Raw genomic sequence first — 144179 nt, 5'->3', positions numbered from 1 at the left:
TTTTGGACTTGTGCTATTAACTATTCGTTAAGACATCTATTGAATCCCATGCCATAATGGGTACAAACTTGGATTTTTGTTTAAAAGGCGTTAGAGGCTTAACATTAGTCCCTGAGATTTGAGATGGCTGCATATTTTTTTCCCCCATATCCGATGTTCTTTGGGATGGGGTGGGGAGTTCCCTCACAACTCCCTCTAGCCTTTCCAATCCTTTCATATCATACAATAGATCATAATCTGCCCCACATAGGCCCTGTAAAACTGGGTTCTGTATTGTAGCTGCCTCCGCAGAGTCCTCCTGAGCCCCCCGTTGTTGATGAAACTTCTTCAATTTCAGTTTCCTTATGAATCTATATATGTCTGCTCGAGTTTGGGTATAACTAAAATTGGACTCTGGGCAATACGACAAGCCTAATGACAGGAGTTGTTTCTCCGCCGCTGAGAGGTCAATGCATGCTAGATTAATAATGGTATTGCTGTTAACGGTGCTAGGGCTGACTGCTGAATTATTAATCTCAGCCCCATTGTCCACCTCTATCTGCGAGCTCTGCCTCTCCCCCGTTTCTTGGCACTATCTCCTTGCTTGTCTACGGGCCCTTCTTCTCCTTGTTGCCCTGTTTTGTTTGCCACTTTGTTGCGTGGTCTAAGGGTGTCTCTGCGGCTGCTTTTTAAAATCTCCAGTTCTTCCCCCAACGTAAGCTTAATGTTGGTTGACTCAGACCTTGTTCCCAAATTATCTGACTCCGAGCCACTTCCCACGGCTGAACTTAGGTCCGAGACTGATGGTGATTCTATCATTCTCCGATTTGTCCTGTCTTCAGCATTGCCCATTCCCAGACCCATTTGTTTGTTTGCAGTAGCCATCCGCATTGAATCGTATTTCTTAGCGAACGTAAAAATGTGTCTGTTCACATAATCGTCTCTATCACGCCTAAATTTATAACTTTTTCTATTTTTTATTTTTTATTCCTCCATTTTGAGGCGAACATTCATCTCTTCCACCATTTTATTTTTAAACTGTGGATCCCCTTGTGGTTCAATTTCTTTTTCCAGGAGGTCGATTTTTTCCTGGAGCATACTCCTGTCTATGACAGCATATTTCACTAGTATCTCCACCAGCCGACGAGCTGATTCTAAGTTGCATTCCCCCCATTCCGCCATCATTGCAGGGTTGGGGGACTTGTAGCAAGGGGCAATCATGATGCGGAGACCCCTCGGTATCCTGCCCACATCCAAATACCTCTGGAGGGACCGGACCTCCCACCATTTGACTGCTCCTGGCGTTTGAGCTTCTCCAGCGCTCTAAAGCTGTCCCTAAGCCCTTTGCCTTTGTTGTTACTGGGTTCCTCGTTTGTCACCTTACTGGCCCCCTGTGTCTCATCCGGGGTGTCAGAAAACAACCCCTCGGCTACCAATTCGCAATCCTTGAGTGTATCCGCAGACATTTATATGTGTGTGTATATATGTATATCTCCACATAGACATGTCGCTGAAACCCAAGCATCTTTATAACGGTGAGAACACGGTGGGGTAGCGAACCCCTCAATATCCCACCTCTTGTGGTTTACCTTCGGCTTTGGTCATATCAGACCGCTAAACAGGAAGAAAAACAGCAACAATATCCCAATGCGTTTCGGAGCTCCTGGCTCCTTGATCACGGGTCAGGTTACATTCTACTTCCTGATACTTATAACACACAATGTGATTTGTGCATAATTAACATAGAAAACATACATACATTTTTTTCTCTCCCTACGTATTCAACTCTCAGCATTTTTTTATTATTCCAGTCTTATGTTTAACACATAATTACAGCAGGTTATAACTGTGTTGGTTTATTGTCACTTTACTTACTGCTTTTTAATACAGTGTTTCTCTCACATTGCGGAGATAGCAATAAAAGAGTGTTGTACAATTTAAAAAAAATACAATTCATGGTTCTTTTTTAGTAAAAAAAAAATTAGTTTACATTTTATACATGATAATTAATTAAATGTGCATATATTTTCAACCACCTGTCTTTGACCAATTCCATTTGAATTTCATCAAAATATCCCTTGTACACTTCTGTCCAAGTGGGCATATCTAAATTCATTATAGAATCTCAATTACACAAAAAAAATCAAATGACATAAAGAGAACATCAAAACATTTAGCCCTGATAGGTCTAAACACCAATTACCTGTTTCAACTCGCAGATGTGTTTTTTTTCCTCCAACTTCCTGCTCTGGATACCCACTTGCACTACTCTTAGCTAGTGAAAGAGGACCGTCCTCAGCTGCCCTCGCTCTTTGCCTTTCGCTACTACAGGCCATCCTGTCGCGGTAGCATCTTCCGCACGCAAACCCTGTCTGTAGGGCAGACCCGCGGAGCCATCTCGCCACGCAAACCAACCACAGGGGGTCCAACATCATCACTCTCCCCAGCATGGCTGAGCCCTGCTTGACCTCCACGGGAGCCAATTACTACACCGTTATCTACCCTCCGAAGCTCTCCAAATCTGCCTCCAAAACCCCTAAACACTCCATCCTGAAAAGTCATCTGGAGACGCTAATATCCAACCATCGGCTCTGCGTAAACCAGGGCACTGCCATCAACGACCTCATCTTCCATTCCAGGAAAACATCTCACTGGAGCAATGCCTTTGCTTCCTCAAAGTACAAGAAACAAGGAACATCCTTCACGGAAAAAAACTCACAATCACTCCACCTGCAAATCTTTGTGCAGACCTTACCATCATCTTATACAATAGCGAAATGCGATGCAGGGCGCGCTATGAAATTTGTTTAATTAATTTAATTGTTTACTCACTTGCAATCCTCCATATTCCGGTGTTTACCACCCCCACCCTGCCCCTCACCTGCCCCGCCTGTCTGGCCCACGGAACTCACTCCATGGCTGCCCTCCATTGGGTGTTCTTTGCGTGATATATGCACTAGAAAAAAGCAATCCGGGAAATCAGCTTGTCCTGGCTTAGGGCCAAAATTTGATGGTCCAGCCAGGCCCTCAAAATGTGACAATACACAGTGACATGGACCACCCGTATTTGATTCCACGGGCGGCCCGCCATCTTTTTGAGAGGTGGTACACGCCTCTGCCAGAGCTGGGTTGCACCAAGAATTTTAGTTACCAAAGTGTCTCCCCACGAGACCCAGAGGAGACAATAGGCAGTACACTCAGGCTGAAGAAATGTTCCTTTATTAACCCAGAAGCATCAGATCACAATTGCCATGTTACGCGTTTCGACTCTCCGTCTTGATCACAGGCAGGGCAAATAACGGCTGCTGCTTTTCACACAGGTAACGTATTTATATAATGTTCCAGATTACGTCCTTACACAATGCCTCCTGGTAGCAGTAGTCCGAAAATTACAATCATCCCCACCATTGGGTGTTCTTTGCATGATATATGCACTGGAAAAAAAGCAATCCTGGAAATCAGCTTGTCCTGACTTAGGGCCAAAATTTGATGTCCCAGCCAGGCCCTCAAAACGTGACAATACACTGTGACACGGACCACCCGTATTTGATTCCTCGGGTGGCCCGCCATCCTTTTGCGAGGTGGTACACGCCTCTGCCGGCGCTGGGTTGCACCGTGAATTTTATTTACTAAAGTGTCTCCTCACAAGACCCCGAGGTGACAATAGGCGGTACACTCAGGCTGATGAAATCTTCCTTTATTAATCCAGAAGCACCAGATCACAATTGCCACCTTACGCTTTTCGACTCTCCGTCTTGATCACAGGCAAGGCAAATAACGGCTGCTGCATTTCACACAGGTAACCTATTTATATAGTGTTCCAGATTACGTCATTACACAATGCCGCCTGGTAGCAGTAGTCCGAAAATCACAATCATCCCAACCATTGGGTGTTCTTTGCGTGATATATGCACTGGAAAAACGGAATCCTGGAAAATGGATTTATGTTTGGAATAGATGTTCGCATTAATGACTCTGAAGTGCTAACAGTACAGAATTATTTTGTAAACCTCTGTCATTTTTGTGCTGCTCTAATTCTTTGTACCCTTTACATCACATAAATGTGTTTTGTGAAGACTTCACATCTGTTTCATTGGTATCGTTTTCAAATCTTTTTAGGAAATAATTAACAATTGAATTGTAGATTGTTTAACTGTAGGTTACCGTCTGGAACCTTGACACATTACCATATGAATGTCTAACTAAGTACGGCTAAACAAATTCCTTGTAGGCACATTTACCTGTTAATAGTTTACTTTCCCAAGCCTCCAAGGGTTAATTGGGTTCCCCACTTCCGTTTTCACTTTCAAAAAGCCAAATTTTCAGATCTGTGGCTTAAAATGTGACCACCATTTATGAGGGTTTTGAATTACAATGTCATTACGTTATGTTATGTTAAATCTTTTTACATAGCGCACAGCTGCCTCAGGGAAGGCAAATTAAATTTCTACCAGCTCCCAATCAAAAGTTATTACTTATTAAATGTTATAAGGTAACCCAATGTTATCTAGAGGGAGAAATAGGCCTTGCAGTAGTAAAAAACAAATGTAGGATGTTTTCACTCAGAGTTGCTAAAGAAAAAGGGGTAACCCTGTGTCCCTCAGAACCTGGGTAATTAATGTTTAAACAAAGAATGGTTCTGTCGGGTAGAACGCGGATGATTTCACCATGCTATTAATGCAGTCTGAGAATAATGCCCTCTAACAAACACGAGTCTAAGGCCTATTAACAAATAAAAAGGACCTGAGATCAATTGATAGTACTATGTATTTATCTGAATTAGGTTCATTTATAAGATATTTCCTACATATCATACCTAGACTGTCAAAGTCAATTTTAAAGTGCAAATGCGTGACAATCGTGAATAGTGATCAAGTGGTGAAAGAATACATACAGTGGAGAATAAGTTCAATACAATCAGTATATACATATATATACAAGTGTTTTTCGATGGCCAGGTACTAGTTAATGTCTAGAGATTCCTATTATTTCTTTGGTTGCCATCTGTCCTTAGCTGACAGATGGCAGCCGAAGGATGGGATTACACACCATCGTTCGTCGGATTAAATCAATATAAAGATACGGATTCACGGCCATTGAGCCCCACCTATTCAGGTTACATGCTCCAGCCTGGATCATAGGACTGTCGTGCACTCCATTCCTTTTTTTTTTTTTTTTTTTTTTTATATCCTCATATTGCGAATTTTTATGTGAATGGAGTTTTAGGTTTCTGCCTCTGATTGTATTTACCGGAGTGGCCCCTTGGTCTTTCGTATTTGGGAAGTTGCCAAATTCTTCGAATTTCTCAGAGGAGTATCCTTAAACCATTACATATTAGCAGATCTGGTTTGGGATAGAGGTAAGAGCTAGCCACCTTGACTACTCGACAAGTATTATACTCGTCCACCAGATGTCATTTCGCATTAATCATTGGACCGTTTGTACCAACCCTGTATTGGAGTCTAAATGGTTTTCCAAGATTTCCCAAAATTTAAATCTTTTAGAGATAGTTCCCTTTCTGTCTAATTTGTTAACCCTTATGACAGAATTCATCCATGCTCCATGTGTTGGAGGTGATACACTAACCCAGTTGATACAGATCTCCCTCCTTGCCAGTACCATTAGCACAAAAAGAAGGTTCTCTTGACATTTAGTTAATCTCCCTCCATCTTTAGTGTCTTCTATCCCAAAAAGAGTTAGGGTTGTACTTACAGTTAGTTGTTTATGCATGATCATGCTCACGGTCTTACCAACTTCTTCCCAGTAACCTTCCAGAGATGGGCAGTTTTTAAACATGTGGACATCATCTGCCTTTTCTTCCCCACATTTCGGACATTTTTTTACGCCAGCATTCTCGAATTTGGAAAGCTTTTTCGGAGTCCAGTATGCAAGGTGTATTGTATATAAGTGATTTCTTTTCAAAGCCGCTGACTTTAGGGTTGACCAACATTTTCCTACAGATTTTTCCCATATGTTATCCAGGTTGGCTATTTGTAGATCTCTCCCCCAGATTTCGTCCTCAATCTGTGTATCTCTATTTGCTGCTTCTATAAGGGCCCAGTACCACTTTGCCACCTCTTTGTTAATTTGTGAGTTTTTTACAATTTCTTCTTCCAGATTTCCGGAGTCTTGTTTAATTATAGGGTTGGTTCTCGCCCAGCTTGACATTTGATAGTATTTAAATTTGGAAATTGAGTTATTGGTAATACTTTGTAGTTCTTCCCAAGTAACCAGAGAGGATCCTTTTAGTAGCTGACCCCAATAGTTAATATTGGCTAGTTTCAGGGGGTTTGCCATTGAGTCTTTTAGACATTCTGGGGTTCCTGGCGATTCCCATATGGGGGCCATTGTACTGTAATATTGGATGTTCAGGGCTATTCTAATTTGTGTCCACAGCTCCGCTGCCTCTCTTAAAGTCTTCAGTTTTATTTTTTTAAAGTATTTTGGATGTCCAAATTTGAATAGGAAATGGTCCACTGACTCTGTCAGTACTTGCAAATATTTTGGATAATAGTGATGAGTTTTGAACAATGTCCGCATGTTTTTAAACTGAAATGCCTTGTAATACTCCGTCAGGTCTGGGCTTGCTAATCCTCCATCTTGTTTACCTCTTCTGAGTTTTTTCCAAGATATCCTCGTTCCCTTCGAGGCCCATATAAAGCTGGCAATTTCCCCCTGTGGTTTTTTTAGAAGGACTTTTCCAAATTCCAAGGGAATGGTGTTGAAAAGATATGTATACTTGGGCAAAATCGACATTTTAATAATATTTGATCTTCCAATAATACTAAGTGGGAGACTGGACCACACTTTAAGTAATTTTCTCACTTTTCCTGCCACTTTGTGTAGGTTACGTTGTGGAATCTTCTCAAGATCGTAGTAATCTGTTTAGTTGTACCGATTTTATTATTTTCAAATAAATTTTCTGTTTCTATTTTAAGTTCCTTTACAATTTGCTGATCTAGTAGTATGGATCGTTCTACCGTAAATCTTTTTTGAGTTTTTGTTGTCTCTACTTGAAGTGTTAGTTGAACCGCAGAGTGGTCTGATAAATGAGCAGGTAGGTGAACTAAGTTTTTTACTCTCATTGATAAATCTCTCTCAATGAGGAAGTAGTCGATTCTCGACCTCTGTCCTAGTTTTTTGTTGTGCAATGTAAAAGGCTGATTTTTTTCCCCTTTCTCTCTCCAAATATCTATCAGTTCTAAATCATTTGTATATACTAATCCACTCCCTCATTTTTGGTAAGTTTGCCTGCCTGCCCGGGGGAAACCTATCGATTTTGGGATCCATTATGAGGTTAAAATCACCTCCCAGGATTATTGGGGTGGTGGCTAGTAATAAATGAGACTAGAGTTTTCGTAAGGGGTCTGCGTCATCTAAGTTGGGTCCGTAATATCCTGCTATTGTGTAAGAGCTATTTTCAATCCTTAGTTTCGCTATTTCCCATCTCCCTTTACCGTCTACTTCTTCCGACTCTAGGGTAGCTTTGAGTGACTTTTTAATTATTATCGCTATCCCTTTAATATTACACTCTTGTGTGGTGCATATGTATCTGCCTACCCATCTCAGATTCTTTATTATTTGGGCCCACTCTTCTTTTAGTAGATGTGTCTCCTGTAATATAATTACTTCACAGTCTGATGTTCTAAGGTACTCAAGAATCCTATTCCTTCTGCTTTTTGTCCTCATACCATTTACGTTCCAGGAGAGAATTTTAACATTTTTACTCGTGCTCCCCATCTGCTCTGTTTCTCTCTAGCGCTTCCCAATCCCGTATACTATTTATTTTATTGTGTAGGATAGGCAACTCCTTTTCATTTTTCCATTTTTTCTGGCATTTGAGGATTTTTTTCTCTATTTTTTCCCTATTTTGCTCCCCACCCTCGTTCTGATTTGTGTATTTTTTGTGTTTTCTTTTTAGTGGTTTGTTTTTACCCTCCCTGGGGAAGCCTCCTTCTTCTATTCTTAGGGTTATCTCCCTAACCCTTTGCGGCTTCTTTACCCCTGACTCTTGACATATATGTGTTTAAAAGTTTTATTTCTTCAACGCCGTACACTATTATTTTTGTACTGCAGCTGAAACTCAAATATATGATAGAAAGGATTTTATCTTATCGGCTCTTCCGACATGATTTTTTCTCGCATTGAATCTAAGAGAGATTTTACTTCTTCTGGGTCCCTTATGTTTCTCATTTTGTTTCGCCACATTATCCTTAACGAAGGAGGGAACTTCATCTGAACCGTTGCGCCAAGTTGTTGTAATTCTGGCATTAGGTTCCCTAGCACCCACTGTCTATTTTGAGAGGCTTTAGACATGTCCGATGTAATTTTAAAGGACCAGTTATCTTTGTTAAAGTTACCCTTTTTCAATGCCTCTCCCAGGATTTTTTCTTTTAAAACATAGGTTTTGAAGTTCACAAGTATTTTTCTTGGTGTTTTTCTCTCTTTGTTTTTACTGAATGGATCTCTGTGTGTTCTTTGTATGTCTTCTTCGAGCGACGCTCTATCTGCCCATGGGAAATGCTCTGATAGTAATTCCACCACATATTTTTTGATGTCAGAACCTTCTTGATTTTCTGGCACATTTAATATCCTTATGTTGTTTTTTCTAGCTTGGTTCTCAAGCGATTCCATCTTCTCATGCATTGTTTTACTCTCCTGCTTCAGGGAGTTTATCTCCTTTTGGTTTTTTTCCCACCTTCTTATTTAAGGGGCCAACTTCGCTCTCTACAGCTGTCACTCTGTCTCCCAATGCGTTGAGTTTGTTGTCTAGTTTCTCGCATGCTTCTTGAATTTTATCTTGCTTGGCTTCTGATATGGTGAATTTCTCTCTCATTTCCGTCCATATTTTCTCAAGGAATTGATCTGTGTGGCTTTTCGGAATACCATCTCCCATTTTTTGTAGCTCAGGCTCAAGCATCCCATTCTCGTCATCTGTTGTTTCCTCCCTTATCTCTGCGGTACCAGTGTCTTTAGTGCCCCCGGTTGCCATGATGCTCCCTGGGAGGTCGATATTTGCTTCTTCTTCCCTGTTTGCTTCTCTGGTTGTCGGAAAAGTTAGCTTAATTTGTGCCGCCTTATTCTGTCTGCTAACTGGAGGTATTTTTTCGTGGTCTGAGTTTGCTTGTGAATTTTGACGGGTGACAGATAATACTGGAAAAGACACGATTTTTTGCTGTGTTAGACTAGGACGTTCTAGTGTTGATTGTATCGGTAGCTGTCCCAGCTCCTCAGTGTATGAGTTTTGTTTTAGCTGAACTTTAAAGTAAGTTCTTAGCGATGGTGTTATCTTAATTTTTCTTTTCTGTGATGTATCAGTTTTGCATCTGGTTGAGGCTTTTTCGCTTTCAGTATTTGTTTTTATGCTCTCTTTAGGTGGCTTCCTGACTCTTTTTTTGATCTCTCTGGGAGAAATCCCTTTTGGGTATTGCTCCTGTTTAAGAAAGTTCCTGTTTCGCAGGCTATAATTCGATATAACCTGCCTGTCTTGTTTGCCCGGTGCACCCACCAGTTTATTTTCTGTGTTAGCTTCCAAGCCTTCTGCTGGATCAGTCTGTTCGGGGACTTCCTTACATTTGCTGCACCCACCCTCTCCTCCCTCCTCTGTGCCACTTAATCTAGCGCTCATATGCCTCAGTAGCCTGTCCTTTCCTAATTTTCCAGCGCTCCTCTCGCTTGTTAATCCTTGAAATTCAAGTGTATGTGTACTCCCGAGAAAATCAGCCCACTTGCCTCTTTTAATATTGTGGTCCGGTCCGCTTTCACTTCTGCAGGCACCTTTATCGCTCCAGCCGCCTCCCCGCAGTTCCACCGCTAAGCCAGCACGGTCTGCCGAGGCTCTGCTGCTCTTGCTCCGGAAGCAAAACCCTGGGCTCGCGTCATCTGGCAAGGCTCTGCCGCTCACGCCCCGGAACAGATACCACACTCTCCCGGATGCCTTTCCGGCTATTGCCTTTGCTTTTGCTGCCGCAGCCCAGATCCCGGTGCCGCACCCGGTCTCACCAGCTTCACCGGGTCCAACGTTCCATGCACGACCAGAGGATCGGGAGGCTCGGGAAGCAGTGTCCGGCTCCACCAGGGAATCGCACTCTGTCGGGAGGTAGGCTACCATTCCTCAGTTGACCTCCGTTAGCTCAGCCACTTCCAACAGTCGGGTCGAGTCCAATCGAGAGTGCCTTATTTTATGTAAAGAGTTGCGGAGTATCGCTGCATTTTTCCATCTGTTTTTTAGTGCATTTCTTCGCGTTGTTTATCTCACTTCCTCGCATCAGAGGAGTCTGGTGTCAGGAGCTCATCGACCGAGCGTCCTACTCGGCCGCCATCTTCCCCCCCGTCGTGCACTCCATTCCACACTTCTGTCTTGATAAAGACCCACCGCGACCACACACCCAGTCGCAGAAGAGTCGAAACGTCGACGCTTTTCAAAAGACCAGTACCTCTAGGATTCTGAAGAACCAAAGAAATAATAGGAATTTGCCTTTTAAAATTGACTTTGACAGTCTACGTACGATATGTATGAAATATCTTATGAATTAACCTAATTCAGATAAATACATAGTACTATCAATTGATCTCAGGTCCTTTTTATTTGTTAATAGGCCTTAGACTCGTGTTTGTTAGAGGGCATTATTCTCAGACTGCATTAATAGCATGGTGAAATCATCCGTGTTCTACCCGACAGAACCATTCTTTGTTAAAACGTTTTCACTAAGAGGACATGTAAAACTTAAAAACATGGCCTAATTTTTAAATGCAACGCACCATGCCTTACGGGCTATTTGGTGCACTGCCTTAGGGGTGACTCATATGTATTAAAAAGGAAGGTTTATTCCTGGAATAAGGTTAATTTTGCCGGGTCGAAATGGCAGTCTAAAACTGCACACTGAAAACTGCGGGGTCAGAAAACAGTAGGGGTGAAGGCAAAATGTGCGGGATGTGATCTAGCAGATACAAATTACCATAAAATGTGGCGTGCAGAAACTTTGCCAAATGTGCAAACTTGTTAAACATTGCCGAGGTTATGCCCAAGCTAAACAAACTATTGCCTTATCAATGGAATGTGTGATTACAGTGCAATGTATGTGTAGTTATTATACACATATAAATATACATATCAGCATTATTAGTCATCAGTAGTAACACTGTAGTCTGACAGTCACCACTGTGTAGTTATGTTTCAACACAACTTTGCATTGAACAAAATTAATTTATTTCCCAATAACGTTGGTATCCATGGACAGATGAGCACGAAATCTGACAATCCCTTAGCATATGCTGCTAAAGTCCAGCAAGTCAATATTTGTGCACGTACAAGCAGAAAAAGACAAGTGCCGCACCAAAAAAGATGTGTTTTCAAATGTAACTCAATTAAAAACTTGTATTTACTGGTATGGAAAAGGCAAATAAAAAAAAGAAACTGAAAAATGACACAGTTGCCTTATTAAGGTGCCAAATGTGACAACATTGTCAATTTTACAGATGCTCTTTGGTTTTCGAAACAATAAAAGTTGTGAGCAGGTGAAGACCATGTTAGGAAGCACAGTGTGAGCTGGTGCAGCGCCTGGCTGTAGTCAGGCCTTTTTTGCAAATATCCCCTGTGCACAGCCAAAGGCTGTATTCAATGTGGAAAGGGTTCATTGAAGGTGAATGCAGTTTATCACAAAAAAAACAGAAAATAAAATCACAATTAAAGGTTAATTATGATTCAGCAAACACAAAAACTAAAAATCAATTACATCTGTCAGTTACAGGTTGCAGCACACAATACACACCATACCTCAAGCCCCCAACATGCTAAGTGCAACCCTTTGATGAAGGCACTTTTTTAAAAAAAAAAGCATTGGCTAAGGAAATTCTGTTCAGCATTGGGAAAAAATGGCTGGTGGTGATGCTGAAAAGCATTGCAAAAAAATAGTGTAATATGTTGTTAAATGTGAAGAGAGGCCATGACTCACTCAAGGCGAAACCTGAGGTGAGTCGTGATGCCTCTCTCGACCCTCAGCAATAGGAGCCGGATGTGAGAAGTTAGCCTGGCATATGATGTCCACTAGTTCTAGTGGGCACCTTGCACCAGTCTAATCGACCCTTATTGATGTGGTTGTAAAGTCAACCTTATAGAAAGCTATCCTATTGGTAGCAAGAACCAGCAGTCTTCAGGATAAGACTACAGTAGGCGAGTTAAGCAAGTTGTTTTACCATATATAATCCCTTGAATACTAAATGAAAGGACACCACACAAGGTATATATCAAATATATATGTATTTAATCTGAACACAACCCCTCTGCACTCTTTATGAGGTCAGAGCTCAAAATACAATACAAGTCACACAGTCAATATACAATACGTTGCACAGTATACGTTATGACCTAGGGGCCTGACAAACCATATACTAAGAAAGTGGTATAAGTACCACGTGAGAGTAAGAAAGCAGGCCTGGGGCCTGTGGAATCGCTGGGGCTGCACTAAACAACTAAAGGTTAGGAAGTAGGAGGCCCATGGGAGACGCGTGCAGTGTCTAAACAAAGGCGCGGGTTACCCTTTACTTTCTATGGGAAACGAAGAAGTTACAAATATACAGGTTAAGGACACTTCCGGATGGACTAGGATGGAACCTTTTTAAACTAGGACACTTCGAAAGTCAGAACCCACGGGAGCACTGGAGTACTCGTGTTAACTCACCCAGGGAAGCGGGGTGCATAGGTGTCTTTTCGTGTCGGGTTTTGTCTTCGTTTTCTATGGAGAGCTGCAAAGAAGTGCTGCAGGCGACCAGAGGAAAAGTGTCTGTGTGGATCCAAGGGTGGATCGGAGATGTGAAGAACCTGAAAGCAGAGGGGACAGAGTCTGGGTCACTAGCCATTGACTAGGAAGGTACCAGGAAGGAACCAGGCGATGTCGGGTGCTTGAAGGTGAAGGAAGTGAGTTTATCTCTTGAGCCATGAGGTCCAGGAGGCATCGACGATGACCAGACACTGGATTCCAGTTGTCCTATAATGAATCTAGATGACTGCAGTGTTGGTATCTGGATTGGACCCAACAAGCCTTGGCAACCGCAACCCATGCAGGATGTCAAGATTGGCTCTGTTGCAGACCAGCAAGGTTTGTGGCACTTCTCCTTTTTAGGGAAGCTAGAGCAATCCTAGAGCAACCAGAAAAACAAAGTAAATCCAAGATGGCATCTTCAGGGGGCTCACTAGCTAATGGGCAAGGAACCGGGAAGACGCATCAAGCTCATATGCAAATGCAGGGCCCACGGGACACTCGTGTAGTGTGGGGGCCTGGGCTTCAGTGCAAATGGTGCTCGGGGCAGGGGCTTCTTGTAGCCCAATGCACAACCTACTGAAGCTTCAAGAAAGGAGTGTAGGTAGCAAAATGCAGGATGTCCAAGATGTCCGGTCCCACATCTCTCGTGTCCACCACGGGTCTCAGCTATGCTGTGAATGTGGATCGGGGTCAGAGAAGTCTGAAAGTCTAGTTTTTGAGTCGCAGAGTTTTTGAAACTGCAGACTGGCAAAGTTGCTGTTGGTATGTAATTGGAGGTACGTAATAGATTATCACGACCTGAACAAGCGCACAGCCTGATGAATTTATTTTGTACTACTTACACTTATTTATTAAATCTCTAACTCAAAATTATTATTTTAAATGTTGTGTTTTATATTGACCTTCTATTTGTTTTTTGTTTTCAATGTTTTCTCGCGTTCAAATTTTATCCACATATTGGTATTTATTCATAACAACATCCAGAATTTTACTATACTCTACATATGCATAATTCTCAAAACATTATACATAATTTATAAATTACAATACAACTTAAGCAGCGATAGCGGTTTTGTTGGGCCCGATGCATTTCGGGTCCGTTGTCCCTTCTTCAGGGGCACTGTGAAAAATAACAAAAACATTCTGTCATCTCAAACATATTCATAAACATCATTTACATAATTCATACGTTTGTAAGCCACTCCAAAACTGAGTCTACCACCACATTGCTTATATAATTGTTCTTATTATAACTCTTTTCATGAATATACAACTTGACGCATTAACCACTCAACTGCGATATGTCATGTGTCTGAAGCCTATGAACATTGGTGTTAGTAATCTCCTGTTCTGCATATGCTACAAAGTCCAATGTTGCTAACTTTCCGTCAAATGAGACTCTGAATGGCTATATAATTTAGATCTTTTAAACGAGCCGACACAATAGTGTAAAGTAGCCTACGAAAATAAATGGAGACCAGCCAACACTGACCTGCGTTTTAATAATGCTGTCGTAATTATTCGCACGACTTCTGGAATTCCAAGACAATATCTAAGGAGTTAACAAATTTTACTGTGAAGACATGCTTAAACTGGTCAGTTTCACATGTTGTACTTCACTGTGGATAAACGACAAGTTTTGGAGTTAGAAATTTAATAAATAAGTCTAAGTTCATCAGGCTGGGCGCTTGGTCAGGTCGTGATGATCTATTACGTACCTCCAATTACAGATTGTTAAGCACCTAGGGACAGGCAGCCCTACGCCACCAAGCTGCACGCCACAGTCAGAAGAACTTGTAAAAAAGAATTGTGCACTAAATTGACAGATGAGCATTTGAAACAAAGGTGTGCTAGTGTCCTATCACTTTTTAGTCTATTAAAGTTGCTGTTGGTGCCTCTTTGCACAGGGTGGTCACTCCTTGACCACAAGGGAGATGTCTTCCATCTTCCAGTCAGAATGGAATGTCAAAGGTCCAAGATATGTCTTTCAAAGATTCATCCAGGATAATCTAAAGTCCCAGGGACAAAGCTCTTATACATATACTAAGAAAGGGGGCAGGATTACCTGACTAGTTCCCTCCTATGGGTGGACCTGAGAAGGGGTGTTACACCCCTTTCCTTTTGTCCAGTTTTGCACCAGAGCTGGGACTGAAGTGCCCCAGCAACTGTTTTGAAACGGGCTATGCATGGAGCACCTTGTGTGCCCCAGGCAGTTCTAGATGCATTCACTGAATGCAGCCCTCCTTGCCCCAATACACAAAACCCCTGTCTGGGGAGGTGCTGGCACCTCCCTGGTCAGGAAACCTATCGTATTGTCCAGGCCGTCCTTGCTGGAGTTTCCCCCAGCAACAGGAGGTCAGACTTGTGTCTTTGGCAGCAGCATCCATTTTGTGATGCTGAGGCTCTGTTTAACTTTAACCGGGTAAAGCAGTAACTTACATGTTTTTTCCCTCTAGAAGGGTGGAATGTTACCCCCCCTCCAGAATTGGTGGGAGGGGTAGTATTCTAAAGTGTTTGACACCTTACATGACATGTTTTGATAAAGCCAAACCAAAGTTAGCATTAACCGCGAGGCTTAGAATGCACTTAAGAGTATATGGTGTGGCTACATCATAGAACAGCTATAAGGAGATGGTTCCGAAAGCTGCAGAGGGGCTCAGATCATGCCAGAGAACCCTCTCACATAAAACCAAGCACTCTGCCTCCAGGATTGTCGAGGCCTACCATAGGAGTGGCTTATAGGTGTATATGTGTCAATACATAAAGGTAGATATAGGTATACTATATCTAAGTAAGGGGTGATTACACCACCTTACCCAGGCTGTGTGAACGGACCTGTGGTGTCAGTTTGGAAGGCAAACCAGGGGTGGCACAATATATGCTGCAGCCCCTGGTAGGCCTAGGGTACACCTATGCCCTGGGTACCTATGGTACACTATGCAGGGGCTTACAAGAGTGACCCAGTAACCAATCTGGTATGCACCTAAAGTGCATGGTATCAATTTAGAGAGAAAACAGCTGGGCTGTGGGTCTGATTAGCAGGCCCACAACCACATTAAAGTCGAAAAACCAGAGAATCACAGCAAAAAGTGGGGGTGACCATAGGAAGCAGACCCTACTCTCCTACACTGGACCTCCCATGTTGTTGCCGACCCCTCCCCCATCAGAACCCACAAATCAAGACTTGACAAATAGAGCTGTGGGTAAAACATGCCATGTTTATTATAAACCATCACATATAAACATGACAATATATAACCAATAAGATTAAAATTTCATACGACGTAGATTTATCAAATTCGATCACTGAACAATATTTACATTAATGTTGATCATAACATCATAATCTGTCCGCAGAAATGACAGAACTTACTTTTTCATCTGGCTCGCGCCCCCCAACTGATAATCACGCAAGGCCCAACCCACCTGCTTCCTTGAGAGGTGAGCCCTTGCCATCTGGTCCCTGTCCGCCATCCTAGGGGCTCACCCCTGCACCACTAAGCTGCCCACAGGGGCTCGTAGGGTATAACCAGGGGCTGGTGCCCCATGCCCTAGTTTGTAAGCTTGTGAATTTGCCCACAGCCGGTGTCTCCATTCTCTCTTGGGTGAGCTTGCCGTATCTTTCCCGCAGTGCTGGCCTAGGGAGCATGCAGGAGGACTCACTCCCCTTAACAATGTAAGGGAATTTATGTGGCCTCCTTACTGCCACTCTTAACTCAACTTCCAACACCTTCCGAAGCTCTAACTCCAGAAATGGGTGGTTGGGAGATTCACGAGGTCCACTGCACATGGGGCCGGAACTGTAAGGAAGAGAGGATGAGGGCCTGGGCAATATGCCCTAAATAGGCCCCCCACCATCTCCTCGCCCCATTACCGGCCCGGCAGGAAGTGCCATCAGTCTCGCCGCGGAAGTACTTCTAGCTGTTCGTGTCGACCAATCCCTCAGCCAGGAGCCACGAGGACATGGCCAGGATCCCGGGGTCCCGTGTCCTAATGGCGCACTTCCTTATAGTATGTGCATTTCCATTGGACTCGGACCCCCCCAGGTTGTTCCGCATCCCATCGGAACCCACAATCAGGACTTGACGACCAGAGCTGTGGGTAAAAGAGACAATGCTTATTATAAACCATCACATATAAACATGATAATATATAATCAATAAGATTCAGAATTTCATATGACTTAGATTTATCAAGTTCGATCACTGAGCGATATTTACATTGATGTCGATCATAACATCATAATCTATCAGCAGAAATGACAGAACTTAATTTTTTTACAAAGAATGTTCTTTATTGCTTAAGCACTAAAGGGGCTTCTGGCTCCCCCCCAACTGAGAACCACGCAAGGTGCAACCCACCTGCGTGCTTGAGAGATGAGTCCCTGCCATCTAAGGCCAACTGGTCCTTCGCCCTCCCTACCACCAGACAACTTCTGAACCACCAAGTTCCATCGATCCACAGGCCCATAACCACGTCAGACTCAAATGCCACGGATTCACCAGTCTGAGTCCGAGGTAGACATGTGCCCACCATTTCAGAGAACCCTGCGATCCCCATGCCTAATTTGTGGGCACATTACCAAGCAGGCCCCTGCCCCAAGCACCGCTAGGATATTCCGGCCATCAAGGCACTTGGCCGAAACATTAAAAGGCACTTGACCGTAGTCCTGGCCCCCACTTTTTCCATGGCACTATGGGACCACGCTATCTTGGAAACATCCTATCCCAATTAGGCGCATCCAGACAACAGAGTCTTCCTCATGGCCCTGTGTCCCAGCCAAAACATATCATTACCTCCTAAATGTAGGATAACCAACTCTGAGAACTGCAGTCCCCCATGGCACATGGAGTCTTCCAGCAGCTGCGAATGTGTGGGATCTGAAGGTACCCAACATCAATTAAACGAAAGGGAGACCCTCTCAAAACCCCCAGCTTCAATTCCCGGTACTGCTACAAATGAGCAATAAGTGGCCTATCCCACGGGCAAGTGACCCAGCACCCACACAACTTTGGAAGACATACTACCTTAATCTCGTCCGGTGAAATAACCAGCTCACTGCGCATGCCGCAGCCCCAATTCTGATTCTGGTAACCAACTAAATCAATCCCCCAGCTGCGATTGGTAGTCCAAAATATACTACGCACAGACTATGCAAGAGTTTCCCTCGACCAGTGTCCAATGCAATGTGGCCCCCCATGCCTACTAGGCCAAACCCTAACCCTGACTCACACTAAGAAGAAGTGGAAGTCAAAGGGCCAAAACTATCGCACACACCGAATAATGACTACAAACCGGGCCAACCTGCCCCCGCATGGACCCTCTACCGGGCACTTCACTCTAGCTGGGCGAGTAACACTCAAGCCCATGTGGCTCCCAGTCCTCAGGTGGCACGACGCCCCCCAATGGTTTCCCACCGTGGTGCGCCCGGTGTCCCAGTGCTCACTGCCCTGGAAGGTGAGATCAAGAAAGAGAGAGAAGAGAAAGAGAAACTCAGACCGATCAGAATTCCCTGCCGACGTCTCACCTCTTGTGTGACTCCACCGCTCCTGCGCCGGCGTTTAAATTCACGAAGTCCACTGCACTCGGGGCCGGCGCTGTAAGGAAGAGAGGACGAGGGCCTGGGCAATGTGCCCTAAATAGGCCCCCACCGTCTCTTCCCCCCATTGCCGGCCCTGGCAGGAAGTGACATCAGTATTGCCCTGGAAGTACTTCTAGCCATTCGCGTCAACCAATTGAGGTTCTTCGGTTTTCGACTTCGTCCCGTACGTGGCCGCCATTTTGTGTCCCGTCGCCATTTTGTATTGACTTCACTCAGGCAGCACGGCGACCGGAGTCTTTTTGTCGTTTCTAGCTGCTACGTGTCTGTTTTGTTAAAAAGTAACCCCCTGCCCTTGTTTACGAAGCCGATGTCAGGGTCTGGCCGAGTCTACTAATCCATGTCTGGACTGATTGATCCCTATCTCGACTGACTGTTTGTCTATCTCTATTCTCTCCTTGCTTTATCTTATCCGACTGGCCTTCGATATTCTCCTCTTGTATTCTCTTGTTACACAACTATCCTTCGAGGCACACAAATATGTCCAGCCACCTGCAAATTAGATCACAGGAACTAGTACTGATTAACTTGTGGGGAGGGTTGACACACGGGGTCTGAAAGAAGGGCGTATTTGGGATACTTGATAGCTTGTTTTTCAACTTTTCTTATTGGCTAGCCTTGTATGTATTGGGAGTATACGTCGTAAATATGTGTGCTATAAAAGATTGTGCGCCACGTAGTAAAGTGGCAGTCTCCTGAGAACCTACTTTGTACTTCTGGGACAACTGTGCTTAGCTGCAGCTAATAAACCTCATTTTCTACGCCTGACAGAGTGTCTCGTGTCTCTGTCCGACAAGACAGGTGAACTCGGAGATTTAAGGCGTGCCCTGCGCCGCCAGGCCCATAAGGCCCGGTTCTTCAACTGGCGCCCAACGTGGGGCGGGATCAGTGGTAGCGGTTCAGCCCGAGGGTCGTGAGGAGCCTCGCAAGAAGATTCTGGAGGATTCGCGAACCACGTCAAGCGACCCCTGTATGTCGAAGTGGACCGAAGGTCTTTTGCAGCGCGACTACTCCTTTCCGATGGCTGCTGACGACTGCTGCCCTGACTTCCGCCCTGCCTTGGCCCCTTTGGTGATGATTGGTATTGTGAGACATTAGACGGACCTCTGTTGGCGTGAGAGAACACTTAGTTAAGTATTTGTGGGTAGCGCCCACTTCTTTGTTTTTGTTTTTCTTTGGGTTTATTATTCGACTATTGCAATACCCGAAGCCAAGGGGTAAGTATGTTTGTCCTGTGTGATTTGCTCTAACCCCCTTGAAGTTTGTGATTAGACCAGTGACTTAAAAATGCCTGGTCTTAGCAAGTTTAGGAAGTTTTGTTGTCTTGTTTGTAATCAGGATTCCCGGTTGGAGGATTCTTGTCCAATTCCTCCGGTTGGAACTCCCACTTATGAGCTCTATTAGAAACATGGTGTTGGCCCGATTGTCTTTAACGAAGCATGGATCCGATACACAAAAAAAGATGGTGTTCTGCAGTGGCCACAAAATGGTAGCTTTGAGTCCGACATATTAGATAATTAAGAAGCAATTTTGTTCAAACGAAAAGCACGGCCGGCAACGTTTGATTCTTTCCGCCTCTGGCGTAAAGAAGCCAAACAGAGAGAAATTAAGCAGGCGAAAAGAGATAAGAAAGAGAAAGGTATGACGATTATACAGGCTGCCCAACAGTTTAAAGATAATGAGATTGATAAGGCGATTGAAGTCTCTGACAGACAGCATTGTATGGCAATCGATAAATGTTACCCTGTGTTGCCTACTTCCCCACAAAGTAGGGATCTTGACGAAGATCCCTTAATGTCCCATTTGTTAAGATTGCCTCCGCCCTATGTACAAGGTGCTAATGCACCCCCATTGTTACCACCTGTCCAGCTACCTGTCGTTCCACCATTTGTCCCGGCTCTTCCACAATTGCCTCTTCCAGTATTGCCACCCCCGCCTCCTTTGCCACCAACTCCCGTTCCTCTGACTCCTGTACCTCAGTCTCCTTTACACCCGGTTCCTCTTGTAACTGTCACCCCTCCTAATGCCTTGTCTCCCGTTCTACCGTCTGATTCTCCCACAACTCGTAAATGATTGGTCGATACTGTTTCTGAATCAGAATCAACAGAAGAGCGACAAGAGAAACAAAAATGCAAAGAAGGCAGGCAGTAAAGCAAATTAGTTACTACTACCAAAGTAAGAATATTAAACAGAAGAGGGGACAGAGATACGGTAGGTTTTGCATGCAATGTGTAGGAAAAAGTACCCTCAGGCACCAACTGAAAGTCGGTTGCCAGTTGTCTTCATTGGGTTCTTATTAGAAATATTATCCAACAGTGATAGGAAAAAGTGGATTAAAAAGAGTATGGACTACTCCCCAAACCAGAAAGATTCCTTTTAATAAAGGGGTAGTTCTAACTCTATTAAAAACATTAGTGGAAAGCGGACGTTACAAATGGTTGTGTTAATTTGAACCAAGAAGTCCTATACATAAACATACAAGGGTCGACATGTTTCTGCTATAACGAGCCACTAGTCAGCTCAGCATTCGTCAGGACCAGAAACCTGCCTCGTGGCTGACGCATGCTAAGGCGCCAATACCAACTGAGGCGGGACAAAAAAAACGATTACAAACTTGAGTGTAACCGCTGCACAGGTACTTCCTCGTGCGTCCTCTCCAAAATGTGAGAGATGGAAAATTTGTATATATCAGGAGCGGTAACCCTTAGGCTCCTGACAGGGGGAATTCTTCACGCCCGGAACATTTTCTTCCAGGCGATTGCCCTCCAGAGAACCTAACGTTTCCACGTCCACGGCCCAAATACACTGTTTCTGGCCTTTTCTCCTCCCTCTTTGGGTCTTTTAGCTTGACTCCTACTCTTCCTCGAAGGCAATCCCGTAGTCAACTCCCAGGTCCTGACGAGCGAATTGTGTTGAACAATCTAGCTCACAAATGGATCATGAGTGGTCCACAGTATAGTGTGCATGATATCATAAGCACCTTTCACCAGTGGGATGCGCCCAGACAGAGATATGTTTTTAATGTTATGTGTGACACTCTTGTTAAAGGATGGGAGGATATGGATTTGGGTTTGGCTCCCCAGGGTCTGTTAGATGTACAAGCTACATTCGATAAAGGACTTAGGGCCCGATGTAGGTAGGCATTTACCGGTCCGTAATGGCCAAAAATCGGTAATTTCGGCCATTACCGACCGGTATAAGTGCATCGAGATGTATGTCACCAAAAACGTACCGAATCGGTAAATACCAGTCGGTAAAACACCGAATCGGTATTACACGAATCTGAATTTACCGAATACATATTCTCCGAATCGGTAAATAAGAAATGGTAATTTACCGAATCGGTAAATACCCAATTCATATTTACCGAGTCGGTAAATAAGAAGTGGTAAAAATGCCAGTTGAGATGTAGCAAAGTCAGGACATACCGAATTTTGTGAAATTCAGTATTTAAGAGTCGGTATTTAACATGGATCGGAAGCAGGTGGAAACCAGGAACAGGATATACAAGAAGGTCGCAAAGTGCAACTGTGCACCCACAATGGCGGCTTTCTACGTTATTGCAAGCCGGCTACGGATACAGGCAGCAGGAGAGAGGGTCTGGCTAAGGGAGGAGCAGGTATATAGGCAGAGGATCACCCTCTTCCAACTCACTGAAGCAGAGATCCTGCAAAGGTACCGACTCCACCCCAGAACCATCCTGGACTTGATCAGGGACCTCCACCCATATCTGGAACACCCAACCCCAAGAGCACACGCCATCCCACCCCATGTACAGGTGCTGTGCTGCCTACACCGTCTTGCCTCTGGGAGCTACCAGCACGTGATAGCCTCAGTAGGTGGAGTGTCCCAGAGCTGCCTGTCACGCTTTTTCAGAAAATTCCTTGACACCATGATGCAGAGGATGGAGCACTACATTGAGTTCCCTGAGACACCTGCAGAACTAGCAAGGACAAAAACCGATTTCTATCAACTTGCACAGTTCCCGCACATCATCGGCTGTATCGATGGGAAGCACATCCCACTATGCCCACCTGCAGCAACAGAGCACATATACAGAAACTGGAAGTCCACACATTCAATCAATGTGCATGTGATCTGCAACGCTAGCAACATGATAACGGACATTGTAGCCAAATATCCTGGGAGTACCCACGCCTCCTACATATTCACCAACAGTGGGATATACAGACGCCTTGTGGCTGGTGATTTTGGTGATGGATACCTGCTGGGTAAGTGTGTGTGAGACACCCTGATAGTTCATGCAGAAGGAGCACTCCTGGGTATGTGACTAATCAAAATATCCTTTCCCACCCAGGTGACAGTGCATATGCCCTGCGGTCATTTGTGCTCACCCCCTACCTGAACCCATCCACCAGGAGTGAAAGGCGTTATAACGTGGCACACAGAACAACACGTTGAGTGGTGGAACGTACATTTGGACTGCTGAAAAGTAGATTTAGGTGCCTCCATAAGAGTGGAGGTGCACGTCAGTACACGCCAATTATCTGTTGCAAGATTATTGCGACCTGCGCCATGCTGCACAATCTTGCCACCAAGGAGGGCACAGAGATAGAACTAACATATCATGAGGACATAGATGATGGGACAGTACAAGCAGATCACAATGCAGCAGGAGCAGCACCAGCAACAGATGGTCGACTGCGACATGCTGAAATCACCAACAGATACTTCTAATAGAGTGATGACACACAGGCATGTCCATTTTTTTTAACACTCACTTTAATATGCACTACTGCACCATCCAAAAGAACATATATCAAATTAAATACACTTTGCACAATGGTTGGCCAAAGTTCACTTCACTGTGACCTGTCCTGTGTTCATTATGTCTCTCAATGTGTGCGCTTACGCATGATGTTTTGCGAGCCATGGGGGCTGGGGGTCTACATGCGCAGTCGTGCCGTGTCATCAGCATGGAGTCTGCTGCTCCTATGAATGTCCTGAACAGGCGTGCTGGACCCACTCCTGCTCGTTGACTCCTCAGTGTCCTCAGTTGCCTCCTGTGGCTGTCTGCTGTATCAGCATTGCCTCTTCTAATCAGAAGTGGGGGAGATGGAATATTGATCCATTCATTTTCCAAAGGATATGATATAATCAAGGGAGAAAGGATCACTTGTCCTGATCAACCTTAGGTCTGCAGAATGGTCGGGGGGATTTTCTGTCCCAATATTAAGACCCTCAGGCACGTGATGGGTATGGTGGTGTCTTAAAGCGGTATATCTTGATTCTCCGCTTATATTTCACGTGTGTGCATAATCATTAGGTCTACTTAGGTTATGCAGCCTCCACCAGGAGGTATTTACCCAAGGTTGGTGCAGTAGTGAGCCAGAGATAAAAAGACCAAAAACCAGGAAGACAAAAATTTAATAGATCTGATTTTGGGTCTGGTAAACTCAATAGTAGTGCATCCGGTTTTACTGGTTTATGAGTTACAGTTGCACTTTGAGTAAAAAGGGGGTTAAAAGATTGGTCGACATGTTTCTGCCTCAATTGCCTTATTTCTAGGACTTACGGGCATTCATCAGGACCGTGAATTAACGTGCAAAAAATATAATACAGTGTTCAAAAGTGAGAAGAAAAAGGTTATTGACCTGTTCCTATGTCTTGGAGGTCTTATGGTACCTCGCGCATTACTTATGCACACTTCCTTCAGCCGGTAGAGATATTGGAGCGGGCTATTACGCCTCGTCCTCAGCTTGCTGTTGTGCGCGCTGCTCTGCTCATACCGAACCAGCATTGCCTCCATTGCAGAGGTCACCCTCCCCATCCCCCGGGACAAGTCACTGCAGCAGTGTACAATGTCAGTCTGCATGTTTACAGAGCGGCGACACTGCAGGGTGGTAGAAGTTGCCAACCGGTTAATCGACTGATTGAGCAGCCTGACCTCGCGCTTATACATGCGCCTCTCTTCGTGGTCACTTTCAAGCCTGTCACAGAGGGTGCCATGCGCACCCCCATGTCCCTCACCCCCTCCACCATGGACTCCATTCCTTTGCCCATTGCCTCCATTCCTTTGCTCATGGCCTCCATTCCCTTTGCCATGGCACCTATCCCCCGATCGATGTCCGACATCCTGGTGTTCAGGATGCGCACCTGTCTGTGCACTGCCATGATGCCTTTGGCCTGCATACGCTGGACTTTAACCATTGTGTCTTCCAGCCCAGCAAAGACCCCCTGCACATTCTGCCCCTCATCCTGCTCTCGTGCCCTACGGCCACGGTAACTTGCACGGCCAGATCCCATTGACCCAAGTTGTCCAGCGTGGCCAGCCAGTGGTGGTGTGCTAGGTCTGGGAGCCTCGACCACTTCCTCATCGGAGCTCTCCAGGATCCGCAAAGGTGGTACGTCCTGCCTCCTTGGCCTCACATGCACAGGGGACCCTGAGCTGGGTGTTGTGGCTTCTGCAGGTGCAGGCGGAGTCTGTGTCTCGAACAGCAGGGGCGACAGTGGCCGTGCAGTGGTGTTTTGCTCCATTGCTGTGGGTGCGTGGGGTGTGGTTGTATCCTCAGGGACAGTGCTAGGTCCAGCTGTGTCTGTGGCCTTCTCCCTCGCAGCCGTTGTTGTTGCACTAGACTCCCCTCCCTGCGCTGCTCTGGCGCGATGACTCTCCTGTGAACAGACATGGACATTGATCAGCTGTGTGTTTTCCCAACACAGATTCCTAACACACAATTTCATTTGCCTAGACTGTTTGTGTATGGGGAGTGTGGCATGGCATGCAGGGTTCGGTGTTGGCAGCTTTGATGTATGTACCTATGACTACGACTACCATGATGCTTTGCTGGGGACTACAGTCATGTGTGCTGGATTGTGAGTGAATCACCCACATTGGGGAAGGGGCCTGGGAATGGGTGGGGTACATGTCCATGCATCTTACCTTTCTTTCTTGCAGCTCTGGCTGAGCTATCAGCATCCCCGATCCCATGTATGCTCTCAGGCTCCATGGTGGATTCCACGAGCTGCTCCAGGTCGGTGAGGCTTGGGGCGCGGCTCTTCCCCCCACCGGTTGCTGCTGATTCCTTCCTCTGGGTGGCTAGGTTTTTTTGGTGGTGATCCTCAGATCATACCACCTTTTCTTCATGTCGTCGATTTCGCGATGGGTCACTCCTAGGGCATTGACCTTGCTCTGGATTGCCAGCCAGGTGTTCCTCTTAACAGACTCAGCTACTTGCAGAGACTGTCTCCCAAACAGCTGGCTGTAGTGCTGCACAACCTCCTCCACCAGCACCTGGAGCTCTGTTGGGCTGAATTTCACCTTCCTCTTTCTGTCCCCTCCATCCTTTTGTGCCTCCTGGGACTCCATGCTGTTTCTATGCTGGTCTCAGTGCAGCCTGCTCCTCTGTCTCCCCACCAGCTCTCTCTGCATTTCTGTTGCTCTGCACCTGCATGGGTGTGGCCACCTCCAGGTACTGGGGTGTGGTACTTGCATCTGATTGGTTGATCTCTCAGATGCTTTGTTGTGGGGTGTGGTGGGTGTCCCTGATTGGTGCACAGGCTCACATGTCATGTATTCGAATTTTCGAGATCAGATTTTACCGAATCGGTATTTACCGATCCGGTAAATACCGATTCGGTAAATACCGATTCGGGGTCTCCCATTCATTCCTATGGGACTGGAGGGCCATAGGGTTGTATGGGTGTTACCGACTCGGATATTACCGAATCGGTAAATACCGATTCGGTATTTACCGAGTTTGGATACCGATTGATACCGAATCGGTATTTTTTTCCGGATGTTTACCTACATGTGGGTTTGCGGTTCATAAATACCGATTCGGTATGAGTCGGTATTTATGAACCGGTAAAAATAATTTACCTACATCGGGCCCTTATTGTGGGTTCTGAGGTTGAGAACGCCGTAAGAACACTTGTCACTTTCAGGTCTTTATTTTCTTCTCAGGCTTTTCTTGAACCTGATCCTCAAGTTGGACAAAAAGTGAAACATTATCCTATGAGAGAAGTTCCTCCAGTATGGAGAGATGCGGTTCCAGTTCAGGGTGGTAATCAGCCTATACCAGCTCATTTCCAGCGTATATGGGTACATGTCCCATGGAAACGATCTGAAGTGTTGGCGCTTAAACAGTCTTTACCGGACCCTCATAAAAATCCTGCTGGGTATTATAAAGAGCTGTCCCAGACTGTTGATGCGTGTATCATGAATTTGGCCGATATTGATATGCTGATGGGAAATGTAGCCCCACAAGCATTATGGGCCCGTATTCGTAGGGAGGATCACAATCAAGCTTTAGACGGCGATTGGGCTGCTATAGCTGCCGCGGATGCAGCACAAGTAGGTGATGCTAAACCCGATGCTTTGATTACAGAATTGCCCGGTAGGATCATCACTTTAATGAAAACGATGATGCCTGCCTTACGTGTTAACTGGGATAAGTTGGCTGCATGTAAACAGAAGAAAGATGAGAGTGTTTCCGATTTCTTTACCCGTTTCGAGGAGACGTTCATCGACCACAGTGGTCAAAAATGAGTACTGAGGGTGGGCAGCGATTATTCGTGGATAAATTTGTATTTAATTTACTTCCAGAATTGTCGCATAAATTGAAAGACTCCGAGAGTTCGTGGGCTGTTTCTTCATCTGCCCAGATATTAGCCACTGCTCAATATTACGAGAATAGGGATAAGGAGGAAAAGGATAAACTCGAGAAAAAGACTAAAGAATTAAAAACGAAGGTTCTTTTGCAACAGGCTTATCCTCCTCGTTCTGCTCAGCGTTCATTTCAACAGCCTCCCCAGTTTCAGAGGTTGTTACAGAAACCTGAACATTTTGTTCCGCGACCTTTGCTAGGTCCTAATCAATGTGCCTATTGTAAAGAGGAAGGTCATTTTAAGAATAGTTGTCCGGTTTTATTGCAGCGTAATGATGGATTGCCAGGGCTGCGAGGCCGTGGTGGTTTCCAGTCAGCACCCAGGGGTAGGGGGCGAGGTGCATTGTCTCAGACACAGCGTTCATTTTCCCCTCAGAATTCTATGAACTATTTTGACCAGCAGAATACTCAATCTGCACAATATTACAATGACGATTATTGTGTTGAGAGTGAGAATAAGGACTTTCATTCTAGCTAGGACAGCCATGGACAAAGCAAGGGAGTCGTATGAGTTCCAGTGGATCAGAATGGGCCTTATGTTGAAGTTGTTACATTGGGTGTTTCAGAGCCATTTCTTTTGGATACTGGTACAATGAGAAGTTCTAATGTTCACTCCAAACTCCCTGGGGCACCTTTGTCTGGCTTAACAAATGTTTCTGTAGGATTCTCTGGCGCCCCAGTTCGTAACCCGGTTTCTTACCCTTTGCCTATTTCAATTGGTCCTTATGATTTGGAGGCCCCGCTCATTTTAACGACTGGTTGCGGTGAGGATTTGCTGGGTTTGGACTTATTAAAACGTCTTAATGCAACATTGTACTGTTCTCCCTCTGGTGTACATCTTACTTTAGGTGAGACATTGGGTTCTCCTATGTACCTGTCCAAGGACCAATTCCCACCCGAATTGCATTCCTTCCTGCTACGCTTTGGGCTACAGGTCCGAATGATGTTGGTTTGCTCCAAATTCCACCTTACGTGGTTACTGTCAAGCCTAATGTTAAATTACCACGCATTCCTCAGTATAAAATTTCTGGCGACGGAGAAAGAGCTCTGTTGGCTATTATCTATGATTTGGTTCAGAAGGGTGTGGTTGAGGAAACAAGAGGAAATGTTTGCAATAGTCCTGTTCTACCTGTTCTGAAACGCACTGATTCTTCTCAGCCTCCTGTATATCGATTTGTGATCGATCTTCGGAAGGTTAACCAGATTGTTGTGCCCCAATTTCCTGTCGCCCCAGAAATCACTGCCTTGCTCACAATGATACCTGCTTCGGCTGCCTGGTTTTCAGTTATCGATCTCAAGAACGCTTTCTTCATTATTCCTGTTGCTGAGGAGAGTAGAGATCTTTTTGGCTTCTCTCTTGGAGGCCGAAGTTTCTGATTCAAACGTGCACCCCAAGGTTATTGTGAGAGTCCCTCCATTTATAGTCAGGCTTTGAAATCTCAGCTTGATGCTTTCACTTTGCCCCCAGGTGCCACTCTTATTCAATATGTGGATGATTTGCTGATTGCTGCTGATTCAGAGGATGTTTGTAAGCATGTGACTGTTTCATTGTTGCGTTATTTGTCTGACATGCATCACAAAGTGTCACCCTCTAAACTACAATATTGTCGCCAAGAGGTTACCTACTTAGGTCATCGCTTATCAAAGGAGGGAAGGCGATTGACCCCAGAACGTATTCAAGCAATCGCACAAATGTCTGTACCATCCACACAAAGGGAGGTACGTGCCTTTTTGGGCATTACCTCTTATTGTAGACAGTGGATTCCAAATTTTTCTTTGTTGGCTAAACCTCTGCTGGCACTTACTTTGAAAGACACACCCCAACCTCTTCCTTGGACTGACAAATGTCAGAAGAGCTTTTCTGACTAACGTACTGCCTTGTGTTCTGCCCCTGTGTTAGGTACTCCGGATTACAGTAAGCCTTTCACACTCTATGTTCATGAAAGAGAAGGTTGTGCGTTGTCAGTTCTAACACACCAATTTGGAGACAAACAGCGGCCATGTGCCTATTTTTCGGCTACATTGGATCCAGTAGCCAAGGCATTACCTAGTTGTCTTAGAGCTACAGCAGCAGCAGCGATCTCCATTCGTCAATCTGCTGGATTGGTACTGGATAACACCCTTGTTGCTATGGTACCACATGCAGTGGATACTCTTTTGAACAGAACGAAAACACAGCATCTTACGAGTGCCCGCTAGTCGAGGTATGAGCTGCCGCTTTTGGCTAGTCATATACACATCAAGCGATGTAATACTTTGAATCCAGGAACACTGTTACGCATTCCAGAAGAGAAAGACACCCAAGAACAACATGATTGTTTTCTCTGTACGGAGGAGGAAAAGAAAGGCAGAATAGACTTAAAAGATACACCACTCGTGGACCCGGATGGGATCCTATGGGTGGATGGGTCTTGTTTTAAGCTACCCAATGGTGAAACGACTGCAGCCTATGCTGTTACCACTTTGCATACAGTTGTAGAGACAGCACATATTAGGCAGAATTCAGCCCAAGCAGCTGAATTGATAGCTTTGACAAGAGCTTGTGTATTGGCTGAAGGGAAGAGAGTGAATGTGTTCACCGACAGCCAATGTGCATTTGGGGTGGCCCACAGTTTTGGCCGCCTTTGGAAAGAAAGAGGATTCTTTACTTCACATGGTACTAAAATACAGCATGGTCAGTTAGTGAATGATCTTTTGGAATCACTTGTTTTGCCTACCCAGATAGCAATTGTGAAGTGTAGTGCACATAAAAGCATCACTGATGATGTGGGTCGCGGGAATGCTTTTGCGGACGAGGTAGCAAAAGAAACAGCGAGAGGTGCTACAAGTCGTATGTATGTTGCAGGCCCTGCAAGATGGGTCAGAGAAGGAGGAATGTGTGAGGACACAATAGAAAGTGTGAGAATGATTCAAGAAGAGGCTACAGAGAAGGAATTGAGGAAGTGGAGAGAAAGTACGGTAATGTTGGACGCGACAGGGTGTTGGCCGGAATTGTGAGAACACCAGCGTTGGCTGTCACCAGACGCCTATGTATTGCCTGTAGTTACTATGGCGCATGGTCCAGCCCACATCAGTGCGAAAGGGATATGGAAACTTCTGGCTCCAGTATGGCAGAATGAAGGAATCCCTAAATGTGCAGAAAATGTGGTGAAACATTGTATTGTTTGTTTGATGCATAATCCAGGAAAGGGAACCCCAACTCCGGCAGGTCATTTTGCTCCCCCTACGTATCCTTTTGAGGTATTACAAATCGATTACATTCATATGGAACGTTGCAATAACTTAAAGTATGTTCTGGTGGTGGTGTGTGCCTTTTCCAGATGGATAGAGGCCTACCCCCTAAAGGATAATACTGCTTTGTCCACTGCCAAAGTCCTCTTGAAGGAATTCTTCCCAAGGTTTGGTTTGCCGCGAATTGTCTGGAGTGACAATGGAAGTGAATTTGTAGGCCAAATTATGCAGAAGGTGTGTGCAGGCCTTGGTATTAGGCAGAAATTCCATGAGGCAAACCACCCCCAGTCAGCAGGCTTGGTAGAATGCTATAATGGCACTCTCAAGCTCAAATTGGCAAAGATTCAGGCCAGCACGGGTCTTGCTTGGCCCGATGCTTTACCTTTGGCACTCTTATCTACAAGAACAACTGTACACTCTCGTTTGGGACTCAGCCCATAAGAGGTTGGTTTTGGGTGCCCAGCTAACGTTTGGGGAGTCCCACGACCTAAAAAGTATTCCGATATTCCGTATCCTATGTTGATTGACTATTACATGACCTCACCATTAAATTGCGTGTTCTTCATCAGCAGGTTCAAAACGCTTTGCCGGAGGCCTCCGCAGACCCAGGGCACTCCATCCAACCCGGAGACTGGGTCTGTCTGAAGAATTTTCAGCGAAAGAAGAATCTGGAACCTCGTTGGGGGCCGCCTCGACAAGTTCTTCTGGTGACACGTACAGCAGTGAAGGTCGTTGGAAAGAAGAACTGGATCCATGGCGTGCACTGCAAAAGGGTACCTTTGCCTTTGCTGTTTGACCAGTGGGTCCGCAAGGGTATAGGTGATAGTGAGGGCGAAAGGGTCCCTCGGTTGGTACCTTTCAGTAGTGCACGTCTGGATCGGATGAGATCTGAGAAAGAAGACGACAACGTGCTGCAAGAAGCTGTACCATAACATCTGCGATTGAACACAACAAACCCAGAGACTTTGTTTCGAGAGCAAAAGGTACCTGACAAGACCCGGTACAACCTAAGACCTAGACTGATTAAGAACAATTGAACTTTTTCTTTTCCTTTTTTTTCGGTTACACTTTTAAGAGACATTCTTTTTACCATCCATCAAGTTGCAGGGTCACGGTAGGAGTCTTAGGCTGTGACCTGAGTAGTGACAGTAGGTCTGCAGGACTTGCAGTGTCATAGGACGGCTAATAATCACAACTAAGTGATCTAGGAAGATTACCGTAAGCAACGCTTTAGAGAATGGATATTGAATTTGAAAAGAATGATAAAAAGCAAAAAATGAGCAGTAAATATAAAAAATTGTTGTTTAGTCCATGTGGCGTAACCTTGTGCATTTTAATATGTTCATGTATTTTATTGGCTTTTGTGGGTTGGGTTGTTCACACTATGCAGCAAGCACCTGTTCCTACTTCTGTCTCTGTGTCTTTTTCCACTACTGCCTCTCCGCATCAGTTTTATACACTCCCAGAACACAAACAAATTAGGAGAACAGAATACTTTAACAATTCATTCATCCAGCTGTTGCATCAGCATCAACTGGCAGTCAACACTACTGACTGTTGGGTTTGTGGACTCATGCCTCATAACACAGAGTAAGGGATGCCATATTTCGTCCTTCCGTTCTCATATGAAGGTTCTGCTTGGGCCTATCTGGCTATGTTTTCCAATGCATACCAGAATCAACTCCGACATCCTCTTGTTGGTCCATATGGTGGTGGAGCAGATTTTAGTTATAGTTCTGTGATAAAGGGAATAGTGGCTATGGCTAGAGTTGCCGAAAGTGGTAAGATTCCCGTCGATGAGAAACGAGCGTCTGATGGTTGGAATCTTCATCATCATCATCAAAGCTTTATTTCGATATACAGAATATCATAAAAGCACATAAAAAGTATAAAAACCACAGTTCATTATCATCACATTTTTTAAAATAGATTATAATAAAAAGACCGTTCATATTACAATAAATACTTTCAAAAACATATTAAACTTTAGCAGCTTTGTGGGTGTTTAAAAAAGATTCAGGTAAAACTATAGTCCTCTAGTAGCCTTCAATCTAATCAGCCAGGCCCAACTAAGGAATTTGGCCACCCCGCACACTAAGGTTGTACTAGTGTCCGCCTTAAGTATTCTAAGTGCAGAGGAGTGGTCCCTGGTTCCAAGCAACAGACACACAGGCTTGAGCCATTTCTGCCTGGGTTTTGCATAGGCTGGGCATCCAAAGAAGAATGTGACTCGTTACGTTACTAGCCTCACAGATAAGGCTAGACAAGGGAGATAACCACCAATTTGGACCATACCTCATGGAGGAAATTTGTGTTTACAGATAAATGGTAAAAATACTAAAAACCAACAGGAAATGAGTGTTTGTTCTCGTACATACATCTATTCATCCCAGATTTCCACACCATTAGTACCGTCTCAGGGTACATGCTTTGTCTGCCACGACAGAGCCTACACGTGGCTCCCCACCAGAGGCGCAACTAGAGGCAAATTTCGGGGGGGGGGGGCTAAGAAAAAATTTCGGGGGGGGGCTGAACCATTTCGGGGGGACTGAACCTTTAATCAGTAGGCAGAGTGAAGCTGCATGGCCTCCAACAAGGGGTGAAACAACAGCAAGGCCTAATTAACATTCAAATGGTCTTTTAAAGACCTGTGAAACATTCGGGTGTGGCTGTGTGTGTACCCGGGATATATCTCATCCCGGGCTGCCACACGAGATGGGGGGGGGGCTGAAGCCCGGTGAGTGCAATGGGTGTTGCGCGCCTGATCCCCACCAACTTTTCAGGAACATGTTAGGTGGCTTTTCTTCTCCCTCCGACATACACTGCTCCTTCAGGTCATCATAGAAATAGATATGGCAGAGGGGTTATCGATACTAAAGACACAGCAGGACAAGAGGGAGGGGACGGGTTCCTTCCTTTCCGGGGCCCAATGGCCAATAGCAGAAACATTAGACAGTTAGTTTGTGTTGTTGAGGCTACTATAAATGTGACTTCTGGAGCCTTGAGTAATCTAACAGCCGAACTTCAGGCTTATGACTCTGCAGAACTGGATGGTTCTAGACATTGTTCTTGCAGATCCCGGAGGAGTCTGTAAATTGATCGGGTCTAGTTGCTGCATTTATATTCCTGATAATGCCCCTTCAGTATACCAAGCCATCTCTAAATTGCACGTAATTTCCGAGTCGATTCACCAGGATGCAGGAGATTGGTCTGTGATGGGATGGTTTTGGGGACTACTGTCCACATGGGGATGGAAGGTATTAACCTTCCTTGGAATGGTTTTGGCCATAATTTTCTCTTGTTGTCTTTGTGTACAGTGTGGCCCTGCCATCTGCGGTTTTTGTACCACCATGTGTGTCCCGAGACCTGTGTCACAGAGAACAGAGCACATTAAAATGATGTTGCAGCAACAGCTCGACGACTTCATGGCCATTGACATCGACTCAGACTAACTTGAGTCTTTTGTGTTTTGCTTGAGTAATGGCAAAAGGAGGGTGTGAGGTTCTTCGGTTTTCGACTTCATCCCATATGTGGTCGCCATTTTGTGTCCCGTCGCCATTTTGAATTGACTTCACTCAGGCAGCACGGCGACCGGAGTGCTTTTGTCGTTTCTAGCTGAAAGAAGGGCGTATTTGGGATACTTGATAGCTTGTTTTTCAACTTTTCTTATTGGCTAGCCTTGTATGTATTGGGAGTATACGTCTTAAATATGTGTGCTATAAAACATTGTGCGCCACGTAGTAAAGTGGCAGTCTCCTGAGAACTACTTTGTACTTCTGGGACAACTGTGCTTAGCTGCAGCTAATAAACCTGATTTTCTACGCCTAACATAGTGTCTCGTGTCTCTGTCCGACAAGGCAGGTGAACTCGGAGATTTAAGGCGTGCCCATAAGGCCCGATTCTTCACAATCCCTCAGCCAGGAGCCACGAGGGCGTGGCCGGGATCTAGGGTCCCGTGTTCCAATGGTATGCTTCCTTATAGTATGCGCTGTTCCATTGTAATAAATAGCATATTATAGTCAGCACCTCTGAGAGCATGGTTCTTGCCATGGCATTTTTTGTGTGTATTTGTTTTAACAAATTTATTTAAACAAAATGAAGATGCAAGAGGTTACATTTGTGCGTCATGATAGAATCTAATTCAAGAGATAGTGAGAATATTAGAATAGCTGTGTCCCTGTGTAAAGTTTTTTTTACATGCAATCTGATAGCCAGTAAAAAGTATTTTTCTCACATCACTTTTGCTGTACAACAGTAATAAACTCGCTTTTATAAATTGTATTGCTGTAATCAATGTGTAAATGCATCTTTAATTCATGTAATTGCTCTAAAGAACTTGTTGTTGGGCCACATTTATTTTCACTGTTGTGGTAATAAAATATTTTTGCCATAGCAGTGAAAAGAAATGTCGCCTAATAATTCGAGCTATTTAGAACAACTATAGTAATGCACACACATTCACACATTTATCACTACAATGCAAAGGCCAAATTCCATGTTATTACCACAGGACTGTGAAATTCATGTGAGAAAATCATTGTTTACTACTGCACATACAGTAGTCGGCCCCTGCAGCTTAGAGGGTCTCCAACGGTACAGGCCCCCTTGCACTTCAGGGAGAGGCCCATTCAGCCCAAAGGCAATGAATAGCTCTAAAATATGCGAGAGTCAGGGGTCCCTCTTCAAATTCTGAACGGGGCCCAATCATTTTGTGTTACGCCACTGCTCATAAATTGTGTATTACAATTTTTGGACGCTTGAAAACTACTCTCTTTAGTGTCATGAGTCCTCTTCAGTGTGGGTTTGCTTTATTGCGCACATGGAACCCTTGCATCCCTGTTTCTGTTAAAACAAATACACATGAAGAAATGCAACAGAATAACAGCTCGATATTGCTATTCTTGAAGGAGGGGAGTGTCACCACGCTCAACAATGGTAAAAAGATAACAGGCAGGAATCCATTCTAGCCCTGAAACTGGATATGCATTGCAACCTTATGTAAATGGACATTACCTATAAATGCAGCTGTCTCTCTGAAGTGTGGCGCATTAACCACCCATTTGCTGAAAACTTGAAGGAAGTGACTCATATCCCTACCACGTTTGCGTATCTTAAGGGAAAGGTGTTCAAAGCGAGTCCAGATGAAGGCTACCGAGCACTGACACACGCACTGTCTGGGAAAGGGTGGGGCCACCGGCCTCAACATCTGGAACAGCCCCTCCTCAGAGAGCAGGCAGCTCTCAGCGAAATGCTTCCCATTGACGAATGTCCCAGGGCTTCACTTGTAAGTCTTAAGCCGCCCTTTAGACGAAAAATTGTTGTGAATTATGCGGGCTTAGTTTTTCGGTCTTTCGCTGTCATCTCTTCAGCTCCAGACTAAATCTTGGAGATCAAATAGATCTGGCCGCCTTGCTTTGTGTGCAGTCGAGAGATTGTGGCTAATTAATTGGCAGATGCTTTAAAGGAGGTAACAGGACACCCTTTCATCCCGGCGCTGCTGAGAACGGCCGTCTCTGTGAACTGGACTAAAATGATTTCCACATATTAAAACGCAGACATTCACGTATGAGTGGCTGTGTGCATAAATTGAGGGTATGTATGTGCGTACCGTGTTGTGCTTACTGCATTTGATTGTGTACCTTCTCTGAACAACACGGTTCCCTCATGCGAAGGCCTAAGTGCTGGAGTAGTAAGTTGTGTGTGTATTTTCTGGCGCAGTGACGTTTGCAGATGGATATTTTCTGATGGCATCAAAGCAATTAAAAAGTAGAATATTGAAGTAAAAGTGATGGAAAGTATGTGTTTTATAATTATCCCTCTTCCATACATTACCCACTGGATCACGCATATAGACCCCTCCCCAACACTTTCTGTCTCTCTTTCACGCAAACAACCTAGCCTCTCTCTCCTCTCACACACACTCATACAGGCTGAATCGCCGCCTCTCGTTCCCACACACACACACATACAGAGCCACTCTTGCGCGCACGCACACATAATCTCTGTCGCACTGTCTTCCCCTCTCACAGACACAAGTATTCACACGTTTTTTTACAGCCAGTGCAGTTCTCTTCGGGGTTTTACAGCGCGCCCGCCTACCATTATAAACTCGATGGGGTAATGGGCTAAGGGCTCTGCTCCCAGGGCTCTCTTCGCACATACATGATATATTCTTTTGACTCAGAGGTGCGCTGTGTGGCGCGATTTAATATCCACCACCATCGACATTTCAAAGGCCATCTGTGTCAACATCATCACATCGGTGTGAAACCACCTCCCCAATGGGCTGTTTCTTTGAACAGAATCTGTTTAATTGTAGTGTGAAATCAAAGACCGCCAGATGAAAGGTGTGTAATCCGCGCGCACCTATCTCTGAAGTGTTCTTGCGCTGTGCGCTGATTGTTTAAAGGTGCAGATATTAAGGACGTTTGAAACACATCAATTGCTTGTGTTGATACTGCAGCAGGTGCAGGGTACACAAACAAACCCCAGAGGAGAACATGCAGGGTCTCGTTTAAATGAGCAGCACTTTCGAATTGCACCTGAGAAATATAATCAAAGAAAACACCATAGAACGAGAATACACGACACCCACTTCTGAAACACTTCACTGGCAGCGCGTGTCAACAAGAATAAAATCTTCATGCACTTGTATTTCTGAAGCGGGGACTTCTACTTGCAACACTCGCCTCACACTTTCCCTCCAGAAAAAAATGAGACGCCACAATACCACACACATCATACTCAATGGAAATGTGGCAAAGGAAGAGACCGGGGGCCAGATACCCTGGAACAGCCCCGTCCTGTTTCTGGGATCACAACCGCACTTCTGTTTATTATCATGAAAAAACAAGCATTGGCATAGCCAATAGGTCTCGCTTTTGGGACCTTATAAGTATTTAGTTGTGCAGCACAATATCCCTGGTGCTACAACAACAACTGTTGCATGGCTAAACACTTATAAGGTCCCAAAGACGAGACCTATTGGCTATGCCAATGCTTGTTTTAACCAGGTGACATCTTAAAAACAAATGTTTTGCTAGATAACTAAGAGACCCTTTCGAGCATTTTCTATGCAAATCACTCTGTCACCTTCAATAGTTAATCAAGATTGTATATTGTGAAAGGTATCGATTTCACTTGATGCAAAATTCGGGAATTCATGACTTATGCTGGCATAGTTAAAAAAATTACCTGGCCCTTCTGTACATGGGTGGTGAGATGTTGAAATCTTGAAGCAAAGTGGCAGGGAACCTTCAACCCTAACCTGACAATCAATGTGCTAGAATACATGTTTCTGTTATTTTTGGGACTTCTGTTCTTTACTAACTTAGCAAGCTCCAAATATCCTTCTCAACCCATCCATGTAGCTTTCACTGTTCGGTTGTCAGCTTCTTTCTCAGCGCTAAGATTGAAGCCTTGCACTAATTTGGGTTCTGATGTGCTGTGCCTGGTTCTCTGGGGTTGTGATCGTCAACATTGTTTCCCATGTAAATTAAAGTGAAAGCTAGTACTGTTTTCAGTGTTTGTGTAGTTAGTTCCAGGAACTGGTAAGCCTTGGTTCTTTTGAAAGGGTCAAGAAGATCTTTTTGTATGCGAAGAGCAGCACAGCTGCCAAATTGCACTTTCTCTGCTACAGAGTTAGTTCGGGAGATTAGATTGTGAAAACTAAAAACCGAGACCTTTCACAATAATAGAAGAAGGGCTAGAATTTTACGTCAGCCAAGCAGCACTGAATCGCAGCACTCGTCTACATAGAAACACAGAAGAGGTAGGTACAAAGAAAATAAATTAAATGCAATTTTTAGGCCCAGTTAATTATATTGCTTTTTTGTAACAGATGTTAGCTAGCCAATCTTTAGTACACACAAAAACAAACACGTGCCTCCCTTGAATGACTGGTACCGAGGATTAGTGGAACATGTTTGACTGTCTATGTATAGTTATTTGTAGAGATGGACCTCCACTAGAGAGTAACAGAGATTTATATTCGTACTTTATTGTAAGTATGGATCGTGTGTGTGTGTGTACTCACATAGACACATTTATATCTGCATTCTGTAACCCCACAAGTCTAACGTCTGACTGAGGTCTTCAAAATACTAACCTACCACGTATTGCGGAATGACATGAATGCAAGGTATTCTGTCATGGTATGCATGAGTGGGCCATGAGGCAGGGCCCTCATTAGTTTTGTGCTGAACATTGAATCCTTAAATTTGAATGGAGATCAGTGTTGCGCGGTGGGAGCACAGTCTTTTTTAGCACTTGTGCACGGCAAAGACAAAAGACTACGGAGGCTGAGTGTGCTTACAAAACATGTGCCACACTCGTTGTGTGCTGGGGCTCTCCCCCTCTTTATTAATTCTCCTTCTGGCCCTAATGTGAGGCCAGGGCTTGCTTGTATGTCATGGCGTCGGGTGTTCTCCACGTTGTGTTACATTCCTTCCAAACTTTCAACTGAAAATAAATATAAAATGCTCTATATTTTTAAATGCACTTAGGTCTCTTAAAGCATGGGCATATTTAATCGTTTTATTCAGTGTGCAAAATCCGGTGAAAATTGTGTATTTTGGAACCGAAAAAAAATATTAAAACTGCTTCCAACTGCTTTATTTTGAAAGGAATAGTGATTTAAACACTTCCCATTCAGACTGCTATTTATATTAGTTAAACATGCAGATAAATATGTAAACAAGCACACGCATAGAAAAGGCGTGTATATATAATCGCGTGCACAGCGCATATTTGCTACAAACCCGCGACTGCTATTTAAAAACAAGTGGGAGGGGTGGGGGTAGTGCAGCCGAGAGCAGGGACACGCAGCGTTTACCTTGCGGGAGGGAGCGCGATAATTGCTAACACATGGCGCCACCGCTTCATCCCACAAGGGAAACGCCAAACATGCACGCATTACAATTCAAAGCAATGCAAAGCGGGCATGTTTTTGGGCGAAAAAGCAAATCGATTCCAAGAGGTCCCCTCCTATGCAGCACATGCACGCTGCATGGGGAGACCTAAAAATAGCTAGTCCAATTCAAGCAATCGTTCGCCTGACACACATTTTGATTAATCACATCTCACTCAGCACAGCAAAACAAGCCTCAAATCTACGAAAAATATGCAGATTAAAACACGCAATATAAGATTTACCTGATAATAAATGTGGTATCTGCTCTAATTCAGCTTTCCAAGATGTTTGGTAACCCTGCACACTCTCAGTTTTGGGTGAAACCTGGTGAAATATCTCTGAGGAAAATGGCTCAGAATGTGGGAACACTTGTGAAAATCGACATGGATATCATTTTTCCTCATAATTTCTAAGGGGAAGACATGGAATAGTGTATTAATTCTGCATTCCAGCTATTAACCTATCAGGTAACAGTAGCATGTATAGAAATAACAAGCACTAATAAAAGAGTGGGGGGGTAGAAGTGGTTTAGTTATTAGCACTCCGTACAGGAAAAACTGTGTTTGTCGTGGGTACAGTATATTGTAAATTACTTATAGTACACAACCTACAACCCAAGGTGTCATTTATACACAGGATCCTGAAGAAACAGAATTTATACAAATGGTTTTCCAAAATAAGCCAAGCACTCCAACAGTGTAGTACATGAATATGAGGTCCAGACATTGACCACTTGTCATTCAAAAATGAAGTAGCATTTATTGTCTGTATGGGAACTTGGACGCTTCAGTACATTCACAAGTTCACAAATTAATTTCCTTCAAACACAGCCAACACAGGTTTTCGTCACACAGTGACTTTTTCAAGGCTGTGAAAAGTCACAATAACAGATTATAAATTATAAAAATGGATTTATTTGGAAAACGTAGAAAAAGTGGAATGAAAAAATGGAACAAACAAGACTATGTAGAAATTTCATAATTCCACAACCAATGTCCTTAGAAAATGTCCAACAAATGAAAAAAACAGTCCAAACTCCCTTCCCACCCTCTCCACCAACAAGTCCCTCCCAACAAAACAAAAACTTTAAAAAGGACTAAAAGGGGGCCATTATCGATTTAGGTCCGAAGCTAGTCCAGGCTCTGCTCTATCCTGCAGAGCCTGCTCTCCATACGGTCCAGCCGCTACAGGATGCGCTGGAGCAATGTCTTGTCAGAGTAGAAGGGTGCAGCAGCAGTTCTTGTCAGGGCTCCTGCCAGCTGGCACCGGCACCAGTGATGGAAGGGCTGGGAGACAGTGGGTGACTGCTGGCTTCAGGCTAACAGGCAGCTATTTTCACCTCCTCATCCTCCAGGGCCACCAACCACCTGATATTCCTGTAGGATATGGTCCAGCATCTGCTGCCACAGGCAGGCCCCTATATCCTGCCTGGTGGGTGGTACAGGTGTACCAGCAGTAACTTTATCGAGAAAAACAAAAAGAAAAAAGACAAATTTCAGATAATGCTCTTTGCAAATAATTGTTTAACATAAGCGGGGGCACAGTAGCAGTACATTATTGGTCCACTAGGGCCATCGGAATTTTATGTGATTATGATTAGGATAGTCAGAAGGCCAATTATATATTTTACCCACACATGCTCACCTAAAAAGCACTGAGGGTGTGGCAGAAAAGTATTATGGCAGAATAACACCGGATTAATAAAACAGTTATTTGATTTTTTGGTTGTCTTTCAAAGGCTTCCTACTAACCAAACAGACACTTTGAGTGGAAAAATAAAAAGAAATTACCTCTCATTAATGTGTAAGGCATTATGCACTATGGAGAACAAGTTGTGTTATGTTAAATTAATGGAGGCATGCTAGCCAGCGTGTTGCGTATTATGCTACTGTCTGCAGCTGGGGCAGCTGTAGGTGACAATTATCTATCTTTAATTCCAATGGCCCTGCTCTTCTGCAAATGCTTTTCACTTTGTACCCTGACTCAAAAGAGGCAGATGAATATTAAATAAGATACTACGTCACCCACCTCATGAATAAAATGCAGTTATTATCCTGTCTGCTGTACGTAGATGTTGGGGAAAATAATGCACCGCATACAGGAAAAGGCACAGGCTACATAGATTGTATTTGGCATGTCGGCCACAGAGTATCCCATACTCCAAACTTGAAATCAAATCAGGGACTCAGTCCCACTTTACTCACTGGCCTCATCCACCACCACAAATTATTTCAAATAAATGAATACGGTAGGCAGTAAGGAAAGGAAAATTGACTTACTCTACTGCAGAGTAAGGTAGAGGGATTAGGCGGGTATGTAGAGCGTTTGTTATAGAAAAGAGGGGTGTCACTAATCATTGATTTGTTATGTGACTATTAAGCTTTGACTTATTCAATCATTGTAGTTGATGAAAGTAGAAAGAAAAAAATCTGAACAGGTGTGAAATAAATCTGTTGTGGGAAACAATGAAATATGTTTTGGAATCACTTCCCTATCTCCATAAAATGTGACTCATGCAAAGATTGTTTTTTTTTATTTTTTGATAGGCTGGGACGGAATAACTTAAGAAAGAATGAAGGAGTGAAGTATTAAGAGGTGACTGAGTGGGCGAAGGGAAACACACCTTGTGTGTTTGGTTTGCAATGTATTGGAAACTTTGTAAATGTCGCATTAACTGAGGCAGAAGCACATTACACAGCCAACACTGCTGTCGTGAATTGTACCATACTGCACTTCTGTCATGGATGGCAAAATGCCACGGGCAGGAAGGGGTGATGAATGATGATGGGTAGGATAAATATCTCACTCTCTTAACAAATACAGTGAGTCAAGGGAGTAGAACAAAAATATAAAAAATACCCCCCACTTTGAACTAAAACATTGTTAACCAGAAGAGCTCCCTTTCGTATTCATCAAAGAAATCAAAAATTCATTAATCCTTTCATTCTTCTATATTCACCCATAGCCACGACGATTAAAGCTTTGCTTTCTCTCATACAGTCATTCAGCAAAATGTCCAATCTATCCATTCAGTATCCACCCTTTCTTTCAACCATCCTGTCACATATCCATTCCTTTACCTACCCATGCTCCCTTTCACCCACCCACGCATCCTTTCATTCACCCGTCCTTTCTTTTAACCCTCTGTTTTTTCCCGTTTCCCTCAAGCCATCATTGTTAGTGTTCATTATGTGAGCTTTTGCTGAGTTTCAGATAGAAGAGGCCATAACTCAGCCACCGCTGCAGCTGGTAAAGCAGGGGGTTCACGATCACAAGTCACGACAACACCCTTGTAGCTGGTTAGTATAATAGTAATTGGCAATAAGAAAGCAATGTGACCTATCACCACCCGTCTCTGCCAATGCTTCCCCCCCTCCAACTGACTCTTCTCCTGCAACATCACTTGAGCTGGCGGCACTGGTGGTCTGTGTGACTAGAAAAAGACATGATATGTTTTTTAGATGCCAGATATACCTCCCCTTAATTTTTTTAATACAATTGCAATACATCACTGCAGTTCGGTTAACACTGCAGTCTATTCTAACAAAAATATCTCTCTCTGCTTTTTTTGTTGGTTGATAGTGTTAGAAAAGACAGGTAGTGAAGCCAACCAAAAACATTTGGTAATAGAGGGGCAGAACTAAGGCCTATGATGACCATGAGTACTCTGAGTTATTGAAGCACAATGAAGGGGTGGAATAATGGTCAATGAAAGACATTTGGTGTTGTTTGGCAAATGCAATGGGACCTCATACTTTCCAGCCATGCAGCACTGTCATGGAAACTGCTGGTATATAGTATTAATGAATTACACAGTACAACATTTGGGGGTGGGGGTGGTCCATGACCATGTCACTCTCTCTTTAACTGTTAGAGTATAAGCAAGAAAAAGAAAGCCTTCTCAACAAACATACATGGTGAATATTATTTATAACACTAGCTTACTTGGGTCTGCATTCTTCACAGTAGACAGTAGAGTACCAAATATATGTTCTTAGTCTTACAGTACCAAAAGATATATAGGGGAGAGGGAAAGATCACCAACAAAGGAGAAGATACGTGAAATAGAGACTAGTACAGACTGGACCAAGTCAGCTACACCAAAAAACATGAAATAAGGGAAAAAAGACAATGCAGGGTTAAGAGGAATGAAATGGATAGGGGAGTTGGAAAAGGAAAGAAGACAGTATAAAAAAAAAAGGCAACATTTAAGAGTAGCATAGTGAGTACCAAATATATGTTCTTAGTCTTACAGTACCAAAAGATATATAGGGGAGAGGGAAAGTTTACCAACAAAGGAGAAGATACGTGAAATAGAGACTAGTACAGACTGGACCAAGTCAGCTACCCCAAAAAACATGAAATAAGGGAAAAAAAAGACAATGCAGGGATAACAGGAATGAAATGGATAGGGGAGTTGGAAAAGGAAAGAAGACAGTATAAAAAAATAAACAAGGCAAAATTTAAGAGTAGCGTAGTGGGCAGAAGTACAAGAGCTGATCCATTGTGCTTTGCTCACGTGGGTTCATATCTCATCCTCATCATCACGTGAAAGGAAGACAGCAGGTAAGGGTGTCAGAGCAACTTTATTTCTTGCCAGCAAAGCCAAGTTTAGGGCAGCAACTCCTTTCCTGGAACCCAGCACCAACATTTCAATACCCCAAGATTCTACCCTAGGCCCACAAAAATAAGAAAAAACAACATTAGGGAAATGATAATAATACTAAATAATAGGACTTACTAGGCTGAGCAGGGCCCTCAGCAGTGGTGCTGGTGATCGGCGCCGCCTCCCTAGCTCTTCCTGGGCGCGCCTTTACATTGTTCCTTTTCTTGCCCTTGTGTGCTGATATAAGAAATTATGAAGATAAAAAAATAGATTAGTGGTACAGTTAATCTCCACAAAATTATTATGAAAGGCAAATGCAGTCACATTGTACTTATGTAAAACAGATCGCTGACAATACTAGTTCTATCTACTATCGTTGTGTTGACCATACTAATCCTAAAACCCTAATCCAAATTTCCTTAAAAAAATTACATTTGGAACTAATGCATTGCAATGAATGATCTTTCATTGGAATTCTCATTTCTCAACCTCCTTCATGGACCAACTCGGTCTCCTTTTTTTCAATGCATTGTTGTATACTACACATCACTGTGAAATAGCTTGGATTATACGAGCTACATAAAGAAAGTTACAGAGAAAGCTAACTCACTGATATAACTGATTCACTATGGTGACAGGAGGACAGAAGAGTCTGCAATGGCTTCCTAATTAATCAGCCAAAGCAAGCGCCGATGAGTTCGATTAGGTTGCGTTGAGCACCTGCCTAGCTGAAACTGGATCACATAATAATAAAATTCTTAACGTAAACTAAACGTAACTTACTTCTGAGTATGAGCAGCTTGTTAGTCATACTTTTTTTTTTAAGCATTTTAGAACACAGACACAGCAAATAATGAATTTTCACGAGCCCCTAATCTTGGTACAGAGCAGGCCCTCTTCCAGTCTCGGATATCCGGCCAGTGGTGCATCAGTTGCTGGACGGTGCTCCATACCTGGCTAGTGTGCCCACACCAGCGCACCCTCCCTCAGCGCAGCCGACACACTCACAGGGGGCACCCACTGCCAGGCCAGTCACCTTCTGCCAACATGAAAAGTAGATGGTGCTGCAACCTCCACCTCACTAAAAATAGCCCAGAGCTGCACACCTAGGCTGCTGTTTGCATTCTGAGGGGGCCTGGTGCCATCACTCCCCTGTTTGTCCTGCTCTGATGTGATGCTGGGTAGGGGAAAAAAAGAAAAGCAGGGGAAGGTAGGATGGAAAGAAGCAAGAAAAGAAATGAAATACAAAGAAAGGAAAGGAAAAATAACAAAAAGTACAAAAAAGACAAAAAAATTAAACAAAATGCAAAATACAAAGACAAAAACACACTAATATAATAAATAAAAATTACGTGTTGCTTAATTAGGATGGCAGAGGATAGAAAAGATTAACAGCAAATTCAAAAATAGGCCCAGCACCATGAAGAGAATAGAAAAAAACAGGATGGCTGCTTCATTGCGAACCGTATGGTGCCGTTCGTGTGCGATTTCCAATGCGAAGACGCACTCAACTTTGCGTTTGACGTAGAAACACAACTTGAATGGGCATGATGGTCAACTCCGCCCACTCGTGGAACTCCGTGTAGCACAGCAGAGTTCCATGACCACTTCGCGGAGTTACATGTACCGCAACTACGCGATCTTCACCCAGGCCTAATGCAGATGCCGATGTTAGGAGTGGACATCAGGAAGCAAGCAGTATGTCCTGTGTATAAAAATTAGCTTAGATTTACTTAATGGCATACAAATGTGGGTAGATGGAAAAAGTGTCAGTAGTATAGTGAGCTAGGCTGTAGAAGTCGTGTATAGCTCTACACAGGGGACTATCTCAGGAGGCAGCCAACAGTGCCAGGAAATGTACCCTAACCCTTTGGTTCTAATACTCCAGCTCCAATGGAGATATTTGGCGACTGCACAGACATCCAGCTCTAATGTCTCACTGTGCCTGATCGTAGGTGCTACATAGTGCTGCCTATACCCAAATTGTCTACAGATCGAAATGATTCAGCTTTTCCTCAAGTGTCGATATCCAGGGCAGAAGAAAATGTAGTGCGGCAAAGTTTCTTCTGCCTGTGTAACCCTGAGCAGATGGAGCACAGATCATTTTTAGGTTTCCATTTGGAGCATAGGGTTAAAAGAGGTAGCGTATCTTAGTGGAATTTAAGGTACAATTGTCTGGCAACTGATGAAAGGGTTCAAATTCAATATGGGGTTTGTAGTTAAGGAAGTCGCTCGCTAGGGAGCCTTGATTCACATTTCTAACTTTGTATTCCAACCTACCCCCCAGGAGTGTTTCGCTACCAGGACATGTAAAACTTAAAAGTCCATGTCCAACCTTTTATTTGCACAGCCCCTTGCTCTATGGGCTCCCTGAGGCATATCTTAGGGGTGGTTTACATGTAATAAAAGGAGAGTTTAAAGCTTGTCAAGGGGGTTGAGATCCCAAGTCAACATGGCAGTTTAAAACTGCATGCAGGCTGCAATGGCACGTCTAGGACATGTTTTAAAGTGCTACTTAATTGGGTAGCACAACAAGTGCTGCAGGTCTACTGGTAAAATTTAATTTATAGACCCTGTGTATATATATATGGTACACCCCTCTACAAGGGACTTATAAGTAAAATAACTATGCCATTTGGGTATATGCAAATCAAACTATGTTTAGGGAAGTGAGCACAAGCACTTTAGCACTGGTTAGCAGTGGTAAAGTGCACAGAGTACTAAGGGAAACAAAAGTAGTTCAGCAACATTTGAGGCAAGCAGGCAAAACGTTTGGGGGACGACACTGTCTGATTAAGTGAGGGCCGGCATCAAAGAGAGGGTCTGTGGCATGGCCAAGAGAGCCATCATGGCGGACGCAGCTTAACAAAGCTCTGTCCCGCCGGACATTTATCTGCTGAAATATCATGCCTTCCCCCCACCCTAGAGCGCCCCAGAGGGGAGAATTCAGCGCCGGACATCGGTGGCGGGCCCCGTGCGCAATCCTGGCCTGAGTGGTGCGCCCGGGGCTGGAGATCGAGGCCCAGTGCTGTGGGGCCTGTGCTGTGTGGTGAAGCCGGGGGCCTCGATTTTCGTGTGTCCCGGCGGCGAACGAGGTGGCAGCGCAGACAGTGAGGGGCGAGTGGTGCCGGTCCCTAGCTTGGCGGGACTGGCACAGGCATCTGGCAGCGCGGACCAGACCTCCTGAGGTCTCCGGCGACAGCGAGACCCCCGGGACAACGTCCGGCATACCACCCCAGTGCTGAGGAAAGGCGGTGAGGCCTAGCATGGAAGGAGAAGCCGGGGGCTCAATTTTGGCATGCTCCCCAGGAACGGACTCGGGCATCGGCATTGGTCGCGGCCTCCTCTGGATGTGGCAAGCCCCGGAGGGACGAACGGTAAGGAGACATGCGGTGCTCCATGTGGGGTGCGTTGGGGCGCCCTGCGGCATTGCGCACCTGAAGCGGGCCAGTGGCGGCTACTGCGGCGGTCAGATTGGGCCACATTGGTGAAGAGCGTCATGCAGGGGCCCACTCGGGGTGCGCATTCGGTCCTGAAGCCCACGGCCAGATGGGGGCTGGCAGGAGGAAGGACCAGCTGACACTGGGTCCACCCAACTGACGTGTGCTGGCAGAGGAGGCGAGAATTATCGGACAGGTGGCCCCTTAGCAGTGCGGTACTCAGGAGGTGGTGAGGAGGGCCCTGTCCATATCCCAAGGGACGTGCACTGGGCCGGTACCGGCATACATGGCGACACAGGGCCAACCGCATACCCCTTCGGCGATCAGGTCGGGCCGCGGCTGTGTGCCGGGTGGTGCGGGGGACCCGCCCCTGTGGAGAACTTGCTGCCCCCCTGGCGGAAGGCCTGACGACGGAGACCGGGGTCATCGAACCAGAGTGTGGGTCCTGACCGGATAGGGGCCTGACGCGCGCAAGTGACACCGGCAATAGCAGAGCGGAGCTCGCAGCGGTGACGACGACTGGCTTCCGGGGGGGCCGTTCCTAGCGCCTGGTGGCCATGACACGAGGTGGCAGAGGTCAGGGGCCTCCCAAACAAGTTCACGGGTCCCAGTGGCAGTGCAGGGGTGACGGGCGGCCACCAGGATTCTGGGCCGGACAACGCCGCTCTTATGGCAGCCATAACTCAGTCCCGGGACATGCTGGATGCAAAGATAGGGGCCGTGGGGTCAGATGTTAGGCTATTGCGCCAGGATCTGCAGAATGCCGTGTCCCGCATCACAGAAGCTGAAACTTGCATCTCCGGGGTAGAGGATGACGTTGAGGCCCTGAAGCGCAAGGTGGCCAGCAAGGAGTCAGTTCAGAAGGGCTTGGCTCTCCGAGTGGAGGATGCGGAGGGACGTGCAAGGCGGAGCAACCTGCGCTTTGTGGGACAGCCCGAAGGATGTGAGAAAGGCAACACGGAGGGCTTCTTGACACAGTGGCTGGAGGGCTGGCTCCCCCCTGATTCACTCTCCCGCTGTTTCGTGATTGAGGGGGAGCATCAGGCCCTCATGCAAAAACCGCCGGTAGGAACGCGGCCACGGCCGGTGATTTCTAAACTCCTGAACTATCATGACCGGGACACTATCCTGAAAATCGCCAGAGCGAAGGAGTCGTTGCTCTACGAGAACCATTGAATCCTGATTTTCCCGGACTACACTCGTATGGTGCAACAGCAGCGCCAATCGTTTACAGCGGCCAAGGCTCGCCTGCGTGAGCTAAAACTTCCTTACACCTTGCTGTATCTGGCCCGCCTGCGGGTGGTGTTCCAGTCCCGCACCCACTTCTTCGACACCCGTGAGGAGGTGTTCAAATGGACAGACGAGACAGTGTCAGTCAGTGTGCATGCACCCCCTGGCAGCCGAGCCGAAGGAACTTGATGTCTATGGTGGTCACACCTTGGGAGTGAAGTCTATTACTTGTCCGGTAATACTACTATAGATGAGCGCGTTGATTTGTTTTTTTCCCTTTTTTCCTTCTTTAGCTCTACGATATGGGCGAGTGGCTCTTGCGGAGCTGATTTGCAGATAGCACGGAGAATAAGGGGGCGCGGAGGGGTGGGGAGGATGGTCTGGGCAGGCGGTTCCCGACGTGCATGTTGGTTGAGGGTGGTTGAGGGGTTGGGAAGAGTTTAATTGGGATCCTTTGGGGTAGATGGCCTTCGGCCTCCCGTTGGGGGCCGGGTGTCCGCTATACCGTGACAGGTACTTCAACGTTTCTGAGGTATGGGGTGAGGGGTGGGGTAGGAGGAAGGGGGGGCTGTTAGAGTTCAGGGGCAGGGTTCAACGGGGGGAGGAGTCGCATGGTCCAATGGGGGTCTTGAATGTTGGTTTGTGTGCACTGGCTGGGCCCAAGGTCTGGGCATTCACCCTCGATATTCCCTAATGGCAGGTCTTGAGAATAGAGTGCGTGGGTCCAGGGGCTCTCTTAGGGTCCTCAGTTGGAATGTACAGGGAGTTCTGGACAAGGTTAAGAGGGGGGCGGTACTGCGGCAGGCAAAGAGGATTTGCACGGATGTGCTGAAACCCACCTACTGGGCACAAAAACAATTTCCCTACAGCGCTACGGCTACCAACAGGTGTTTCATGCAGATTTTGCAAGGGGCTCTAGGGGAGTAGCCATCCTTGAACACCGCAGGATCCCCTATGTCCACTCAGCTCAATGGGTTGATACGCAGGGTCCCTATATCATTAACAAAGGTATGGTGGGTGAGGAACCGCTGGTCTTAGGGAGTGTCTATGCTCCGCCTCCTCTGCAGTGGTCCCTGGTCGAAAAGCTGTTTGTAATATGGGCGGATATTCCCGAAGCGTTGGCAGTCATTGGGGGAGATTGGAATGACGTTATGGACAGCCACACGGATAGGTTTCGACCCGGGGGCGGAGGGGTGGTTGGCCCCTCCACTAAACTTAATGACATGGCACGGGGGCTTAATTGGGTGGACACTTGGTGGCACTTACAAGGTAATATGCGGGGATACACTTACCTATCCGCAGTTCATAAATCCTTTTCCAGGCTGGATTACATATTTGTCCCCGGAGTAGCGATCAATAGAGTGGAGGCAGCAGACATCCTGCCACGCGGGCTTTCAGACCATTCCCCCACCACTATTGATGTTTGCTTGGATAAAGGGCGGCAGCCATTCAGGTGGCGCCTTCGGTGTTATACCTACAGCAGCCAGACTATCAGAAACATATGGGCGAGGCCATCGCCCACTTCCTGACTGAGAATGTGGGGTCTGTGGCGGAAGTCGGTACGGCATGGGAGTCCATGAAGCCAACACTTAGAGGGGTGGACATAGCATGGTGCGCAGCTGTGCGGAAGAAATGCAGGGAAGACCTGGTTCGGGCTGAGGCCAAAATTATGGCATTAGAGCTCCAAGGGGGTACGGAAGATGGGGCGCACGTGGCGGGGCAGCTCCTCCTGGCGCAGCAATCGTATGCGTCCATGCTGATGGACGAAGCCAAACAGATATGGCTTGCTACACGCAGCCGGATTTACCAATGGGGGGATAAATCCGGGACGATGCTCCACCAGCTCTGTCAGGGCATGTTCCAAGCCCAGACCCTGCCTCGGATACTAGATGACGAGGGGTCCCCGGTCAAGGATCCCACAGCATTGGCGGAAGGGTTTGCCACCTATTACGCCGGTCTATAAGCCCCGAATGAATGTCTACCCGCCGACGTAGTGGATAAATTCCTAGCTGATCTGCCGCCATGCGTGGTTTCGGATGAGGTGTGGGACCGTCTGGAACTCCAATTGACAGAGGAGGAACTAGGCAAATCACTGGACGAACTTCGCTGGGGCACCCGGGCCCAACGGGTTCCCCAGCGAATTCTACAGGAAGTACCACGTACAGCTCGGGTCCATTATAGAGTGGTCGCGGAGGAAGCTAGGGAGCGGGGCAGCCTCCCCCTGACTGGAGACATGCAGAGGTGGTTGTCTTCCACAATCTGGGCCGACCCCCAGAGCAACATGCATCATACCGCCCGATTTCCCTACTGAATGTTGAAGCAAATATTTTGGCCAAAGCGCTGGCCAATCGACTCCTACCCTATGTGGCCGACCTTATCCATCCAGACCAGGCCGGCTTTATGCCCCAGAGGGCGACCAGGCATAACATTCGAAGAGCACATGTGTAAGTAGCAGCAGTTCGGACTACCGGGGTGCCGGCGGCGCTCCTGTTGGCCGATATGGACAGGGCGTTTGACTCGCTGAGCTGGGTCTACCTATTCGCCCTCTTGCCGCGGCTTAACTTGGGTCCTCACTTCCTGTCGTATGTACGACTGCTGTATACCGATCTGACGGCCTCGGCCAGGGTGGCAGGGGCTATCTCCTCCAGATTCACCATCGGGCGGGGCACCCGGCAGGGCTGTCCCCTCTCGCCCTACCTTTTTGCCCTGGCCATGGAGCCGCTGGCTGCATGGGTGCGCATAGATGCGCAGTTACGAGAGTTCGAGTGGGATCGGGACCTGTCCGACAGAATTGCGCTGTATGCGGATGATGTCCTATTTTTCCTAACGGATATCAACCGGTCAGGGCAGCGCATCATGGAAATCATGCAGATTTTTGGCGAGACTTCGGGGCTCTACATGAATCAACGCAAATCCACCCTCTGGGTGCTGGGGGGGCACTCGCAGGCAGGGGACTGGGCTTCAGCGTTACAGGTAGCGGTGGGAGGCATTAAATACTTGGGGGTGTTCATCTCCGAGGTCCCAGCGGTATCCTGGGAGCAGAATGTAGTGCCAGTGTGGGAGCGGGCTAGAACAGACATTAAAACATGGACCCGCAAGCCGCCGACCATTTATGGCAGATCGGCCATATTTAAAATGGTGGCCCTCCCCAGGCTGCTATATCAACTGCAGAATCACCCCTATCCAATTCCCTCTCATTGGTTACGGCAGGTGAACGCTGTGTTAGGACAGCTCCTCTGGGCCAGGGGTGCAGTACGGGTTGCGGTGCCTGCATGCTTTCTGTCCTCCTTCTGTGGTGGTTTAGCGACCTCTGATATGCTTTCCTACTATCAGGCATAGGGGAGACCCGGCATTCGCCCTGGAGTGCTTCCTAATGGGTGCCCATACGCTTCACACTATATTATATGCAGCGCAGATTCGTAAGACACTACCTCCTGGCACGCAGTTAGTGTTTCAGATTTGGAGGTAGGCCTTCCGGCAAATGGGTTGGTGGAACAAATTGACAGGTGAAACTCCCCTCTGGCGCAATGGTCGATTCCCCGGTCTGGCTGCTCTACAGGGATTTGGGGGGTGGGACAGCATTGCAATCTCCACACTCGGGGACGTACTGTCGGGGGTGACTCTTAAGTCCTTTCAGGAGCTGAGCCAGGAGTTTGGCGTGCCCCGATCTCAGTTCTGTAAGTATCTCCAGTTCCGCTATGCCCTCGCCCCGTGTCTGGAGGGGTTGGAATCACTCCCCCGAGTTTAGCCCCCTGGAGGCCAAGGTGTTCATGGGAGACCTGGGGACCAAAAAGATATCCCGCATATACCAGTCTCTAGTTACGCATTGTTCCCCCTCATTACAGAAGTTACGGGAGTCCTGGGAGGCGGATGTTGGTGAGTTAGAAGAAGAAGATTGGAGGGAGGCATTGGCGGGGCCCCGGGGTGCCGCCATTTCGATACGCCTCCGGCTTATACAGTTTAAATACCTCCATAGGGTATAATTTACTAGACAGCGTTTATGGCCGGCGGGTCTGATAGCATCCCCGTATTGTTTACGATGTGAACTTGAAATTGGGATATTTTTGCATACAGTGTGGAGCTGTCCTGTACTGGCCAGGTTTTGGAAAGGGGTGTGGGACTGTCTGTCTGAGGTTCTGGGGTGGAAACTCCCCCGTACGCCACAGCTGGGCCTCCTTCATGTGTTGGATGGGGTAGGGGGAATATCTAAAAGAGATATTTGCTATTGTTGGGCCTTACTCTGGCTAAGAGGGACGCGGCCAGAGTATGGAAAAATACACGAGCCCCTACTGTTGTAGCATGGAAATGGGGCTCGATTTCTGCATGGGGCTGGAGCGGCCCATTTTTGTCACCCGAGTTGCCCACGGAAACACTTTAAAATTTGGAAGCGCTGGGCGGATTTTAGGGGCCTGTGGCTCGAGCCTCCGGCTGATCAGGACCCTCTGGTGGACATGGGACAGGACATTGGTGACGGGTGCATGCAATTGGTTCAGATTCTTTGTACTGAAGTGGAGACGAGGGATGGTGACCGTGCGACAGGGGTGGGGGGGTCAGGGGGGGTGGTTGGGGGGGGAGTTGGGGGAGTGGGAGGGTTGAGGTTGCATTGATTGTATATGCTTCTTTATTTGTTTGATACTCATCTAAGAAGAAAATTGGATTGTTTTTCATTTAATTGTTGAAGCCTAAATGTCCTGCAGCTGTCTCTGGGTTACAGAGACCTGCGTGTTGTATACAATCTCGAATAAAAATGGTTATAAAAAAAAAAAGAGGGGGTCTCTTAGATGTTGGAGTTAGGGGTGATTGAGCGCTTTAGTAGCTCCCGGTCCAGACCAGAGGTGCTTGTGCCCAAGGCTGCCCAACCGAAAGTCCTCCCAGAATTCTGGTTCTGTGTGGGCTACAGGAGGCTCAACACAGTTACTAAAACCAATACTACCCCATCCCCAGAGCAAATGCGCTCATTGAGAAATTAGGGGCTGTCAAGTTCGTGAGTACTTTGGATTTAACTTCAGGGTACTTGCAGATTTCCCTAACTGAATGGGATGAAGAGAGGGCAACATTTTCAACCCAAGACGGACACTTGTAGTATAAAGTGATGCCCTATAAGCTAACAAATGCCCCGCCACCTTCCAGAGGCTGTTGACTCAGGTCTTGCTGGTATGGAGACCTTCAGTGCTGCTTAATTGGATGACCACCTCTTTCACCTGCAGGAAATATTTTAGGCCCTACAATTAGTAGATCTGGTTATCAGGACTAGCAAGTGCAGATAAGGCCGAGGTCTGTGGTGAACTCAGAACACCTTGGGAGTGGGGCTAAGGTGCCGCCCCTCCAGGCTAAGGCAAAGACTATTCTGGCCTGGGTCCCCAAAAACTCAGACTGAGGTGAGGGCCTTTCTGGGTCTTACAGGATATTAAAATTATTATCAAGTGGTATGGCACCATTGTTGCCCCCTTGACTGAGCTGTCTTCCAAGAAGCAGCCAAAGATGATCTTGACAGAGGCTTGCCAGAAAGACTTTGACTCCCTCAAACAGGCCATGTGCTGAAGGCCCCTGACTTTTCAAAGGAATTTATAGTCCAAACAGATGCCTCAGAGCATGGCATAGTGGCAGTTCTATCATACCCCAATGATGTGCGCCTAGACCAACCTGCAGCTTTCATCTCTAGGAGGTTACTTTCCCGGGATCAGAAGTGGAGTGCTACAGCCACGGCCTGCAGTGGGAGTACCTGCAGGGCGGTGACGAGGGGAGGGGGACGGGAGGGGCAGGGTGGGGGGTAATAATGTATGGATTACGGAGTTTCCCAGGTAAGTAAACATTTAAATAAATAAAACGAATTTCGTTGAGTGCACTGCATCCCCAAATGCGATGCAGTGCGCGCAACAAAATTTGTTTTATTTATTTAAATGTTTACTTACCTGTAAAACTCTGTAATCCATACATTACTATCCCCCACCCTGACCCTCCCCTTCCCCACGTCACCGTCCTGCAGATACTCCCACTGCCGGCCGTAGCTGGAGTGCTATTGAAAGAAAAATCTTATATGTGGTCCAGGCACACTTCCAGGTACATACAGACCACAGGCTCCTCAGGTGGCTATGCAAAGTGGGGTGAGAATCTAAAATTGTTGAGGTGGTCCATCTCCCTTTATGAATGGACTTTACGAAGGAACACAGGCCTGGGTCTGACCACTCAAATGCTAATTGTCTCTCCAGGTTCTTCCACTTTAGTGATGTTAACTCCCATAAGGTTGGGTAGTTCTCCTCACTTTCAGCTGGAGGGGGTCACCTGTGAGATCTGTCAGCTTTAGGGTGGTCTTCTCCTAAACATTTGGACATTAGATGACACTTTAGAGCAGTCATACTGGCTTCTGTGTCCCTAAGAGCCTCCACCATCTGCCCATTGATGGTGACCCACTGTCTTGAAAGTATTGGAAAGCATGGGGCTCTGGGCCCTCTCTCCTTCTCACTCAGGTACATTAGGGTAACCTCACTGACCCCCCCACGCCCCCCCACTAAATCGGGCCATCTCCTGCCCAAGCATAATGCTAGCCAATCCCAGGGCCTTTCTTCCACTTAGAGCCAGTGACCTCTTGGGACACTTGGGATCACCCTTGATGTGCCCATGCTCATAACACTCATAGTATTTGGGGAGAAACTTTCTATGATTCTCATCAGCGAAGCCTTTTTTCTGGTGGCCAGATTAGGATTGGGACCCTTTCCCTTGATAACATTTTTGGGTGCCTCGAGAAAACTCATTTTTTCATCTCCCTCCTTCTTCGCCAGGTGGGAACTCTGACCACCCTTTTGGAAGCCCCCCAAGATACCTTCTTGGACAGGTCCCTGGTGGCCTTTGGATGCTCGGGGAGAGGGGATGTGTGGCCCCCTCCCCTCCCCTTTTTTGTGATTGTGGCCCTCGGGGAAGGCTTCCCAGGGCCTGTGATGGATCCGGGAGAGGGGACATGCAGCCCCCTACCCCTTTTCTGTTAATTTTGGTCTGAGTTGGGTTACCTGGAGCTTGTCATGGTTCAGGGAGGGGAGCTGCATGACCCCCACCTCTTGTTTGGCTGAATACAGACTGGGGTGGGCCTTAATGAAAGAAAATGTTCCCATCAGCCATTTTATATTTCTGTGGGAGTCCTGCGGGATTGTGGCAAAATGTGCAGACTTTTTATTGGGCCCCAGGCAGGATCCCTCTATGTCCCCCCCATGGGGCCTAGGGGGAAGGGTATCCCTACCCTGCCCTTTTTTTATTTAAGACGGGGACTAAGTCCACGAGTCCTGTAATGGCTGCAAGCAATATTTTTCTGATGTTCCTGGCAGCCAATCAGAGTGCTGGATCCAGCTAGAGTCTGACTCATGTGGAACCAAAGTGGCCAAATGGGCCCTGGGCTAATCAGAGCTCTCTAGGCCCGATTCACAAAAGTAATCTGATACAAAATCCTAACTTTATGACTTTCGGTATTCATAAAATGCATTTAGGAGTACTAAAGTTAGGAATCCTAACTTTAGTTCTCCTAAATGCCCTTTGTGAATACCGAAAGTCATAAAGTTAGGATTTTGTCTCAGTTAAACTTAAATTTCAGTCTTAAGAAGACCAAACCTTGAGTTTAACTGAGACAAAATTCTAACTTTATGACTTTCGGTATTCACAGAATGCATTTAGGAGTACTAAAGTTAGGAATCCTAACTTAACTACTTCTAAATGCCCTTAGTCTTCTTAAGACCAAAACTTAAGTTTAACTGAGACAACATCCTAACCTTACGACTTTCAGTATTCACAAATGGCATTTAGTAAATACTAAAGTTAGGATTCCTAACTTTAGTACTCCTAAATGCATTTTGTGAATACAGAAAGTCGTAAAATTAGGATTTTGTATCAGATTACTTTTGTGAATCTGGCCCTCTCTATTTTGAAATTGGCACTCCGCAAGAGTCTCTTTGGCCTCTAACGAACCCAACCGCCCAGATATACAAATATTTTGTACCCTTCATTTTTTTAAACTACAGAACTGATTTACACCAAATTACAAAAAGCACAATCTGCAGACCAAGTTCTATCTTCCTGCCGAATTTGGTGCATTTCTGATCAGTAGGTTTTGCTGCAGCTCTTCTTAAGGAAGTCTATAGAAATGCATGAATATTTTTCCGTTTTGGGACCCTACTTTTTCCCGGCCCTCCGCTTGACAAATCACACAAAACTTTAAATGCAAAAACTATTCACATAGAAGCACCTTTCTGGAAAGTTTCATGGAAATTCGTTAAACGGGGCCAGGGTAATTAGCAACACAAAAAACACTTTCCTATGGAATGATTGACCTAAATGTAACAATCTAGTTGCCGTATATATAAATATATGACCTACTGGCCGTCGCCAGCAATAGTTATAGTTAGGACCTAGTTTCCATTTTTGACTTGCTTCTAACTTTAGCACCGTTTAACGAATCTTCATGAAATTTTCCCCAAGAAAACTGCTCCCGCCAGTTGGGAGCAGACTTTTCCTCTGATTTCCTGCCGCTGTCAATCAGGCAGAAAGAATTGCTCCCACAAGCAGGAAGCAGCATTTTTTGCTGCTCGTGCTGGAGCTGGGCAGCCAGCCGGGATCGCGTGGCATTGAGGCTCCCCATGTGGTCCCCAAAAGTGCACACTGGGTGCCCTGGCAGGACTCCAGGGCACCCAGCATCATGTGGCCAGGGCCACAGGGGATAGGGTACCCAAACCAAAATTGGCCCAGGGAGGGGGGGGCACGGGGCCTCCCTCCCCTATTAATTCTTGGTCTGGCCCTAGGGGATTGGGTCCCTGGGGCCAAAACGACCCAGGGAGGGGGGATGCAGCCCCCTTCCACTTTTGTAAAGGACAAATTATCTTAACTTCCTGGGCTTGGCGAAGGCAAAGCAAGTATGATTTTTTGGCAATTCCACATTGAAAAATGATCTGAAATCCTTGGTGGAGAAGAATGCATCTTTGACTATTGGAGCGCAATCTGTAGTTATTGTGACAAGTGGGTTCATTCTTGTCCTCTCCTGGTAAGAGCAGAGTCCATGGTTTTACCTTTAAATTACTATGAGTATGCAAATGTTCAAAATCACTTGGAAGCTCTGCCTGTCTGGTACATCTAGTCACACACCTTTCCAGCACCTCACACGCTGACTTGCAGGTCCATACATCCACTCACACACCCACTCACAGACCCATACAGCCACTCACACACCCATTCACTGACCTATGCAGCCACTCACACACCCACTCTCAAAGGGTGCAGGTTAAAGTTAGGAAATACAATTAAAAAACCTTAAAAATCCACAGAACAAAATGGTATAGGGACGTTAGGCTCACATTTCACATGCACAAAACCATGGAATTTCAGCAGTTGTAGTTACCTGAGCTATGTATAAATTATGCCACTACAAAGCACTGCTTATGTAAATGTACATGTAAATGTACATGTATTTATATAGCGCAAATCACCGACACGGTATCTAAGCGCTTGCTTAGGGAACCCGTCCTGGTATTCCCCTGTGAGATACCCCGGCAGGGTATCCACAAGGTGAAAGCCAGGCATCCAGCCGTGAGGGGCCGTAGTGGAGATTAAGCAAGCTATTGCCCAGAGTGGCAGAGTGTGACCCCATGAGTCGAGTAGGCACCGGAGCGAGAATTATCAAGTCTGTGGAATTTTTTAGAGCCCGAGACCCGCCGAGGCGGGGAATCGAACCCTAGTCCACGGCCGATCTCAGCTTCCGGGTTTGCCGCCTCTAACCACTGAGCCACACTTCTCCACATAATACACCATTCATGACATGGTCAGTGACATCACTGATGACATCTCAAATGATGTCTGAGGACATCATCCACAGAACCACTTATACATACCCACTCACATCCCATACAGCCTTTCGTACATCCACTCACATACCAAGACCATCACTCACATACCCATTGACAGGCCGATACAAATACTCATACACCCATTCACTCATCCGTAGAGCTACTCACACACCCACTCCCTCCCACATACAGCCACTCACACAACCACTCACTCACCCACACAGCTACTCACACCCACTTTTTTACCCATATAGCTACTCACACACCAACTCCCTCACCCATACAGCCTCTCAACACAACCACTAATTCACCCATACAACCACCACATGCCCACAGAACCACTTACATTGCCACTCACACATCCATTCAACCACTCACACACCTGTTCACTTACCCATGCAGCCACTCACACAGACACTCACTATCCAATACATCCACTATAACACACCAACTCTCTTAACCAAACACACAGTCAATCATTCATACAGCCACTCACCAGCAACTCAGTCACCCATTCAGCTACTCATGTACCCACTCACCCACCCATACAGCCACTCACACAGCCACTCACTCACTCATACAGCCACTCACACAGCCACTCACTCACAGATACAGCCACTCACTCACCCATACAGCCACTTACACACCCACTTATATACCCATATAGCCACTCACAGACCCACTCATACACACATATGGGCACTCAGGCACCCTCTCACTCACGGATACACACAGTCACACAGCCACTCACGTAATATATGTTAGAAGCTGTATCACTCATTAGTAGTACACAAAGTATACTAAGTTAACTTTTGTAGTACCTTAATATGTATGTTTAACACTCATGAACTTTTAGAAAACACTCACAATCACCCCATGATGTCATTTGAGATGTAATTACTGATGTCACTAACCATGCCTTGAGTAATGTAATATGTGAGATCATAAGCAGTGCATTCCGGGGGCATAAGTCATAGTTAGTTCAGGTAACTACAACTGCTGAATTGCTATGGGTTTGTGTGTGTGAGGTCTGAGTCTAACTATAACATCCCTGTAACCTTTGCTTTTCAGTGAATTTCTAAGGTTTTAAAATTCTATTCTCTATCTATAACATCCCTCTAACCTACGGGTTTTTCAGTGAATATTAAAATGCTCCACGGGGTGTGTTTGCACAGTGGTGAAGAGAAGGGGCGGGCCTGATGTGACATGTGTTCAAACACGTCTTGTGGCGTGTTTTAAGTTGGGGGATTAAGTCCCCTTGAATCTTGAGGGTCCCTGGTAGCCAACTAGCCCACCAGGTACCTCAAGTAAGTGCCACAGAGTTGCAATGCAGAGAGGTGTAAAAAGGGACGTTGCCTCGGACCATCTGTCTGCAACGCAGCCCTGTGACCCTCAGGATTCATGGGGACGTAATCCCACAACTTACAACGCGCCACAGGGTGCGTTTTCACGCTTGTCACATCAGGCCCTGCCCCCTCCCTGCACCACTGTGCATACGCACCCCGTGATGGTTTCGAAAATTGTAGTCTGTATTTTACAGTGGGTGTATGAAAGGTTATATTAGACTGTGAGGAAGTACATCAGATTTTCACGTGAATAATGTCATCAGTGATGTCATCAGTGATGTAATTTGATATGTCATCAGTCATGTCATCAGTCATGTCACTGACCATGCCTTGAATGATATAATATGTGACGTCATCAACAGTGTATTGCGGGGGCGCGAGTTATAGGGTCAGTTTTCACTGTGAAAATGTGGTGTGTCCACATTGCATTTTTGGCCGTTTCCTGGTGCAGGCACTAGACCTACCCACACAAGTGAGGTAACATTTTCTGGAAAGACTTTGGGAAATGCTGGGTGGTTGGAATTTTGTGGATCTATGCAGATTCCAGTACTTTCCACCACAGAAATGTGAGGACAATTTGTTTTTTTGGGCAAATGTTGAGGTTTGCAAGGGATTCTGGGTAACAGAACCTGGTGAAAGTCAGACAAGTCACCCCATCCTGGATTTCACTGGATGTCTAGTTTTCAGAAATAGATAGGTTTGCTTGGTTTCCCTAGGCGCTGGCAGAGTTAGAGTTCAGAATCTACAGCTAGGCACTTTGCAAAAAAGGGTCAGTTTTCACTGTGAAAATGTGTTGTGTCCATGTTGTGTTTTGCGCCGTTTCCTGTTGTGGGAACTAGGCCTACCCACACAAGTGCAGTACCATTTTGCTTGTAAGAGTTTGGGGAACGTGGAGTGGGTGGAATTTTGTGGATCCACGAAGATTCCAAAACTTTCCACCAAAGAAATGTGAGGAAAATGTGTTTTTTCTGGACATATTTTTAGGTTTGCAAGGGATTCTGGGTAACAGAACCTGGTGAGAGCCAGTCAAGTCATCCCATCCTAGATTCCCTTGGGTATCTAGTGTACAAATCTGTATAGGTTTGCTAGGTTTACCTAGGTGCCGGCAGATCTAGGGTTAAAAATTTACAGCTAGGCACTTTGCAAATAAAGGGTCCGTTTTCACAGTGAAAATGTGGTGTGTTCACGTTGCTTTTTGGGCCATTTCTTGTCGCGGGCATGAGGCCTACACGCACAAATGAGGCACCATTTTTATTGGAGGACTTAGGGTAACACAGAATTGTAGAGCAACTGTTATTACCTATTGACTTTCGATGCATTTTTGCCTTCCAAATGAAAGACAATGTGTAAAAAATAAGTTATTTTGAAAAATGACCTATAATTCTCATGCTAGTATGGGTACTCACAATTTTGGAAATGTGTAAATATCTACTGTTTCTGTACTCTATATTTTGTTCCAATTTCAGAAATACATAGGCGTCTTTCATACCGATTTTTCCATGTAGATATTTTCTCAAATTAATTGCTATGTACCCGATACATAATAAAAAACATTGCAAGACACTGCTCAGTTATTGGCTCTGGATTCATCGGGTTCTTGGTGAACCTACAAGTCCTATATATCCCCACAACCAGAAAGGTCCAGTGGATGTAACGGTATTTTGCTTTCAAACAGCTGTCATAATTAGAAGAAGTTACAGGTGAAAACGTTGACACAAAGGTCTGTTTTTTTCAAATAATTTTCAATTTTTCCAATATTCAACTGTTAGTTTCTATAAAGAAACCTTGAATAACCTACACAAATGACCTGTTTCTGAATTCATACTTTTGTCTACTTTTCTAAAATGTATAGCTTTTCAGGATCCATTATTGCTTTCATGCCCATTTCTACCATTAACTGGAAGGAGGTTGAAAGCACAAAAGGAGCAAAAATATGCTACGTCCCAGAAAAATGCCACAACTGTTGTATAGCATTTTAGGACCCTAGTGTAATTTTCCCGATTCGTGCCCTTATATAGGTATAAATCATCTTGTCCTTATATAGGCATAGAAATCCTAACCATATTTAGACATAGCTCATGCAGTCCAAATACGGCATGGCTACTTCCACTAGTTCCGAAAATTCACAACGATTTCCTGGAAAACTCGGCTTCAGCAGTTAGGGACTTCCCCTTGCTTTAATATTGATTTGTCCAAGAACTCATGGAGTTTCCAAAGAACTGAGACTCTTTGATGAAGTTATTATGTCCACCTTTACGTCAAACTCTGCACCTTCAAGGTATAAATATGCCCACACTTGACCAAGCAAACACACTGTGGTTTGGAGCAGTTCGACTATCTACTTGCCCGACGCATCTCGCTACAGCAAGTGCCAAAGGAAGCCGACCCTCCAGCAGATGCACTGAGAGAGACGCTGTTTTTTCTCTTGCAGAGAAACCCAGCTCCAGTGTTTCCAGGCTCCCCTTGCGGGGTGTTGGGAAATCGAGTCCTGAGACTGATCTCCTTCATTCTACACCAAGGTACGAGCTGATTAGACCCTAAGAGAAATCTTGGATAGAGTCTTGGCAAAAGAATACTAAACTTATGCTACATCACACTTACTTCTTCCCTCGTACTAGACTTAGGTTAGATACATCGGGGTAGGCGTATTTGTGAAGCACCAGTTGAGTACTTTTTAGTCCTTATTTATTTATGTATGTATTTTATGGCTTAGAAACCCTACCATGCTTTTACAGTATTATTTTATAATACTCTTCCTGCTGTACGCATTATACTTTACAGACAGTATCGCGATTGTAACAGTTCATTTCTTCTGCATGAGAAAGAAGACTGTTCAATAAATACTTTTATTGAAAACGCCTGTATCTCTATTTCTCTGCACCTCTGGTGAAACAAAGCATGCATGAATGACTGAGTAAAATATCTATCTATTGTTTCCACGACTCTGAAGATCAGTTTTATCTTGGGGAAATAAAGTTGTCATGTTTATGCGGTTGTCGGAAACTAATCCCTTCTTGTGAATTCGAGAACATTTCTAGTAACCTCTGAGCTAGCTGGCACGCACAATTAAGTCTAATATATTCGATAGAGACCTAGTAGACATAAGTCCTACGTCACATCTATAGGATATATTATTCCAATGCGCAGAGCCTATTGGGAATATAGGAACTACACTACATGGCGCCCAACCTTTGGTAAGGCACTAATTTAACGCTAGATACTAGAGTAACTCAGTCGTGCTTTTCACAGAGACCCCTTTTTTCCCCGTAAAATACTCCAATAGACGTCTGGAGTGGGTAAAAGGATAAAATATCCGCCATAACTGAGTAGGACGAAAATCCTATGTATTAGTTTTTGGTTTGCTCAACGTTGAAGGATACAGTGTTCCAAAATATTGTGCACTTTATCTTTGTTTCCCTGACACTTGCTCTGCAAACTTTCAGTCAACAAAATGGCCGACGAGGATAATCCCGGGGCCAGTGGAGCTGCAAGAACTGCAACCCGACCAGGTTTAGACGTTACAGGTTTCCAACAAGACGATGCAGATGCTATAATCATCCCAGAAAATGTACGGAAAACAATAGCTATAAAGCTTGTAGAAAACTGGCTTATCATCAAGAGGTGGTAGGGTGAAATTTGTCATAGAGGCACATGAATATCGGCAGACAGAGGTATTCTATTCATGGATTATCTTCCCAGAAGCAAATCCAACAAAACATGTGTTCCACTTCTACAAGATAGAGGAACCTCCAGCGGAATACGTTACCAGGCTCGGTCCACTAGGAAGATCAGGAGCGACATGGCCGGTACTAGCCAGATATACACCACATCCTGACATTGAAAGAATGACAGATATAGAACTGTTAGCTCAGCTAAAACAATTAATTAAAATCCATAGACAATTGGTTCAATATGTCATGCGGACTCTAACCGACTATCAGAATTCCACAGCAAACCCTTCATCAAGGGAACACAAACAAAATGACACCACAGACTATACAATCAGTCATTGGTAAATTACCCACAAAAAGGGAACAAATTCCAATTTAACAATTTGTTTACCAATGTAGATCGCACCACACTTGGAGGACTGCGACACTAGGGGTACAGTCTTTGCTGCAATCTACACAAAAACTCATGGTGTACAGTCGATGGTGGTGATTCCAGACATCCTGAAACAGATTCAAAACGAATACGAGGCAGAGCCTGCTATGAATCTAGGTATGAAATTACTGAAGGATTTCAGACCGGTCTCAGCTATAATATTAGCTAATATTAAAGGTGAAGCAGCATCCATGGCAATCCGCCAAAAACGAAAAGAACTTGATGTAACTGAGCAACCATATGAACTGGTCAGAATAATTGAAAAATCCTATGAGGAACGAGGTAGAGATAGAAAATCCTGAAAAAGTTTTTTATCAAAAACACACTCACTGCTCCTAAAAAGAAGTGGGAGAATACTAGACGGACACTTCCTAAAGAGAAGCATTCTCAATCCAGAGGTAGGTCTCCTCAAAAAGAGCACTCTGAAAATAGGTATAACCTCAGAAATAGGGATAATTTGAGAAAACCTGATAGATATCAAGATACTGATACATATTCCTCTCGTACCTTTCAGACTTCCTCGCAGAAATCCAAAGGAAGAGGACGATCAGAACACAAGGAAGAACGCGTAAAGTCCAAAGACGAATAAGAAAACTCAATTCACCAAAAAGAAAGTAGCAAGTCTTAAAATCAGATCTTGAGGACACAACTCAAGAACAGGGAGTGGGCCCAGATAATGCTGGACAGAGCAGCAGATGTTACCATAGCTCACAAGATCCTGAAGGATCATCTAGAGACAATGTACCTGAATGAATACATTCAGGTTGACACTGCCGATACCAGGGTTAGTGTACCCCATAAGTTAGATGAAGTAACACCGAATAGAGGGGGACATAACTAGAAAAATAAAAGCACTCTTTTGGGAAAAACGATCTAAGGGTTATGACATCCTTCTGGCTGAAAAAGACTGGCCACCTGCTTTTGTCAGGCGAAGAGATCATTATGCCAGCCTTCTCAAATCATATTCCTATTCATAAAAAAAAACACCTATGGCAGGAAATGGGCTGTAGCCCAGGCTCCAGCATTATATAAAAATCATGTGGGATGGGATGAGGACTCTCCTCACCATAAGATCCAGTTAAAAAATCAAGCAACTTCTCAGAAGCAGTATCCAGTTAAGCAAGAATCAAAGAAACAGGTCAGGGAGATCTTAGATCAACTTGAATACCAAGGGGTGATTAAAACATGCACCTCGTCAATGAACAATCCTTTGTTTCCTGTCTCCAAACCAGACAATACATATCGTCTAGTTTTTGGCTAAAGACATTTAATTTCTTGTTGCAAAACCTTTGCAGTACAAAATGCACACAGTGCAGCACTGATGAACAACATCGTGTGCAAAAAATATAAAACCACATTAGATATTTCAAACGGTTTCTTCTTTCAAAACTCGACCACTTTCTCAATTATGGGGACACAGCGTCACTTCCGTCATCTCCCCCAGGGATTCAAGAATAGTCCGGGGTTATTTTCAGCCAGGGTAACAGAGTTACTACAAACGTATGATGATGAGGCATTATCCTATGTCGATGACATCTGTCTTACAGAGGATGATTTGGACAGGCACTTGAACAGGGTGAACACCATAATACTTGGATTTGCCTCTGAAGGGTACAAATTCAATTTTAAGAAATCAAGAATTACCCACCTCAACGTCCAATTCTTAGGATATAACTTTCAAGCGAAGGCAAAAGCCTAGCAGCAAACCTTTTAGAAAAATGTGCGCTGCTCCAACCTCCAAAAACGCTGAAAAACTTACAGTCAGTTCTAAGATTCCTGAATTTCGGATGAACTTACATTCTGAACTACGCAGAAAGGGTTAAACCTCTCTGCGAATTATTCAAACCTGATTTCAAATCAACTAATTGGACTAAAAAATACACAGAAATTTTGCGTTCAATGCAAACAGATATGTTAGCAACAACCCATTTACAGACACGCGTAAACGGACGCAACCTTGTAATCCGAATCATCCCAGGGAGATGCAGATTCACATACCTGACCTTTAATGAAGGTGAAAAGGTACCAATAGCATACAAATCACACTTGTACACACAAGCTGAAATAAAATTCACTTCTACAGAAAAAATTCTGACAGCGGTTCAAACTGCAGTAGCAAAAGAGAGAGCTCTCGCACAGGGTAAACGCATAATGATCATTACACCTGTACCTGCCTTAGAGGCAGAGACGAAAGCAAGCATTCCCAATGCTAAAGCTTTACATCCGAGATGAATACAATGGGTTAATTATCTTGCTGCAACAGACGTTGAATACATCTTTGACCCCTACTTGAAGACACAAGAATTCCTACAATACGAATACGAATGTCCTCTGCCGACTGAGATTCTGCCTCTAGAACATTACGGATGTATAATCTATACAGACGGATCAGCACAGCCCGCAGTTAGGGGTAAACAAGCCTTAAGTGCTGCGTACGCGATTGATAAAGGTCGCTGGCGCGAAGGTAAATTTAGACCTATGGTCACTAAAACTCAATCACTCGGAGCCTGTACAGCTCAGCGAGCTGAACCACAGGCTTTTAAGATGGCGCTTGAAAATACCGATCGCGAATTCCCCACACTGATAGTGTGCGATTTGTATTACTGCGTCCAGTCTTACAATGAATATCTGCAGAACTGGGTTTGAAACGGTTTCAAAAATGCAAAAGGTGGCACAATTAAGAACTACAAAAGACTCACGTGATTCATACACTGAGTCATCAGCTTGATGGCGTTCACGTTGCAGGGAATTCATTGGCTGATAAAGCCGCGAAGGCAGCTGTGCAAACGGCTTCCGTAGCTACAATCATTCGCTCACAAAGAGTAATAGATGGTGAAACGTTGCTAGCAGTAAAAACCTCAATGAAAGGCAGCAATGCAGCACTACCTCTAAACTATCCACTCACTTATACATACATAATTGATGCAAACTCCGTTCCTTTTGCTCGAATCCCTGGAGTGGGGGACAGAGTAATTCCAAACAGGAACCGGAGAGGTGCTTTCGTTCAAGTAGCACATATGGGAGAGGGTCTGAGACATCAAGGGATCTTAAAATCTCTAATACAATTAGAAGAGATGTACTGGTGGCCAGGTATGAGTGTCCAGGTTTACGAATTTGGAATCAACTGCGATACCTGTTACGGATATCATAGTTTTGAACACCACCAGATACCTGACTACAGTGTAGCCAGCCCAGTTCAGACACCGCTGTTAGACAGCATTAGACTTTCTACACGCAAACGCCATACTGGACCAATGCGGTCCCGCAACTACTAGGACAAGATTTATTTGGATGTGGCCCCAGCGCTCGGCTGACACCAGAACTGTTATAAAGCATTTGCAAGTCTTTATCGCCACATACGCAATCGGCACACTACATTCTGACCAGGGTCCTGCGTTTAGCTCTCGAGCTTACAAAGAGGCCATGGCTAGCTTCGGCGTTGCATTGTGGTGTTCTAGTCCCTTCCATCCTGAGGGTAATGTGGTAGTGGAAAGAAAAAACTGTGACATAAAGTAATCCATAACAGCTAAGGTATTAGGTTTGGGTGACGGGTGGGTCAAACATCTAATAAGTGTCCAACGTAGTCTTAACAATCTGCCAAGAAATTCTCTGGATGGAATCACTCCATATGAATTACTGTTAGGTACTAGAATGATAATCGAAGACCTCAATTGTCAAACTTCAGTGGTGGAACAAAAACCCTTTGATGTCAAAGATCCTTTGGCTGTTTTACAGGACTTAAATGAAACAAGAAGAAGTCTGAGTAACACAATCCAGAAGCAAACGACCACTGAAGAAAAACCACCTGTCCCAGCAAGACCTGTCTGGATTCTACAGATTGGGGATCTAGTCAGGGAAAAGATCGCGGTAAAAAAGGAATTTGGGCCTTCTTACAGAAAAGCAGTACCTATCTTGGGTATCCAAGGAACAAGATCAGTAGTACTACCGCCCCTTGCTGGTAAAAGGGAGAACAGAGTTGTGTCCATCGACCTGAATGTCTTTTTATAAATATGTGCATAAAAATCAATAAAAATATATGTTTTTCATAAAATGTATGATCTGAATTCCTGGCTCTGATACCCGGTAATTTAGCTCCTTTACTAAGAGAATTGGATCCCTTAGAGGACCATTTGGTATCTACTCCGGCAGGGTGTTCTTTCTGCATCGACCTGGTCAAACCACATCATGTGGCCGATAATAAGTAGTAGGCCCAGTGGACTCCCAAGATGTAGCAGACAACCAAATCTTGCTACAATTCAAGAGGTTCAAACTGAAAGACTAATCACCTTAGATAAACCTGCAGTAAGAAAAAAAGGACTATGCAACAATGGCATGGAACTTGTGCCTCTGGATACCCAAATAACAGTTTGTCAAGAAACTCCTGTCTACAATGATGTAGCCTCTGACTATACAAATATGACAAAGGAAGAAGCAACTCCAAAGATTAATAACAATTCTGATGCAATTCCAACAATTGACAGAACTGCCTCTGGCTATTTCATCAACTTTGATACAGTTTCTGAGGATCCCAGTGAACCTGAAGATAAGCCAGCAAATAAAACTTTCAAAGAAAAATTAACAGGACTCTTTCATCAACTTGAAAAAACATATCTGGTTTCACCATGTATTGAATTTTGGATTGTGTTAGGTGTACTGTTCCTCCTGCTCCGGCTCATTCTGGTTTTAAGCTTGGGAAAGATGATAGTTGGAAAATACAGTACAATGGACACAGCATGTAAGAAGATCAACTTGCTCCTGAAACCTCACAAATCATCTCATCATGAAAGAAGAGGCCTGTCATCAGTGAACATCACAGCCGTTCCTGTACCTGCTGGTATAGCATGGGACAGAACTGATCATGACATCTATGGCCCGGTAGAGCTGTTGAAGATTCCACACCAGTTTAAGGTTTCCTTGAGTGGCTTTGTTTCATCCAGCACATTTTCGATGATTGGGACTTTGAAACTGTTAATAACATGATGACAGATTTAGAAATGTCAACTAAATTTACAGAACATGAATACCTAGAAGGTTCATCAGATTATGAACAAATGTATTGTTTTAATCATTATGGTCACCATTATTTGCATAAATCTACAGGTCCTAGAAATGTTTTTACTTACAATCAATGGGAACATTGTCCAACGCCGCCAAAGGGCAGCTCGAAAACATTTTATGAAAAATGTCAGTACTTCTCAGCATTTAATGTTACACATCCAGAAATGTTTTATTTTAGAAATGAGAATAAGACAGGAATGAAAACAATGCTGACCAATACTAACCAAATTTATTCTGCAAACTTTTATGCTCAGCTGTCTACATTAGGTTTTGACTTTTGGAAAGACAACATTGAGACAAAAACTGTCTGGGGCACAAAAGATTGGCAGGTGCAAGGTTTAGAAGCCTTGTTCAGAGCCTGCATTATACCAGAACAAATAATGTTTTTAAATGACACTGTTCAACAAACTTATTGTCTTGGCCTGGCTAAGATAAAAGATTTAAACAAACCGTCCATACCGAAGCCCTCACCTGACAGCAATAACTCTGCGGATGAGGGGGTAGATGTAAAACAGATTTTAATTCAAAACAGAACTAATCCTGATTGGAAAAAATGGTTAATCTGGCCCACAGACACGAATAACTGTCAAGATAGATTCCTGAACAATACACAAGGGTTCACAGTGAATAGGCCAGATCCAAGATATTCCCAGAGACAACATCCAGGGATAGTATCTACTTACAGTGTAGGAAAGTTTGCCTTGAATGGCTACATACATCTACATTTCCAGAAATCAAACAACACTTATCTTTACTTAAAGAAGGCAATGATTTGCGATATTTCTTAATGGGGCCTCGCAAACCACGTCAAAAATGTTTCATATACGCCGGTATATACGCTGCTTACAACAAAGCATGGAAAATAACGCAAATGGAAACTGCAGAAAGATTACGAGAAATTGATCGTATTAATTTAGAGAAACGCCTCTCTGTAGTGGACAATGGGTTAACGACTCTTTCCTCCAGAATTTATTCTTTGGACAGCATCGTATCATCTGCAATTGACATAATAGAGCAAGACTTGCTAATGTTACAACATGGCCAGTCTCAATTACGTTCTATAATGCTACTAGGCTGGACTTTACAAAATCTCCGTTCAGGCTACGTGCCAAGGCGTTTAATCAATACCACGTCATTGTTTACTGTGTTTAACCTTACAGATAAACAAATCTCTTTGGCACAAAGCGGAGCAGACTATACGGTGCTGAGCATTGAGAAACTGGAAAGGTTACCGTTGACATTTTCTGAGAAGCCTGTAATTGAATGGATAATACATGGCACCATCACGATACCAGTGACGATTTTCCAATTTCAGTATTGTCTACAGCATATACCAGCGGGCCTGTATGAAAGGTTGGGTAAAGAATACATTAAGTTGAACTGGACTTTACCTTACACACACAAATGTTGGAATGGGGGAAAAGAGGTATTCCTTAGTGGTAAAAATTGTAAGAACTCACTAAGTGGTACACTTTTGTGCCAAGGTATTAATTTACACGGAGCCTGCGAAGGTTCTGCAAATAACCTCTCATGCCACCTGCACGGTACACCCTCAACAGTGATAGAACCAATTTTCAGGCAGCTATCCAATGGCAGTTACGTTATGCTCAATGACCACAGCTGTTGTGGCATGTTGCCAGGAAAAGCGTATCTAGTTAGTGTGTCATCCAGGGTCACTTGTTGTATGCAAGTATTGTATCCAAAAAGCAAGACAGAAAGGGAGACGGCATTATGGCTTTCACTGAATATCTCTTCTATACGAATTGATACTTTAAAAAGAATGAAAGTCATTCTTTTACAAAAAACTGTGCCACTGACCTCGTCTAGAGAAACGTATGATCTGCAAGTTGCAAGTACTTCTGCAGAGATACATGCATTATTATCAACAAACTGCCCAGTACATTTCGCAGAAATGTTAAGTCACATCTTAAATATGTCTGGCATCGCACATGTATTTAAGACGATTTTTTCGGGACTGTTAGCACCATTTGAAGCAGTCCTTGGCATTTTTCCGAATTTCGTACACTCTGTGTTCAGCGGCCTACCTCTCATCTTGGGACTCGTAGCAGGAATTCTATTTCTATTTCTTCTGCTCCGATATGGCAAGTGTGGTCACCAGCGATACCCAGACTACCATGGAACAAGCCCTCCTTGCCATGAGGTGTCGTGAGAGAATTACACAGATTATTGGCTTGGCTCGTTTAAGGGATCTGAACACAACTTGGTTCCTTTCGTTCAGACCAATCTGGCAAGATTGCATCTTACCTGTTCTACGATGCCTGCTCTGCGGAGAGGAATGTGTGTTGGACATTTGTCTTATACTACCATCAGTCCTACCATCCAATATTGACGCTTTGCTAGGTCCGGGAACGGCTCATCCATCGTGTTGCCCCCAACGGCTGCCCATTCTGATGACGGCCTTCATTGAGGTCTCACCGGCAAGTCTAACTGAGGGTGAGATACGAGGCACTACAGGCACACAGGTACCACCTGCTGCGGACTTTGCTAATGCATCAAACGCTGACGGCAATAATCCTCATCTATGCACATTTGACCTGCTAACTGAAGTGGTTTCACTTTCGCCTACTATGGTAGACGGTTTCTTTGCCAGCCTAGACGATCTGATGTTTTCTCCTGACACCGAGAATAACTTTTGATTAATTCACACAGCGTTCCCTGAACTCTGAAATTCGGCCTTCGTTTTTTCAAAACAAACCGTCTAACAAATTTGAACTTTTTCCAAAATAGAACTTGTTGGCACAGATTAATCTGCTTAAAGTAGAACTATTCTTAGAGAATAAGATTTCTTTTGAGAACTTCCTAATGACAATATTTAGCCTTTTCCTAAAAATGAAACAGTTTAAATATTATGCTATGGATGGTCTCGACCTTTTTCTATACCTTAACCTCTTCAGCGCGGCGCGAATTCTCTCGCTGTGCTGAAGGTTCTATTGGGCCTATGGACTCATGACACAACGGTTCCGTCATGAGCACAGGCTAACCGACGCTCATGACAGGACCGTTCCGTCATGAGCACCGAAGGGGTTAAAGAGACATTTCATGAATGTAATTTCATTTTTTCATAAATGTTAGGATGTATGCTCCCATACTATGCTTCATATCAGTTGAGACCTATTTTTTCATACAGTTTATACTCATTTCATGTGAACAAACCTTTCAAATGCAATTTGTATTTTGGTTGGTATTGTAAACACTTGCCTTAGATATGTTCAGTGCTTATACATTTAGTTTTATTGAACTTAATATCGTGGAGTGGCTGTTGTGTAGGAATCTAGGACCCTAGTGTAATTTTCCCCATTCATACCCATATATAGGTATAAATTACCCGATCCTTATAGAGGCATAGAAATCATTACCATATTTAGACTGAGCCTATGCAGCCCAAATACAGCATGGCTACTTCCACTAAGTTCCGAGAATCAACAACGATTTCTTAGAAAAACCCGCCTTCAGCAGCTAGGGACTTCCCCTCGCCTGAATACTAATTTATCTAGGAAATCATGGAGTTTTCAAAGAACTGAGTCTTTGAGTGATGTTATTATGTACAATCATACGTCAAACTCGGCACCTTCAAGGTATAAATATGCCTACATTTGCCCAGACAAACACACGGTGGTTTGGAGCAGATCGACTAACTACTTGCCCGACGCCCTGCAGCAGCAAGTGCTGAAGGAAGCCGACCCTCAAGCTGACGCACTGAGAGATTCTGTCTCTACTCCTGCCGAGAAATGTAGCTCTATTGTTTCCAGGCTACCCTTGCAGGTTGCTGGGAAATCGAGTCCTGAGAGAGAGAGATACAAGACCTCCTTCATTCTAAAACCAAGGTACGGAGCTGATTAGACCCTTAAGAGAATTCTTGGAATAGATTCTTGGCAAAGAATACTAAACTTAAGGTACACCTCACTTACTTCTTCCCTTGTACTAGACTTAGGTTAGGTACACCGGGGTAGGCGTATTTTAGAAGCACCAGTTGAGTACTTTTAGTCATTATTTTATCACTGTATGTATTTTATATGTTTTAGGCAATTTATGGCTTAGAAACCATATCATGCTTTTACAGTACTACTTTAGAATAATTTTCGTATTATATCCTTTGTACTTTATAACCAGTATTACGAATGTAGCAGTAAATTTCTTATGCTTGAGAAAGAAGACTGTTCAATAAATACTTTTTATTGAAAACACCTATCTCTCTATTTTCTCTGCACCTCTGGTGAAACGAAGCATGCACGATTTACTGAGTAAAATAGCTGTCTATTGTTTCCGCGACTCTAGAGATACATTTCTTATCCTGGGGAAACAAAGTTGTCATGTTTATGCGGTTGTCGGAAACTAATCCCTTCTTGTGAATTCAAAAAAGTTTCTAGTGACCTCTGAGCTAGCTGGTACTCACAATTAAGTCTAATAGATTCGCTAGAGACCTAGTCGACCTCAGTCCTACATCTAAACTACATGATTTATTATTCCAATGTGCAGAGCCTATTGGGAATATAGGAACTACACTACACTACGATACCTGCTTTGTGGAGAGGAATGCGTGTTGGATATCTGTCATACACTTCCATCAGCACTGCCAACGGATGTTGACGCTTTGCTTGGTTCGGTAACGGCTCATGCATTGTGTTGCACCCAACGGCTACCAATCCTGATGACGGCATTCATTGAGGTCTCACCGGCAATTCCATCTGAGGTTGAGATACGTGGACCAACAGGCACACAGGTACCATCTACTGCGAACAGTGCTAATGCGACTGACGCTGACAGCGATGCTTCTCATCTGTGTCCGATTGATCTACTTAATGAAGTGATTCATCTTTCACCTACTGTGATAGATGATTTCTTTGCCAGCTTAGATGATTTAATGTTTTCTCCTGACACCAAGAATAACTTTTGAAATTAGCACACAGCGTTCTATCAACTTTGAATTTGACCTTCGTTTTTCATAACAAAAATTTCTAACTTTGGAACTCTATTTTTCTACGATTTGATTTGACTTTTTTCCAAAATTGAACTTTGGCACAAAGTAATCTGCTTAAAGTAGAACTATTCTTAGAGAACAAGAATTCTTTAAGTACTTCCTAGAAACAATATTGACCTTATCCACAAACCAAAACAGCTTACATATTCTGTTATGGGATGGTCTCGACCTTTTTTCTTCTGCATTTAGGGCCATTTCATAAATGTAATTATTTTTTGTGATTCATTCAGTTAGCTTTGCCAATGTCATATTATATGCTTACAATGAAATCATTGCCTTTTAATGCGTACTTTTCTAATACTCATTTTCGTGTGCAACCAATTCAAATGCATTTTTATGTATTTTTGGGTGGGATTGTAAACACATACTTTAGATGTTGTGGCGGGATAGAAGGAAGGGCACGGAGACTAGATCGGGGAAGATAAGGTTTTATTTTTCCAAGGGTTTTTTTCTTTCTCAAGGTCAGTCTTTCCCGGGACAAGGAAGCAGGATCCGTGTTTGCCGGTTCCTCTGGTACGCCCTTGGTCCTCCAAGAAAAATAGGAAGGCTCTCCTCCGTGGGACATGCGAAAAGAAAAGACAGACCAATGTCAGGACGTGACTCTGACTTTCTGATTCCCGCTTATAGGACCCGGGTAAAGTGAAGGGAATAACGTCCACCAGTGCACGAGTGTAAATACTGCTAGGTTACACTCCAATATTCACAGGGTGAAGTCAGTGAGGGAAGGTGAGGGTAGTGTTGGGAGGGGGGGATGCCAGTGAACTCTATGTACAATTTATACACGCACTCTCTGTGCTTTACAGGGAGTTCTCGGTCACAGCCCCTCCCCGCCTCCCCAACTAGCCCGACACACGCCGACGCACCTGTGTGAGCCACACTCCTCCTGGTTGAGTGTGGCTGGGCGAAGCGTGGAAACGTTGGCCTCCAGGCGCCGGAACCTCCTTCTTCAGATCCCCGGGGTCCCGAAACCGTCCTTCCCTTTCACCAAGTCGATTCACCGGCTCTCCGAGGCACACCAAACGCTCCTCGGTGACATCACACGCCAAAGCTTCTTCTTCCTCCTTTTTCTCCAATCCAGTCAGGCCGGCGTCATCCGGGGGCGTGAACCTGTAGGGTAGGCTCGGATTCTTAAAGGGGCCATCCTCGATTTCATCCTCCTTGTATGTGTGCCACAGTTCTTCTCCTTCGGATGACCACTAGTTCTTGGGGTGAAAAGAGGGAGGCGTACTCGTGTTAGAGACCCACCTTTCCTTCTCGGACGCTCTCCCCTCTGCTGCCCTGGGGTCTCCGTTACACTCCTCCCTCCCTGGATTCTCCCGATTGGGGAGAGGAAAATTCCTAGACAAGTATTCTGCATTGTTGTTCTCCCTACCTTTCCTGTGTCTGATGATAAATGAGTAGGGTTGTAAAAATAGGAACCACCTCAGGATTCTAGCATTTTGGGCTTTGTTTTTGTACATCCACTGTAGTGGAGCGTGGTCTGTATACAGTACAAATGTATTCCCTTCCAGATAATACTTCAGCTTTTCTATGCCCATCTATTGGCCAAACATTCCCTCTCTACTGTGGGATATTTCGTCTCCCTAGGATGTAATTTTCTGCTTATGAAGAGAATGGGATGTTACGTTTTATCACTTCCTGTCTGAGAGAGTACTGCCCCTATGCTGCTTTCTGAGGCGTCAGTGGATAGAAAAAAGGTGTCCTTGAAATTTGGTGCAATAAGAACTGGGCTTGATGTTATGGCAGCTTTTAAGTTCTCAAAGGCCTGTCTCGCTTCAAGTGGAGGTTGCTGTAGGCTTTTAGGATGTACCTCTTTCTTCAGCAGGTCAGTAAGGGGACTGGCCATCTCAGCAAAATTAGGCAGAAAGCATCTGTAATAACCTATTAAGCCTAAGAAGCCTCTTAAATTCCTTTTGGAGGTGGGAAATGGAGTTCCTATTATGGCTTTTATTTTCTCCTCTTGGGGTGCTATTACTCCCTCCCCAAGCATAAAGCCCAGGTATTTAACCTTGGAAAAGGCGGCCCTTGATTTCTTTGCATTGACATGCAATCCTGCATTCTTTAAAGCTGTGAGGATCGTCTGCAGGTGTGACAAGTGCTCAGGCCAGGAATTGCTGAATATGACTATATCATCTAGATATACCGAGGAGAAGGAAGTATAGGATTTCAGGACTTCGTTCATCAATCTCTGAAACGTGGCAGGAGCGCCATGAAGTCCGAATGGCAGAACATTGAATTCGAAGAGGCCATCGTCGGTAGAGAATGCCGTTTTATACCGGTCCTCTACTCGCAGTGGCACCTGCCAATAGCCTTTTGTTATGTCTATGGTTGTTATGAAACTAGCCTCTCCTATCTTCTCAATCAGCTCATCCACTCGGGGTATAGGGAAAGCGTCAAACGAGGAAATGGCATTGAGGGCACGGAAGTCCATACAGAACCTAGTGGTTCCATCGGGCTTCGGGACCATCACAATGGGTGAGGACCAGCTACTTCGTGACGGTCTGATCACCCCTAGTTTTAACATTTCGTGGACTTCCCTCTTGATGTCCTGTCGCCTAGCTGCTGGTATTCTGTAGGGTTTAATCTTCACTTGCTTTCCTGCTCTGTCTCAATTCTATGTTCTGCCAATGTGGTATGTCCTGGCTTATCTGAGAACGTCTCAGAAAAGTCATGAAGAACGGACAGTAATTCGTCCTTCATTTCCTGGGACAGTTCGTCATTAATCGGTAGTTCATTCAAAGTGGTCTGCTCAGTAGGTGGAGGTAAACCAAAGTGATTATTCTTGGGTAGTGGACCTAACCATTTCTTAAGTAGATTAATATGGAAACATTGTTTCTGCGAGGGAGATATCTGTAGACGATAAGTGGTGTTGCCTATTGTTTCCACTACCGGGTATGGTCCTTTCCATTCCCTCTTGAATTTTTGGGAGGAGGTGGGTAGAAGAACTAGAACCCAATCTCCAATGGCCAGTTTCCTCCACTTCTTCCCCTTGTCATTTGACCCTTTTTGTCTCCTTTGGCTTTTCTCTATATTAGAATAGGCTAGATCTCTTAGTTTTCCTAGCTTACTCTTTAGCTGTTGTGTGTATTCTAGGAGGCTTTTAGCTTCACTAATGTCCTCTTTTTCCCATGCCTCTCACGTTATCTCCAACAGGAAACGGGGCTGCCTTCCATACAATAGTATAAAGGCAGAATATCCCGTACTGTTTTGAACCTGAGCTCTTAAGACATATAAAGCCAAAGGTAGAAGCGAGTCCCAATCCTTATTTTCTAACGTGAGCATCTTTCTTAGTGTTGTCTTCAAGCTGCGGTTATACCTTTCCACCAGACCATCGGTCTGGGGATGGTATGCTGAGGTACGTATTTGTTTTAGGTCTAACATTTTGCTGACTTCTTTCATGAGTCGAGAGACAAATGGAGTCCCCTGATCTGTTAACACCTCTTTGGGGAAGCCCACCCTTGAGAACAACTCAACAAACTTGTCGGCAATATTTTTAGTTGTGGGGGTTCGGAGAGGAAAAGCCTCAGGAAAACGCGTGGCATAATCCACAATTACTAGTGCATACGTGTTTCCTTTGGAAGATCTAGGGAGTGGCCCTATGAGGTCCATCCCTACTCTTTCAAACGGCTGTCCGATGATGGGCAATGGTTGAAGAGGTACTGCTGGGGGTTTGGATAAATTTCCTTCCTGGCACACCTCGCAGGTTCTGCAGTATTCAGTGGCTTCCTTATAGATGCCTGGCCAATAAAACCACTTCACTATTTTCTGTATGGTTTTCTCTGACCCTGAATGGCCTGCTGTTAAATGGGTATGGGCATAAAACAGTATTTGGTCTCTGAATATCTTTGGTACCAAAAACTGACGTCCCTCTCCTGCTTTGATCTCCCTATAAAATAGGTCGTTTTCCATGACAAACCTCGGGTACGGTGTGTTGGGACTGTTTTGAGATACATGAGCTAACTCCCAGGCGTTAAATAATGTGTTGTCGTTCGCTTGGGCAAAACGAAAGCTGCGGTCAAGGACCCAGGGTTCCACAGCTAGCAAAGCTGTAGTAGGTTGGACCCTCTTTCTTTCTGTCTTTTTCACCTCTGATTTAAACAGTGCTAAAAAATCTGGATTGTCTACCCCCAATATTAAATCCTCAGGTAGTGAGTCTACCGCCCCTACTCGTACAGTGCAAGGAGACATTCCAGCTGGGTGTATTGTTAGCTCTGCTAAGGGATAAGGTTTTACGTCCCTGTGTATGCACCTAATGTACACTAGAGTTTCGGGGATCATCTGAGAAGTGTCAACTAAGGTTCTCTGGATAACCGATTGACGGCATCCTGAATCTAAGAGTGCTTTAACCCACTTCTGGTTAACCAAGACACGTACGTAAAAGGAGGGTCCCATCTCCGCTGTATACATGACTGCCTTTGGCGCGTAGCCCACCTCCGTGGGTTCTTCTGTTTGTTTTTTTCGTGGACACAGACGGGCTATATGTCCCCAATCCCCACAGTCAAAGCATTGTGGCCCTTTCATGAGAGGTAAGTTCATTTTAATCGGTTTTGGCCTGGGTGGTTCAATGCCTCCTTTGTTTTTTGTATCTCCTTTTGTTATTGGAGGAACTTTTGTAGTCTTGTCGGTGTCCAATGGCAAGGCCCTAGGTTGTGCGCGTGCGAAGGTAGAGGCCATTTCAATGGCCTGGGCTGGTGTTAACCCCGAGTGCTGTTTGAGCCATCTTTGTGTTCCATATGGTAAGGCTTCCATAAACTGTTCTTAATAAATGCATTCCATTATCTCTTGTTTGGACTTGCCTTCAGGTTGTATCCATTTGTCTGCTGCAGCCTTTAATCGGAAATACAACGTTTTTGGGTTTTCCCCAGGTATGCCTCTTTCTTTACCAAACCTGACCATGTAGGCTTCTGCGTCCATTCCTAAGTGGTCTAGTATGATTGCTTTGATCTCTGGGTAGGGGGTAATTCCTGTTGCATTCGCTACCTGATAGGCAGCTTGTGCCTCTCCAGATAGCAAGGGTGCCAAAAAGAAGGGCCATTGTTCTTCCGGCCATCCGCAGGCCCTTGCAGCCCTTTCAAAGTTAGTCAGGAAGGCGTCCGGAACATCGCCACTTACATATTTTTGTAACGCTACCCCGGAAGGGTGTGGTACAGGGGCTCTTCTTTCTACCAGCGGGGTGCTTCTTGGATCTTTTAAGGCAGTTTGTAGGCCTTTATCCGTGCTGTCATGGTATTTTTAAATACCTCTCGGTCGGCTTGAGCTGAAGACATTTGTCTCTCAATGGCCCACTCCAGCTTCTCCTGCCCTTTAATCAACTGTTGAATGAGCTGATCCATCTCCGGGGAAGGGGTAGAAGGAGAGAATCCCACTTCTGACACCAGATGTGGCGGGGTAGAAGGAAGGGCACGGAGACTAGATCGGGGAAGATAAGGTTTTATTTTTCCAAAGGTTTTTTTCTTTCTCAAGGTCAGTCTTTCCCGGGACAAGGAAGCAGGATCTGTGTTTGCCGGTTCCTCTGGTACGCCCTTGGTCCTCCAAGAAAAATAGGAAGGCTCTCCTCCGTGGGACATGCGAAAAGAAAAGACAGACCAATGTCAGGACGTGACTCTGACTTTCTGATTCCCGCTTATAGGACCCGGGTAAAGTGAAGGGAATAACGTCCACCAGTGCACGAGTGTAAATACTGCTAGGTTACACTCCAATATTCACAGGGTGAAGTCAGTGAGGGAAGGTGAGGGTAGTGTTGGGAGGGGGGAATGCCAGTGAACTCTATGTACAATTTATACACGCACTCTCTGTGCTTTACAGGGAGTTCTCGGTCACAGCCTCTCCCCGCCTCCCCAACCAGCCCGACACACGCCGACGCACCTGTGTGAGCCACACTCCTCCTGGTTGAGTGTGGCTGGGTGAAGCGTGGAAACATTGGCCTCCAGGCGCCAGAACCTCCTTCTTCAGATCCCCGGGGTCCCAAAACCGTCCTTCCCTTTCACCACGTCGATTCACTGGCTCTCCGAGGCACACCAAACGCTCCTCGGTGACATCACACGCTGAAGCTTCTTCTTCCTCCTTTTTCTCCAATCCAGTCAGGCCGGCGTCATCTGGGGGCGTAAACCTGTGTGGGAAGGCTCGGATTCTTAATGGGGCCATATTCGATTTCATCCTCCTTGTATGTGTGCCACAGTTCTTCTCCTTCGGATGACCACTAGTTCTGGGGGTGTAAAGAGGGAGGCGTACTCGTGTTAGAGACCCACCATTCCTTCTCGGACGCTCTCCCCTCTGCTGCCCTGGGGTCTCCGTTACAGATGTGTTTCAGTGCTAAGATTTAGTAATGTCGAACATAATAAAGTGGAGTGGGTGTTGTATAGCATTTTAGGACCCTAGTGTAATTTTCCCGATTCATGCCCTTATATAGGTATAAATCACCTTGTTCTTATATGGGCATAGAAATCATAACCATATTTAGACATAGCTCATGCAGTCCAAATACGGCATGGCTACTTCCGCTAGTTCCGAAAATCCACCCACGATTTCTTGGAAAACTCGGCTTCAGCAGTTAGGGACTTCCCCTTGCTTGAATATTGATGTGTCCAAGAACTCATGGAGTTTTCAAAGAACTGAGACTCTTTGATGACGTTATTATGTCCACCATTACCTCAAACTCTGCACCTTCAAGGTATAAATATGCCCACACTTGCCCAAGCAAACACATGGTGGTTTGGAGCAGTTCGACTATTTACTTGCCCGACGCAACTCGCTACAGCAAGTGCCAAAGGAAGCCAACCCTCCAGCAGACGCACTGAGAGAGACGCTGTCTTTTCTCTTGCTGAGAAATCCAGCTCCAGTGTTTCCAGGCTCCCCTTGCACGGTGTTGGGAAATCGAGTCCTGAGACTGACCTCCTTCCTTTTAAACCAAGGTACGGAGCTGATTAGACCCTAAGAGAAATCTTGGATAGATTCTTGGTAAAAGAATACTAAACTTATGCTACACCACACTTACTTCTTCCCTCGTACTAGACTTAGGTTAGGTACATCAGGGTAGGCGTATTTTAGAAGCACCAGTTGAGTACTTTTTAGTCCTTATTTATTTATGTATGTATTTTATGGCTTTAAAACCATACCATGCTTTAACAGTATTATTTTATAATACTCTTCCTGCTGTACGCATTATACTTTACAGCCAGTATCGCGATTGTAGCAGTTCATTTCTTCTGCGTGAGAAAGAAGACTGTTCAATAAATACTTTAATTAAAAACGCCCGTCTCTCTATTTCTCTGCACCTCTGGTGAAACGAAGCATGAACGAATAACTGAGTAAAATATCTATCTATTGTTTCCACGACTCAAAAGATCAGTTTTATCTTGGGGAAACAAAGTTCTCATGTTTATGCGGTTGTCAGAAACTAATCCCTTTCTGTGAATTTGAGAAAGTTTCTAGTGACCTCTGAGCTAGCTGGCACTCACAATTAAGTCTAATATGTTCGATAGAGACCTAGTAGACATAAGTCCTACGTCACATCTATCGGATATATTAGTCCAATGTGCAGAGCCTATTTGGAATATAGGATCTACACTTGGTTTTGCCTGACAAAAGTCTGCTTGTCCCTGAAAGCTGGGAAAATGGTGATTTCAGCCCCACAACCCCTTTGTTGATATCATTTTCAGGGGAAAAACAGCCACTTTCATCTGTAGCCCTTTTTTCCCATTTAAAAAAAAAAAAACACTTTTTCTACATTTTGGCTAATTTCTGGGCCCACTCAAGGGGACGCCTCAAACCCTGGAAACCTTTAGAAAAAAGGACGCAAATTTGGTGTGGATACCTTATGTGGTCGAAAAGTTATAGGGGCATAAGCGCGAACAACCCCAAATAGCCAAAAAAAGGCTTAGCACGGGGGGAAAGGCCTAGCAGCGAAGGGGTTAAAATACATTGTTTTTGCCCAGTGATTATCCTAAAGTGCTTCTGGAAAAGTCCCATTTGTATCCATGTTATCTCCATTGTTTGTTTTCCCCAAATTCTTTGACATGCCTGTCGACATCATATTCTTCGAAAGCAGCATATGTCTTCTTTGTTACGTCCTTGGCGAAATTTCAATGACAGAAATATTTTGGAGTAGGTTCTTCCTTACTCTGCACTCCATTGCAAAATGCTATGTACCCTTCTGTCACATTGATAACATGTGTGCATTTTGCTTCTATTTTCATATACTAGCCAGGGGCTATATCAATGATAGGCTTCTCGGGTTCAGTGCAGAGTGGTGCACTTGGTTTTATGTGCCTGCAGTGTTCTAGTTGAACCCTTTTGAACTAATATTTCTATAAGGTAGGGCTTGATTTCAGATAGTACAGAACAGCGATCAGCGCTTGCCTTTTTCTTTTTCTGAGCTGTGTTGTCTAAAGTAATAGCTAGGTGAAATATAAAATTTAATGAATTAATTTTACACACTGCGGGCAGATTTACAAGAATCTGTAGATCTGCGTCAATTTCCCTGCGCCAGCCTGCGATACCCTTGCGCCACCATGGATGCGCCGTTTTTACAATACGGTGCACCAAGGGCAATGATTGACAGATGGGTCAGAAATTCTGACAAATCTGTTGGCCCAAAAGTCACACATTGCTGGAGTTGTGTGGCAAGCACGACGCAACTCCAGCAATACATGTTGAAGCCTTTACTTATTGTACTGCGTCACTCCTTATGACTGCTTCAAGCAGGCGTAAGTTTTTGATGCAGTGGCGTTCTAGAAGTGGCGCAGTGAAATCTTTTAGATTATACGGCGTCACTTTTACAAGCCTTTCCTGCGTGGGAACGCCCACCCTGCATACATTACACAAGACAAAGGTATAATGTGATCCAGGGCTTTACAACGTGACGCATCTCCCTAGATGCGTCAAGTTGTAAATTGGGTGCATTGTTTACACCGCTGCTACGTCACATAAGTGACGCAGCGGTGGAGCAAAAGTGTTGCAAGGGGTTTGTAAATCTGCCCCTGCATGCGCATAAAAAAATACCTTCGGCTTTGCACTGAGCCAGCACATAATACGCCCCCAATGCTCTGTTTATTATATTTACATTCATTCATTCTGGTCAGTAATTTATAAAGCATGTCAGACAAACAAATAAATAACATTTTCAATACTGTACTGTACAAAGCAGCTAAGTTAAAAAAACATTCCTTCCTCTGGAACGTGTTTTAAAAAATACAAAGTCTCCATACACTTCCGAGCTTACAGTCGCGAGAAACACACTAATTAGCTTATTTGTTTATTATTACTAGAATCTACTAAGTACTTACATTCTCTTAGAACTATTTTAGTCATTTTATTTACTACATATACGGAAAGGACCACATCCTCTGGATACAACCATGATGGTACATGTCATAGTTTGTTACCTGTACAGTCAAAATACTAACCTCTTACTGACATTCAATGTTGAAGCTTTTCAGACAAAGTACAAGTAAACAGATCGTACCTACTAAAACTGTCCTTAAGTGTAAACGAATGCAACTTCTTTGTGGCGCACATTTCAACCTCTGTCCAACGTCATCCTCACATCCCTCAAAAGAACCTCATAATGCAGAAAGGATAGCCAGGCAGGTATTGAATGCCATATAAATGCATCAGTCAGTCTGACATAAACCCTCACATATCAGATCCCTTAGTCAACTACTTTAATTTACTACATGATCATCATAAACATCTCCACCACACTGGCCCCCTCCGTGCATCATAGGGACCTTTTTATCTGAGTCCGACCGTACATTATGTGTCCATATGAGCCCTTGATATGCCTTTAAATGTGTATGCATCTTCTACTTAAACTTTTGCATTATTCCACCACCTTTTTGAATGTTCCTTTGAGCTACTGTAACAAACCCATACCTGACATAAATCTGTGTGTCCTAATAAAATATAAAGAATATGCCATCACATCGCTAAGAGAGACAAGTATCTTTTTAATGCCAAATGTATCTGGCAGAAACAGGAACTGGCCATAGAGCTACTGCCACACTCAGGCCCTGAGTCACAAAGAAGAACTTACAATTTTGTATAAATTTACTATTTTTCGGTATTCACGGACTATGGATTAATAGTACGTTTACGATTTTGGAGATTCCACAGTCGGGGTGAAGAATTACGCACATAAAAAGATAGAATATTGCTATCTTGTGTTTTTTTTTTTAACTACCACAATACGGAACTTGACGTTCTGCCATAAAGGCTGATAGATTGAGCTACAACGGCTTCAGAGTGGACCTACTCCTTTCTGCTCAATTAAAAATAGGAGGAAAGAATGGGTCTGCGGCATCACCAATACATCTACGGCCACATGCATCAACGATAATTGCATTCGCAAACGGTGCGATTCGCTAAAATCGGGCGAATGCAATATCATGTTTTGGGATGCATCAATTTTGTACTCATTTTGCAATTTTAGGAATCGCAGATATGGTTTGCGAATTCCTAAAATATTCGCAGCATTTAAGGAATCGTATTTTCAAGGTGCAAAACTGCATGCATCAAAATTCGCAATTTGCGATTCCTTATGAAATCGCAAATTGCATTTCTTATATTTAGAAGCACTCTGACCAGGTGGTATTTTTTTTTACAAACAGGAAATGAGGTGAAACTCATTTCTAGTTTATAAAAGGTGTGTGACAATGCAGTTTACACTTTTCCACAATGGCTGCTGTCATTGCATTTGCACGTCGGAGGAGGTTGAGAGCTGCTGCAAGGGGGAGAAGGATGATCAATGACAGGATTTTTAGAGTGCGCATTACTTTGTTTGGGCAGACTGAGGCAGAAATTTATGACAAATATAGGCTTAATGGGGATTCTATTTTAGAGCTAATAGCAGATTTGGAACCATTACTGCAAAGACAAACCCTTAGAACCCAAGCCATTCCCACTCATGTCCAAGTACTGTGTTCCCTTCACCTTCTTGCCTCAGGGTCTTTCCAGGGTGTCATTACTATTGCTGGTGGAGTCTCCCAGAGTTCCCTATCCAGATTTTTCATTAACTTTTTAAATGCCATGTTACATAGGATCAGGCATTACATTTCTTTTCCAAATACACAACATGAATTACTGCAAACTAAGTTAGACTTCTACAATATTGCTAACTTCCCTCATGTAATTGGCTGTATAGATGGCACACATATTCCCATTTGCCCACCCTCTGAAAATGAGTATATATTTCGCAATAGGAAATGCTACCATTCCATGAACATACAAGCAGTGTGTAATGCCAAAACAATTTTCACAGATATAGTGGCTTGCTACCCCGGTAGTGCCCATGACTCTTATATTTTCAGACATAGTGCCATCCATAGGCGATTACTTGCTGGAGAGTTTCAAGATGGATATTTGCTTGGTAAGTAAATCAAATGTTTCACAATTAAGAACATAGCATGTTACTATAGGGTCATAATCATGCATTTTGTTTTCTATTGCTTAAACCCAAAGGTGACAGTGCATATGGAGTGAGATCATTCATACTTACACCCTTTCTAAATCCATCTACCCGCAAAGAGCAGCAGTATAACCATGCCCATATTTCCACTCGCAATGTCATAGAGAGGGCTTTTGGTGTCATGAAATCCAGATTTCGCATTCTACATAAAACAGGAGGAGCATTGCAATATAGACCAGATGTATGCTGTAAGATTGTTGCAACATGTGCCATGCTTCACAATGTAGCTACCAAGAGAGGCCTGGAACTTGATATTGAGGAAGATTTGCCCAACATTAACAATCAACCACAGCAACCTCTAGCAAGAGCACATGGACCAGACGCAGCAGAGGGTAGGAGGAGGAGGGCGGAGATCACACAACATTATTTTTAGCAGAGGTATGACGCTTGCAATGTTTACAGTGTGCTTACATGTTTTGTTTATTAAGTTCATAAACAAAAGTTAATTTTGAAAAATTTTGACATTTGTTTTGTTTCTCCCCAAACCAAATTATAAAGCATTACTTTTTAAATTGTCAGGAAATCATTACTTCTCATTAAGGTATCAAATTAACTGGAAAGTTCAAAAATTTCATTTTTTTCTACCACGCACCCCTAAAGCCTTAGATGTTGCAGTAGCTGTGCCAATGTCTTTACAAATTGCTGTGTCACATTTTCTATTGCTACGACGTTCCCCAACTTTACAGGTACTTCCTTCAGCAATATTGCTTGCATTTAAGTCAATAAGAGAACCTTCCTTGCACAATCTTTTAGAATTCCAAATTTGCATGTCATTTGCAATTGTTTCAAGTGCATTCATTCCTCTGGATATGTCCCCACAGCACTGTGACACATCCTTGTGCATGTCCAGGATTTGTTTAATTAGCGGAGCATTGGTGCGGCACATCATATTCATTGACCTACAGCATGCCTGATTACTTAACAGTGACCTAATACATCTTTTGGCATTTGCAATTTGCTGAGCCTGCATTGTGCTGCACATTGCTTCCATGGCAACTGCCATGCGGTCCAGTTTGTCTGATGACACCGAATGTGCTTTTTCAAATACCTTGGTCATGTGAGAGAGACTACTGCTAATGGCACTGATGTCCTGAGTGACCTGATTAAATTGACCCTTTATCACCCTTAGGTCTTTACCCTGCAGACGTTGAACTTTTAGCAGCTTCAGCTCAACTATACTGGCACTTGTGTCTCCATCTGTGGCTGTTCTGCGCATTGAAGGACGTGCCCTCCGCCTCACAAATTGCTGGATCCTATGTTGCCTGCCAAGTTGACTTTGAACAGGAGCTGGGGTTTCTGACGAGTTTTGCACTTCAACTGGGACATTAGTATCCTCATCCCTATCTGACTCTTGAATATGACGCACTCTGCGCTGTGAAGTTGTAGGCTACACTGTGGGTGAAGGTGATCCTGAATTCATTCCTGCAGAGTTCAGTAAATTCTGAGTAAATGACTCAGCGTACTCAATGAAATCAGTGTCCACTTCTGCATCTAAGATTTAAAAGAGTTGAATTTTTTTTAATTACTAGAGTGTTGCACTTGTGTTGTCATTTAAAATAAAAAACCTTTAATTAACATACTCTTGTGTCAAGCCTAATGATTTTCTACAAATCAATCATGTATGAATAATGTTTTTGATGTTTTAGAAAAAAGCATTTCTGTCAGGTTATTTTAATTAAAACTACAACTCCCATGATGCACTGCTTCTACCACTGCAAAATACATTATATAAACAGACATCCTGTGAAAAGCACAACTGAAGCACAGTTTAAAAATAAATAAGAATTTACAGAACATGTGTGTCATACTAACATCAAACACACTTTAAAAATTGGCATTTTCTTACCTTGAGATGGTCCAGGTTGATCTGAAGTATCAATGTCTATAACTCCAATGACCGCTTCAGTGGAAAGGGTTCCTTCTACTAGGTCCTCCAGAGGGGTGTTTGGTCTGTCCCTGGGAGTTCCACCTCCAGTTTTATTTGCAGACTTGATGCGTGTCGCAATTTTTTCTTTGGCACGACTACGCAGGTCATACCATCGCTTTTGAAGGTTGTTAATGTCTCTGTGCTCAACACCAACTGCAATTACTTTTAATTGTATGCCAAGCCAAAGTTTCCTTTTTACCCCTTCAGGAACCTTCAGGGACTGCTTCCCGAAAAGCTGTTCATTGTGCGCAGTCACCTCTTCAATCAGAATCTCCAGCTCTTGCTCACTAAATTTCACTTTCCTTTTCCTGCCATGTGGCTCCTCTAAAAGTTTTTCTGCCATTTCTAAAAACACACTACACAGGGAGCCTCTTACTACTCCAGCAGACTGAGAACAAACTGACAAAAGCCACTCCAGCAGTTCAAACTGGGCCTCAGGTGGGTCTAATTGGTTGCAGAGCTGGCAGGCTGAAATTAAGATGAGATGCATCATGTGCGTCAAATCGCAAATTGCGATTTCGCAATCTGCGAATTCGCAGTTAAGAATTCGCTTTTTTCATGCGATTCGGTAAAAAATGCGATTTTTACCGAATCGCAAAAAAAAAGCGAAAAATTTGATGCATAGCTTTTTGCGATTCGTTATTTGCGATTCCTTATTTATCGCAAATAACGATTCGCAAAAAAGAACTTTGATGCATGTGGCCGCTAGTGTCATGTAGACTGCCATAGGTGCCATTTGACTTAAGCCATCTGTTCTAATTCTATCTGTGCCCTTGAGCACAGGCCTTAGAACATCACCAGGAGCACTGGCAAATATACACCAATGTTTCCCAATTCGATCTTTGGTTGCAAAACCTGTCAGGGAACAAAGCCAGCCAAGGCAAATGTCTGTTCTGTGTTTTTATTTGCTTTTCATTTAATGTATAAATTACTCACCGCTCTACATAAATACAACTATTCTTGGCGAATTTGACTTAATCAACTGATGGAGAATTGGCGTTTTATATCTTCTTATGACATGGTTGACACGTTTGCCTGCTGCTACTGCTTTAGCTAAAGTAACCTACATCTGAGTTTTCCATCGGTGCTTATTTGTGATGGTTATCTTTAAAGAGAGGAGGTTTTTAACTTCTTTGAAGAAGGCACGGCAAAGTGTGACTCTCATTACCAACGTTCATTCGTTGCAGTGCCTAAACCTCATGATTCTGGTTTTCTGGACGTTAATTTACTGATTATTACACTTGCATTATATTTCAATGGATTCCTGCTATAACAGGATCGCATGTTTCATGATATTTGTTTATTTGACTGTTTTCAGCCAAAGCCTTATCAATAAAAATGTTAAACTTGTATAAATTGAAGGAGGGGTGTCTTCCGGATGTTCGTTCAACCAATGATTTTTCTCAGATGTTGTATTTTATAATTGAGGGTTTTCTCCCTAAATTGTTTTTTATTGTATTATAGTGCACTATGTAAAGTGATACATATGCTATGTTTCGAAGTCCTACCTTGGATTCAGCTCAGAATCAATCAACTAGGCAGGTAGCTTTAAGTGTTGGAACTTTAAACGGGGAAGGCGCTTTGGTTCACAACAAGTACAATTATAGGGGAAATTGAAGGATATCCATACAATACACCAACTCAATGGATTGAAGGATTTTAGCATCATGTGCATAAGGGATACTCTCGTGCCAAACACAAGCACTATAGTCAGGAGCTAAATGCTAAATTTTGAAAGCTGTGTACAATGATATGAGAGTGCGGGCAGCTAAACTTAGCTCCCTCCTTGTTGAACTGCAAGCTGCACCCAACACCACCAGGCCGGACTGGCTGTAGCAGACACCAGGCGTTTTCCCAGAGGGCCGGATGAGTGGGGGCTGGTTTTCAACCAGTGGGGGCTGGTTTTGGTACAGGGGGCTGGTTCTGCAGCAGTGTTGCAATATCGGCCCCCTGTACCAAAAACAGCAGAGGTGTTTCCTACCATCACCCATACCCACCCACCTCACCCCTGAAACCGGTCCAACTTAATTGCCAGGGCTCGTTTGCTTTCTCAGTCTGGCCCTGAACACCACCTTCTTACCGGCAGCACTGTCCAGCGACCACTACTCACTGCTACACCATCACTACATAATTAGCCAGGATATACAGCGCAAAGGACAACATCCATTGGTCTTCATGCTTTGTTGAACCATAGAACCATGTAAAACATCACTCAGCAGTCAGATGTCCAAAGGTCCACAGGGATTTTTCCAAGTAGCCATGCTCTTTTTTTTAAGATCTGCCATTGAGACTCGGTAGAATGCATAAAGTAGGGGCGAGGAACTGCTCTCAATACCGACTGGTGGAAAGCAGTCAGCTGGAAGCCATTAATTAAGATTGATTGGCTGTCAGAAGAGCAGGAACACACCTACTTTATATCAGCACCTGAGGAGAACCTAGCAGACTGCCACAGGACTGCCGATGTTTAGCCAGTTACCCGCAACCATTGACCAGGGCAACTGCTAAGGAGGCAAGCAGGATAATAGGTCCAGAACCAGATGATCCACAAGGAAGTTGATCCAAAACTACCTTGGGTAAATTAGCCACAAAATGAGAAAAGGTACACCAGGCAACAGAACAGGAAAACTCACAAGGAATGGGCTGATTCTACTGAGAAAATTCATGGCTACTAAGGGAATGTTGATCTCAAAGAAAAATGAAGTAACGAAGTGCATCCATCCTTTCCAAGAGCCTCAATTGACCCGTCAAGAATAGGAACTTGACTCAGAGGAAGAAGCTCTGACACACTTTGGATTGGGAAGTTCATAGGATCCCCTTTGTAGAGATAATTTAGTCAAACTCCACCATTCTCCTGAAACGCATGGCATCCATGCTCCCAAGAAGAAGCCCACATATGATATTCCTTGTGCCATGCTGCAATCTGGATGACCACCAATTACATTCCATGTTGTCCTCAAGAAACCAGTCCAGGCTCCTGCAGAAGTAGGCTCTAACAAACAGAAGGGCCAGCTCTGAATATGGCACAGCCAATTGAGCTAGACTCATGTGCATAATTTGTCAATGTTCATTTGTGAAGAGCATGGATCACTATGGGTAGGGCCTCTTAAAATTTAGCCCATATCAAGATGGTTTTCATCCTCTTGCAAAATGTTAAATTCCTGTGGGAGAATCCCAAAGTGCGGAAATTAGAGCAGGAGCATATATGAGGACGTCTGCTATTGTGCCCTTCTGTTCTGCTTCTCCACAGTCTGCTGCACCATAACCTAGTTCCTTGTAATGTGAGTCGTGGTCTGTTCTTTGGGAGATTTCACTTGTTCCAAAGTCATCCTGTTTGCACTGTGCACCCCCATTCTTAGCTGACTGGTACTAGTGGTAACTGACACTGACTGTCTCTGGGGTCTGTCTAACCATGGCAAGCATTATTGGTTTTAAAAAAAAGAAAAAAACCCTACTCTCCCAGGGTCATTTAGACCAATATCACTAATAAACTGCGATTGAAATATTTATGCTAAAATTTTAGCGACACGCTTAGCGCAGGTTATTAAGACCTTAGTTTGGGTTCACCAGCATGGGTTCATACCAGGTAGAGACACGGTCAACCATATAAGCAGAGTTACAACACTGCTAGATATTGCCAATACACGTAAGATGCCATGTGGGGTAATATTATTAGACGCGGAAAAGGCGCTTGACCGTGTCTCATGGGAATTTTTATGGACTACACTTAGGGGGCATGGTGTTGGTGCGGGGTTTATCCAGGCAATTAGGTCAATGTATAGGGCTCCAAAGGCAAGAATATGTACACTTGGGCTAGAATCAAAACCATTAGTCATAACAAGAGGTACCCATGCTCCCCGCTGTTATTTGCGGTATATATCAACCCGTTCTTAAACCTGTTAGAGCATAGATTAAATGAACAACTATTAGGTCCCAGGTTGGAGAGGGTTGATATATTTGCTTATGCAGATGATATCGCAATAGTATCACCGGATCCTGCAATTACGTTGGAGCAAACGGAACAGCTGGCAGCAACATTTGGGAGGAGTGCAGGCTATAAATTGAATTTAGCTAAGACACAAGTAACTTGTACCGAACAAACACAATTCCGAGACCAGAGGGTGCTAGAGGAGGCCCTATACTTGGGAGTACGCCTGAATGCTTGTCTAGATAAGATGGTCAGAATTAATTGGGAACCTTTGCTTAGTAAGATTAAAAAAGATTTGGATAGGATGGAAAATTTACATTTGTCACTGTTGGGAAGATGTAATGTCCTGAAAATGAAGGTGCTCCCAAAGGTCATCTATTTCTTTAGGGCAGTACCATTAGAAATGACTAGGAAACAAATGCAGAGATTACAATTGATCTGCAATAGCTTCTTATGGGCACAGGGGAAGCCCCGGCGAGCCCTGAAGTTCATGACCTTGCCACGGGAAAGAGGGGGCTGGGCAGTCCCGAACTTCCAATTTTATTATTGGGCTTGCTTTTTACACCATATAAGAAAATTATTGGTGGGAACTAACGGTGAAACCCGAGATGAGGTACCACATATATATCAATTACTATTGGGTGAAAAGACAGATAGAACCTTCTTGAAAAATCTGGAGCCAAGCTATTATAAGAAGACCCGCTTCAAGGTGCTTCAGGCTGCTTATGAGGCCTGGCGCCAAATTAAGAGACATCTCAATATTGGCAAAATAAACTATTACACACCTACTGATGCAGCAGCATTGCTCCCACCAATCTTCTCAGATAATATCATGAATAGATGGAGACGTAAAAGTATTACAACCCTGGGCCTGCTGGTAGATAAGAACGGCGATAAAACATATGCCTCATTGATGAGCAAATATGTGCCCCACAAATCAGATCTTTTTTAAAACTTGCAGATCCGGGATTATCTATGTAAGAGGAGGGATGTCGTATGTTTAGTCGAGAAAAGTAAGCCTATAGAAGCTGTGATGGCTCAGGAAAAAATTGGTACTATATACCAGGCACTTATTGATTTACAAAAAGATGATGTTGAGGCGCAGAATGTTAAATGGAATATGAGAGTACTGGTAGAAGGGAATATTCTACAAGAATCTATCTATCTGGCTGAAAAACTGTTAATATCTTCAAATTTGAGAACGCAACAATATAAAACTATGTTCAATTTATACTATACGCCTGCTAAAATTGCACGTTGAGGCGGTGCAAATGAGGATAAGTGTACCTGATGCGGGGGAGAACAGGCAGATATAGTACATATGTTTGCTACATGTCCAGATCTGAAAACACTGATAGATAGGATGCAGGCATTTTTAACAGAGGTCACTGGTTTACGGATTGAGACAACCCCATTAGTTATGCTGTTGGGGGTTATAAAGAATGAAACACCCTCACAAGGGATGTATGCATATAGATATTTAATATATATCGCAGTAGCAATAGCAAGATTGTGTATAGCCTCAGTGTGGCGCCAGAAATAGCCCCCTCTTGCTATCTGTAAACTTGAGACTAGCTTATATGCTATTAAAAGCACACAGAAACGTAAACTTGGCGAGAGGATCTGGGGTGCGCCAATAGATTATCTGTCACCAGTAGTACAAGATGCTAGGTAATGCTGCACGGCAGGGATAGATCTAGGCCTTTTTTTCCATTAAGTTGTAAAATAAGCAGTTTATATCACCCTAAGGCAAGTATGCTGGACTCTTAGTTAGATACATTGTAATATGGATGTAAATATTGTGTAAATAAGTTGTAGATGGCTATGTACCCCCAGAAGAGCTGGCAAATAGATTGATACATATGAGAGAGCTAGTTGCATATCTGTGTATGATGATATATAGAGTTGTATGTATATTTTATTCACAATTTTTTATGACTTTCTGCCTAGATTTTTTGTGTATTAGTATGCTTTGTAATTTTTGTCATGGAACATATATATTCTCATTACGTGATTCTGATTATGCTTTCTTTCTGTCCTCATTTATGTAAATATCTACTGGCTTAATAAAAAAAGAAAAAAAAAGTAATAATCTACATTATATTTACATAGTAGGTACCCCCAGGGTCTCCCCTAGGTGTCCCCTTGGTGGGAGATCAAAGATCATGTCATTATAAGCAGGATCCTTATAAAGGTATTTTATATGCCCTGAGGTTAGAGAAAATGCACATTAAATTCCCCCACCGTAGTAAAGTGCCTCCCAAAATCCACGTTGGTGCTATGAGCATTATGGAGTGAGGCTCTACACTATTTTTGTATATTAATGACCCCCAAGGTCTCCTCTACATTTCCCAGGGGTGGGGGATCATGTAACTATAGGCAAGGCCCTTATAAAATATGTTTTTATGCCCTAGTGATGGAGCAATTGCACAGTTCAGTTTCCCCATTGGAGATTCCTAGCCCCATAGGATAACTTCGCAATAGTTTATGACGCAAACTTATTGCTAGGAATTGACTAAAATATCATTCAAAGACTTAGGAGAATGCTATTAATAAATTCAACAATATGCTATTGTTGAATGTATCCTACATTGTACAGAAAAGAAGTAATACAACGTTCTTGTTTGTAAGCCAAACTTCAGCCTTCCTGTAGTCTTCCCTGATTGGTCAGAGTTAACAGGATTAGCCAGGCTGCTTTGATGCAGTGATAAGTGGCTCACCAGGGGAGAGAGGCTGGCTGCTGGAGAGGGCTCTGCTACATAGGAATGCCAGAGCTGGGAGGAGAGGTCATAAAGCATGAGGCGTCAAGGAGGAACAGGACAGGCAGAGAATGCCAGGTCTGCCTACCCGATCCCTTCTGACCCATACAGATTGGAGGCTTAAGTAAGGGGTCTGCAGCTGTTGGACGGTGAAGAGCTATGGAAATGAGCCATACTGAGAGTTGGTTTAGTTAGCTCTTTATGCTCTACTGACATTACAACCATGATTAATTTTTGAGGAATAGGGCTTTCATGGATAATAGTATGCCTCATTTTACAAGACGATACAAAAGGAGATGATGGACGGAGCGTTTGAGCAAATCAAACACTCACCCCCAGTCAACTGATCAGGGTTTAATCCATCACTATTCTTTAGCTCACTGAGCCACCCCAGTTCAGACATGGCCATATGCAAATCAGTTAACCCTGTGCCTCATGGGAAAAGTCCAGCCCGAACTGATTGGTTCAGATTCTCCGTCCATCACCACCCCCTTTTGTACCATTTTGTTCGCCATAAGTTGGCAGGGTATGCTCAGACGTGAGTCCCCTGCTCACTTTGCCACTGGATTCAAGCAAGCCGGGCTGAAGACGGCTGAAATGCCAGAAACCGGCCCTCGGAAGCTTGTTTCCGGTCCAGGGAAGGCATGGCTTGGCAGTTCGGGCTGGACTGTGGCCTCCTTGACGGTGCTCGCGTTGGAGCCCATATTCCATCGAATAGCAGTGCATGGATGCCTGGAGCTGCTGTTTGTCAGCCGCCGAGCAGCTGGGGATAAGAGAAGGCTGTGAGGCCTAAATACTATGCAGCAGGAGCCGAATTGACCCGGATGCACTCATATCCGGAGCCTGCTGGAAGTGCAGTGGGCCCCTTTACCTTGCTGATTGGGTAGGTTGCACCACAGGCTTTGCGACTGATTGAGCCAGGGGTTGTGAGCCGGAGTTGCTCTTGGGCTGACTGTGTTGTGCTGGCTGGTGTGCAAGCCCTGGACTGAGGCCGGGTTGGCGTGGGAACCAAGTGAGCCTACGGCAGTGATGCAGTGGCCCCTGGGACATTGGAAGGGCCATGCTGTGATATCGGCAGATATTGACTTTTTCGCTTGACCTTGCATGGTTACCTGTGCTTGGTTCACAACGTGGGGCATGCTACGTGACATATGGCCTCTTCTTTAATCAGTTTATTGAGGCGATGGTGCTGCTGATGATGCCTCTTGCTGCGGGCAGCTGTCTACAATGGTCAAAACAGATAAATCGCAACCCAAACTTTAATTTGGCTGCAGAAGATCTCTAGCCTCCTGATTGCAGACACAGCAATATTTGAGGCTGGCCATGATGATGCAGGGTTGGAGATCAGGAGTGAGCTGCAGCAGGTTCAGACTGCTATGCAGCACAGCCTCACCAAAATTGATGGCAAGATCGATGCACCATCCTTCTGGATGGATCAGACGTCAGAACGCCTGGACAAGCATGTAACACGTCAGGAAATGGTGGAGAGGTGTGTATCCGAGGTAGAGGATGAACATGTTACTGCCTCTGCATCCAGAAACAGAAGATTTAGAAGCCGTATCGCGTCAAAACAATCTCCAGACAGTAGGACTGGCGGAATCCATGAATACTGGCAACATGGAGAGGTATGAGGAACAACTACACATTGATTTGCTAGGAAGTAAGACATTCTCTGACATTTCTGTAGTAGAGAGCGTCCACTGTTCCCTTGCACCTCATCCTGTGCTGGGGGGTGAGACCGCTCTTGATCATCGCAAGGATGTTAAACTACAGAAACCATGATGCAGTGCTACACTGGTCCTGGAGCTTCAGGTGCTCTGCCATGAGGGCATGGGAGTATCCATTTTCCCAGACTTCACGCAGTAGGTTCAGGAAGCGTGGAGGCAGTTTATTCCAGCTATGCCCAAGTTCCAGGAACTGAATCTGAAGCATGCTATGTTCTACCTGGCTCGTCTGTGGATGTTGGTGGATGGGAAGTCCAAGATCTTCAGTAACCTAAACAGTTTCAGCAGTTCCTCAAGCAGTGTGCGGCTGCATGGACATTGCTGCGTTCGTGGCAATTGGAGGAGGGTGAGCCAGTGGCATCACAGGATTTAGAGGAGCAGGACCAGTACCCTTAATGCCTCTTGTTGTTGTTATGACTGTTTTATCTAAGACTTGGTGACATTTGATTGAGCTGCTAGTCCCTCAAACACTATGGGAGTGTGGGGGTGAGCTTGATTGTGGTCTGTGGTGCTACAGATGGTGGCTCTGGAGTGTGACAGCAGATATCCTGTTGTGGTATCCCCTGTGTCAGAATGTTTTTTAATTCTTGCGGCTTGGTTGTGTTTGTGTGACTTTCTGCTTTGCCGGTGGTAACTAAGGCCATGAATGTCGGATATGTATCCTACGGGTGAAAGGGTGGCAGCTGGAGTTTCCAGTACTTGGTAATTGCTATGGATGTTTTTAGCATACAAGATGCCTGGTTGTGGCCCCCTGCACATTGTTGTAATGGGATTGGGCAGGGCAACATCTGTCCCCATTTGTGCTCCACATTGTTTTGATTGGCGTTATGTTGAGTGGGTTCAGGTGGGTTCGGGATGGGTTCAGGGTAGGTATTGCATTGTTGTGTTGTTTGCTGGGGAGCACAGTGTGGGTGGGGCTGCAGGAAATTTCCAACATAACCGTTAACTGTGCACTGGTGAGTGCTGACTGCACTTTGTGATCTGCAATATGCTTGGATTGTGAAGTTAGGGAGGCATGGCGGATGGCGCAACAAGTGACAGAGCAGATGCTCAGAGTCTGTTGCTGCTGACATTACTCACGTGGAATTCCAAGGGGCTGAATGATTGTAGGAAGGCGCACAAAGTGGTAGCATACTTATAGCAACATGGCACAATGTTGTAATACTGCAGGAAACAGACCTGGTCCCCAGCAGTGGGATACTTACACAGCTATGTATGAGGGGCACATGTTATGCTGAGGGCTTCACTGCACATGTCCCGGACATATTGATCTGGGTTCGGCGTGACTCTGGAATTAAGATTCAGGAGGTATGTGTAGATCCAGGTGGCCAATTTGTGGTGGTGCGCTGTCACTAGGACAACTTGTCTGCGCTACTAATGGGGGTTATGGTTCCAACTATGATGACCCACAGTTTTATCATGCCCTATGGGTTAGGCTTGCCCAGAGTGGCAATCTACCCAAGATATGGGGAGGTGATTTGAATTGTATTTTATACCCCATCAGGGATTGTTCCAGGGGCCTGTCATTGCGGCCCTCAGCTACAGCCCGCGCCCTTCATGATATTGATTAACAATTCGGTCTGCTAGATATTTGGTGGCCAAGGCCCCCCATGGGTGAGGGGTACACTCACTACTCTACGGTGCATGGCATTCACACGCGAATAGATTTTTGGCTAATGTCCCGGAGTCTGGTGCCTTGCTTCCAGTGATGCAAGCACTTGTCCTACACATATTCCGACCACTCATCGATGTTGTTGGTCTTGGGATGGACAGTCCACGCCCTCTTGCATTCTCCTGGCAGTTTTCGCAGTCCTATCTTTTGGATGCTGTGTTTCGAGAAGAGCTTACCCAGGCGATTGATGAATACTTTAACACTAGTACTGATTCTGTAGAGAATTTTGCTACAGTCTGGGAGGCCTTCAACAACTACATCCGGGGTGTAACCAAATTGTTAAGTATTAATGAAGCATATAAGTTTATATAAAAACTGAAAATGAAGACGCACCTCCTGTACAGGTCTGCAAGTCAAAAGGAACTCCAAGCAACGGTCCTCTTGCCTGCTCTCAACCAACAACCCGATCCAAGGTAGAGTGTAGAACCCATGGATTGCGCCATGACTCAGAGCATTCAAAAGGCAACACACATAACTACAAATGCAAACACACTCGTGCATGCAAGGACGTGAATAACATGAGGGAAAACCGCGCGTGTAAACAGCACGCGCAAAGCATGCAAGATATAACACGTATCCATGTTCTGACGGGCTTTGGTCAATTTGGAGCCGGCTGTCGTGGCTGGAGGCAGAACTGGCAAGTTTAGAATGGGCACATAGAGATATGGCTGATCAGAGTGTCGTCCGGACTGTCTCTTTAAATAGTCGATACCCATTCACCTACTTTAGTGATATTAATCTTGCTGCTTCCATCGTGGGATTGATGGAGCGGGGTTTGTCATGTGGCTTGTTTCAGCCCTGGCGTGCAACGCCTTTGGGACGCAGTTTTGGGGAGCCACGGGAGATTACCAGTGAGTCCATTGCATCGTCCCCCCTGCTGATGCTGCTGGGCTACAGCAGGGATGTGCTGAAGAATAAGACCCCCCCTTTCAAAAGTCCTGAAAAGGCACAGATCTGCCAAGAAGTCAGCCTCCTTCCAAAGATATCTTGTGCATTTTAAAGTGTGAATGAATGTTGGAAGGAAGCCTCTCTTTTTTGGTGGGTTGTCAATATACCTAAATGAGTGAACATCCCTTGAAGCAGAAAAGCCAGAACAAACATGCAATAGAAAAACCCAAATTAACCTCTCAGCAGAGATTTAACAAGAACGAGTATGGAAAGCAGTCAACAGAATCAGAAGTCAATGAAGTGCCTAAAACCAAAGACCGTGCACTCGATTCGTCGTCTAATAATATATGTTAAACCTTGGCATTTCTCTCTCAGACTCATGTCCTAAATGCAAAGAAATCTATACCCCCTGACTTATGGTCAAACAAAAGTGCTATTACTCTAGGAGCCACTAGAGGTGCTCTATGATCAAGAATTCGATACGTTTTTAGAAACTTCCCCATGTTCTAATGGTCAGATGTTTGTGACCGAGTGAGTGCCCCGTCAAATATTTCTCCGTAATACCTGTAATAAAACGTCAAAATTGACAATTATGAACAGCTTTTTAGTAAAACGAGCTTTTGGGACATGTTTGCGAAATACGTCAATGTGCATCACTTCATCTGATAGCGGATACAGAGTAAACGCATCTTTGAACAATGTTGATCTTTTCTCACCTTTAAAAACATGGCCTGATCATTACAAAGTAAAAACTCTATTTGTTTCACAGCCTACACAGAACACAGAGCATGTAAAATCACTTATATTTCTCACTATTTGGTTAACTTAATTCTACAAGTTCTACTCCGGACTGGGAACCAAAAACAGTTAGGTCAAACATGTTCAAACCAGCCCGCTCCCTTTCCCCTGTCTCACCTCGTTCTCTTTCCTTTTCTCTTTCCCCTCTCCCTTTCATCTATACCAGCCACCCCCACCCCCACCCCCCCGCCCCTTTACTCTCACTCTTGCTGGTTCTTTTTCATCTCCGATTTCTTTCTTTGTCACTGTTTTTCCCACCTTTGCTTTCCCCCGTTTTTGTTTTTCTCTCTCTTGCTCTGGTTCAAAGTCTTTTGAGAAAAAATAAGTGCCCTTCCCCAAAAATAATTGCTGGTGGGTCCCACCTGGAACCACTGGCTTAAATTAAGCACAGTTCAGCCCGCTTCCCAACTGCATTTCTTCCCGCTCCATTGTGTATCTCCCTTGCTATCTGGGCAGAGGCAGCAGCGTTGCAGTTCCGCAGGTGCCATCAATAGAGTGTCAATGTTAGACGCTGGGTGAACCAGCACTGGAGTTGACAGGAGGCTCAAGGAGACTACAGTACTGTGAGTATCACCACCAGACTATTCAGGGCAAGCAAAGTGTTGTGCAGACCAGAGCATGTGACTCACCAACCACTGGGTAGAGGGCTTCCTTCTACCTTCAAGAATTGTTTTTGATGGGGCGTGGCTAGCAGCCAAAGGAAATGGCAGCTGCCTAGAGAGGCTCCACGATCGAAGCAACATCTCCATTAATCCTGAGATTGATCTGACCGTGAATTAAGATTTAAAGCAGTGGATGGGGTGTCGGAAATACCAGGGCATCGATTGAGCTGGTCATGAGCTCTGGACATTAAACAACGGACTGCCTACATCGTGTAGAAGAGACGCGGCCTGTAGTGTACGTCAAAGCTGGGGTATAGATTAAACTGGTGGCCGAGCAATGAAGATATTTATGCGGTCTGGATCCAATGGGAGACACTGAGGCAATCATACGGCGTGGACAAAGACGAGTACTGCTACAGGTAGGGAGCCCGAGTGCAGCCACACAGCATATTGACCCTGCCTGCTCAGTACGTAGGGGTGCATGGACCTTGAGTGAACCAGGGGCCGAGCAACAGCGAAGATGCGAGTACCGGCTCTGCCGGGCAGAGGTGGAGTTAGCGTGCTACGACGACCCAGCGGTGAGTGCCGATCCGGGCCGGGGACTACGCACAGTGCTGCAATGCGCTGATACCGCTGGCAAACATGCAGACTTTGGCCCATGAGAAGCCTATTGGAGGATACCTCACCAGTTTAAAACCAGAGTCCGCCCAACATTGTCACACGCACCGGGTTTCCGATACACGGAAGCTGAAAGAGAGTGTAGCAAGGAGGTGGCTACCAACATCTACGGCTGCTGTACTGGCGTTCCCTATAACAACACTGGCTGTGCTCCGCGACTCCATAACCTCTGCGCAACAAGCATATCCTCACCATCAATATACCGGCAACAACACACTGCCAGAATACGCGACCATACGTGCACAAATGAACCCTACCAGGTGATGGGACTTACCCATTGCCGGGACTAATGTTTGGAGTCGGTGGCCATGGGGCCCAGGGCGCTTGAGAGATGCGCAGCGGGTAAACTTTTAGCGATGGACCAGAAGAGACAGTCCTGCAGCGGGCTGACCCACCGGAGCGCCAGTAAACTTTACCACTACCGGAAGGCCTTAGGTGGTGGCATACACGGCCAAAGTATAGGTATGTCACCACAAAGGCGAACCTCCCCTGAAGCATCACCCGGCTCTCACTACACTGGAGGGGCAGGAAAACCAAAAAGCTGCACGTGGCTGATAATCCGGCAGGCAGGCAGGCAGCAGCGACTACTGCTACCCACCCACACAGCTTGGTGGGGTTCCGGGTGGACCGGCCACAATGGGGGGCCAGGGCACGCACCGTGCAAAACCTCAAACTGGACAAGTATGCCTATAACAAAGATCTGCCGGCACAGTCAGAATTGAACACGGACTGAGGGGTTACCCCTATAACCGAGGTCACTTTGCAAGATATCATGACCACTCTGAACAAGGTCCAAACTTCTCAATGGACATTTCACTAATACGCACTGACTTTTCAAAAATGGCCACGATAATGGCGGCGGTTGAAACCACGACAGCAGCTCTCTCCAGAGATATGACTGCTCTACAGCGTCAGGTTCGACAACTAGAAGCAGACAATAAATTAATGGCTGCCAAGCTTGATGATCAGTAAGGCCTCTCAAGACGCACTAATGTCCGAATTATTGGTGTACCGGAAGGTGCGGGGGCCCTGCTCTAGATCTGTTTGTAGAAGACCTCATCAAGAATCAGCTGCTGCGACTTGGGTTGTCCAGCTTCTTTTTAGTGGAAACGGCCTACTGCGTGCCGGGGGCGGACCTCAACCTGGGCCCCCCCAGGTCTATATTGGCACGCATCTTCAACTTCCGTGATCGAGACATCATCCTGCAAATGGCACGAATTACCCCTCCAATCCATCTTAAGAATTATACTGTAACATTTTTTCCAGACTACACAGCAGCGGTAACCAAACAATGGCATGGCTTTCTGGACGTCAAGAAAGAAATGAGAACAGAAGAGCTAAAATACTCAATGTCGTTCCCGGCAAAGTTGAGGGTAGAAGTGGAAGGAAAAATCTGGTTCTTTGTGACACCTGAAGAATCCCATGACTGGCTGAAGGGATGGCGTCCAGCCTACGGACCTAAAAGGCTGGGCAAGAAATAACTGCATCGACTAGTGGAAACAATACCGCCAGAATCGAGGGAGTCGGACTCAACGGAAGACCTAATGCAGGAGAAGGGTGGAAAATAAAGGGACGATTTGGTTCTGCGATTTCAGAACTAGAACAGGGAGGGACCCCACAGGGCTGACTAGCGGGCCCGCAGGACCGCCGACTCACCTGAAACGGGCCAGTGCTCATGGCCGGATTTATTGTGAATTCTACACTACCCGGTGCCTTCTGTGGAACAGTAAACAACATTTATAACGAAATGTTATCTCCGCGGGGAATCACAACGTGGTCGTTTTCACGACTGCGTTGTGATTCCACATACCATTACTCCGCAAGTCGAAACAACGACTTGCGGCGGAGGGGGGGGTGGTTGGATTTAAAATCCAAAACCTTCCCTAGTGTCCGCATAGACTGGTGTTGGAATAGTAAATTATACTATTCCAACTTCAAGCGCCCCCCCCCTCCGCAAGTCGTTGTTACGATTTGCAGAGTAATGGTATGCGGAATCACAACGTGGTCGTGATAACGACCGCGTTGTGATTCCCCGGGGAGAACAAAGGCTGCGGAATTAGATCCTATATTCTTGTGGAACAGATACTTCTTGTATGGATATCTAGCCGGTATACTATGTTCTGAATATGGAGATGATTTGGGTGATCGTTGGACTACTCTCCTCCTCACGTAAGAACAAGTTATGGGGAAAAAGCGCTCTGCAAAGTTTGGGTGGCGGGTAGTTTTATGTTCGCCAAGCAGGGAGGCAGGGAGGGGTTGGGTGGTGGGGACCAGTTTAATGTTATGTTTCTTCTATTGGTACAGGTACACTGCAAGAAGCATAGGTATATACAATATGTTTACATAGCGTTCATGTCACAATGTTCTTTGTACTCTCCCACTGATGATGTCATATATGACACAAGCAGAAACCCTGTCCAATTTTTTGGCCACACAGTCTCCAACTTCTACTTCGAAGGGCACTCCTCTCACTGTTATATCATGTAATGTAAACGGCTGTGGCGATAGGATAAAGAGAGGATTGGTCTTACAATACCTTTAACACGGAGCACCAGCAGTGGCCCTGTTCCAAGAATCACACTTAGTAGGTTCTGCCGGTAAAGCCCTGGATAGGTGGGGTTTCAAAATGGTGGCACACTCCGAATTCACTTCTGGCTCTCGAGGAGTGGGCATCTTGGTTAGCAAACGCTTCCCAGTTATTGTTACTGGTTCCTGGAGCTATGATCAGGGACGTTTTACAGCTGCATCATGCCAATGGGAAGGACGGCCATACAATCTAGTCTAAGTATACAGTATACATCCCACCGGCACTGCATTAGGTGGTCTTCCCGGCCCTGGGTAAATTCCTACTAGCACTCCCACAAGGCGAATTGATAATGGGGGGTGATTTTAATGCCAGGGTCGATGCTACCATAGATCGAAACCCCCCCCAGGGACCAAAGTGGCACTAACCTCCGGTTAGCAGAATTCATGGATGCCTTTGGTCTCATAGATGTTTGGCGATCAAGGTTCCCACAGGAGTGGCAATACACCTTCCACTCGGGAGTACATAACAGTCTCTCAAGAATAGACTATATTTTTACACTGGGGACGGGTTTGGAGAGAGTAATAGAGCTATCACACCTGCCCAGGGGTATTTCCAACCACTCCCCGGTTTTCATCAAATAAACATCTCATGACCAGGGAATACGGTGCATTTTCCCGCCTACCCTGGGTTCCTTAAAAAACCCAAGATTTGGAAAGGTTTAATCACAGGCACAAGACAATATTTTGTGGAAAATGAGCACTCAGTCACATCCCCGACGATTCTGTGGGAGGAGTATAAGACGGTATTGCGAGGTCAAGCAATCTTGTTAATCACATGGCATACAACTTGAGTGATGCAAGTATCGCATGCTGGATCGGTGCCAAATGAATCCATCAGCGTGTATGCACAGTATGTCGCAACAGCCTCCAAAAGGAAGCCATTGTTATTGTCAGCAAAGAGTTCCACCATTCAATCAATCAATCAATCAAAGCATTTGTATAGCGCACTACTCACCCGGAGGGTCTCAAGGCGCTAGGGGAGGGGGGGTCTGCTACTGTTCGAACAGCCAGGTCTTGAGCTGCTTCCTGAAGGCGAGGTGGTCCTGGGTCAGTCGGAGGTGGGTCGGGAGGGAGTTCCAAGTCTTGGCGGCGAGGTAGGAGAAGGATCTTCCCCCTGTGGTGGCTCTTCGGATGCGGGGGACGGCGGCGAGGGCGTGGCCGGTCGATCGAAGCTGGCGTTTGGGAGCGTAGAAGTTGAGGCGGTTGTTGAGGTATCCTGGGCCTTGGTTGTGCAGGGCTTTGTGTGCGTGCGTGAGGAGACGGAAGGTGATTCTCTTGTTGACCGGGAGCCAGTGCAGGTCTCTCAGGTGTCCGGAGATGTGGTTGTGGCGGGGGATGTCCAGGATGAGTCGAGCTGAGGCGTTCTGGATCCGCTGGAGTCTCTTCTGGAGTTTGGCGGTGGTTCCGGTGTAGAGGGAGTTGCCGTAGTCCAGTCGGCTGGTGACGAGGGCCTGGGTGACCGTCTTCCTGGTCTCGGTGGGGATCCATCGGAAGATCTTGCGTAGCATGCGTAGGATGTTGAAGCATGACGAGGAGACGGCGTTGACTTGTCTGGTCATGGAGAGGGAGGAGTCCAGGATGAAGCCCAGGTTACGTGCGTGGTCTGTTGGTTTGGGTGCGCTGCCTAGGGCTGGGGGCCACCAGGAGTTGTCCCAGGCGGAGGGTGAGGATCCCAGGATGAGGACTTCCGTCTTGTCCGCGTTCAGTTTCAGGTGGCTGTCCTTCATCCAGTCGGCTACCTCTTTCATCCCTTCGTGTAGGTTGGCTCTGGCGGTGGCGGGGTCGTTGGGGAGGGAGAGGATCAGCTGGGTGTCTTCGGTGTAGGAGATGATGTTGAGGTTGTGCTGGCGTGCGATGGCTGCGAGGGGACTCATGTAGACGTTGAAGAGGGTTGGGCTGAGCGAGGAGCCTTGAGGAACGCCGCAGATGACTTCGGTAGCTTCTGATCTGAACGGGGGAAGGTGGACTCTCTGTGTCCTTCCGGCGAGGAAGGAGATGATCCACTCCAGTGCCTTCTCCTGTATTCCGACGTTGCTGAGGCGCTGTACTAGGGTACGGTGGCAGACAGTGTCGAAGGCCGCGGAGAGGTCTAGGAGGATGAGGGCCGCTGTTTCTCCGTTGTCGAGCAGGGCTCTGATGTCATCGGTTGCTGCGATCAGGGCGGTCTCGGTGCTGTGGTTGGCCCGGAAGCCAGACTGCGAGAGGTCGAGGGATCCATTCGTCTCGAGGAAGGCGGCCAGCTGCTTGTTGACGGTCTTCTCGATGACTTTTGCGGGGAACGGGAGCAGCGAGATGGGTCGGTAGTTCTTGAGGTCGGTGGGGTCGGCTGATGGCTTCTTTAGTAGGGCGCTGAGTTCGGCGTGCTTCCAACTCTCCGGGAAGGTAGCGGTGTCGAAGGAGGTGTTGATGATGTCCCGCAGGTGGGGTGCGATGACAGCGTCGGCCTTGTTGAAGACGTGGTGAGGGCAGGGGTCGGTCGGAGATCCGGAGTGGATGGAGTTCATTGTGCGGACGGTGTCTTCGATGCTGATCGGGGTCCAGGCGCGGAGGGTGGTGGTTGGGGGCGGTGGTTCAGTCGTGGCATGTGTCGGTTGGGTGCTGAAGCTGTTGTGTATGTCCGCGATCTTGTTGTGGAAGTAGGAGGCGAGGGAGTTGCAGAGGTCTTGCGAAGGGGTGATGTCGTTGTTTCCGGCGTTGGGGTTGGAGAGCTCTTTAACGATGTAGAAGAGTTCCTTGCTGTTGTGTGCGTTGTTGTCCAGTCGTTCCTTGAATGCAGTTTTCTTGGTGGTGTGGATCCGTTGGTGGTGTTTTCGGGTGGCGAGCTTGAGGGCAGTCATGTTGTCCGGATTTGGGTCTCTGCGCCAGGCTTTCTCAAGGGTTCTGCAGTTCCTCTTGGAGCTCTTGAGTTCGTCGGTGAACCATGGGGCTTTCTTGCTGCCGGGTCTGCTAGGCGGGGTCCTCAGTGGGGCGAGGTCGTCTGCGCAGTTGCTGATCCACTTCGTGAGGTTGGTGGCCGCTTGACTGGGGTTCGTTGCGCTGGTGGGTGGGTTCTTGCTCAGGGAGGTCGCGAGCTGGTCGGCAGTGATCTTGTTCCAGCTTCTGCGTGCAACCTGTTGCTGTTGGTGGTGGATCGTGGTCCTTTTGAAGCTGAAGTGGACGCAGCTGTGGTCTGTCCAGTGGAGTGCGGTGGCGTGGCTGAAGGCGATGTCCTTGCTGGATGAGAAGATGGGGTCGAGTGTGTGTCCGGTGTCGTGGGTGGGGGTGGTCACCAGTTGCTTGAGTCCGAGGTTGGAGAGGTTGTCCAGTAGGGTGGTGGTGTTGCGGTCGTTGTTCTTCTCCAGGTGGAAGTTGAGGTCCCCGAGAAGGATGTAGTCAGCGGAGGGGAGGGCGTGTGGGCTGACGAAGTCGGCGATGTCCTCGCTGAATTGTGTGCGTGGTCCCGGGGGTCTGTAGATGAGGGTGCCTCTGAGGGTGGTCTTGGGGTTGATGTGGATCTGGAAGTGCAGGTGCTCGGCGGGTGCGAGGGTGTCGTTGGTGTTGGTTGTGATGCGGATGGAGTTCCTGTGGATGATGGCGATGCCTCCCCCTGTCTGGTTGACGCGGTCCCTCCGGATGATCTTGTAGCCGTCTGGGATGGCGATGGCGATGTCGGGCGCTGAGGAGGCGTTCATCCAGGTTTCCGTGAGGAAGGCGACCTCTCGGGCTGTGGTGTCGAGCAGGTTCCAGAGCTCGACGGCGTGTCTGTGGATGGAGCGGGTGTTGAGCAGGATGCACTTCAGATGGCTGCTGCTGTTGCTCGTCGAGATCTTGGGCCCTGCTGGAGTGGTGCAGGTTCGGATGCAGGTGAACTTGCAGGAGTTGCAGCAGAAGGGTCCGTGGGTGCGTCTTGGGGTGGCTCGGTAGCATCCCGGGATTCAGCCGGCGTTGAGTGCGTTGAGGGTGGCGGCGTCGTACGTCCGGCGGGTGGGCTGGGGTCGGCGGGGGCCAGGGGTCCTGGTGCTGGGCGCGGTCTGGGCGCGGTCTGGACGCGGACGGGCGCAGACGGGCTTACCTTTGGCGCACCTTCGGCGCTCATTCGGTGCTCCCGCTGCGCGCTTCCGCTGCGCGGTCGCTCGGGGGGCGTCATAAGAGAGGAGCCGGGAGGGCGGGTCAGCTGGGTGGCGGGAGCGGGGCTGCCAATGGGCAGGGGGGGCGGAGTCGGCGGGGGTCAGTGGCGGAAAGGGGCTCTCAGGGCGGGTCTGCGGCGGCTGGGTCGGTGGAGGAGACCCACGGAAGGGGGAGGGTAGCAGAGGGGGGAAGGGGTGCACAGGGCAGTAGGAAGGGAGAAGGAGACAGAGGACGGACAACAGCAGAGGGGACAGAAAGAAAAGACGAAGTAGGCAGGAGTGGGGGCAGCAGGAGGGGGGAGAAAGCAGCAGGCAGCTGGGCTGGGCGGCGCTAGGCTCAGGCAGGCAGCAGGCAGCAACGAGGCCTCGGAGCAAGGCTCAGGTGGCGGCCGGCAGGAGCAGCGGAGTGGGGCGACCTCGCCATTCAATTTAGTAACGGGAATGAGCATACATGTTCTTCAATTGCAGGAGCCTCAAGCATTATCAGAGGACAACTTGCTTTTACTTCAAGATAACTTTGTTCCAAGAAGTCATGCGCAGCCGTATATATGTCCCAATTCGTCAAAACTCCATGTGCTGCTGCACAGGCCATAATCCCGATTCCAGAACAACTCATGAGCCACTAAGGGGCTCATTAGATGATCAAAATCTGGAGCAGGAGACACCGCAATCCTGGCAATGGAACACAGGCTGAACGCATGTAAAATATGAAAAGCGGAAGGATAATCCATATGCCACACTTAATGTGGCCAATAGCAGTACTCCATAGTGTTCAAGCATTCTATCACGAAGCTGGGTCAGCCCGGGTCGGCTGTCTCTTGACACAGACAGTGCAGCCATTTCGGAGCAAGTAAACCAACAGCAGCACACCGGCAGCCAAGGCGAGAATTAGAGGGAAGCCGCCAAAGATGCTGGAAAAAATAGAATGACAAAATGCCAGTAACACACCAAATATAGTTTGGAATGAGGTCACAAGGCCTAAGCTAACAATATAAAAAAAGTGGCCAGGCATGTAGTGGTCGAGGCATTAACGATAGTGTGAATCAAAGTGCCAAAATGAAAATGAAGTGGGAGATTCATATTTAAAAGCGTGTGTACTTTTGTACTCGTGTTAGCAACATGAAGGACAAATGTTTCAGAAGAAGAAGTGAGAGCGACTTCTTTTTGGGAAAATAAAGCTCCTATTCTGTTTCACTTGTTGAACTCTGCTTTTAGGGTCAGAATGGAAGGCCAAATAGAGATATCAAGCCTCCCATACGGGGGTGGGAAAATCATATTTTTACTGCAAACTACCCACTGTGAAACAGTGACAATGTACGGAATGCCAGCCGACATCCTGCAGCAAGCTTCATTATTTAAAAGTAAATAGCTACCGTTAGCTAATAGTGTGAATGTTGGTACGATAGCTGGCACAGATATTCCCTTCAAAATGCAAGCTAAATTCGGAGCCTCCATATTACACGTGCCGTGCAATTGAACATTCTTTCAAATGAGTGAATGATCAGGTGTGGAAGTGCACTCCTCCCCCGTTAAGTAAACCTTTGCCATCCCTCAGACATCTACCCAATGCATAGTGTTTCATACATGAACTAAACTTAAACAGAGGAAAAGGCAATGTCATTATACAATGGATGAGCCACACAGCTGAATTAGATTCGGCGACAGATAATGGTTCTAATTTTTCAATATGCAATAGAGAATATGACACATCCTTCATGGACATGAACTGTTGTTTGTCTGTTAAATTAAACGGTAAAAACACTGACGAAATATTCTTGTAGTCCCAAGGCACTTTCCCAGATTTCAAAGTTTGTAAGGTCCATGCAAACTGCATGATGGACCGCAATTGATTTTGACCATGGAACGAAACAGAAACATCATCTTGCACAATCTCCCCAAGAGAGGAAACAATATTATCTAAGGTGTAAATCCTGGAGGACAGTGTGTTAATGCTATTATCAACGACAGCAAGCACTTTTTCCAAATTAGCTTAGTCTATCGCTCTTAAACGGGAAGCAGCCTCAACCTGCAACAGTTTCCAAACTTCATTGTAAATAGCATTTATATATCTTTTAGATCTTCTACTCACAGTATCCTTAACAAAATGAGTTAAATCAACATCATCGTTCAACAAAGATAAATGATGTTTAACAGACGCAAAGGTGGAATGTTTTAGCCAATTTTGATAACATTTCCCTACTGAATAGGTGGTAACCGAATGGGAATTTTCAAAACGGGGATCGGTTCTCTCCTGTGTAAGGCCAGAGGCTAAAACCAAAAAGTGATGTTGACAAGAATCAGAACTTGTTGGCCACAACAGCCAACCCTCAGGATCCAGTGACCAAATGATAAAGGAGGAGTTTGAAATGTACTATTGTAATTCAACAAGGGACATATCAGTATGATTGTTCCAATTAGGGTAAGCATACAAATTAGGAATTTTAGGTGCATTCATGTGTTTTGAAGTGGCCAAACCAAGACAAGTTGTTTGTGAGATTGTACTATTTAAAAACAACATGTGGCCCGGAATAAGACATGCTCGATGTAAAGCTTCAGTGCCCTTCACCTTCCAAGGTCTAGAACCACACACAGATTTAAGATCCATGGTATCTTTCCATAGCTCGTAGCCACCCACTGCTAACTGATACATAAAGGATTTGGAATACAACTATTTTGTGTGAGTAAGTCTCACGTTTCAATTTTGATTTGGAATTTAATTGAAAATAAAATGAGCTCGGGTTAGACCAAACAAAGTCAGTTAAATACATGAATTTTTTCAAAAGGGTATTGGAGCTGCCTTCTATGGGAGTAGGACAATGTTCCCATTGGGTGTAATTAACCACATTTCTAAATGTATTAGCCTTATGTAGAAAATGATGGCCATAGTGTTAGTAACACAACAAGTCAGCGTAGTTTGTGGACTCTAAATATAAATCCTGAGCATCAAAAACAGCATAATATTTTAAATCAGAGAAGAGAGCTTCAATGGCTTGGACATCCCAATCATTAGAACGTATGTTTGTTTCACAATATCCCCCATTGAAACGCAAAGTACATTTGGAACATTAACCACCTCTGTGTGTCCATGAATTTGACATTTTACAGCATTCCATACAATCCCATCTAGCACGGGCAACGCTGTGATGTTGACAAAAGTCTGGTCTCTTTTCATGATGTGTGATAAGGAGTGTGGGGCCAAAGTTCCATCAATTAATCTGATTTTAGATCGTTCAGTTATATAATGTCCACTTACCAGATGGAAAAATACCATCACAAATCCAATTGACCTGAACAAAAAATGGAGATGAGAACCAACCAGATGTAAGTCCAAGGTGGAACCCAAACATTTATTTTAAACCAACAAAAATAGAAAACCTCGATGGTACACTCGATGTTATAGAGTCAGAGTCAAACAAAAACGTGACTGGTCAGCTGGACTTGTCTGCACACCAGGCAATGAAACATCCATGGGATAGGTATACTCAGTATCTTCATGTGGATCACCAGCTGGCGAATTTAATAACGTATTAGTGACTGTGGACATCTCTATGGCAAAGTCAGGCCTGTTGGTGTCAGCCGAGGCCAAAACAGAATTTCTCAGCATTGCTGGACAAGAGACCGCAGGAGTTATACTAAGAAGAATTGGCCACTCGTTGTAGTTTGACATTGTCAATGGAGATGTACCTGTTTTCCTTGCGAACAGGAAGCGCTGGGAAAATGACTGTTCTTGTGCCCTGCATGCCAAGCACTGGAACTGGTGCACCATAAATGGGGCCGAACTCCTTCTTGTTCTCCACCTTCTCATCTCATGGACCAGGTCACTAACTCGAGGTAGCCAGCCAAATACCTGAATCTGTACAGCTGTTATCCTCTCCGTCCTCAGGATCAGCTTGTAGTACAAGTAGGCCACCCCCAGATCTATCCAAGCCCCGAATGCTGTTAAAGCCGTGGGCTAAAGAAGGATCAGGTGAGGGCAAAATAATAAACAAAAGGGAGGAAAGGAAGGGGACTGCAGGGAGGGAGAGCTGTGAAGACAAAAAAAAGAAACCAATGATTGGTGGCTCTCAATTCTCAATAACGTTTTCTTTATGCGAACGCTACTTATGAAACCAAACTGTGCTATACCTGAATCGGAAAGGCGAACTGTACTAATTTAGAAGATGCTTCTCTTCCCTGGAGAGTACATAAATAGCGCCTGTGATTGCCTTCCCCTGTAAACACAAAACCTACTATTGAAACTGCCCGGGAGACCCATGCGATAGAAAATACTATACTGGTAAGTATGTAGGCTACGTACCCTAATCTTTTTCCCTTAACGATCTGAAGAAAAGTAGACAATGTTCTTAAGGGATGCAGCGCAAGTACACAGTACCTCCCGTAAACAAAATAAGGGTTACGTCACCCAAAAGTAATGAGAACAAGGTTACCTTAGGGAAGTCGTATTCAGGTGTAGGAATAGACTCTTCGTCCACCCTGGGACTTATCTAAGGAAATCCTCTGCAATAGCCGGTGCAAGAAGGCTCGCCAACAGAGGATTTCTGGCAATGTATACTGCACAAACAAACAACTGTTTCCTCCGCAATAGCCGGTGCAAGAAGGCTCGCCAACGGAGGAAACGACAAAAAACCAGCGAATGAGTCTTCCGCAGGAGCCGAGGAAAGAATGCTCACTCACGGATAAACAGGAGCCGACAAGTCGGCACAAGGAAAAACCGTCCTCCGCAATAGCCGGTGAAAGAAGGCTCTCCAACGGAGGACGGAACAGAACAAAGTGCGTCGGAAAACAACACCCTAGACAGGAACCGCAAAGCAGGGAAACACAGGAGCGCTGAAAAAATGCCAATCCGCACGGTCGTCTGGAACGCCAGGAACAACAAGCCAGAATATCCGACAACAGCTGCAGGAAATGGTCTCTACTTATACCCCGCCTCCTAGCCGCTAAGCATCTTGGAACATGTAGTCTTACATTCTGGACCCATCATCTCCATGAGGCGCGACGGAATCTGACAGTATATCCCCCCCCCCCTTCACCTGGAGCGCCGAAGGGGCCCAGGGCGCTCAGGACACCGGCGATGAAAATCCGCCACCAGGCGAGGAGCATGAACCCCAGAAGCAGGCTCCCATGAGTTCTCTTCGGGGCCGTACCCTTTCCAAGCCACCAGATACTGAAGGCCACGGCCCCGCCACCTGGAGTCCAGAATGCACTCCACCTCAAACTCCAGGCCGTCAGAGACCAACAGAGGGGGAGGGAGACGTCGCACCACCGCAGCAGCAGGCTTGAGCAGGGACACATGGAAAACAGGATGTATACGCAGATGTTTCGGCAGCACCAACCTCACTGCCACCTGATTGATGCGTTGCACCACCCGAAATGGGCCAATGAAGCGAGGGTTAAACACGCTGTATCGCCTGAATCTGAGGTTCCGGGTGGACAGCCATACCCAGTCTCCCACCTGATACATAGGGCCTTGACGGCGTCTTTTGTCAGCCGTTTTCTTGTAAGCCACCTTCGATGCTTTCAGGGAATCCTGAACCTGCTCCAGCACCAACTTCAGCCGGGAAACCCTCCTGGCCGCATCAGGCACCGTCACCGCAGGGGAAGGGTGTGCAAACGGAAGAATCCGTGGATGATGTCCGTAAGTACAAAAAAAAGGCGATACTCGCGTGGCAGAATGGGTCGCATTGTTGTATGCCACTTCCGCGAGCCATAGATGCTCCACCCAGTTGTTCTTACCCTGAGACACATAGCACCGTAGGAATTGCTTTAACGTCTGGTTGAGACGCTCTGTCTGACCATCAGTCTGCGGATGAAAGCTTGTGGACAGAGCCGTTTCAATATGAAGAGAGGAGCACCATGCTCTCCAGAACCTAGCGGTAAATTGAGAGCCCCTGTCAGACACTATGACTTTGGGTAAACCATGCAGGCGCACAATATGGACCATAAGAAGCTGTGCCAATTGACCCGCTGTAGGTCCTTGAGGGCAAGCAATAAAATGCCCCATCTTTGTCAGATAGTCAATGACAACCAACACCGCTGTACAACCCTGATCTTTGGGTAGACCTACCACGAAGTCCAATGATATTCGTTCCCAAGGAGTAGAAGGGGTAGGCATGGGCTGTAAAAGCCCTGCAGGACGACGATGATCAGACTTGGCACGGGCACAAACGTCACACCCCGACACCCATCTCCGTATATCGTCCTTTATCGTGGGCCACCAACATCTACGCTGGATTAGATCCATAGTTTTATCCACCCCCACGTGTCCCGCACTGGGTGAAGAGTGACACCAAGAGAACATTTGTTTCCGCAAGGATTCCGTGGGTAGGAGCATTCGCCCTTGTTTGATCGGAAAGCCATGTTGTATGTGCCATTCAGGATGAGACTGTAACCATCTCTTCCAGGGGTCCGTTCTGATCCCATATCGTATGCCCTGCAAAAAGGCATCAGGTTGGATGCCACAGACCACCTTGACAGGGTCCACTATCGGAGCATCTGAACCAACCTCCGAAGATTTCGTGGATGATTGACGGGACAAGGCATCCGCCTTTCTATTGTCCACCCCAGGCCGGAAAGTAATAACAAAATGAAACTCTGAAAAAAAAAGCATCCACCTCAGTTGTCTAGGGGATAGATGTCTGGCTGCTGACATAAACTGCAGATTGCGATGATCGGTATAAACCGTCACCGTATGCTTCGCCCCCATGAGGAAATGCCTCCATTCTGTGAAAGCATGCTTGATAGCCAAGAGTTCTTTTTCGGCGATGCAGTAGTTGAGTTCAGCCCCCGTAAGTTTACGTGACATAAAAGCCACGGGATGCAAATGGCCGGTGGATACGTCTCGTTGCGAGAGAATGGCTCCGGTAGCTACCTCTGAAGCGTCTGCCTCCACTATAAATGGAACATCAGAATTGGGGTGCTTTAGTATTGGAGCGGTGACAAATGCTTCCTTTAGAGTTACAAACGCCTCCTGGGCTGTCTCATCCCACCCAAACCTTTGGTCTTTTTTCAACAGTCTGGTTATGGGAGCAACTACTTTCGAGAACTGGTTGATAAAACGTCTGTAAAAGTTGGCGAATCCTAGGAAACATTGGACATCCTTGATGTTTCTAGGAATCGGCCAGTCTCTTACTGCTTGAATTTTCCTCTCCGCCATTTCCTGCCCCACAGGGGTAAGCATAACCCCCAAAAATTCCACGGTGGTGACATGAAAGTCACATTTGGACAGTTTGCAGTAGAGATGATTTTTCTGTAGGATCCTCAGGACAGATCGGACATGCTGTACATGCATGTCTTCCGACTCGGAATAGATGAGGATATCATCTATGTACACGATGACGTGTCTGTCCAGTATTTCCCTCAACACATCGTTAAGGAAAAACTGGAATGCAGCAGGGGCGTTGCATAGCCCAAAGGGCATGACCAGGTATTCGAACAACCCATACCTGGTCTGGAAGGCCGTCTTCCATTCGTCCCCTGCTCTCATTCTTACAAGATGGTATGCTCCCTTCAAGTCTAACTTGGTGAATACCTTAGCCTTTTTCACCTGTTCCAGTAATACGTTGATCAAAGGTAAAGGGTATCTGTTCTTTATTGTTACCGCGTTGAGGGCTCTAAAGTCTACACAGGCTCTTAAATCCCCGTTGGCCTTGGGGATGAAGAACAACGGGGATGCTGCTGGTGATCGTGAAGGGCGTATGAACCCCAACCCTAGCAGTTTGTCTAGATATGTTCTCAAGTATGCATTTTCTGGCTCCGTCAACGCATACAGCCTGCCCTTAGGAATCACTGCCCCAGGAATTAACTCTATCTGGCAATCGTATGGCCTATGTGGGGGCAACTCCTCAGCTCGTACTTCATCAAAGACACCTTCGAAGTCATGATATTCCACTGGAAGCGTAACCGCCTTTTCTGCGGCTGTGGCTATCCGATCCCCACAAGCCAAAGCAAACGAAGGACACTGTGCGTATCTAAAACAATGCTCTTCGCAATACGCAGAATTCATCACTATTGTATCTGTCTCCCAATTGATGTCAGGGTTGTGTCTCTTCAACCACGGAATGCCTAGGATCACCCCATACTGCGGTGCCTTGATTATGCTGAAAGAAACTTTCTCTCTGTGATATCCAAACCTCATCTCTGTCAAAACTGTTTGATAACTTATGGGCCCGGTGTTCAGTTTCCTGCCATCTACTGCAAACACATCGGTACCGTCTTCTTTAGGGATCAGAGGAATGCCTAATCTTTCTGCTTCCTTCATGTCCATAAAGAAACCCGTAGCCCCAGAATCCACCATAGCTTGCGTATGCACCTCCATCATGCCGATCATCAAGATTATCTTGATGAATAAATGTTGCGCCCCCACTACCGTACTCAACATTGAAGGGATAACAACATGACTCCAGGGAACCCCTTCATCAACCCCAGAGCCCTTCAGTTTTCCGCCGGTTTCTCTGTGGCCGTTGACACCCCCCTATTCATGCGAAATTTGGCAAATTTGGGTTTAACAGGGCACTCTCTAACAAAATGGCCTTTTTTGCCACAGTACAGACAAAGACCAAACTTACGCCTCTGTTCCTTTTCGGTGGCGGTTAAGGCCGCACGGACCGCTCCTATTTCCATAGGCTCGGAAGAGGCGTGTGATACCGTACTGTCATGTGTCTTTACCGCCACAGAAGAGGGGATTGACCTGTTCTTAGCCCCGCTACCACCTTTACGATTCTTCATCCGGTGGTCTAATCGTAACACCAAATTGATCAGATCCTCACAGGTCTCAGGCTGGGGGTCTATTTGAGCTATGATGTCTTGCATTTCCTCAGTTAAACCCTGATGGAAGATCGATGCCTGTTTGGCTTCAGGCCACTTAGTTTCAGCAACTAGACGTCTGAATTGATTTAAATAAGTAACCAGATCTTGGTTCCCCTGACGTAGACCTAAGAGTTCTTTGTCCGCCATATATGTGTCGGCCCTTCTATCAAACACTTTCGTGAACTCTGCCTGAAAAACATCCCAGTCATGTAACATTGGATCGTTTCTCTGAACTATTGGAACAGCCCATTGAGCTGCGTCCCCTATTAAATATGAGATGACGAACGCAACTTTAGACTGATTGGTGGGGAAAGACCTGGGTTTGCATGAAAAATGCATAGCGACTTGTGTCAAAAACACTTGCACTGATCCAGCATCTCCATTAAATCGTTCTGGATGTGCTAAAGGTATATTAGGGGGTATTTCTACTACTACCGAACCGGCTGTACCCGACCCTGACGCCCCAGCACTAAAAGGGTTTTTCTGGATGTTGTCCAACCGATTCCTTAACTCTGTGCTTTCTTGTCTGGATGCTATCAACTCAGATTGCACCACGACTAAAGCAGCCATCACCTCGTCCAGAGTAGCCATTGCCCCAAACTGATCGGGAGGAGATTATTACTAGGGTCGGATATTCTGTTATCCTCTCCGTCCTCAGGATCAGCTTGTAGTACAAGTAGGCCACCCCCAGATCTATCCAAGCCCCGAATGCTGTTAAAGCCGTGGGCTAAAGAAGGATCAGGTGAGGGCAAAATAATAAACAAAAGGGAGGAAAGGAAGGGGACTGCAGGGAGGGAGAGCTGTGAAGACAAAAAAAAGAAACCAATGATTGGTGGCTCTCAATTCTCAATAACGTTTTCTTTATGCGAACGCTACTTATGAAACCAAACTGTGCTATACCTGAATCGGAAAGGCGAACTGTACTAATTTAGAAGATGCTTCTCTTCCCTGGAGAGTACATAAATAGCGCCTGTGATTGCCTTCCCCTGTAAACACAAAACCTACTATTGAAACTGCCCGGGAGACCCATGCGATAGAAAATACTATACTGGTAAGTATGTAGGCTACGTACCCTAATCTTTTTCCCTTAACGATCTGAAGAAAAGTAGACAATGTTCTTAAGGGATGCAGCGCAAGTACACAGTACCTCCCATAAACAAAATAAGGGTTACGTCACCCAAAAGTAATGAGAACAAGGTTACCTTAGGGAAGTCGTATTCAGGTGTAGGAATAGACTCTTCGTCCACCCTGGGACTTATCTAAGGAAATCCTCTGCAATAGCCGGTGCAAGAAGGCTCGCCAACGGAGGAAACGACAAAAAACCAGCGAATGAGTCTTCCGCAGGAGCCGAGAAAAGAATGCTCACTCACGGATAAACAGGAGCCGACAAGTCGGCACAAGGAAAAACCGTCCTCCGCAATAGCCGGTGAAAGAAGGCTCTCCAACGGAGGACGGAACAGAACAAAGTGCGTCGGAAAACAACACCCTAGACAGGAACCGCAAAGCAGGGAAACACAGGAGCGCTGAAAAAATGCCAATCCGCACGGTCGTCTGGAACGCCAGGAACAACAAGCCAGAATATCCGACAACAGCTGCAGGAAATGGTCTCTACTTATACCCCGCCTCCTAGCCGCTAAGCATCTTGGAACATGTAGTCTTACATTCTGGACCCATCATCTCCATGAGGCGCGACGGAATCTGACAACAGCAGCTTCAGCTCCAGATGGGGAGGGCAAGTGTTCCTTTGCAAGACTGTCTCAGGTCTCTTGTAGGTTCTGTAACACAGCAGAAGGATTATCTACTCAAATGGTATGGCTGTCGCCGCCATGTCTAGACCATCAATGTCCGGGACACACATTTTTATGCCAAAGAGCATTATGAATGGGGTCTGCCCACCCAGAGATCTTCTAGGGAGATTATATAGTGCATGCTGTACGTTATACAAATGGGAAAACTAGTTCCTGCCAGTACCTAAAACCCTAGCGTTCAAAGATTACTTTAAGTCACGGTTTATTCTCTCCACAACAGAATTGCCCTCAGGCCGATATGGAGACGAATATTTGACCTGCACCCCCAAAGACCACATGGCTTCCTTCTACGCCTTAGAGGAGAACGCTGGACCCTGGTCTGAATGGAAGGTGACACATGCAAAAATTCCCACAAAGACACGCAAATCCCTGATAACAGTTCGAGCAGCAGCACTCCTTTGTGGCCAAACCCATAGAAAACGTGTGCACGAATCCACTGCAACTGAGACATACTTATACGTAGTATCAGAAGAAAAAGGACTGCAGGGATCTAAATAAACATAGCCAAGTGGTCTATTAGATATGTACAGCTGAGTCTGTGGCGGCCGTGCCGCAGTCGAAGGTTTAATCTGCTGACATATATCACAAGAAAGGACATATTCACAAGTTTGTTTATACAATCCACACCACCAATAACGCTGCTGTAAGATAGAGACATTTGCTGAAATGCCAGCATGAGCCAAGGTCATGCTTTTGTGAGCGGCTGTTATCAAGGGTAGCCTGCGGTCCGCGTTGGGAATCAGCCTGTCACCAACGTTGTTAATTCTCAAATAGGGAACTTTTCAGGACTTAAATGATAAGAGTATTTTAGAGGAAAACCCTTAGGGTAATTATCGCCTTTCTCTGTAGCAGCAATAGCTGCCAAGATGTCATCATTAATCTTACTGTTGGACCTTGTAACTGCTGCTACTGCATATGTTGCTACTGCGGTCTTTGCTGCTTCATCAGCAAGACTGTTGCCAACAATGTGTACTCCTGCGCACTTGTGACCAAGAGTATGAATTACATTTACGAGAGGCAGACGTTCTTTAAGTTCTGCGACTCGAACCCATAGCATTTTGTGCTCAATTGTTCCACATTTGGAATCACGACAGCCATTCTGAGTCCCAAAGAATACATTTTCATTGAAGGACTGGACACAGTAGTAAGAGTCACCCACAATTAAAGTAGTCAGGCAAGGGTCAGCAAACTCCAATGCAAGCACTAGAGCACATTGCTCTGCCAACTGGGCGGTACAGTCACCTAATGTCTGCATGTGCATGACATCGGACTTGAATTCGCCATTCACCATGGTACCAGCTACGATTGCGCAGGCCGCTAAATAAGAATGCTTAGATTCTATTGCCGGTTGCGCCGAACGGTCAGTGTAAATGATACAATGGTAATCCTCAAGAGGGTACATGGACAGAGGAGCAGGATGAACAAACTCAAGAACTCCTGAGTTTGCAATGAGGGGTCAAAGATAAATGTGACATCCGGAGATGTCAGCAAGGTGGTCCATTGTATCCAACGAGGATGTAAAGCTTTAGAATTTGGTACACTGGCTTTCCTCACTGCTTCAAGTGCAGGATAAGGTGTAACAACAAAGATGCGTTTTCCTCGTGACAGGCTCTCTCTTTCAGAATCGCCATCTGTACAGCTATCATGACTTTTTTTCGACAGGAGAAAATCACATTTCAGCGTTACTTGTAAGCGATAGGCACTGGGTCTATTTCATTATACGTCAAGTACGTGAAACCCACAGCACCAGGCACAATTCTTATTACCAGGTTAGTGTGGTTATCACGAGTCAATAAGTACTTAGATTCAAGAAGATCAGACTGCAAAGATTGCAGGATAGCTGAATGTTCAGGCAGCCAGCATGACTTGGTAAAAGTTGGTTTTATCAAAGCATATAGTGGCTTGATACGTGGGCATAATTGGGAATGTAAGTACGCCCGAAAATCAAAAATCCCAGCAAGGATTGTAGCTTCTTCAGAGTTGTAGGAGATCGCAAACGTGCACGTTTCTCCAGGAAGTGAGGTGCAAGACCTCTACCTTTGTTGAGCTCATAGCCCAGGAACAACACTGTGTGCTCTGCAAAGTTAAATTTATAACCGAAGTCCGCAAACATAACTATGATGCTGTCAACGTGACACAGATGCAGCCATGATTCATCAACGTACCCATCAGGGCCTATGCCATCGAACAAAGAGACGACACGTGCGGCAAAGACGCCTGGGCTGTTTTTATAGCCCATGGCCAATCTTTTAAATTGTTTTTGTTTGCCGCCACAAGTGAATGCTGTCCATTGACTAAGAATAGAGGACAGGTAATGACTAAAAAAACATTGGAAATGTCAAGTGTGGTTTTACATTTTTTTCGCACCAGATTGTCAACGAGAGCTGAACTGTGGGTGTTCTGTACCGCACATTTACGACAATGTGAATTTAAATGTCGATAATCCAAAACCAGGCGGTACGACCCATCAGGTTTAGTAACAGTGAAAAGAGGATTATTCATGGGTGACACACATGTCTCGATCACACCTTGATATTCTCATTGTTCAAGGATTTCCGCAACGGGAGCTTTAGCCTCTTGCCGCATGGGATATTGGGTTGAGCTGTGGCATAGACCGCAATGGAATTTCGTGTCTGGGAGAAAGTTTATCACACCCGACTTGAGTACGGTACAATGCAGGTGCAAGCACCAGAGCCCAATCTTCTGCAAAGTTCTGCGCCTGCTCCTTGGGCACTGTGTGCGAAAAACTAGGGAGGATCACCTCCTCCCCTCTCGGAGCGGTCAAAACTAAAGGTGGGGGCCAGTCTGCCTCAGCTAACAGAATCTCATATGTAGAGGTCAGATTTTCCCAAAAATCCCTTGTATTACACGTTGGATGTCACCTTCTATTAAAAGAACTATATTATATAGTCTATCAGGGGGAGCCACTCTAGTGTCAGCAGTTTCGTCTGTGATGAAAGTGTCAGTTGCTGGCGCCTTCATATATGGATGCAGTGCTTGCCGCGATATTGTAACCTCCGCTATGCTGTCGAGCAGCGTTAATGCCCATGTCAGGTTCTGAAGCTGTGTTCTCACTATCCATGGCATACCTTGTGGTTAACACAGTAACTTTCTTTTTCTGAAACTAAGGGGGTTGACGTGGAAAGTCGTCCTGCTTGCCTTTACCATCAATCAGGGGGGCTGCTCAATTCCTTGTGGGGCACCCCGACCCGTGCAGCATTCGCCGCCACCGGCTTGCGTGCCCGATGTTTCCTGTGAAGAACGAGGAGAACGTTGATCAGGAACCTGAAATCTATCAGTAGACACTGGTATCAGCAATGCAGGACGCAACCCTTGTTTTTGTTGCTGCTTCCCCTGTTTTTTGTCTTCCAATTCTGTTTTGGAAAATTTGGACGGTAGTCTTCAGTAGACTTTGCCGTCTGAGTTTGCAGTTGAGTCGCCGTTTTAGCAAAAGGCTTAACACCCAAACTATTGAGGCCAATGGTCTTCTAAACCCCCGCAATAATTTTCGGTAACGCTCGGAGTTTGTTGACACCTGGGACAAGGCGCAAAGCATTCGACAACTGAAAGTTAACTGCATCTTCCTTGACATTCGAAAGGATGAGATCAGCAACTACGTCAAACACTCCAACAAGCCTCATTCCCAACTCGACATCCGCCTCCGGACAGTTCTCATCTTGAACATGCTTGATCAAGAAAGGCAGGACGGTCATAGACGGTGTGCTGAAGCACTTCGCATGTTCCGCTGCAATACTTTATCCCAATTCTCACAATCTGTTACCTCTGGCAATAAGTCTTTCTGCAAACTAATTGTGAAGATCCTGTGTTTTTCCACAGGAGTGGTATTAGGAAATACTGCTTCCAATTGGTCAAATTTCTCAGCCATTATCAAATTGACCATGACGGGACTAATCGACATCCAGGCCGGTCCAACTGGTTGCGCCGCAACACCAGGTGCCCCCACCTGGACGTTTCAAGAAACTAAAGCCCTATATACCCCAACCAAAGAGGTATAAAGTTGATGCAGGTTGTCAATCAGGGCATTGAGATAACGTGGATATGGTGTGAACCCGGCCATGACTGGCCAAGTGGCCTCAGGAATTGAAAGGGACCTAACCAAACCGGAGTTACGGTGTGGGGGAGGACACCATTAAACCAAACACAATGCTGCCATGGCGAAATTGGAATCTCTTGTGTCCTATATGGAGTATAGTTCACAGGTATCGCAGTATGACTGTATGTATGGAACATATCATCATCCGCATTTACTGCAGGAAACGTAATCCAAGTGTATTAAAGCTCAAAGGGGAACGCCGAATTGGCACTCACCACAAAGTAGACAGTCATACCATCGTCTGGCACTCCAAACTGCGTCAGATGATATTGGAGCACTGCGCAACTATGCTGAGCTATATCAATATCACCCATAAGGACACAGGGAAGAAAAACAATTTATATAAATTGTAGCACAAAAAGGGTAGTAATTCAAAATGTGAACCTTTTTACAAATCTCAAGCTTCAATGAACCTATAACACATTCGTATAGGTAGGTTAATCCGTCCATCCTGTTAACCGGAAACAGTGGTGAGGGTATTGTGGACAGATACAAGCACTAATCAAGTGTCTCGAATATAAGACCAAACGTTAGGTGCGCCATGTTACGGGGATTCTGCTCATGCACAGAACTATACACAGGAAATCAGGACCTCTGTGTATTGTGGTGTACCAAAAACCCACCTCAGTGCCCAGAACCCCTCTCCGACTAGCATCAGTGTCTCATTCGTTCTCCGTACTACAGCTATGCTACCAATGATTAGAAAACCAAGAACAAGCAACTTAGGAACCTCTCAGGAATAGTGGGACTCAAGAACACTCTTTAGTTTTTATTCTCATAAAGGTCCACAATGTGGGTAATCAGAGACACGGTATAGTTTAAAATCTCAAAGGTAGGGGATACATGGAGTAAGGGCAAGGTCATTGCATTCTCTCAGCTCCAAGAATCGCATGGAATCAATAGAAACTCTCTACATGCAGATCAGACACGCACTCATGGGGACTTTCCCACCAGGAACTGAGCCACCAGAGGCCTCACCGTTAGAGGATAGACTCTTGACGGACCACATAACTAAAAAAGTATTTTCCCAAACTTATCGCAAAATTATAAATAACCAACCAGAACCCACAAAAATCCTCAGGGAAAGGTGGAAGACCGACATTGGGGAACTGGATGAGACAGATTGGCAGCAGGCAATTGCATCCCCGCAATAAGTTGCAATACCATTCAAATTCAAATTAGTGCATCTAAAAATTCTCCACCGAATCTTATACACAAGAATAACTATGCACCAACTGGGTTGGACTGACACACCACTCTGTGTGCGGCAATGTGGATTGCCAGGTACCTTTTATCACATACTGTGGGACTGCCCAAAGATCACACCATATTGGGAAGCTGTCATGCGCACAATCTCACAGGTTAGTAGAGCTAGCGTTTTGCCGGAACCAAAGAGATGTCTTCTCAATATCTGGGAACCGACGGATCTTAACCATACGGCCCAAGAATGGGCGACGCTAAGTATGATGATAGCTAAACGAAATATAGTTCAACACTGGGGAGCGAGGGTGATTCCCACCTATCTTCAACGGTGTTGTGATGTGGACGTCGCATTGATAACAGAGAAAGTGGTCTATGTACACAGAGGGTGCCCCAAGAAATGGACACGGTGTGGGGGAAATGAAATACTTTCAGCGGCAACATTTGTGATCCCCCTCTGGTTGATTCTGTGTCAGATATCAGTGAATAATGGTTGCTGGTCGGGGGCGCAGTGATATTTTCAGTACTTGACATGTTGGCAATAGATATGGGGAGCGAGTGTGATGAACAGCATGAACGTGTAAACAATCAATGTATGGTTAATTATTCATTACATCATGTATGCACCTTTAATTTTCAATCTATGTAATGTGTACCAATTACTACAAATCGGTAATAATTTTTTTTTTAAAAAAGAATTGTTTTTAGTCAGTGAGGCACACAACAATGCCCAGGCAACAACATAATGCAGGTTGCAGGCCCTGCCCCTAATATTACTATTGGGTATGGAGTCAATGAGGTGATTTCTGTGCATGTGCCATGCCAAAGGGTCAGGACAGCCAGGCTGCACACATAATGGCACTTGGATTTTATTTCCCTCTCATTTGGACTGCTGTCCTCAGGATGGCATAAAGAGTCCCGGTGGCAGAAATAAGTGCCAGTAGTGCCTAAACAAATTAGGTACTGGCTAATAGAGTCTTCTAATGTAATGGGTTAATAGCCATTTCCCAAATCTCTTGTGCAGGGAACCAAGCCCTAATCAGACAACCAGCCAGACCATAAAGAAACATGGAATACTGTAGGATTCTGAAGAAGGTTGCCAAGGAGTTGGGATCAGGTATATATATATATATATATATATATATATATATATATATATATATATATATATATATATATATATATATATATATATATATATATATATATATATATATTCACTGAAAAAACCATAGGTTATAGACCATATATAGTTAGGAATTAGCATTTAAAAAACCTTATTTTACTCACACAAAACCATTGAAATTCCATATATAGTTAGTTGCACTAACTATATATCGCGCACCCGCAATCCACTGCTGATGATGTCACATATTACATCATTCATGACATGGTCAGTGACATCACTGATGACATCACTGATGACATCTCAAATGACATCACTGATGACATCATCCAGTGACTGTGTGTTTCTGTAAAGTTTAAATATGTTTTACATATTGAAGAATGAGTGGATGTAGAAGTGTCTGGATGAAGGATTTAGTAGGTGCGTGACTGACTGTATGAGTGAGTGATTAAATGTGTCTCACTGAGTGCATGGGTTAGTGACTAAACTGTCTTAATTTGTGCATCATTATGTCTGTTGTTCTGTAAACTGCTGCATGTGTTGATCAGTAGCTATATGAGTAACTATATGGGTTATTGATTGATTGCCCAAGTATTTGTATGGGAGACTGAGTGTGTGTGTGGCTGGCTGGGAGGTGTGTGACTCTGTGCAGATCAATGTGTACTTGTATCAATGATTGTATAAGAGAGTAATTATGTGTTAGTATATGTTTCAAAATGTAAGGTGCTCTATGTTTAACTGTATAGATTAGAAAATGGAAGTGTGATTGATTCTTTACAGGACTGACTAGGTGTGTGAGTAACTCCATGGATGAGTGACAGAGTGTGAGAGTCTGTATAGGTGTATGAGTGCATATGATAGTGTTGTAAAGATGAGTGATTGTATGTATGAATGATTGTATGGGTAAATGAGTGAATGTGTGTGTAAACATAGGAATCACTGAGTGCGTATGTAGTAACTAGTATTGGTGTGTCAATGGTTTCAAAAATTATACTCTGTATTTAACACTGGGTGTAACAGAGGTTATATTAAAGTGTGAGGAGATGCATTGTATTGTCACATGAATGATATCATCAGTGATGTGGTCATTGATGTCAAATGAGATGTCATCAGTGATGTCATCAGTGATGTCATTTGAGATGTCATCAGTGATGTCATCAGTGATGTCACTGACCATGTCATGAATGATGTAATATGTGACATCATCAGCAGTGGATTGCGGGTGCGCGATATATAGTTAGTGCAACTAACTATATATGGAATTTCAATGGTTTTGTGTGAGTAAAATAAGGTTTTTTAAATGCTAATTCCTAACTATATATGGTCTATAACCTATGGTTTTTTCAGTGAATTTTCAAGGTTTTGTAAATGCTAATTCCTAACTATATATGGTCTATAACCTATGGTTTTTTCAGTGAATTTTCAAGGTTTTGTAAATGCTAATTCCTAACTATATATGGTCTATAACCTATGGTTTTTTCAGTGAATTTCAATGGTTTTTTAATAGCAAATATCATAAGCTGTCGAATGTCAAGTACGTGGTAAGTAAAAACATTTTCGTGTTTATGCACACTGATCTGCTTTGATTGCTGCCCCCCACCCCTCATTTCTATTAGGAGTACTCTCTCTTTGCAGATAGTGAAGGGTAGTTAACGCAGCCCTTTGCCCCCTTTGTAATCCGTCGTGCCTGCTTCTCTCTCCATTTGATTGATTGTTCTCTTTGGTTCATTCTCTATTTACAAACAAGCACAGAGTCGCAATACTCTGTTTAGTCTTTGCAGATAGCGAAAAATCGTGTAAAAAAACAAAAGGAATCGAGCAAAATCAGTAGGCCACTAATGGGATCTCTTTTGACCTCGCTAAAATAGAAACATTAGGAACAACCTGTTGAAAATAGCAATGCGTATGTATATAAGCGGCGTTCATTTGTGTTCACAGTACCCCTTGTTGATTGTTTCAATCGAGCATTGAATTGTTCGAAGTTAATTCTCTTAAGGATCTTCTCTACCTGCAAACGAGGAAGAATAGGAATATTCTATCTCCCTTTGCAGATAGTGAAGGGTAGGTAACGCAAGCCTTTAACACGTCGTACCTATTTCATTCCTCATTGATTGATTGATTGTCCGAACATTGACTGTTTGGAATTAGTTCTTTTTGGAGGTATTCCCTGTTTGCAAATAAACGTAGGAAAATCTTTGCAAGTAGTGAAAGGGTACGTAATGCGGACCGTTCTCCCCCGTTGTAATCTGTCATGCCTATCTACTCCCCACTGATTGATGCACCTTTTTCACCCGGACCATTTACTAGAGATACGTCATCTGGCCCGACCAGAGAGCACCCCTAGTGAAAAGGACATATGCAATAATAACGAAGTGATCACTGTATCCTGTTAACAGAAACTTTACCATGAAACAACCTGGAAAGAAAAAAATAGGAAAACGAAAATCAGTAGGCCACTGATGAACATGAACTTTTATTAAACAACGAACAAAGAAACGATAACATAACGTAATGATAAAACCTATTAATGTCCTAGAAACAAGAAAACGTTAAAATATGCCAGTGGTGAGAGACCAGAAAAACAGTAAGAGAAACCAAATCACCCCTCGCTGTCCCACCGCCTGCCACGCCAAAAAAATCGATAGACTAGGGAAAATGCAAGTCAGTAGAACATCCACCCCCACTCTGGAAACTTCCAAGGTGGGGCAGGGTTCCGGCTACGCCCAGCCGGGAGCAGCCCATATAAGGCAGGTCCTGCTGCCACGCCTCGGCCAGGAGATCCTAACGTAGGGTGTAGCCGAAGGAGAGGCCGAGGCCAGCGGGACCCGGCCAGGGGATTGCCTTTACAACGCTGAACAGTTGCAGGGGGGGGGAATGTCTCCTCGACCCTCCCCTCTCTCTCCCAGTCCGGCCGCGGTGGCCCTTGAGAGTTGCAGGTAGTCCCGCCACATGCTCTTCCGGTCCGACCACCAACGGTCGGGGGGCCGAGGCCGACGGGATCCGGCTGCAGCCGATAAACCAAGAAACCCGTTCATGGGGCCAGAGCCAGGGGCGTCCGGCCGACATCCACCGGAAGCCCGGCCCGAAGACGGACGGGACACTTCTTTCTTTTATAATGGCTGCGACAACACTGGGGGGGGATGTCTTGCACATGCCTCCGACCCCCCCCTCGTCCTCATCGCCTGGTCCGGCCATAACAAATCTCAAGCGAGACGCCGTGGGGTGCACTGGGAGGGAGAGACGGTGCGAACAGGCCTCTCCCGCCTCCCCAGGTGGAGACTTCCCAGCTGCACCCTCAGCGCTCCAGGCGCCCGGAAAACGGTTCTTCCACTGTGGCCATGCTGCAATGTCTCCCCCGGCAGGGTGGAGCCCGTCCGCTCATGTGACCCCGCGATCGCCGGTAGCTGCCGAACTCTCAAAATGGCGGTCGACCTGGCAAGAGCGGGCCCAGCATAAAGAAATGGCCCGGTCACTGGTTGACTCCACCACCGTAGTCCTCCACGACCTTGAAGATTCTAGAGGAGCCGCGGGAGTCTCCGACCCCCGATGGGGAATGACTGCCATGATCGCCCGTGGAGTGACGAAACTGTATCCGCGGGACGTCGGCGCTCCCATGCTGGCGCCAGCCTCACTTTGAATTACTAGAATCCTGCAGACCTCACTTCCGGTGAAAGCACAGTGTGACCCGGTAGGAAAAATTATTGCACCCCCTCCCCTTTTTGACTGATAGTTCAAACCACCGATCCTTTCCTTTGCCCTTTTAACGGAACTTTGGACTGCCTCCCCCTCTTTTACATTTTCTAGAGAAAACAAAACATTAACCACTACATTAGCATAGCAGTTGACACCAGAACTGTTTTCAAATTGAAAACCAACAACATCTTCAACAGAATCCTTTTTGTTTCTGCTGTGACCCTGCTACAGCACAGGCATTGTCCCCAGCAGTAATTCTGCAATGCCGGTAAGAATAGCTGTGGTGCCTACTGGACTCACTCACCCCCGCGGCGCCCCACGCCGTTTTTTGCTGGGCGGCAACTTACTAGACATCACTTTCGTGCCATCTAGATTTCAGCGCGTTCTGCTGCCTTGGAACTATTCGCACAACAGACCGCTACTGACAAGAATATTTCATTATTGGTGCTGTCAATTTCAATAAATCTATTGGATAATTAAAAAGAAATTGCCACGGTCTCTTCGTTGTTTAAATGTTTTTACTGTTTTTGTTTTGTTGTATATATTTATATGTTATTAAAGTTTTATATTCCTACTACTTTGTTGGAGTGCTATATATTTTTAATGTGACACATAATTGTAAAAACTTTGATGTACAAAGAGTCATTCCTGGAATCTTCCGCTTCAGGCTCGGTCCCCTCCCCAATCACAATACAGGATGGTTTTCAGATAGTAGGAACACGTGTGGTGTGACGGATCTCATCGAGTGTGGGCCTTGATCTACTATAACTCCTTTGAAGAGGGGTGATTCTTTACAGCTGGGGCCATAAACTACATCTGCAGGGCTAGCTGATAGCCTGGACAATCGGACACAGAGAAAGAGGAGTGTCAGAGGGTGCGGTAGTGAATAGGGCGAAAGGGAGGTGTCGGGCGGGCACAGAGTGTGATTCTCAGGGAAGAGCAGCGCAGATGGGGGGAGGTTTATTGCCCATGCATAAGACAGAGAGCGGTGGTGACCAGTGCCTAGGGAAGATGCTTGCGTGGGTGAGGAGCCATGCTACGAATCGACAGCGTGCAGAGAGTGGGTCTGGTCAAGACACCTAAAATGGCTGCCGTGCACGACAAAAGTGTGGCATTTCAAAAAAGGCAAGATGGCGCAGACAATGTTTTTCAACACTTCCTCATTTCCTTCGAATCGAACGTTAACAGACGTTGGGGCATATTACCAAAGTTAAGCGATATTTATCGCTAACGATGCTTACCAACCAATTTTTTACCACTAAGCATCGTCAGAAATTATCGAAGATAAACCTTACTATTATCAAGGTTTATCGCAAATGCGATAATAAACGGCCGCAATGCATGAATATCGCTAAAAACTCAGCGATATTCATGCATTACCGAGCTAATGCTCTTAGCCATGTTATCCACCTCCCATTGGATAACATGGCTAAGAACTGCTCAGGGCAGGTGTTACTTTTTGGAGATATTCGCGCTTAGCGCGAATATCTCCAAAAGTTGGTAATAGGAGATAGATATCTTGCATGTTGTAATGCAAGTTATTGTGGTATATGGAACTCATACCATAATCTCTCAGGAAAGCAGAAACTGATCCTTTTGGGACCGCCTAAAAAGGCCTAGGGGGTGAGGAGTACTCTACTTTGCCCCCTTTTCACGTTCCGAACTATTTTATTTTACTCTCTTCTGTAATTACACAAAATACCAGCGATAAGATGCATCGGAGACACACAGTGAGAGAAAGGAGGCCGGAGATGAAGAAGACATGTCAAATACACATTGGAGATAATATAGTGGCAGAAGGGAAGTAAATATGAGTAAACTTACCATGTAACATAAAAATGTTGCACTCTATACTATAAGTCTCATTTTATACTACAATCACTTCGCTACAACCTCATAAATTAAAAATAAAAATGAATAATGTCTCAAACAATTTTTGATTTCTAAATATAAATTTATTCTTCAGAATTTTCTAAATTTGAAAGAACTAGTAACATGTCCTCATCAGCAATGTCCTCATTAAAAGTCTCCAATGATGATTCTTGTAACTCTATGGTCTCCAAACACTCGATAAATTCGCCATCAAGAGATTGATCAAAAAAATCATTCAAGTCATCTCCTCCTTGTGACAATATTTCATTATTGGTGCTGTCAATTTCAATCAATGTAGTGGAATCATTCAAGTCATCTCCTCGTGACAATATTTCATTATTGGTGCTCTCAATTTCAATCAATGTAGTGGAATCATTCAAGTCATCTCCTCCTTGTGACAATATTTCATTATTGGTGCTGTCCATTTCAATCAATCTAATGGAATCATACAAGCCATCTCCTCCTTGTGACAATATTTCATTATTGGTGCTCTCAATTTCAATCAATGTAGTGGAATCATTCAAGTCATCTCCTTGTGACAATATTTCATTCTTGGTGCTGTCCATTTCAATCAATCTAATGGAATCATACAAGTCATGTCCTCCTTGTGACAATATTTCATTATTGGTGCTCTCAATTTCAATCAATGTGTTGGACAATTCAAAAGAAATTGCCACGGTCTCTTCATTGTGAGCCATTTTATTTTGAAATTGCTTGCTGTAAATTGCAGAAAAAAATAATCACTTTCATTTATCGTTTTTAGTAATACATAATATAAAACTAACTTTATCAAGTATTTAGTATAACAGAAGGACTGCAAATAAATAACAGAAAACATTTTTCAAATTATCTTCAAGTGTACAACATAGTTCCCCTTACAAATTAACAACTCACCTTTTTAAAAGTAGCAGAAGTGTTAGTACTGTGTAAATCAAACACCAGAAATTCACCACCAAAAATTCCTCACAAATGTACCTCAGACAGTAGTATCACAAAATGGCTGTGGTTTCCTCTCATTTGACATATATACATAACCAATTAACTTTCATCACACACAAATACAAAACCAAAGTAACATTTTAATTGGTTCTAAATTTCAACACTTTCAAATGTGTTTTCCCCATGCAATTTTCCATAGGACATTTACATACGTCTACAGCCTGAATGGCTGAACGGAATTACACCAAACTTGGCAAAATGGTACATCAAACCTAAGAGGTCAGGAAGGATCTACTATGCCCCCTTATGGTCATTTCCCCCTTCGCTTTGGCCTCCTCTTGTCTCTCAATCCTACCGAGGGACAAGATGGCGGCCGCTACGGACTGTTTGGAATGTTGACAGACGCCGGAGAACCAATCAGCTTCGCAAAGCTCCGTAACGCGAAAAGTACGCGAAGCGGAGCGCTGTTACAGATATATATCTTTTTTTGAACGTTAATTTCTCAAAATCCACTGGAGCACATATATTGAGACCTAGCAAAGGCACATCGGGCTACCAGTCCCTAATATTTTGCCAAGTTTCGTGCAAATCCATTCAGCCGTTCGATTATTATTATTTTGTGTTTTTTTTTGCCCCGCGGGGCCCTTTTAAAACCTCCACATCAAAACTAGGGGGTCAGCGAGGATCTACTATGCCCCCTTATAGTTATTTCCCCCTTTGTTTTGACCTCCTCTTGTCTCTCGATCCTACCGAGAGACAAGATGGCGGCCGCTACGGACTGTTTGGAATGTTGACAGACGCCGGAGAACCAATCAGCTTCGCTTCACAAAGCTCCGTTGCGCGAAAAGTCCGCGAACCAGTGCGCTGCCCGGTCCGCTGTTACAGATATATATCTTTTTTTAAACGTTAATTTCTCAAAATCCACTGGAGCACATATATTGAGACCTACAAAAGGCACATCGGGCTACCAGTCCCTACAATTTTGCCAAGTTTCGTGCAAATCCATTCAGCCGTTCGGGCTAAAAGTGAGGCCAACCGCCCTATGGAAAACTCAATGTTAAAAACACGTTTTGGGACCCCCCTTTTTTCTCGGCCCCCCCTTGACGAACCCCCCCCAAATTTTCAAGGGCTGCTCAGAAACAAAATGTGCCATTTTCCTGAAAATTTCAGCCAATTCCGTCCACAAACGCCAAAGTTATTAGACATAGAATTTTCAAAAAACCCATAGAGAAAAAATCCTAACTATATATACCTACTGGCGACCGCCAGTAGGTAATATATATATATATATATATATATATATATATATATATATATATATATATATATATATATATATATATATATATATATATATATATATATATATATATATATATATATATATATATATATATATATATAACAGGGGTCATGCACAGCTAACCCTCAACTACCTGAGCACAAAACATCAACAATGTGGAATCAAAAGAGAAACGGTATTTAAGGGAATAATCAAAACACATTTATTTTCAGTCAGAGTACAATTAATTACCCTGCTTCTTCCAATTTACTATTTATCACAAATACTTTTCTATTCTTTCAACTTGTGTACGTTTCAAGTGACGGGAAAAAAAAGAGACAGTAAAGTCACAACAGATTGCTACATATAAAGTGATCAAATATATACACAATATACACATCTCTACATGGACATATAAATCACGCTCATATATATGATACTTTAGATATCTACAATATATACAACATATATCACATACAACATATACAAATATCAATCAAGGATCAAAAATTAATTCCCCTATTGCGATCAAAACAAACAGAACGTACACTCTTGAATCAGAGTAATACACTTTAAGGTAGTCCCTAAGGCGCTTGAGACATAACAACTCAAAAATTACTAAAGTGGGTCTTAATTTCTTTTATACAACTCTAAATAGGGGGACTCCTTAATGAATGTTGACGCAGGCGCGGTCACGTTTCAGCCAGAGATTCCTTTAGGCTTCATCAGGACATGGGGATTCTGTATTTCTACAATAACAATAAAAAGGAATATATACTGTATCTCTTCACACTTGACCAATAAACTTACCTCCACTAACCCTTCAGTAACCGTGTAGTGTCTAAGAGGATTACACACAGTGCTCAAAAGGTGCACCAATGTGAAAAACACACAACAGTGCCACCAACTCAAGAACAAAACAAGCAGACTCATACAGAAGGAGCCGTAACCAACGTATAGCCTAATCAGTTACATGCTCAAGGTATTAGTAGAGGAGAATGGCAAATAGCAAAACCATCGCCACCGATAGGGGAAAAACCAACACTAAGGCAGCAAGGACAGAACTCCCAAATCGATAAGGCTCAAACTCCTACTACCTGAATGGATTGCGCGTTCTCAACAGGAACTCACGCACGACACTAGCAGGAACCTATCACCAATGGCCAGAGGGCCCTAATGAGTGAGGAGAAACAACAACAATATTCAATATATGTCTGGGGCCTACGATAGGGTAATATTAGAATCTATACGAAAAACGTGGCTGACAAATAGCACTGACTCATACCTTGTAACGCTGTATTCCACTCGCAGAAAAGTGTGATGCAAACACTATCCAATCAAAGAAAAACTTGCGAGGATACAGACAATCGGTATCTAGTGGACACAAAACAGAAGAGAACAAAAGTGATTAAAAGATTTACAATGTAGCGCAAAGAGTACAAGCGTTCTCTACGAGGAGCTAAGATATAGCACCCTACAGGGAAATTACCTTCAACCTCGCGGTCCCGTCACAGACACTCGATATCAATCCACTATACGCCGAAGTTTTCCAAAACAGCGGGTGTCCGCTTCTCGCGGGACGCTACTTATATGGCGTCCACGCGCTGACATCACACTCCACCGCTACAGACATAAACAACAGACCACCTAAGCAAAATAGCCTCGTTTCGGGTACCTATATTTATCGGCCAGCCAGACGCCATCTTCTAACATATTAGCCGGCGAGTCCCAAGTGTAATAAAATAAAACCACAAACGGCCGTGCAAAACTAAAATGAAAAAGAAACAAAAATTATTTAAAATAGTGAAAATCTAACGAAAGAAATTCTTCCTAATACCACATCCAAAAAACCAGCCTCTCGTCGTAAAACACCAGCAGGGGTCCAGACATTCTCACGCACAACACTATCTGGAGATGAATTTATCAAAAAAATGTGTATATCTCTACACCCACACTGGGGTCATCTTAACGTAGCCAAATGACATATACCAGATCTCAAAATACTTAGATCCTATTATCAATGGCAACATCTACGTACACAATGTTAAAAACCTGTCAGGCACTGCAAGGCCACCTACGGGCGTACATTCTATACACTACACACACATGTACCTTTAGAAGGGTAGAGACACCTATACTGAGAGGGCTTTGTGAGGAGCGAGGTACCCAGGGTACTTTTTAAAAGCTGTTTGTGTGTTTAAAATTGTTTTTAAAATTGTTTCTGCTGCAGGGGAATTTCGCTGCTCGGGGGCAAGCATCACCACACTTTGGGGCATCTAAATACTCGGGGGGATATTTACTCACTCTCCGGTCCACCGCAATCACATTAGGCGATTGATTGAAGTGGAGAGAGCTCAGACAGTCTTTTTTTACTGTCTACTAGCCTGGCAGTTGGCGGTCTAGTCTCCATCTCGCCACCGCCATAAATCCCAGCCCCTGAGAGGGCTTTGCGAGGAGCGAGGTACAGAGGGTACTTTTTAAAAGCTGTTTGTGTGTTTAAAATTGTTTTTTAAAATTGTTTCTGCTGCAGGGGAATTTCGCTGCTCGGGGGCCCGCATCACCACACTTTGGGGCATCTAAATACTCGGGGGGGATATTTACTCACTCTCCGGTCCACCGCAATCGCATTAGGCGATTGTTTGAAGTGGAGAGAGCTCAGACAGTAGGCGATTGATTGAAGTGGAGAGAGCTCAGACAGTCTTTCTTTACTGTCTACTAGCCTGGCAGTTGGCGGTCTTGTCTCCATCTCGCCACCGCCATCAATCCCAAACCCCTGAGTTGCCGCGCAGCGGACGCGCCACTGGTGCGCCGAAGGCTGGCCATAGGAAAGCCCATCTGCGCCCGTCCGCGCCGGTACGCCACCAGGCGCCACGAAATGCTGCCAGTCCCGCGCCGGGCCCCATGGGGAGCCGAATAGGTTATACTCGAGAGGCCCTCCTGGCCTGTAGACAGACACTGTCTTGCACTAATGGGATAGAACCTGGGAAATATAATAGTAAGAGGGCCAACAGGATCGCTAACTGCATTAATTGTGGGTGGGCCAGGACCATACAACTCCCCTCCCTCGACGATCATCATCTGTGTACTCAGACAGAATTAAAACAAGAGAAGAGAGACACCGAGGGTCGCGGGGAGACTGGGGAGACAAGGGGGTCAAGGCAGGTTGGTCAAACGTCTGACATCCAGGGACTGTACCTGAATGCCAGATCTATCCCTAAACATGCATCAGAAATATGGGACCTACTTGAGGAAAAAAAGCTGGATATATGCCTCTTTACGGAAACATGGCTTAATCAAGAGGCCACGCCTACACTGGCAATAGCATTCCCTGACGATTATGCGATCACCAGATTGGACAGGCCTGACAAACGAGAGGGTGGACTGGCTATTGCCATATGCCGCCCTTATTATATTAGGACACTAGATAGGGTGTCCTCTGCTAATATGGAGCTCCTAATATTCAGAGTGGAGCAGTCCCAGGTCATCGAATGGACAGGGGCCTTAGTATATCATCCCCCGGGAAGCAGCAACAAGGAATTCCTGACCGCACTCCTGGACAGACTGAAGCCGCATATTCTGAAGGCTACGAAATTCCTACTAATAGGTGACCTAAATCACCATCTAGAACTGTCCTCCAATTCAGATGCAGCCAGCCTTATCATCGCAATGGAATCCTTAGACCTATTGCTAAAGGTCACCAATTCCACTCATATAGCAGGTCATACGCCAGATTCCATCTTTTCCAACGTGGGCGATCTGGCGGTCAAACCTCCCCAACTCCTTCATTGGTCCGACCACATGGCACTTAGTTTCTCTTTACCATCCTCTCACCCAGCAATACGGATGTGTAGCCAGAAAAACGTGCGGCGACCATGGGCAAGAGTAACCCCACTAGCCTTTGAGCAGGTGTTTATCGCCCCCGCACTAGACAAGGATGTAGATCCCAACTCTGCATGGGAAGGACTAGTTGGAGCCATTCAGGGAGCCCTAGACATTATAGCCCCGCTGAAAAGAGCCACAATGCAGGAGAGGTCAGCCCCTGCCCCATGGTACTCGGATACCCTCAGGAGGGCAAAATCTCAATGCAGGACTTTAGAGAGGAGGTGGAGGAAAACTAAGGAGATGTCAGATAGATTAACATATCGGACTTCCCACAGAGCCTACTTAAATAGCTGTAATACAGCAAGAAGGATATATCTGGGTGCATGCATAATGGAGGCGGACAACTCCTCCAGGGAACTTTATAGGAGCCTGAAAGAATTCACAAACCCCAAGGCTAGCAATGAAGCCCCCCCCCACGCAGGACAGGTGTGATGACATCGCCAGGTATTTTTCCAGTAAGATCGATCTGATCTACCAATCCTTTGAACCGACATCTCTCGACCCAGAGGAGGAATATCTGCCCGGAAACAGATCACAAGAACCGGCCCTACCCTATGGGTTGGATGCCTTTACCAAGGTAACCAGAGAGCAAGTGGAGCCCCTATTAAGCCATGTAAAATCGGGTTTGCCATTAGATCCGGCCCCTCCAGCCGTTATGGCAGCGCTCAGTACGGTCCTGGCAGAGGCTCTGGCCAAGATATATAACATCTCACTGGAGGTGGCGGTCTTTCCCAATGAATGGAAGAGTACACGGGTAAAGCCACTCCTGAAAAAAGTGGCAGCAGACCAGAATGACCTACAGAACTATAGGCCAATCTCTCTTCTCCCTTGCTGCTCGAAGGTTCTTGAAACACTGGTGAACCAACAACTTTCCAACTACCTGGATCAGCATAACCTCCTGGATCCCTCCCAATCGGGATTTCGTGCATCACACAGCACGGAAGCTGCACTGTTGGAGGTGACAGATACTCTAAGAATGACCCTGGATAGCGGGACCCCAGTAATCCTAGCCCTCCTCGATCTGTCAGCAGCGTTTGAAACCATCTCACACACGACACTGCTAGGCAGACTGGGGGGGATAGGAGAGCAGGGTAGGGCACTTAAGTGGATCCAGAGTTTCCTTTCAGGACGAACCCAGAGTATCCAGCCAGATACGTTCATATCACAAAATGTCAAGGTAGATAAGGGTGTACCACAGGGATCGGTGCTCAGTCCGACCCTGTTCAATGTATACTTAACCCCACTGGCCGACATCATCAGGGGCCATGGTTTTCATACCATATCATATGCGGACGACACGCAGCTAATCGTCCCAATAGGGGAGGATGTTATCTCCACCCAATCAAGGTTCAGAAGCTGCATGTCTAGCATTGCCACCTGGATGAGAAAAAATATTCTACAGCTAAACTCATCTAAAACCGAAATACTGCTGTTCGGGAAGGCGGAGGACATCTGGTCCTCAGAATGGTGGCCCACTGAATTTGGGAACGCCCCCGGCACCCAGGAGCTGTGCGAAGAACTTGGGCATCAAGATAGACAATCGACTATCCATGGAGGAACAGGTCAAGTCGGTTTCAGGGGCTTGCTTCGGCACCATGAGAATGCTTAGAAAGGTCTTTCCATGGATTCCTTTATCTGCAAGGAAGACCCTCATCCAGTCACTCCTGGTGAGCCGGCTGGATTATGGAAACTCGCTGCTGGTAGGAGCAAGGGAGGACCTTCTATCTCGACTCCAGCTAGTGCAGAACACCGCGGCCCGGCTTGCTCTCAACAAACCGGCAAGAACTCCATCAGCTCCTCTGCTGCACCAGCTACACTGGCTCCCGGTGAGGAAGAGAGCTATCTTCAAGATGCTCTGCATAACCTTCAGATCTCTACTGGGAAAGGGACCAGCCTACCTCAGGAACAAAATCAGATGGTATCAGCCAGCCAGACAATTGAGATCCAGCAACTCCAACCTTCTGTGCACCCAGAAAATACGGAAGACATGTATGGGAGGCAGAGCCTTCTCCTACCTGGCAGCCAACTACTGGAACATGCTCCCGCAAAACCTCAGGTCCTGCAGGGACCTAAACAATTTTAAAAAAATGCTGAAGACATGGCTCTTTTAATCTCACCCCGTCCCGACCTTTCTCCTGCATAGCGCCGAGAGATCCTTCCGGGGATGATTAGTTTGCGCTCTACAAATTCACAAATAAATAAATACTAAAAGAACGGAAACACAAAATTGAGCAACGGGATCCCACCCACTCAGGTCCTCAAATCAGACATCGCTCCAGCATGGAATTATTCATCTGATAAAGTTAGGAAAAAATTAGGAAAAACATTTTTTGGAACAAAATTAGGAAAAAATGGACAACAACAATGTACAGCAACTAATGAATGACTTTCTACATATATAAATATATATGGAAGAAGTATATATATATATATATATATATATATATATATATATATATATATATATATATATATATATATATATATATATATATATATATATATATATATATATATATATATATATATATATATATATATATATATATATATATATATATATATATATATATATATATATATATACTGGTATAGGCAGCATACGAGTAACTCAAAGCTAACTACCCAGCTGTTTAAATCAGTGCCCATATCTCGTCTCTATCATTCAAGCCTTCAGTCGCAGTATGGTATTTTTCTATAAGGCGAGCTTCTGTGCGATTCAATTTGGCTTCTAGTTCTTTCTTATTGTTGGCTTTGATCACTGCTAACACCAATCAAATTAACTCTTCTTCACTATGTCTACATTCACTATAGTGTAGTACCAGCGGTGCACCAGCCGTCCGACATCTAATGCGCGACTTATGTTGCCCAATGCGCATTATAACAGCTTGTGTAGTCCGGCCAATGTAGGCCAGCCCACATGGGCACATCACCACATACACCACATTCTTGGTGTTACAGTTTGAAAACGATTGCATCATATGTGTCTTATTATTGATCATGATGGTTTTAGAGTCTGTTGTATTGTCACACACGGTATAATTGGTACATCTAAAATGTCCCAACACAACCGGCAGACCCAGCAAACTCCTAGTGTCCTTTTTCACAACAGCAGAGTCCCTACTGGCTCGCACAAGGTGTTGTCTGAGATTCCTCCCTTTTCTGAAGGCAAACGAAGGTTTGGGAATTTTAAATGTTCAATCAACCTCCAGTTTTTTGTAATGATCTGCCTGACTTTATTTGATTTCAGATTAAAGGTCAGGACACATGTCATTTGCACATTCTCTTTTTTAGCCTTAGGTGTCAACAAGGTTTTGCGCGGGGTATACCACGCCCTTTTGAGTGCAGCCCTTACCAATTTTCTAGGGTAACCTCTCATACACAGTTTATTAAACAAGATTTCCGCATTGTAAAAATAATCACATTTGTTCAAACAATTGCGGCGAATACGTAAAAATTGCCCATAGGGCAAATTTTCTTTGAGGCTCCTGGAGTGCCCACTTGAGAACTCCAGGAGCGTATTCATATCAGTGGGCTTTGTGTAGAGGCTCACCTCTAAATGTTCATCGTTATTAAAAATCCATAAATCCAAAAAATTAATCCTGTTCTTACTGAAAGTCTTCGTAAATCTCAAATTGGGTGTACAAGCATTCAGCCAAACATGGAATTGCTCTATCTTGACTTCATTACCATTCAATATTAAAAATATGTTATCGATGAAGCACACCCACCTTGACACCTGGTGTCGAAATGGGGTCGCCTCATCGAAGACATATCTCTTCTCAAATTGTTCCATGACCAGGTTGGCGATTTCTGGGGCAAAGCAACACCCCATCGCCACCCCTTTTACTTACAGGAACAGCTCACCTTTGAATGTAAAAAAGTTATTCTTCAAACATATTCTTCCTAGATCCAAATGGAACCCAGTAGGAACCTGATGTGGTCTTGCCCTTTGTTCGAGGACCAATTCCATCACAATCAAAGCCTCATCTTGAGGAATATTTGTATACAAACTCTCGATGTCGAGGGAGACCAACAACTGGTGGTCTCCCTCGAACATCGAGTGTTCAATCTTATGGATGAAATTCATACAATCTCTCACATACGCTTGGGTAGAACTTACAAATGGTTTAAGAAAAGTATCGATATATTTGGCCAACGGTTCAAGTAAAGAACCACATGCTGCGATAATAGGGCGCCCTGGTGCTTTCTCGGCGTCCATATGCACCTTTGGTAATACGTATAGGGAGGGTACCTTTTGCATGGTAAAATTAAGGTAAAATTAAGGTAATCATACCCTTTTTTACATAAATGTCCACCATCCAGAGCCTATGTCGTTAAATACAAGATTTTGGCTTTAAGCATAGCCGCAGGGCTATCTACAATTTTACGGTAATGCATATGATTACCCAGTTGCCTCAGCACTTCATTATCATACTCATTACTGTCCCATAGGACAATTCCCCACACCTTTGTCGGCCGGTTTCATCACCGTCAAGGGATTGTTAGCCAGATTTTTTAATGCTATATGTTCCTGTTTTGTGAAATTAGATTTATAAGAAATATTTTTCTTATTCAATCAATCAAGGAGTTGGGATCAACACATTTTCTATATTGAGTTTATAGTTGCTGTAACAGAGCAATATGTTAATGCAAAAACATTTAATTCATCCTTCAGCAGCAGGATGCATTTGGAAGCAGGAGACGCTAAGTTATTAAAGTTATGAGATAGTCTAATAGTGTTCAATAAATCAATAACGTCACTAGACTTCAAATGTGAGGCAGAAAATAACACGCACAATGGACCTGTGGAATGTCTGTCATGAACTGCATGGCTTATCATCCCTGGGTGCACTAGGCTATGAACACCCATGCCTGTGATCTACATGAAGCCCATTCCTTCCCCCGAGGCCATCCATGTTCCTGCAGAATTGACTCTGCAGTCAAGAGAGAACCTTGAGTTTATAAAGACCGCAATATCCACTTAGGGGTGACTCCTCTGCCACCCTCCTCCCCAGAACAAGTGCAAGAATACCCAGCAGGAACAGGCAGTATATTCCGTCACTTCTCCCTCAGCCGCCTTGCAAAATTCAAGAAAGCGAAGGAAGCTTACTATATCTGCAATTATTGTGGTAATCCTGTAAGTTTTTAAGTTTGGGCATAATTATGGTGGGCCTCTTGTGTGAAGTTTTATCTATGAATGAATGAAAGACATTTATAAAGCACATGGCTACTCCAAAAACAGCTCAGAACCAAGTCCAACCTATCTAAAAAGCCAGCTCTGCCTGAACAAAAGTTCTGATTCGGCTAGTTTCAACGCAGAAGAGAGTTCCACAACTTTAGTGCGAGGAAGCAAAAACAGCTTCCCCAATCCAAACTCTTTCCACTGTGGGAACCTGCACTAATAAAGCATTAGAGGACCTAAGACATCTAGAAGGAGAATAGGGAGAAATAAGAGACTTCAAGTAAGCTGCACATGTCTTCCTAAAAATCCTGTAAGAAAAGACCAGGTCTTTAAAAACATGCCATTTCTTCACTGAAAGCCAATGAAGTTTAGAAAGTATGGAGCCGATTGACACCCGTCTAGAATGTTTTAGCAAGAGCCGCTCTGCCGAATTCTGGACCAGTTGATGTCTCCTAAGCCTGAACTGAGAGACCCTAAGATAAAGAATGTTGCAGTAATCCAGCCTTGATATCACTGCCGCTTGGATCACTGTCTTTTGGGCAGATGCAGGGAGTAGGTTGATGATGTTCTTAAGTAACTTCAGAATGCCAAAACATTTACCTGCTAAAGCCGTAAATTGGCTATCAAAGTAGAGATGTTCATCAAACCAAATACCTTAATTTTTTGTTTTACGCTTTGGCAAAGGGAAGAAACTAAGTGACGCAGGGCACCAATCAGAAGACCAAATTGAGGGATGCTTTCCGGGGATGAGGACCTCAATCTTACCTGCATTTAATTTCAAGCAGTTGAGGTCCATCTCTTGCATTACCTCAGAAAGTCAGGCCCTCAATGACGTAGCCGCATCCCCAGGACGACAAATCAGCTGTGTATCGTCGGCGGATAAAATAATCTGAAAACCATGTTATCTGCCAGGGGGCGCTTGTAAGGATTGAAAAAGGTAGGGCTTAATGATGATCCCTGTGGCACCGCCTGGGCCAGCGGCAGAGTCTGAGAGCAGAATGGCTTCTGCAGTACTTAAAAAGTGCGACCCTGCAGAAAAGAAGACGGCCATCCCAAGGCCTTGTTACTGACCCCGTAACCCCACAACGACTCAAGTAAGAGGCCATGGGAAATGGTGTAGAATATCACACTCAGATCCAGCAGCAACAAAGCTGCTGTCACCTCTATCGATAATCTGACGCATGGGCTACGAAGTCAACAGTGGGGCCAACTCAGTACTATACCGAGGACGACACCCCAACTGTCAGGTAAAAGATCTGTATCCTTAATAAACCCAGGGAGCTGCTCATTGAACTATTTTTTTGCAACTTTTGCAAGAAAAGGAAGAAGTGAGATCGGTCTATAGTTCACAGGTTAAGGTAGAGTTGAGGGAAGGTTTTTTAGCACCGGAACCACAGAGGTGTATTTCCACCTTACCAGGAGTTGAGATACCACAAGAGAATTATTAAGATGGTCTCTAAGTAATGGAAGCAGTTCCACCATTCCCTGTACCAATAAGCCAGGAGAGGCTGGGTCAAGTGGGGAGCCAGATTTGACCACAGATATACAAGACTGCAACTTGTCCAGCTCAATAGGCTTGACCTGGAGTAATCTGTTACAGTCAGATGAAGGGCTCACACCCGACATCCAAGCAAGGCACTTTCCTAGCAGCCTCCAGAAAGGAAGAGTAAATAAATGCAACCTTATCTGAAAAAATGTTCCAAGCATAGTATAACTAGTCTCAGACAGAGGGTTTAAGAAGAAACATGATCAAGAGATTTTAAAGATTTCACAATAGCAAAGGTCTCCCTAGATGGATTTTGGGTCATCTCAGTTTTGTTGGCATAAAATTCACACCACACCTGCCTTATACACCTTTGATAGGTTTTTAATGCTGATTGGTACTCATCCCTACTAACCTGCTTAAAGTCTCTGCACCATAAGAGCTTATAGCACTCGCATTGCTTCTTTAGGACAACTAACTCCTCATTAAACCAGTCTCAAGTAGGTGCAGAACTGCAAACTGTCCTCTCAACAGCAGAAGGAAGTGAGTTCAATGCTCCAACTATCCAATCATTGACTTGAATGCTAGCTGAAGTAACACAGCTATCAAGCTTAGAGCGATTTTTGGCAAGAGCATTACTAAAACTGCCAGGAGTGATTTTATGCCAGTTCCTAAATCTAAACTTCAGGCCAGAATTGGCTTTAAGATAAATTCTACTGAAGAGACCATAAAATGGCTTGGATAGATGATTGGACCATACTAGCTGTATGAAAGGGTCCACCCTCAATCCACTTATATTTGAAAAAAGCGTATCAAGTGTATGCCCACATTTATGTGTTGGCCAGCAGACATGTTGCGGGAGCTGCAAGCCTGCTATATCTTCGACAAGCGCTGAAGCTTCTGGGCAAGTCATATCCTCAAAATGAAGATCAAGATTCCCTACCACCATGAAATTAGAGTATTATAGGACCAGTGAAGGTAAGGTGTTAGTCAGAGAAGTGATAGAATTAGAGACTGGGCCAGGTGGCTTATAGATCAAAAGCCCAGAAAGGGAAACATTATTTGAGCAAACCACGGAAAAAAAAACAGCTTCACAGCCAACTATGGTAACTGCGGTAAAACAGCGTTGCATAGATATTTTAAAAACCATGGCATTGCACCCACCCCACTGGCCTTGTCTGTCCAATCTAACAATAGCATATCCAACAGGGATAGCTGACAGAATATCAGACTCTGAAGTTTCCGAGAGCCAAGTTTCCATCAGAAAGACAGCAGAAGTCGAGTGATCAGATATAAAATTTGCTAATTGAAACTTTTGCTTTACCATAGAGCGACAATTAAGAGAGTAAAAAATAGGAAAACTGGGCGCTTGCGTGCATGTGCATTTCTCGCAGAAAATGAGCATGCGCAGGCATGCAAAAAAGCACAGTTTTTTCAAGGATTACCCAGAGACACCGAGAAAGAGGAGGAGGGCAGCCTTCATGCCGCAGTACATGTAAGTGTTTTTTATTTTACTTTTCATTAATGTATAATTAATTGTTAATAGGGGGGGTGGAGACAGGTGGCGGAGCGGAGCGGAGTTTGTTCTGAACTCCGTGGACCTCCGCGTAGTCCCGCTATGCCAACTACGGCCAGGGTTAGTAAAAAAGAGCATTAGTAGAAGGCTAAACAAGTCCACCCGCCATTAAGCTGGGGGCCGAAGTAATCATCATTCCAGTACTCAACTTATGGTCAATCAATCAATCATATCATTTGTAAAGCGCACTACTCACCCGTGAGGGTCTCAAGGCGCTGGGGTGGGGAATGCTGCTACTGTTCGAAAAGCCAGGTCTTGAGGAGTTTTCTGAAGGTCAGCAGGTCTTGGGTCTGCCGTAGGTGGATGGGGAGGGTGTTCCAGGTCTTGGTGGTGAGGTGGAAGAACGATCTGCCGCCGAAGGTTGCTCTTCAGAAGC

Source organism: Lissotriton helveticus, chromosome 2_2, assembly GCF_964261635.1.
Source record: "Lissotriton helveticus chromosome 2_2, aLisHel1.1, whole genome shotgun sequence".
NCBI lineage: Eukaryota > Metazoa > Chordata > Amphibia > Caudata > Salamandridae > Lissotriton > Lissotriton helveticus.
This window is presented reverse-complemented; position numbering follows the sequence as displayed.